Genomic DNA, 142,121 nt, shown 5'->3' with positions numbered 1-142,121 from the left:
CATCCATGTAGTTTATGATCTCTCCGCTGTTGTGCTTCTGCCTCGAACTGAAGGATAACTGGAGTCCCTTTTGATAGACGTGGGATATCAATGCAGCTCGAAGCCGCATCCCTAGCTGTTGAGCTCCAAACCACCACTGACTCTGTGCTATTGTTTCCACAACTTTAGCACTTAGAAGAGCTAAAGCTAGAAGGTAACCTCTTTTGTGTCCATATTGGCTGTCTCCTGAGAGGAACTTCACCAGGTCGTTAATCAGTGACGGTCCAACATAGGATGCGCTGGCACTTAACACAGCAAGTCCTGCATTTATCATTGCTTTCCGTCTAACAAATAGGAACATTGCTGTATAGATTGATGAAGTACTTAAACCATGCCTGTGCTCCACATCATCGATGATCTTTTTAAATGAATCAGAGAGGAACTCAGCAGAATCTTTCCCATCAAGATCTGGCACATCATTCTTATCTAGAGGTTTCCTGTATCCAGTAGCAATGGTAGGATTCATCCAGGAGAATGTGATAAGTTGTAGAATACCTGCCCTTCCATAGGGATACGGTCTTTCAGCTTCTGTTTGCTGTCCTATAGATGAATTCAGAAGTGGCTCTGTTATGCTGCTATCTATGAAGTTGATCATGATCCCTGTTGTTCCTCTGGCTGAAGCTGCAAACAGATAAGCGCAAACACCAAGATTGAATAGATCGGTCCATTCTTCATATACTATGTGTTCATGGTCTGATAAAATTGACCTGAGATCCAATACCACTGTGGTAATTGATTGTAGAAAGTAAAATATCCACCATGATCGAATTATTAATGGTAGTTTAGTACATTTTGTTTCCTGAAAACTGAATACTGCTATCGACAATATCGTGCAGGATAGAACCTGGAAGCCTTCACTTAGCACACAATATGGATACACGCAATTACATAGTCTTCCATCGAACTGCAATAAGAACACACGCAGAATATGAACTGCTAACATAAGCAGGCAGCATACTTTGCATGCTTGATATGATACACCCAGCTTTATGACTGCATTCTTTTGGTCCTGATATGAATGCTCATTTCTTTCAGTAGCTTCACTCTTCAATCTCTGTATGCACCATCTTTTTTTGTTGAACAGGAATTGACTGGATATACTTATGATGAATACCAGTTGCATCAATGCAAAAGCGCCCATCCAGAAGCAAGGTGAATATAGCTCTGGCCATTCTCGCAAATATTGCAACATAGTAGAATCTGCATTATTCCATTGCAAAATTTGTTTGTCAAAAACAAAAAAAGGCAGAATAAATTTACTAAATTTCATTTTTCTTCTGCTATTCTTACATAGGAATTAGTAGCTACCATTAATCCCATCAGTGTTTAAGAAAAAGAAGCAATCAAGTACATTTGAGGATTGAAATTTTGACATGCTGTTGTTTCAAAGATTTTCAAACTGATCTTTTTTTTCTTGTAGCAAAACTGAAAGAGAATATGGCCAGGAATTGGAATTGATTGATTGCAAAGCATATATATATATATATATATATATATATAGTGTTTTGTTATAATGCACCTGGGTGCATTTTGTATAGAGAATGCACCCACCCTCTCAGTTGCAATTGGATTGTGTACAATTGCAACCGGTTCTTGTTCAGTTGCAACCGGTTCGCGTCTAGTTGCAACCAGGTCGGTCTGAGTTGCAACTGGTTTGTGTCCAGTTGCAACTCAGAACGTGTCCAATTGCAACCACATTGGTCTGAGTTGCAACTAGTTATCGCTTAGTTGCAACTGGTTCGCGTCCAGTTGCAATCGGGTCGATCTGAGTTGCAACTATATCGTGTCCAATTGCAACTGGTTGCGCCCAGTTGTTAATGAGTTCTGCCAAGTTGCAATTGATGTATTCTCTCGATTGCAACTACAGGGTGGGTGCATTTTGTATAGAGAATGCACCTTGTTGCATTTTAGCCTATATATATATATATATATATATATATATATATATATATATATATATGGGCAAGGTCCTAGAATTGACTTATGGAAACACCGTCAATTAAGGGTCCTTGCCTATCTAGACAATCTTATCCTAATCCCGTAGGGCCGGCGCATCCTATCTGCAAGACAGGTGCGGCCTGTCGCCCTTGGCACACGGCCAGCCCAAGCACGGCCCATACGAGCATACATCATCTTCTAACACGCCCCCGCAGTCTGATCGGCAGCACCACGAACGTTTAGACTGGACCGAAACTCATTGAAGATCGCCGTAGGTAGCCCCTTGGTGAAGACATCAGTGTACTGTGATGTAGTCGGTACGTGAAGAACACGAACATCACCTGCTGCCACGTGATCTCGAACGAAGTGGAGATCAATCTCGATGTGCTTGGTGCATTGATGCTGGACGGGGTTGAAAGACATGTACACCGTGCTAATATTGTCATGGTATACCAGAACCGCTCGACGAAGGGGAGCATGGAGCTCATGGAGAAGCTGTCGCAGCCAAGATGCCTCGGCGACTGCATTGGCGACGACGCGATACTCGGCTTCGATGCTGGATCTGGAGACTGTATTCTGCCGCTTGGATGACCAGGAGACCAGATTGTCCCCAAGAAACACAGCGAAGTCCGAGGTGGACTTGCGCGTTTTGGGACATCCCGCCCAATCTGTGTCGGAGTAGACCACCAACTCAGCTTAGGAAGAAGGCCGGAGAGTCAGGCCCATGTGCAACATCCCACAGATGTACTGGAGAATCCGCTTGAGAGCAGTGAGATTCGGCTCCCATGGATCATGCATGTAGAGGCAGATCTGCTAGACTGCATAAGCAATGTTTGGCCTGGTAAAGGTGAGGTACTGTAAGGCGCCAGCAAGACTCCGAAAATCAGTAGCATCCTGAACAGGAACCCCCATCAGCAGAGAGCTTGGGAGTGCAATCCACTGGAGAAGAGATAGGCTTCCAGTCAGCCATGCCAGCGCGATTGAGAATATCAATCATGTACTAACGCGGGGAGTGGAACAGACCTCCATCACCGCACTGTACCTCCATACCCAGGAAGTAATGAAGCTCACCCAAATCCTTCATGGCGAACTCCTATTGCAGAGCCGCAATTGTGTGGCGAAGGAGCGCTCTCGATGAAGCAGTGAGGACAATGTCATCCACGTATAGAAGAAGATAGACAGTGTCTGAGCCGCAACAAAAGACGAACAGTGAAGTATCGGATTTGGCCTCAACAAACCCAAGTGATAGGAGATGAGCAGCGAAGCGACTGTACCTTGCCCGAGGAGCTTGCTTCAATCCGTAGAGAGACTTGTTCAGGCGACAAACATAATCCGGATAAGCAGGATCCTCAAAATCAGACGACTGAGCATAATAGACTGTCTCGGACAGAGTACCATGGAGGAGGCATTCTTCACATCCAACTGATGAATAGGCCACTTACGAGATAGAGCAAGTGATAGCACTGTCCGGACTGTGGCAGGCGTCACAACTGGACTGAAAGTCTCATCAAAATCCACACAGGGACGCTGAGAGAAACCGCGAAGAACCCATCTGGCCTTGTAACTCTCAAGAGAGCCATCTGCCTGAAACTTGTGTTTGAAGATCCACTTTCCAGAAACAACATTGGCCCGCGGCGGACGCGGAAAAAGATCCTAGGTGAAGTTCAGGAGAAGGGCTCGGTGTTCTTCCTCCATGGCGGCCTGCCAGTTGGGGTCGGCAAGGCCACCACGGAAGGTCTTGGCACAGGAGAAAACAGGGCGGCGTGCAGGAGGGGCCGAAGTGGCATCCAAAACCCACTCTTAGCCCGAGTGCGCATCCGAGGCGCATTCACTACTGGGCTGACAGGTGCCCCACCCTTGGGTAAGGGGGTGGCAGGAGGTGGAGCCATAGTCGTCGCAGCCGGCGCAGGTGACTCCAGGGGCGCGAAACTGGGAGGAACCCGAGGCGCGCGCTGGGTGTATACCCGGAGAGGGGTGTCCGCCGCGCCGGGAGGGGGTGCAGCTACGCCGGGTTGCACGACGTCGGGGAAGGGCGCAACCGCATGTGGTTGTGTGGGAACGCCGGGCAAGGAGGCCGCACGTGGCTGTGCGGGAGCGCCAGACGAGGAGGCCGCACGTGGCAGTGCAGAGGGTGCGATCGGCGTCGGCGGAGGCACAACAGCCGAAGTGGCGCTGCGCGACGCCGGTGCAGGAGGGGCGCGCTCGACGGGCGGTGAGCTCGAGACAGCACCGCGACCAGGAGTACCTGCAATGAGAGGATATGACAGTTCGATAGGAGCTGGCATATGGTCAGTGATGTCCAGAAAATCAAGGTCCGCGGGTGCAAGGACGGGGGACTGCTAGGTAAAAGGACAGGCGGCTTCATCGAAGATGACATGCCAGGAGATGATGACTTTGTTGGTGGCAAGATCAAGGCATCGATAACCCTTATGGTGAGCAGAGTACCCGAGAAAGACACACAAAGCTGACCGAGGAGCGAGATTGTGTGGTGTGGTGGCAGTAAGACTGGGGTAGCACTTATAGCCGAAGACACGAAGATGCTCGTAGGTCGGCGGTGAGCCAAACAGAGCCTCGTGGGGGGGGGGTAGAGTGGTCGAGTGTCTTGGTGGGTAGAACGTTCAGAAGGTGGGTCGCTGTATGAAGTGTTTCAACCCAAAAGGAGGGGGGAGCGTACACCTAAGACAGAAGCATGCGAATAATATTGTTGGTGGTGCGAATTATGCGTTCAGCTTTACCATTTTGGGTGGAGGTGTAGGGGCAAGACATGCGCAGGTGGACGCCACTAGTCAGGACGAACGTGCGGGTGCTGGAGTTGTCAAACTCTTTGCTGTTGTCGCACTGAATCGCCTTGATAGGAGCACCAAACTGGGTACGTACATAAGCAAAGAAATGAGTAAGAGTCGAATACGTGTCAGATTTAAGACGTAAAGGAAAAGTCCACAATTGGTGAGAGTAATCATCAAGAATGACTAAATAATATTTATAGCCCCAAACACTGACAATAGGAGAGGTCCACAAATCACAGTGTATGAGGTCAAACTTATTAGTTGCTCGAGATGATGACACACTGAACGGGAGGCGCATATGACGCCCAAGCTGACACGCATGACACAAGGAGGAGCCGTCGTCTGTAGAACATGCCGGGAGGACGGGGGACAGCTTGATGAGAGCTTCATGTCCGGGATGGCCAAGGCGACGATGCCACAGGGAGGCGGAGGATGCAGCGACCAGGGAGTGAGCTGGAGGAAGGTGCAGGGGGTATAGGGGCCCGGAGCTATTGCACCTGACGACCAGTCTCTTGGACAGGAGATCCTTCACAGAACAGCCAGTAGGGTCAAATTCAACAGAACAATTGTTATCGGTAGTAAACTGGCGTACTGAAATGAGATTCTTTATAAGCTATGGAGACACAAGCACATTATTAAGATGAAAAGAATGAGATAAATCAGTAGAGCTAGTGCCGGTAACAGGGAGAAGTGGTCCATTGCCAACAACAATGGAAGAAGGAGTAAAGGACCCTGGAGCTGTGGACTGAGACAACGAATTCAAGTGCGAAGTGATATATGAAAAGGCACCTGAGTCGAAGTACTAGTCGGATGTCTGTGGTTGATTTAATGTCATGGTGCTGAACGTCGAGGCAATACGACAGGAGACCAGCAATGGGGTTGTAGAACCCCGCAGGAGCTGCAGACCACTGGGAGGAGGCGGCGCTGGGGGTCACCGGGGTAGCCGCCCGCTGCTTCTGCGGCTAAGGTGCCATCAGCGCCTACTGGTAGGCGAGGAGCGCCTGCTGGTGCTGCTGTTGCTGCTGCGGCAGCTGTGGGGGGTGAGCTAGGGGAGGGCTGGGTCCCGGCCACATCTAGATGGACCCTGTCCAGGGGTTTCAAAAGGTCGGCCAAGGCCCGGGCTACCCCCCCTTGCCCCACCAGAGGGCTGCCATGAAGACACACCTACGTCCTTCTTGTTGCCGCCGTTGCTGCTGCCGCACTTGCTGCGGCGACTTTTGGAGGGCTTCGTCGGAGCGCCCCCGGAACCAGACCCGCCGCTGCCCTTGGAGGCGCCACTGCCACCTGCAGGGACGGGCGCGACAGTTTGGGTGGCGACGAGGGCAGTCGGTGTCGCCGCCTGATGCGCGAAGGTGAGTTCCTCCAAGCGTAGGGCCTCCTTTGCCTCGAGGAAGGAGGGGAAGGGCTAGCTCCGCCGAAGGTGAAGGCCGATGTTGGCGAAGTGCTCATTGAGGCCTCGGATGAGGTTGAGGATGAGAGTCCGATCCGATACAACCTCGCCGAGCGCGCCAAGATCAGTAGCCATCCGTTGGAGACACCTGCAGTAATCCGTGATGGACAGATCACCTTGAGAGAAGCCGCGAAATTCAGCGTCGAGATAGAGGGCGTGCGTCTCGCGGTTGCCGAGGATCTGCGTCTCCATGGCACGCCAGGCGTCACGTGCGGAGATCGCGCCCGCAGAGATGGTGTCGGCAAGGTCGTCGGAGATGGATCCAAGGATCCAGGACTTCACGACACAGTCCATGCGTGTCCAGTTAGGTTGGGCAGCGGCGAGGGAGGCGTCAGAGAGCACGTGATCCCGAGGGAGAACTTGCCGACGACGAGAATAAACTGATCCGCCAACGAGCGTAGTTGCCGGAGACGTCGAGGACGATGGGGATTAGACTCCGGATATTCTGGACCGCCACAGCCTGCGCGTGGAGGTTCACGATGGCCGCGGCTTCGTAAAGGAGCAGGGCGTGGTGAAGGTCCTGGGGGCTGGAGTCGGGGGAGTGTCTGCCGGTGTCCTGATCGTCGTCATCGTCGGAGGAGGGGATGGTGGGGAGCGCTCGCGCTCAGCGCGCGCTAGGGCATCGCGCGCGTGAGCAACGGCGGCGTCGCACTCCCTTGCAGCCGCGGCGGCTTCCTCTTCTGCCTAGGCGACGCGGGCTAGGGCAGCCTCCCGCGCCGCCCGATGTTCAGCCTTGGCCGCAGCAGGGGCGGCGTCGGCGGCGGCTTTGGTGGCCTCGGCCTCAGCGGTGGCCACGACAGAGGGTGTGAGAGACCAGGTTATGGAAGGGTAGTCGTAGCACGGGGGATTCTGACGCCAGGGCGCAGCCAGAGGGCGCGCTAGGGCAGCGGAAGGAGAGACGGGCGATGAACCCAGACTCGTGATACCATAAAAGAGAATATGGCCAGAAATTGGAATTGATTGATTGAAAAGCATACAGGGGTACACGCATATATATATAGGCAAGGTCCTAGAATTGACTTATGGAAACACCGTCAATTAAGGGATCCTTGCCTGTCCAAACAATCTTATCCTAATCCCCTAGGGCTGGCGCATCCTATCTGCAAGACAGGTGCGGCCTGTCGCCCTTGGCACACGGCCAGCCCAAGCACGGCCCATACGGGCATACATCATCTTCTAACAAAAATGAACTTGCAGACAATTTCAAGAAGAAAAAGGATTTTTTTTACCAGTTAGTTTTTAGTTAGGTTTATTTCATCAGCTGCTGGTTGGAGATATATTTAAAACTTCTTGGCCAAGAATTAAGGTGTAACACATGGTTAGGCCGCCCGGTACTAATGAAGGATTTTCTAGCAGTGTGGCATTTCTCTGATCACGAAAGGGTTGTTCGGATATGTACCCTTTATCTACTTTTTTTTAATCAAATACCTGCTATTGTTCAGTCTTTGTTAGCCATGAATTAAGGTGTAACACATGGTTAGGCAAAATAAAAGATAGCTTCCTGCCGAGTTCCTGTCTGATTAATAAACCGTGGTAACTGTTATTTTTGGCTAAAAACTTGGTATGGATTTTTGAAAAACTTGTTTATTTACTTAATTATAAGAAAGGCAAGGACCAAAAAGAGAATCAAATGTGGCTAGAAATCATAGAATGTCTTATATTTCGGGAACAGTCGAGAATACTAGGCCGACTTTTTTTTTTTTGAAAACTTATACTAGGCCGACTCGAGGAGGTATCTCCATGGAGACTAATCAGAGAAGTTGCCTGGTGGTGCAGGGATATATAATTTGGGGCTTACTGGAGGAATTGTGGAGCAAGCCACCGTGGTGGAGCCTCCCGTGCGTCCGACTGGGAGTCGTCATGGGAACAAAGTAAGCCCAGGCTCCCTGTGTCCATGGCATTGTGTGCCACCGTTGCGACTAGAGGGAGAGGGAGGGAGAGAGAGAGAGGAAGAGACTCTTTGTGACAGAGGTTGAATATAAATAGAGACTGGAGGAGGACCCAATGGCGGTAAGTCAAGTCACATTTAAAAAAAAATGCTGCCACTTCTATTTGTGCTACTTTATCATAAAAAAGAGCAGGAGTCTAGTTTCTGGGAAATTTCCTCCTCCCCAAGTTTCCATGACCCTGCTGATCATGGGATTATTGTTCTGATAAATCCTGGTGCGGATGACGGCGACATGCACTGACACGGACACTGACACTATATGGCGGCTAATACCTAATATATAGTATGATCTGTGCTTTCCTTCTTTTTTTTAGGAAAAATGGTTAACACACTACACACCTCTGTTAAAGAAAAGACAAGTCAAGACTAACTGTGTACATTATATTTCTTGCCAGCCAAGGCACTGCCTCCAACGGCCAAACGCATATGGACAATATCTGGAGCATTCCAGGAATGTTCATTGCCCGTGCTATAATCTGCAGCCGCGACCATCGCCAGCGCTGCGAGCAACGACTTTTAGGAGAACAGAGACAAGGGATTCGGTGAGGTGCATGCTGCGTTGGCACTTCCCACCTACTCGTCAATTGTTGTTTGTGACGACCAGCGCTGGTCATGCATGGTCGTGCCATGCTCGTCAAAGTTAATGTATACTATATAATGTGAAAATATCTCTAATGGAACTTTAGAGGTAAAAGCTTAAAAATCTCTTATTTGTTTGGTGGGACTGGAAGTTTTAATGGATGCCGAATTGGAGTTCGGATGGCCAACTCCCATCGTAGAATTGTAGTGGGATGAGCATTGTGTTTTAAGTTAAAGATCATCACAATAGTTCTATCTTGACATATGATACGATTTCCCATTTCCAATTTGACGCGAGTGGACCGCAGCCACCACCCCTAGCCCCTCCTCCGCCTCTCTTCCTCTACCTTGCCACCACCAGAGGGCCTTCACGCGGAAGCCTGGCAGGGCTCAAGGATGGTGGCGGCAGGGCCTCTTCCTCACGTGCTTCTCCCTCCGTCCCACAATCTCTCTTCCTCCCCTCTCGATGGCCAGCATGGTAGAGGGCTCTGCGTCAAGTCCACCTTGTGCCGGGGGCAGATTTGCCCTGCCAGTGTTTTTTTTTACCACCGGCTAGTGATTCTCGTGGATTGCGTGTTTGGTACGGATGGTATGCAAGGAAGACACTAGGTTTATACTAGATGGGGCCGAATATCCCTACATCAAGTTCGCTATTTGCTCGTGCATCTTGCATCAGTTTGCAGTAGGGGTACAAACAGTCGAGAGAGGGATGGGCTCCCCGGTCTCTGGTGTGGAGTGCTCGTGTGCGTTCTTGCTCTAAGTCCCCTGCTGTTGCCGAGGGCCAAGTGCTCTGTCTACTAGTGGGTGTGAGAGTTCGATCTCCGGATCCCCTGCGAGGACGTGCACTTTCCCTTTTATATGACACAAGGGGAAGGACCCACTTAGAGAGAGAGAGAGGGACCAAGAGATCCCATGCCTTGAGGCCGGGGAGATCTGCCCTAATGTCGCCGGATCCGGGGGGGGCTAGCTCCCTTGCTGGTGCCGTGCCTCCCGTTCATAATGGGCCCCATCAGGCCTGTCATCACCGCCATCACCGCTCTCATCCTCTGTGCCTGGGTGGTCTCGTCGCGTGGTCCACGGAGCGGGGGAGGTGGCGGCCTCCCATATGAACAACGCACGCCCCTACTCTACCATCTAGCTCCCTGTAGGTGTCGTGGGTCGTGCGCTCCATTGTTCACTGTGTCAGCGGATGTCCTGTCGCAGGTCGAGCGGAGCTGGCGATTCGTGCAAGGCGGGCCAAGGTGTGGGGGAAACAGGCCGAGGAAGCTGGCTTGTTTGGTTCCGGGTCAGGTTTAGGTTTTGGGCTGGGGGAACTCGGGTTAGGGTAGGACTAGCAGATCTGGGTTTGGGCCGGGTAGCAGATTGGGTCGCACGCTAGGGGTTCGGGTCATGGGTTTGGGTTTTGATAACGGCTGGGTAATGCGTTAGAGAGGTTAGCTTTTGACTTTAAATTCGAAGGGCACACTTCGAATTTAAACTCCACACAATTTTAAGAAACTAGAAATATCTCCAAATCGAATTCAAATAAACAAAGTGGATTAAAACCCAATTAAATCCAAATAGGCTCACACTAGCATTTATATCCTTAATTCAATTTATAATTTTTAATTACTAAGAATTTTAGGAGGGCAAAATCGCACTTAAATATATCTAACTACAACATTACCTCAAAATTTTTGAGATCCACGTTTGCTGACTTATTAACATTCTAGAAAAAATCCGGGATGTTACGACATATGAGCTATGACCTCAAAGTTGAATTCAACTTTCATGCACCCAGCTTCTCTAAACAAAGTTGAATTAAGTCTGCAAAGGAACCAATGAAGAACCAGTGAAGCACAGCACATATTAAGCCACTACTAATATAGTATCACCCATGCCGTCCTATCTATACTATAATAATAGTATAAAAGTTGAAACAATTGAAACCATTTTACACTAAGATTAGGCCCATCATACCCCTTATGTAGGTCCCACTTGTCAGGCCAAAGGTTTGACGAAAGAGGGTGACAAAATTGATAGAAGGACAATATTTCCACCAAAATTCTAATTCTTTTTACACCAAATATTCATCTACCCACCTCTTTACCCGCATATTACTTTCCTTTGGCACAAACTTTACTTTCCTTTGCACATGCATTCACCCATAATTCGTGGCATCATTTATTTTGGAAGGGACATTATTATTTTATGGAAGGACCCATAATTCATGTTATTATTTAATTGGAAGGATAATAATTGATATTATTTTTTATGATGTCCAATTATTATTGATATTATTCAATTATTATTGCTATGGTACACCCAAATAACTGTGGACAGTTGATATAATGTCATATTACCTGTTAGAAGGTAATAATTTTAATATTTATTCTATATATTTTAAATTAGAAAATAGAGGATTAGATCTAACATGCATGCATGATTAGTTGAGATCTCATATTTCTATTTTTTTTCCACATGATGTGCCGGCCATTAAATTGAGACAAGAATTATTTTTTATCCTCCATGCATGTGACATATATACCCAGCAAATTGTATTTAACTTTTTTTTGCCATCACAAGTTTTAACATAAATACATGATGTATCATGCACAATTTAGATCTAACATGATTGATACGTTGATGGAGCTTGTGCACATGTGTGAGTGTAACTTTTTTTTGTTTTTCTTTGGAAATGACACGAACATGATTGGAGCCTTTGCATACTTGAGTTTGCATCATTTTTTGTGACATATGAAGGAACCACCGTGAGTTTATAATGTTATTTTGGAATGATATGAAATGCATATGTTCAAGATCTAACTTGAGATGTGTGTGACAAACTTGAAAAGAATATGTTTCCAAATTAAACAAGAGAGATCAATATGTAACAAATGTGTCTAGGGGAGGATATCGAGATTTTCATGCATGCGTACATGCAAACATGCAAGCCCTGCTAAATCCACGGAAGCAGCATGCAGGTAGTTAGGATAGCCGGCAGATTTTTCCTTAATTAACTAGTTATTTAGTTTTTCTCCTAATATTCAAGGGCTAAGATTTATTTGAACTTTTACCTCCTATAAAAGGTAATTGGAGTACCGTAGCAAAGCCATCACGAGATGTTCGATAAGGTCAAGTACCACAAACAAGCTGCGGGTTAAGTACCACAAAATGGCTAGCAGTTTCAATAATAAGCACATAAGGTTTCTCCATCTTCATTAATTATTACATCTCAATTTTCTTGTCCCAGAAGCAAGATTGCAGGGAAACATGGGTCATAAATGTGCAAAGAGGGCATAAGACAACGTAATTTCCAATTAAGTGCAGATCCCCTAGTCCCTAATTGCACAATCAATCAACTTGTATGACGAGCTTGCTATGCTAAACCAAGAAAAAAAATGCGTTCGCTCACAAACAAATATATTCAAGAATATACCATTTTTTGAAAAATAGGGCCACATCACAATGCAATCAATAACTCCAGCTTCTGATAATGTGGACTGAAATCGAAATTCATTCACAGGACATATACGCATGCCTGGAAGTGGGCTGACTGAAGTAATAACAGAATTAGCAGGCATTTGTTGCTACAACATAAAAATTACCTGGAGCAGATACCGGCTTCGTATTCTTGAAGATAGTACTAGGGCGATAGGTGACGCTTACATCCCGTCCGCTTTCAGTGCCAAACTCAGCTACACCTAGCAGCGTGCTGTTCCTCATGTCGATAGTGAGGGCCCACACGCCTTAGGGAGAAGAGCTTCGTCCTTGCCATCAGGTACAGGACATCCTCATAACCATTCTGGCTTGGGGTGGGCTCGGACACCACGAGGTTCTGCAGGGCGAGCTCCACCATGGCTGGCTCCTCGCCGTCGTCCCTTGTCGGCTTACGGTGCAGCAACCCAGAGGACAGGAGCTCCGCGCGCACGGCGCCACTGATCTTGATCTCAGAGCCACGGACCGTGAAGTCCTCGTGCCAGTCCTCGAACGAGCAACCCATCGCCTTGTTGCTCCAGGTGGTGATGATCCCGTCGTCGACCTCGAATTCGGGCAGCATAGTTTCAACATCCCTGTAAGGAAGACGGCCGCCGATGGTTTGCAGGTCAGCGAACTTGAGGCAGGCCTTGCCAGACTTGGTGGCGACGGTGATGCCACGGTGAGCGCGTGGGCAGCCTAGCTTGGCGCCCGCCCCACGGTTGCAGGTGATGGCGTGCATCGGCACCGGCACCGGCATGTGCCGGAGCGTGGGCCTGCCGTCTTGATCACCCTCACCATCCCTGAGCAGGTCGTAGAGCAGGATGCCGCTCCAGAGATCGACCCAGCCCATGGTGCCTGCATCTCCGCCGAGCGTGATCGTGGTGGTTGTGAATTGTGATATGGTGATTGAGCCGGCGGGCGTTGACGGGGATCTTCACCGGGAAGGGCGCCCTCCGTGGCTCGTCCAGCCACACTGACTTCAAGGCCCACGTCCCGGCCTCGGAGTCGAACCGGCGAAGCCTGTACTCGTTCCTGTTGGAAGTGACGACCAGCGCAGCAACGGTGAAGAGATCTCCGCCGCGGGGAAGGATGCCGACATCACCATCGTGGAAGACGTTGGGGTTCGGATCTGGGATCAGAGTGAGCGCCGGGGGTTCGGCACCGACCCCGGGCCGGTAGACGAAGTAGTTGCAGCCCTTGTATCCGGCCAAGCTTGGTGTGGAGGGCCGGCGGCGACCGGGATACGGAAGAGCAGCAGATCGCCGGCTGTGGAGAGGATTAGGGGGGGGGGGGGGGGGGGGGGGTTTGACGCCGGGGCAACACACGAAGAGATTGGTGGGGAGCGGCGGCTGCGCCGGCAGTAAGGACACTTCAAAGTTCAGGTTGTCCCTCCCCTCGCCGATGGCGGTGGTGGCGTTGGGGTGGCTGCCGATGGAGCCTTCGTTGTTGAGAAGGATCCAGGGGGATTTGCGACGGCGTCGCCGCCGACGGCTGGAGGAGGAGGAGGGATTGGTTGACATAGAGAGATCGTTTGCTTGATTTTGAGGCTATTCATCAGGTACCAAGTCTTTTTTTTTGTACGAGCATACGGAGGCAATCTAGCATAGAAACCCTAGCCTGATTACGGAAAGTGATCGGGTGCTCTAGCCTAAGAGGGGGAGCGGGTGAATTAGGCCTTAATAAAAATTTAGATCTATGGCTCCAACTAGTTTGCACAAAACTTAAACTAAAACATGTTATCTAGATGTGCAACTAGGTTGTTCTAGTGTGAAACCCTATTCCAAAAGGGTTTAGCAACCTATAGCCTTTTCTATCAAGAAAATATTCTAGGAAAGTAAAGGCACACAAGTTGCTAGTATGAAATGCGGAAACTTAACGAGTGGGATAGGAGATAGCAAACTATTAACGCGGGTGTTTATCCCGTGGTTCGGTTAGCCACAAAGGCACACCTACATCCACGTTGTTGTAGCACTCACTAAGAGTATTGCTACTCGGCCACCAAGTCTCTTCCGTGAACACAATCACGGGCACCTTGGCCCCGGGTTCCACTAAGGAGCTTCTCCACAAAGAATGGGGGTCTCCACGTCCCCCGCACAAAGATGTCGTCGCCGCTCCACACCAAGTCGGAGGGTTGATGACGTTGCCGGCGAGCTTCACGCTCCAAGGTGCCGGCACACCAAGATCTTGTTTTGGTTCGCTAATGAACCACAACACAATGGCTCGAAGCCTTGCAATCTCACTCACTAAGAGCTAATCCTTTACACAACACTCTCAAAGTGTGCTAAGGGCTAAGGATATGATCTTGATGCTTTTGTATGGCTTGGAGATGTTCTTGTGTGTGTGTGGGATGTCCAGCAACTCCAGCAATCTTCAAATAGCCGGGGTGAGGCGTATATATAGGCCACCAAGTCTTGTAGCCGTTGCTCCAATGGTCAGCAGAAAATCTGCGTATCATCGGATGAACCGATGCCTCTGGCTGGGGTAACGTCGTTTCATCCGGTCACTCTAAGACCCGAAGTAGCCGTTGAACTCCTGATAGTTGACATAGTGACCACCGGTTCAACCGATGCTTAGCCGTCGGTTTATCCAGTCACTCACAGCACTCAACTCTTCTGCTGACATCATTACACCGATGGTATGCACCGATGCTTCACCGGTTCAACCAGTGCTGAAGACTTGACTCTTGCGCGACTTGCATCGTCTCTGGAACACAGTACGCCAATGCACCGATGCCCCTTTTTGAACCATCGGTTCATCCGGTGCCTATAAGCTGACTTGGTTTCGATTCTCTTCTGCACCATAATACTATGGCGTCGGTTCTTCCGACAACCATCGAATGCACCGATGCTCATGCGTCGGTTCTTCCGGTGCTACCGACCGAAGAGCTTTCAGGGCGCTGCCCTGAGATCCGCGAGGGGCGGCTCCCCCTCGACCCTCATCCGCGGAACCCCCGTAGGGGCGGCCCTTCGGGCCTAGCTACGCCTATCTTCTCTTTCTCTTTGTCATCACTTGAACCTAAAAGCCTGAGAATGGTCATCTTAACAATCATATTAGTCCCATTGATTGCGTTGTCATTCGATCACCAAAATCACTCGAAATGGCATTAAAGGTGCCGTGTTCATTTCAATTACGAATCGGACGAAACAGGGATACTTCCAAGCCGTTTGGTCGCCAGTGGGCCGGTTGGCTGCCGCAAGAGCGGGACTATCGAGCGAATTTTTTTTATTTTTATATTATTTTTTTCGATTTATCAAAAATAAATGTCGTTATATTTTTTTTGCAAATCTATCACCCTGCCGCCGGTTAGTTTGGCGGTAATGAGTTACCGCCGGATGAACCGGCGGTAAGTTACTTGGCCCACGGCCCATCAAACGTACCGTTGTTTCATCCAGCGGTAGCTACCTATAGCCGGCTGTAGCCGGACTGTAGCCCCCCAGCGTCCTATCGCCGTTTGAAACGGCGGTAGGTGTTCCAACATTTTTTTAATTATTTTATATGCTCTCAGTGCTGTAATTACGGTAGGTGTTCCAACATTTTTTTAATTATTTTATATGCTCTCAGTGCTGTAATTAATTATTTAATTATTTAATAGGTTGTCTGTATAGTAATTATTTTGTTTACGTTCAGAGATATTTCAGAAAATAATAGAGATAGCGTAGTTTAGGGAAATATTTTTTTAAAATTTAATACAAAATAGATTTAACTCTAATAGAATGTGAAAATATATTTTTATGAGATATTCATGAGTTTCAATTACGATTTCGATGTCCTGTCACCTTACATCAGATTCTTCTGCACCCGCACTATAATTAAAAATGTGGGAGGACCTACCGCCGTTTGAAACGGCGATAGACATGCGTGAACCATGCCTATAAACCAAATAGCGCCATCTATAAATAGGACATTGCCCCATCTCATACAATGTCACTAACCATCCCCGTACTACCACCATATCTTTCTCTGGTTCTACCTACATTCCGTGGAACAAGATTAGAGAACCTGTGTCTCAAGGAGTGCAGGTTCCAATGTGCTTCTGCGGTTCGTTGTGCAAGCTGATGGAGTCCAAAGTTTTGGGCGATGACTTCGGCAGGAGGTTCTTCATGTGTGAGAACTACGAGTACGATCCGCCAAAGGGCTACGGCAAGGACAAAGCGAAGGTATCACCTCGCACTATCTAGTTTGCTCCTTCGGAGTTCAGTAAGTTAATTCTAACTCGGCTTGGTGATTTCATACAGTGGCTGGACACGGAGCAATCGACCGAAGCTAAGGAACACGTTGAGCGCGAAGCAAGGTGGGCTGCGAAAAGGTGGCAGCGAATGCTGCAAGAGGAAAAAATGGAGGAGAAACGCAAGAAAGATAAAAAAGAGATCCAGAAGAGGTTCGCAGATGTGGAATGTCGGCAGGCGGAGGAGCGTGAAGCTGATAGGGAGAGGAAGCGAGAGAGGGCCCGCCGAGCGAAGGAGGCGGGGCCCGAGGCAATTAGGAAGGGGAAGTATCCTCGGTGCACTCAGTAGATGACTATCATGTAATGTTCGAATTTCATATTTTCTAAGGCATGTTAGGTCTAGATGGAACACGACGTTAGCGTGTTCCATGTACATGCCAGTGCAATTATTTTTGTAATTTCAATGTCAAATTAATCTGCATTATGTACTTTGTACTAGCTACAACTAGATTTTTCAGAAGCATTGCACTACAAATAAACTTTTCAGACCGACGCGATGACAACTCCATGGGCATATATCGGCCAGTACATACAATAAAAACAAACAAAACAATCACCGTTTTATACATTGAACACAAATTAAATAGTGTTCCACACAATTCAACGCACAGAACACATCACATGGCATGTCAGGACTTGTTGCAAGCTACGGTAACGAGGTCCAAGACTAAATCTAACATGCCTTAGGTAATTCGAACAAACGTTACATTATTTATTCAGACGGAGTAGTACAACATCAATCATTCACGGGCAGTACCCTTATCACGTCCCGCGATGTCTGCTTTTGCACGCTCGCATTTGCGTAAATCTTCATTCACCTTCTTCAACCACTCCATATATTGCTGATCACGATGAGTGATCCATGTGTCAATCCACTCATGGAAATGACACCAATGAGTATGCGTGTCATCACCAGCGTACTTTTGCAACCAAGAAACGATTCAAAATTATTAAAAATAACAAAAACATATTTACAAATTAATCTATACCTGTGATGTTGCACCTCTTTTTTGGACTTCCTCGATATTCTTGCAACACCAATACCTCTGACCAAAAGTCTCGTAATCACGAGATATGTTCGGAACACAACGCATTTGGCAATAGCAATCGGGTGGCTCTACACCTTTCGGCCATACCTTGCAATCTGTAATACATCTATTGGGATCGTTAGGAGAGGGTCCTAAATTAGCCTCCATTTCTCGACGGAAAGCTACCCGGGAGAATGAGGAGCTCATAGCTGTTTGTTTGGGCTAATTAAAAAAAGTGAAACCTGAATTGCAAGTCTGTGCTCTCGGCAACCACAAGGTGCTCTTTTATACACGCAGGGCTGCCAGCATCATCCAAGCACTTTGAACACAGATATTACCTCTCACAGCTCCACAGTCGTCCACGCTTTTGCACTCGCACGCTCCACAACGCGCACTCATTCCACTTTAAACAACAACAGGACCTCTCACTGCTCGTACCATCAGTACTCGCGCGCTCCACAGCGCTCACTGCTACCACTTTAAACACGGACACGACCTCTCGTTCCTGACTTCTACCCTCGCACGCTCAACACTGCTCACTCCTCCCACTTTAAACAACGACACGACATCTCACTGATCATGACCTCAGCACTTCCACGCTCCACACCGCTCACTGGTATCCCATCGAGCGTAATATCGCACTAACCTAATCGTCGTACTGTCACTGCATCGACCTATTCGTGATTTTTGCACTGCCCTGACACATCCCATCGCCCGGAACACTACATGACACCGGCCTAATCGTCACAATGTAAACTATAGGAATTACATCATAATACAACGTTAATGAAACACACAGTAGACATGCAGTGGCATGGCAGAACCCGTTGCAACTACAGTAAACAGATTCTGATCTAAGCTAACATGCCTTAGGTAATTTAAAAAAACATAACAAATACAACGATGCAGCATCACTAGCACTAGGTAGTCCTAATAGCCGTACCCCCACGTAGCAAACTGCATTGAGCCTTCTCCGCAGTATCCACCCATTGCAGGTGGTGCAGGCGGTGGTGCCGGAGGGGCAGGGCCCTTCTTCTTGTGACAAGGGCAGTTGTAGTAAGGAATAGTGCATGATTCATCTTGTGAAGCGGCAGCATTGCTGGTATCATCATCTTCGTCATCTTTGTTACCCTCGCTCACTTCCTCGTAATGGTTCACCTTGCACTCCAGATCAAAGATCTTTATCTGGAGGTACTCGATGAACTCCTGAACTGAATCAATTGGTGCAGGATCGATCCACCTGGTAAACCCACAGTTTTCTGGAGCATCTGAAGACTGCAAAACAAATTTCATATAAGGTGTCTCAATGAAGATAAAGAAATAAAACAACCGAGTATTACCCTTGCGTGTGGGCAATTGAAGAAACGCCGACCGCCATCCATCCCGTCGGTGCACATCTGCACTAAGCAGTCCTCACCATGTATGCATTTTGGCCACGGTTCTCTACGGTTATCGTATTGTCGAAGAGGAGTTTCATTGGTAAATTCACTCTTGTGCTGTGACGGAAACTCAAACACTGGTTCCGGAAAGAAATCAGGTCCAAGAGGCCCCTCCCATATTATGGGGGTCTCCCTTTCTTCCCCCTTTTCCTTTCCCAAAACCGTAGTAATTCTTCCCGCTAGACCCACCTCCAGACATTGGGTATACAATGAGCTTTGGTGTTTGAGTGCTACTGGGAGTTCACAAACTTCGGAGTATTTATAGGCGCACAAAGGTCTGATACCCGGAGTGTGGAGTGTAAATGCACATGAAAAGCCTACAGTACTCGCACGCTCCATAGCGCTCACTCCTACCACTTTAAACACAGACACGACCTCTCGTTGCTCTTGACTTGTACCCTCAACACCGCTCACCCCTCCCACTTTAAACAACGACACGACGTCTCACTGCTCATGACTTTAGCACTTGCACGCTCCACAGCGCTCACTGGTATCGCATCGAGCGTATTATCGCACGAACCTAATCGTCATACTGTCACTGCATCGACCTACTCGTGATTATTGCACTGTCCGACACATCCCATCGCCCGGAACACTGCACGGCACCGGCCTAATCATCATAATTTCACTGCACGGACACATACCATCACCCGAAACACTGCACCGGCCTACTCATCATAATGGTACGTAATGGACACATCCAATCGTAGTCAGCACAGGCCTACATAACATAGTATGACGGAATAAAGTAATTAACAAGCTACAACCTGTAAACTAGATGCGTCCGCGCTTGCCCCCTCTCCTCCTGCCACATCGCTCTGCAGCCTGGCCCGCCCTAGTGTGGTGCTGCGAGTATGTCAGTGGATAAGGCGGGATGATCTCGCGAGTGGACCGACGACCCTGCTCAGGAATAGGTGTCTGCTCCACCTGACTGTAGTCCTGCATCACGAGTGGGGCACCCCCCAGCTGTGAAGTGCCGACAACCTCCTGAATCTCCTCATCGTCGTCTGTCCCTCCCACCTGCCGGTACTCTGATTCACAAACCTCCATCCATCAATGTTCAATTAAGTATGTACTTGTTATCGCAAATTAACAACTCATCTTAGACGTACCTAAATCGTGTATTGGTCGACGAAGAGACGAAGATTCGGCGCCGTACGGATCTATCGACGGAAACAACGACGAGCCGGGTGCTACACGAATAAGAAGTACAAGTTAATGAATAAAGTTTTACATGATACGGTATTGTAAGTGACACAAGGTTAGAGTACGATTTACCTGCCGAGTACAAATGTGCCGGCCGCGGCACGTACGTGGGCCGAACTGCAGAACCCGAAGGTGTCGCCATTGTGTCAGGTGGCGGTGGCGATGGAGCTGACTGTGCCGCGGGTGCAGACCGTCGTGACGATGGACCGGGAACAGGCACCGGCCCCGAACTGCGAGGTGGGAGGAAGGTGTCGTCCCTACGACAGGTCATGGCTCATCGAAACCGCTTGCACATGTCGACGATCTTCTGCAGCGTGCTCTGGTGCTGCACGGGTGTCATGTCATGGTACTGGCCCATACCCGACGAAGCCTCGGACTCAATTGCTCGTATGACATCGTACTGAACCAAGAAAGTAGTAACATCATATGCAACCAGTTTTGTAGACTGCAAAATGAATCAGACAACTGTACCGCTATGGCGAAGTTCTGGTCTCGAACTACGGGGTACATCTCGGACACCCTTGCGGCCTCGATCCGAGCATCTGGTGGAACGTGCACGACACGTGTGCGCGTCCTCGGCAGGTACCACCGTAGGTAGTCCGCGAACGCCTCGTCACTGTGCGGCCGATCCTCGAAAACGACGTCGTCGAGGGCCGCGGCCCAAGAGTCGACGTAAGGACGGACCTTGTCGGCCCACCGCGAGCCTGGTGGCTGGCCCTGACGTGTCCACCTATAATAGAAAGCTTGAGCGATTCAATGCTAAATTGTAGGTTATAAAATAAGATGAATTATTAATAGAACTATTTATTTGGTACCTGGGGACGTGGGCCTCCACTGAGTGCACAATCGGGACCGGGGTCTGCTGGTAGAGACCGAACTGCCTCATGACCCGGTTCACGTGGTACTCTCGACGTGGATGTCGTAAAGGATCAGCTTCCTCGTCATCCAGTACTCGTGATCTCGCAAGCATAAGGACGAAAGACCGCTCGGTGCCCGGGCGTAAATGACAGCTGCAGTGTACGGAGTCCACCTCACGTCCGTGTCGACAAGAGCGTCAAACTGTCCCACGAAGTCGTGGTACGACTTCCTCGTCTGCACGCCGACCCAAGAAGGCTGCATAACGAAAAAATATGTTAACCGCTAAATCATACAGTTTTGAAGGCATGTAATAATAAGTAAAACAAACAATGTAACATACCCTCCTGAGGCACCACAACGAACCCATCGTAGGTCTGTCGACGTCGTCGTGGTCTGCGGACAGCTGGATGTACGGCTCGAAGTCCATCTCTGGCCTACTGACGGGAAAGCGCTCGTACGACCAGAGCTGTAACAGTAGAGGACACCCAACAAAAATGGGCTCCTCTGCTGAGACCTTCGTCACGCCCGTGCAAAGACCCTTGTAAGTCGCTGCCAAAACGGCAGAACCCCAGCTGTACTGTGGGACCTCGTGAAGTGGAGCATCAGCTATTGACCTCGTCAAAGGAATGAGCTGTTTGGGACACGAGTCACCCTGGGAGCTGCAGAACATGACCCAGCCGAACAGCCACAGTAAGTAGGCCTCGAAGTGCCTGGCAACCGTAAAGTCGTCTGCGTCTGCCCTCATGTAGTCCGCCTTCAAAATGGTACGAGTCGTCAATGCAAATACGTACGAATATAAGTACGGAAAGATTCAACATTTATGTACTCACACTGAACTGTAGGAGCCACCTCTTTATCGGTCCGTGTGCGTGGTTCGCAGGCAAGGGCCGGTACGGCAATGCTAGCTCATTGCGCTGAACCCCGGCGAACCGAGCCAAAAGGTCGTCGCGCCACGAGAGTCCCACGTCCTCTGCACCCATGGCTCGTCCAGCACACGTCAAGCTTAGAGGCATCGCCACGTCCTGAAGAGTAGTGGTCATCTCACCGACCGGGAGGTGAAATGTGTGCGTCTCCGGACGCCAACAGTCGAGAAGTGCCACGAGGAGGGACATGTCGAACTGAAACCGTGGAGCCCTGTCCCTAGGTCGACGTGCAGGGTCGGCCATATCTCCCTCCACAAGTCGCGCAATCGGGAGAAGACCTGAAGCGCGTAGCCTGCATCGCAAAAATGAAACATCAAGTTAGAACAAACGGTTACGGAAACAATTAAAATATGTGACAAATGTAACCCGTACCTAGGAACCCAGCGACGGTGTATCGGCATCGTCGACATGGGCACACGAGCCCGAAACGACCCTAACCTTATCCCACGGACCGTAGACATGTACGACCGGTGGCGCTTGTCGACGAGACCATCGAGCAACTCAGGGGTGGCTCCTTCCTCGTGCGCCATACCTGTATAATAAGATTTATTAGAAAAAATTTCAGAACATAAATAACAATATTAAGCATAATAACATTAAGTAATACAACAAATACTTAATAAAGTACTAAACAAAATATAACGTAATAAACATAACGTTTGCGCCACACATTACAACAAATATTCGTACGGCAAGACGAAATCAGTTTATGACATATTAGTTCTTAATATTACATAATTTAACATCGAACATGATTCAATAGCGAATGACACAGATGACAATCCTCATCGATCACATAAGGCCATCGTTGTTCGGACGGCGGCCACGACGACCCGTTGCCTGTGTTGCCGGATTTGGAGTAGCTTCTGATGGGCCCGTTCCATCTGTGCGGGGACCATAACTCAATGCCGTACAATCCTTGTACGTATGACCCGTCTCATGGCACTTCGAGCAGAGGCGGACGTCTCGACCAGCCTCCGATCGATCCATGTTATTTCTAATGCGTTTCTTCTTGCGTCGGCCCACCCCTTGAAACATTTCTGGATCTGGATCCGGAATGTAAGTTGCATTGTGTCCAGGACAGGGTTTACCTAACCGTCGGTAACCGGTCCGGTTTGACCGGTTACCGGTCAAACCGGTCCGGCCCGGTTCCGGTTTGGTCCGGTACCAAACCGGCCCAAATTCAAAATTTAAATTTAAATTCAAAAAAATGAAAATTCCCAAAAAATTCCTAAAAATACTTCAAGGTGCGACGAATTTAATGGTGTCAAATTTTCTCAAAAATTCGTTCATTTAGTATAGTTTGCGGGGATTTGAAGTTAAACAAAAAAACGTGCATACAAAAGTATACAAATACAATGTAAAAGTAGTACAAAAAAGGGTTGGAGGGTTCATTTAGAGTAAAATATATTATACAAATATTTATTTAGTATACTTTGCGGGCATTTGAATTTAAACCAAAAAAGAAAAAAAATTGAATTTAACCCGGTTACCAGTCAAACCGGCCGGTATACCGGTACGAACCATTTCAACGGGGGAATTTGAATTCAAATTTGTGTTTGTCCGGTTCCGCCCGGTAACCGGTCAAACCGGTCCGGTTAGCCAGAACCGGAGGCCGGCGGTTAGGGGCGACCGGTCGGATAATAAAACCCTAGTCTAGGATCAGTTATGAAGTCTCCCAAGATGCGGAACCCTTAAATCTCGTGCCTCCAAGTCATCCAAATAGTTTCCTTCATGAAGTAATTTGAGACATACATACACGGTTGTAGTCCACCAGCTTCAAAACAGGCAGCAATGACATATGTGCACGGTAGGTGCAGTAGCTTTGGCTTATGATATGAGTAAATATAAGCATCAGGACGGAGAACACACTCCTGCACATGCTTCTCACGCCAGACCCCCATTCGGCCTTTGTCCCTACACATCACCTCGTACCGACGTTCCATAGAGCCAACTGGAGTCACCCGATGTAAACGGGCCTTTTTGAAAGCTTCCTCCATATACTCCGTAATCTTGTATCCATAAACTTTGCGATTATCGACCATATCTTTCTGTGCCACAGCGTAACGGTTCCTAAAGTACTCACAAGTGCGATACAAGAAGAACTCCACGATCCCAACAAGTGGCAATGATCTTACACCGCGCAGCACCCAATTGTATACTTCGGCTAGGTTCGTAGTCATTAAACTGTACCTAACACCTCCTTCATCAAATAGTAAAGCCCATTTCTCTTTTGGTTTGTGCTCAATCCACTCCGAGAATGTCTTAATTGCCCTTCTCCTTTTGCGTCTGACATTCGGACCGTCCAAGCCCACGTCTTCAAGTGAGACCTAGTCGTCCTCCTCTGTATTGACAGATCTCTTCGCTAGCTCCGCCGTTTGCTTTTTTGTTAGCTCATCCAATTTTTTCCATAGGAAGTTGAATTTCCTTTCCTGATTCTGGCTGCATAACCGCTTGAATAGCTTCATAAGGGTTTTGTTCTTGAACTGGCTATGAAAGTTTGCCCCTCATATGCCTCATGCACCACCTACTCTTTAGGTCCGGCCAAAGTGCAGTCCTACTACGCTCAGTAGAACCATTCTGTATGTCATCGATTGCTTGTAATATACCCTTGTGCCGATCATCGAGTGCGAGTACCTGTGTGCAGAAGTAATCCCTCTAGTTCAGTTTAAGTCATCATTCTTGTTTGTTGGAAGCTTGTCTTGCGGGTTTTCTCGCCCGGACTAGTCAGCTCAAGTTAGTTCACTAAGTTGAGGGGAATTTCTCTTGACGGGCTCAAGAGAAATCCTAGTACCGAGAGCAGACGTAGTGTCTGACTTAGTACTAGCTAGAAAGTGTGTTCCACCCCACTGTACTGCAGTGGTAGCAGACAAGTGGTGACAACCTTGTCCGTCCTTCGTAACCACCACGCTCGGGTGCTTTCATAGCAGTAGCTGCCGACTGACATCAGACTCTCTTCTCATCCCTATCTGAGTCCATCTATGAGGCCACCGAAGTAAGCTCCAAGTTCTCGACGTCAAGGTAGAAGCTTAGTCTATTCTATCAAGGCTAGTTTGGTAGTTTAGAAGTGTTTCAGGTTTCCTATCTCGCTCGTTGTGCTCCCAGCTGCTATCTCTCTAAGGCGTAGAGTTTCATGTGTGTCAACTATCATTGCCTCGCCATTTACCCTACCTATCCTTTTGGCTTACCCCTGCTGAATTAGTTGGTTGATAGAACTATTAAAGTTTGTCAACATGATTCACGATATGCTTTAATCATAGTGTTTTCCAGAGGATATTTTATGATACCCCAGAATAATCTGAGGTGAAGTGCTACAGCGGTGATTCTGTGCGCTTGCAGAACACCCATTCCTATTGAGCATAAGAGACACCAACAAGCATTTTTGGCGTCGTTGCCGGGGAAGCAATTGCCTAAAGTTATCGTAGAATTATTTGATAAAATTTACTATTTTATCACCGCTAATTTTAGCGGGCTTACCATTGCTCTCTCTATCTATGTGATTGATGTAGAGCAGTGCATGACTGGTTTCGACCTACCACATAACTTCAATCTGAATCTAGAAAGAATTGGGACAATTGTGAGATGCTCGTCCCACCTCAGAAAAGACTCACTTGGAATCCTAGTTCATCCACTTCAGCTTCATCACCTATGGCTGGTAAGACTCTTCGTCGGTACTCAGCCCCATCTAGCAGGCACATTCCTACTGGACTGAACAATGACCAAGGCCCTGATGGCTTTGAGCTAAAGTCTGGACTGGTGAACATGATCCAAGCTAGTACGTTCTGCGATAAGGCTCACCTCCAGAATTTCATGCAAGTGAGTAGTACCATCAACCCCAAGAGTACTATGATGGATAACATTCGTCTTTGACTGTTCCCATTTACTTTACTCAGCAAAGCAAAGACATGGTTCTAAACCAACAAAACGCTTTTGCCTACGCCTAGATTCGCAAGCCGCCGGTCTGCCAAAAACTATGAGACACTCATTGGACTCGGGGAAGTCATTCACCTCTTTCCCCAAGCCCAACGTCGGAGGCTCAGTCCTCTTCCACCTCGGCTTCCTCTATCCATTTTCCATGAACCACCCCAAAAGGGGGCAACCCCTGTAGGTGGGCTTGACGGGTATGGCATGGTTTGGGCACGACCCCTCAAGCCTCTTCTAAAAAATGTCAGGGGCGCTCATGCCGGGAACTCGTCTGCCATTGTGCTTGGCAACAGCATTGGGCAAGCCCTCGAGCCCCTTCTTGTTCTCCCCCTTGCCAAATTGGTCAGGCGCGGCCTTGCCGGCACGCTCCTCCTGTTTGGCCGCGGAAGGAGCCTGGCTCACCGGGCGAAGCTGGGGAGACCTTTACGGCCCATCAGGATCTGTTGGCTTGCCTCACCAGGGTTTGAATTGGAGGTGTTCTTCGACACGCCGGCAAGGAAGTCACAGATGGGCTCGGACACGTGGTCTGTCATGCCCACAAACTCAACGTCTACAAGCTCAGGTGCAACGCGCGATGCCACGAGGCATTGCACGACCTACGCTGCATTGTGTAGGTCGATGGGGAACGCTGTCAGGGCACCCCTCATGAGGGTCTCTGGGGAGATCAGTTCTCCTCCAAAGAGTTGCGCCATGATGTTGGTGAACGAGAGGAGGACATGATGCAGATCCTCCTGGGCTGGTCATGTGCCCAGGAAAGTGTAAAGTTGGTGCTCTGCGCTCCTGCGGTTGATGGCAGGATGCCGATCCCACGCGGGGGTGCGAGACTCTAGTGTGTCTAGCCGCAGACCCCATGGGGACTCGGTGATGGGGTTGGATCTGGTCGTGTTGGCGGGAGGAATGGGAATGTAGATTCGCTCCAATCCACCCTCTATGTTGGTAATAAAGTTCTGGTCACCGAAGTGCACAAGTGCTCCCCGGACCCATGCTCCGGCATCCTTGGTCGTCCGCAACCTAGAGGAAACAAACGAAACATGCAAAAGTCCCCTACCTGGCGGGCCAACTGTTGGTGTTTTTTTACCACTAGCTAGTGATTCTCGTGGATTGCGTGTTTGGTGCGGATGGTATGCAGGGAGGATACAAGGGTTTATACTAGTTCGGGCAGAATGTCCTTACGTCCAGTTCGTTGATGCTCGTGTATCTTGCATCGGTTTGTAGTAGGGGGTACAAATGGTCGAGAGAGGGAAGGGCTCCCCAGTCTCTGGTGTGGAGTGCTCGTGTGTGTTCTTGCTCTCAGTCCCCTGCTGTTGCTGAGGGCTGAGTGCTCTGTCTACTGGTGGGTGTGAGAGTTCAAGCTCCAGACCCCCTTGTGAGGGGTGTGCCCTTTCCCTTTTATATGACAAGGGGAATGACCCGCTTAGAGAGAGAGAGAGAGAGAATAAGAGATCTCGTGCCTTGAGGCTGGGGAGATCTTCCCTGATGTCACTCGATCCGGGGGCTCCCCAGCCGGTGCCGTGCCTCCCGCTCATCAAGGGCCCCATCAGGCCTGTCGTCGCCGCCCTCCTCCTCTGCGCCTAGGGTGGTCACATCGCGTAGTCCGCGAAGCGGGGGAGGTGGCGGCCTCTTGTACGAACGGCACACACCCTCACCCTACTGCCTACCTCCCTGTAGGCGTCGTGGGTCATGCACTCCACTATTTACTATACTGTCAGTGGATGTCATGTCGCTCCCGCCATCGACTCCCTTGCTGATCAGCGGATAATAGGGGCACTGTGGGTCCCTATCAAGGGTTGGGTCATGGCCGTCTAGTTCATGGAGGCTAAGCATACCTCCGCCTCTCCACAAAGGTTGGGTGAGGCGGAGTTCCCGCAGAGGTCAGGCGAGACGGAATCCCCTCCCCACCGGGTGAGGGTCGGGCGGGACAGCCCGGCATACGTGTTCCCCAAACTCACCGAGTTGTTTAGCCATTAATCCTTTAGCTCTGGGTATCCCTAATATTGATACCCAACATGCCCCCTCCCCACTCATGATGAAAGCGTCGGGATACCTCGGACATCTCACTACTGCCAGCGGCCGACATGCTATCCCAGCCCTGCATGTCGCCCAGGTGGCCGGATCCGGCACCTTGGCGGCTGGATCTGGCCCTTGGGCATGGTGCGGAGCCTGCCATGGTGTGCGCAAAGAAGCCTATGTGGCACCTGCTGGCAGCGCCTACGCGGCTGTGGCAGGTACGTTTTGGGTTCCGGCGGCGCGCGGCCTCCCCCAAGTGTGTGTAAGTACACGCCATCTAACCATGGCTCCGTACGCATGCACCGCCCGTCGGCCTAGCTCAGTGACATGGTAGCTGGCTAGTTGCCACAGGGCTCAAGGAGCAAGGGGGCGAAGGGCAGTGCTGGGGCTCCTGCAGATGCAGGCCTGGAGTGATGGTTTGCTGCATGCCTGAATCACTAAGGGCTCAAGTAGCAAGGGCGCGGCAATGGCCTATAGTGGTGTGCCTCGTTGCATCGCGCAAGCCGCTAAGGGCTAAAGCAATCAGTGGAGTCACTGGCGAAAGCCATACCGAAATCTAATGGAACCAAATTCCTTGAACCAAACTGGGCCTTATATGTTGGAATAAACCACGCCTTGGTGTTCATTGCCGTGGCATGTTCGTGTCGTGCATGTGTGGCGTGCGTGTCATGTCTGCATCGAGTGCGTCGGTGTGTCTGCATGGGGCATTCGTGCTCGAGTCTGTTAAGTCTAGGGAGTCAGTAGCGTCCTTTGGTGCACGAGTTTAAGCTCTGGTTCGCTCCATGGACAGAGTCCGAGTCGGAACGCCGGCGGACGCATTACAGGTCGCGTACAGCCAGGACGGCGTGCGCATGTTCTGGCGAGTTTGTGCAGGGGTGTGCGTGGTAGCAGCTAGCGGCGGAAGAGGAGGAGTGCAAGGCTCTGGAGATCAGAGGAGCTGGAGACCGGTTCTCCCGGGGCGTGCATCGCTCAGGGCGTGGAGATGGACGGGTCGCCGCCAGCACCCTGAAAGACCGGATCGGGTGCTCTAGCCTAAGAGGGGGAGGGGGTGAATTAGGCAACTTAAAACCTTAACCTATGTCTCTAACTAAATTGCACAATATTAAACTAAAACTTGCTATCTATATGTGCAACTAAAATTGTTCTAGTGTGAAACCCCTATCCCAAAAGAGTTTAGCAACCTATAGCCTTTCCTATCAAGAAACTACTCTATGAAAGTAAAGGCAAACAAAAATTGCTACTATGAAATACAGAAGCTTAAAGAGCGGGATAGAGGGAAGCAAACTCTTGACGCGGGTGTTTATCCCATGGTTCGGTTTAGCCACAAAGGCACACCTACATCCATGTTGTTGAAGCACTCACTAAGAGTATCGCTTCTCGGAAATCAAGTCGCTTCCGCGGACTCAACCACGGTCACTTTGATCCCGATATCCACTAAGGAGCTTCTCCACAAAGGATGGGGGTCTCCATGTCCCCCGTACAAGGATGTCATCGCCACTCCACACCAAGTCGGAGGGTCGATGACGTGCCGGCGAGCCACCAATGCTCCAATGTGCCGGCGCACCGAAATCTTCTTTTGGTTCACTGAAGAACCAGAGCACAAAGGCACAAATCCTTACTTGTTCACTCTCTAAAGAGCTAACCTAGCACTAACACTCTCAAATGTGTGCTAAGGACTAAAGATTTGATCAATAAGCACTTGGATGGCTTGGAGATGTTCTTGGGTGTGTTTGAGACATGTAGTAACTCCAGCAACCTTGAAATGCCCAGGGGATGGCATATATATAGCCCACCAAGTCCATGAAGCCGTTAAGAGTCGTTGGGGCTTTCCTGCGTAAAGCACCGGATAGACCGGTGGTAGGGCACCGGTGTATCCGGTCACTCACGGCTCTGACTTAGCCGTTGGGCCTTCTGACAGACCACCGGATAGACCGGTCAGTTGCACGGGTGGTGCACCGGTTCAACCGGTTCTGAACATTTTCTCCTCAACCTCCTTGATATTGAACCGGTGCTTCACTCCGGTGGGGCACCGGTGTATCCGGTCCTGAAGGCTTGCTTGCTGGCAACTTGACATGCTCTCTGAGTGATAGCATGGTGGTTGCACCGATGCTCCCACTTGACATCACCGGTGCATCCGGTGACACTTGCTTCTCTTCACATGGCCTGGGCATTGCATGGCCCAATGCACCGGTGGTATGGCACCGGTGTATCCGCTGCCAACCGGATAGACCGGTGCAGTGTCACCAGTGCATCCAGTGCCACTGTTTTCTGCTGAACTCGTCCATTTTAACCTTTCTTTGAGTTCTTTCTTCGTGTTTTGTTTTGCTTGGCCTTTTTGCTTCATCCCTGGGATCTATTAATATTCACTTGACAAACTCATTAGTCCCATTGATTGCGTTGTTACTCAATCACCAAAATCACAAAACAATGACCTAATGGGGCCATTTTCCTTACACACGCGTTCGTGCGCGAGAAGATTGAGGAGTGGGTTGCATGGGCGCTGTGTCTCTGGGAGGCTATGGCCCTGTTTGGATCCATGGGTTAGAGTTAGATTGGGTTAGATTGGGGTCATCTAACCCAAAAATATCCAAACAGGGTGGGTTAGATTGGGTTAGATGCATCTAACCCACCCCAAAAAACTATCCCCTCCAAGGGGTGCTTATTTGGGTAAGATTGGAGTGGCCCCACCTTTTCCCTTCTTTCTCTCCCCTCTTCGGATCATTCTGCGGCAGCCTCACCCGTCCGTGTGCTCCGCCAGCCCCCCCCCCCCTCGACGCCCCTCCCCGAGCCCGCTCCCTTCTCGCCGTCTGCCCCACGCGGGCGGTGGTGCTCGCCGTCACCGAGCCGCTGGCGGAGGCCTGCAGCGACGCCCGCCTTCGAGCCCAATCCCGATCTAGGGGCGTAGCGTCGCCCCTCCGCGCCCTCCCTCTCCGCCCCTCCTCCGAGCGCCGCCCTGCCCCCTCCCCCTCACCGCCCCTCCGCGCGGCCGCCAGGTGGTCCTTGGGCGCCTCCTCGCCACGGCGGGCGGCTGCGGCAGCGGCGGTGGAGGGGGGTAGCGCGAGGAGGGGCGCCGCCTCGGGGACCCGGTGGTGGCAGCCGCACGCGGCACACCGCAGCGAGCCCGGGTCGGCGAGGTCTACCTCCGGTGCCGGCAACGAGGCCCCACGTCACGCCGGCTCCAGGCGTCCGCCCCCGCATTGGCCGTCCGCCGTCCAAGTGCTGCTCCTCCGAGCGCCGGCGGGTTGTCCAAGCGGCACTCCTCCGAGCGCCGGCCCACAAGCATCGCGGCCTCCAAGTCCGCCACCACAAAAACTTGCCACAACAGATCCGGTTGCAAAGAAAGTTTAAAGGAGGCAAATAATTGAAAAAGTGCCTTTAATCTAACTCTAACCCTTTCATCCAAACACCACTTGGGTTAGAATTAGTTCAGGGTTAGTCTAGAGCTAGAAACTAACTCTAACTTCTAACCAAGTTAGAGTATCCAATAAGGGCTATGTAATCCTTGTGTATGAGTTGAGTCGAGTCTATTAGAGCAATAAAACAGCTAAGATACAGGCCGTGTGGCGGCCCGTTCATCGTCCAAACTGCTTTTACTGTTCATCTTAGTTTCTACCATTCATCTTAGCTTTTTCTACCTCCGTCCGGAGAGAGAACAAAAAGAGGGCTCCATTCCAACATTAGGCCTTATGTACTGGTGGGTTCCATTAGTGGCATGGAAGCAGTGCCAAAGATGATGGGTGCGATTTACCTCTTCCTTCTCCACTCGTCCGCACCTTGGGTGCGATTTACCTCTTCCTTCTCCACTCGTCCGCACCTTCGTATGGGCCCATAGTAAATAAAAAGATTACTTTTGCTCGTTTCCAAAGAACAATTCGGGCACCTGCACGTACATATCACTGTATATATATATTTGTTTAATTAGTATGCATCGAACCCTATTTGGGCTTCGATTCCTATCTGAAGCATAGGGTGCATTTTGCTCCAGTGGGGTGGGTGCAGTTGGAGCCTGACACCTCATTTCCAGGGTGCGGTTTCCACCCATCACTAGAGAAGGCCTTATATACCCTATTTGCTTGCCTTAGAGCAAAGATAGTGGTTTCGCCGGCACCCGGCTGCAAGCAGCGCGGTGTGGTGGCGGGGCCATAGGATTTTAATGCTCACCGGCAGTTGCTAGCCAATGGATGTTGTGTTTTGTCTATCCGCCGGCTGGGAGCGGGTGCTTCGTGAGCCGCCGCCTTAATCTCTCTCCTACTTTCTCTTTCTGCTATGTAAGCTCTCAGCCGGCTCAATGCCAGTCATAATACTTGCTCTTAGCCGCTTGTGGGCGTTGATCCTACATGCTACAGACCTGCGGGGCCCAGGCGGTAGGCTCGAGCACACGACGGGCCAGAGCTAATGATAGTCATGCATGTTGATCCTACGAGAGCCCACAAGCAAAGAGACGGCCACCGGCAAAGCTCTCCCTCTTTCAATCTCGAGAGTCGAGAGAGAAATAAGGGCAAGTTTTATGGACCATGTTTGGTAAAATTTTACACAAAAAGACGAATATATGCATGAAGTACTAAACGAAGTTTATTTGCAAAATCTTTTCATGGATGGGTATAATTTTTCGAGACGAATCTAATGAGCCAAGTTCCACCATGATTGGCTACAGTGATGCTACAGTAACCGCGCCTAATCGCCCTCTAATCATTCGGTCAAATATCTCATTAGATACAGTACTGCTACAGTACTATAGCTATAGAGTTGATTTTGTAATTAGACTTCATTTAATATTTCTAATTAATGATGAAAAGATCCAAAACTTTTCAAGAAAAAATTTTGAGGGGCCAACCAACACTGCCATGGTCGCGCCGATTGGTCGCCAGCGGCATGTGGAAAAGCGCTTCCAACTGTAGCGGGTCCCACTGCTATTAATTGCAATGCTAGTTGCTCAGCCAATGGTTGGAAGCGTAGCTCCATTTTTTTCAAAAAAAAAGAAGCGTAGCTCCATTTAGCCGGCGGAAGCGGGCGCGTAACCAGATGTCGTTTTATTCTCGCTGTTCAATTCTCTCTTCTCCACGTAAATATCGTAAATATGAGCAGCTAGTAGGGTTAATATTTGCTCTAAGGGCATGGCTAACGGGTCGATATGACCTCTCTGTAACGAAGCCAGGTCAACTTTTGGGAATAATATATTAAACGGAGAGAGAAATCGTCGCTACATGCAGCGAACGTCGATAGCGCGTGGTTCCACATCAAATGGACCCCACCTGCGCAGTTCACCCACGCAAAACGGAAGCAGATGGCTCAAATGAATTTAAAGAAATACTGTGGATTCCACGTGATATTGAAATTTGTGCTGTAGCTGCTGCACTGGACAGGTAACCTATAGTACTCACTAAAATTCTACGTGGATGCTGTTATAGAGAGCACTCTATCTTTATTGTTGCGGGTGCCCTAATAGAGTTGACAAAAGGTGGAGAGCGAGGCCGGGTGTAGGGACGGACATGGTGAGCGGTGGCGCACAGGACAGGCCACATGATGAAAGGTGGCGCGTGCCGCGGCGTGTCCGTCGCCTGCCTCCCTAGCATGCTTCGGATTGCCCATTGCTCTCGTGGCTCTGCGTACTCTCTCCGTTTAAAAATGTAGGTCATTTTGACTTTTCTATATTTATATATTTTGTTATGTATCTAGACATATGTTATATTTAAATGCATAATAAACACTATAAATCTAGAAAAGCTAAAATGATCTACATTTTGTAACGGAGGGAGTAGTATTCAATTCGATTCAATCCAATCCACCTAAAAAGTCATTTTCTTCTCCTCTCGAGAGTCACAAAATTATGAGCCAGAGATAGCACAAAAAGCACACTTATAACGCAAGGTTAACAACAGGCAGTACAAACCCATAATGGAACCAAATCACTCTCCAAGTCTAAACAAAGCTTGCCACAAATGAACCTATCAACTAATCAAGGTCGTTTAATTATACTTGCAACTCAATCGATCGATCGGTCATCAGCTGATCTTGCTTGCTGAATCAGTAGGAAGCTATGGGAGGAGCTCATCCAGATGAGAATTGGGATGGGTGTGCAGCTAGCTAGCTAGCTAGTAGGCTAGCTAGCACTGTTAGCAGTGCGGCGTGGAGCTGACGAGCGGGAAGTCCTGCGGCGTCATCCACGCGTAGGTGAAGCGCACGGCGCCGCCGCGGGGCGCCAGCGCGCGCCCGCCGCGGAGCAGGCAGCGCTCGCCGTCCACGGCGCGGATGGCGCGCGGGTCCACGGCCTCCACGCTGCTCAGCCCGTAGCAGCGGAGCACCACCCGGGACTGCGCGCACCGGCACGCGTTCCGCACCTCCACCGCGTACTCGGGCTTCCCCTCCACCGTGCGCCCCGTCGCGCGCTGCCGCACCACTAGCTCCCCGCGCCGGCACCCCGCCGCCGTCGCCGCGGGCGGCCTCCTCGCCGCCGCGGGCGCCAGCGCGTCTGCTGTGGCGGCCGCGGCGCCGGCGGCGAAGGCGAGGAGGAAGAGGAAGCGGAGGGGCTCTGCCACTGCTCGTGGTCTCGCCATGGCACTGACTAGCTCGCCGACTGCTTCTGCAGGCAGTGTGAGAAGATTGGAGGCGCTAGCTGCGGCTATTTATCTCCACGCTGAAGAGCGAAGAAAATGAAGCGCGCCTGCGTGAACGTGGTGAGTCGCTGGCGACGGGGACTGTCACGGCCCACGGGTTGATGGGCTGCGCGGCTTACTGTAGCATATGGCTACTGTAGCCCGCGGCGCAGCTCTGCTTTCGTTCAGGCTGGAACCAGTTTAAATAACCGGTCTTTGGGAAGCTAGTAACTCCGGTTCGAAATTTTTTTTTCAGTAAGAGAGGTAACAGAGGGCCTCCCCGGTGCCAACGCGGGGGATCAAACCCCGGTCGCCGGCCTGGGGGCTGGCTCCAGGAGCCACTCGGGCTCACCAGCCCCACCCGGTTCGAACTTTTTACATGAAGCGAGGACGAAAGCGCAAGAGAGTTATTTAGCAGGTGTGGTTTACTGAACGTTTAGAGTAGATCTTAGCCGTTATCTCGGGCCGGGTGGTTACATGGGGTATCAAAGCCAACTTTCGCTGTGTCACGGGCGCGTACGGGCGCAGATGCGCGGGTATGATGCGCATGACGCGTGGGCCATGTGTGGTCACGGTATGGCACATGCGCCGGTACTGTATGTACGGACGTGATCAGGAAAGTCGATCCTAAGCTTGTGCTCTTAATGAGTAAGCTGGTTCGATGAAGACGTCAAATCCTAACGGGAGAGATTGTCACGGCCCACGAGCTGATGGGCCGCGCGGATTACTATAGCGCACGGCTACTGTAGTGCCGCGTCACAGCTCTGCTTTAGTCCCAGACTGGAAGCAGAGAGGAAATTGAACAAGCTTAAATAGCCGATATCTGCGAAGCTAGTAACTCCGGTTTGAATTTTTTGCGTGAAGTAAGGACAAAAACATAAAAAAGTTATTTAGCAGTGTGATTTACTCAACGTGTAGAGTAAATCTTAGCCGTTATCCCGGACCAGGCCGTTACAGGCACAACGCAGGTGTTCGGCGGGCGGCATGGGCATGGGCGTGAGAGTGAGCCCATGGTCCAGGGGGGCGGGCCGTCCGGTGGCGACACGAGCACGACAACGGCCGTGGATGTGGATCGATGGATATGGCGTGCGTGTGGCCCGCATGCCGCAGCTGCGGGCTGTGGGACTCACGCAGCGCATGTGAGCTCGCGTCCACACCGCGCCGGATCGATCGGCAGGCAGCTTGCATGCAGGTTGCAGCTATGCCAGACTAGCTCCGCGGTGGCACATGGGGTGCCTGCAGTGCAGATTGCGGCCGGAGGCGGCGGCGCAACGCAGCGATCAGGTGGGCATGGGAACGACTCCTCTAAGCATGCGTACTACGGTAAATGGTAAGATCCCTGAACGGCGTAATAATTATGAGAGCGTAGGTTAGTGAGACCTAAACTAGATAATAAAACTGGAGAAGTGTTACAGGGATGACATTCCTCGCACATCCCGTAACACAACTTCTCTCTTTAAGATAATTCCAGTGGGTGGTTTCATTTTATATTTCTAAGAGTGCCACATCAATAAAACACAAATGAAATTGTAGATGAAACTCACTCCACAATACATTGTTTTCATGTGTACTATTTCATAGGCTCTCACCACATTTAAGTCTAAGACTCATCAAGAGTTGGCTATAGTGCATATATAGTTTCATCTAGATGAAACTCATTTCATCTCTCTCTTCATTAATCTAGTGCCATATCATCTAAAATGGCGGCATGGCACCCCATTTAATGTGCATGAAACTCTCATGAAACCTCTATTGGGAAAGTTTTATAATAATTTTATCATGTCAGCAAATTTAATGCTAATCATAGTTCTATGATACTCTCATTGAGATTTATCTTGCCGGCGAGACTTGTAGTTTACGAGTTCGCTTCTTCGTGGGTAGTGGGCGGCTGCTGCTAGTCCTCCACTGATATCTTAGGTCAGTCTCAATGAGGTTTTATGGAGGATTTCATGATATTAAATATCATCAATTTTGCTGATATGATAAAGAGAAAATGATGGAGTTTCATGGGATGTGAGGAGAATTTGATTACCATGAAACCCATCAGGCACAGTTACCTAGTCTCCTCTCTTCTTACTATGTCATCCCATGAAACTCCATCAATTTTCATCTTCTACCCTATGAATGTAGGGTAGGTTTATATCTAAACTTTGGAAAATGATTGGAAAGCGGTGGAATGCCAAAATTCTAAACCAAATAGTCTAATTTATTGAATAGATTTTAATTTCTCCAAAATGAGATGATCCGAACGACCCCTTAGAGAAATCAATCTTACTATTACTAATTGGAGGCTCCTTTGAAGTCTCCATATGAAGCCACCTAGAATCCTATGTGGACACTCTAAAAAAATAAAGAAATTCTATAAATTCTCACAAAAATTAGAAACATCTAGCAATCAATCTAACAACACTAATTATAATTGCCATCGGATGTGTTATCTTTCCTTATAAATTACCCACCTCTATCATTATTGAAATATATTAAAGTAACCCCTAAACATTTATCTAAATTACCCACCTATGCCATTATTAAAAAATCTAAAGTAACACCCTAATCTTTGTGAAAATTACCCACCCATGCCATTATAATACAAATAGCCTCCTAAATTTGCATATAAATTATTCAATTATATCATTATTAGAAGTTAAATTACTACTAAATATGAATTTAAATTATATAATTATAATAATATATTAAAGTATCAATATAAAAATCTAAATTACAATTTTTATCATTACTAATATTATTGTTTATATAAAAATACTACCCACGATGTGTCACCATGTATTTATGTATGATGGAAAAGATAAGACTACCAATTCACAAACAAATAGTTCAACTAAATATATATATTGAATATATGTGGAGGTGGGATGCAAAATGAAATCTATTGTAACTAATAATGATAAATATATATTTTAGAGTATGTGTTAGAATATTTAATTGATGAAAAAGAGTTTGAGATACATAATTATAATTATTGATCTTATTTTTATATTAATTTTTTTGAAAAGAAAATTCTTATATTAATTTTAATTAGCCCGTGCGGGAGCACGGGTTGATAGGCTAGTACTACCCAATTCTGGAACTAGTTAGCAAAAGAATCCTTCCAATGTAAAAGAGAGAAACCTGGGGGGTTTTGGAGATACACTCAGGCTGCTAAAATATGGTCCCAAGATCTGCAATTAAAATATTTGATGTAGTTTCTGCAAAAAGATCGATTGTGGGTTGTAGCCAGGCATCTAGAACAAAATAAGCCCGTTTATGTGAAACCTGTCCGGCCCAGAAAGCCCGGAGCTATGTGACTCCACTCCTCTGCTGATGAAATCTGGGCCAAGCCGATCACTGTTCTTCAATGTAGTACGGCCATCTAACCTTAAAGTTCAGTGACCTCCTCTCACATCAAGTATTATAACAGACTGTAAACATGCTGAATGATGAGGTAGAGTAGAGAGGAGAGGAGAGAGTGGAAGTGGACTGTAGCCGACTTTGACACAAGAACTAAGAAATCTTGTGAGAGAGACAAGTGGGCCATGTATTAATGATGAAGGACTAAACCACTATACAAATAGGCTGAGAGGTAGGCTAAAAAATCCTTACGGCTAGCAGTTGGCTAAATTATTAACCTTGCTCTCAGTCTCTCTCAAAACTCGACCAATGGCGAATTAGCAAGTGTTGTATGTTCACGTCACCATGTGGCACCTGGAAGAAGTGAACTGTGGGTGCCCATCAGCTACCAGCCAACCTCTCTTCATGTGGCACAGCCACTGCTTAGATCGTGATACGGGCTCCGGCTTCTCCAGCTAACTAGTAACTTCGATAATCCCACATGCGTCATCAGACTCTGAGATAGTTTGGTGAACTCAATCAAGCAGCCATCCAGTCTGAACGAAAAGTTCCATGCTGCTGCAGATCCCACTTGATTGTGCTTTGTGCAGATACTTTTAGCACTGCTGTATCCTGCATTCCAGTTCCAGGCACAAACACACACAACTCCGATTGCATTCAAATATCTTCTTTTTTTCTCCTTGTATTTACTCCTGCTGTACGTGACGAGTATTTACAGAGTCATACACAGTATACCATTTGCTTTGCTTGCTTCCTATCAGCTACAAAATACAAATCTTTTGGGAGCTCAGCCAATATTCTCTCCCCAAATTCTCTACTTTCTGAATCTTAATCTACACCCATAACTGACCATGACTATATTTACAGTGATGTCTGAACGACCAATAATCTACCGAAATCTATGTACAGAACCTGTGATTGAGAAATCAACCAAGTGGTTTACGAGTAGAGCTTAACGAGGCTGAAGCTCTGGAACGGCCGGTAGAACTTGAACAGGTTCCCGAAGATGAACGCCGTCGTGCCGGCGCCGGCGCCAGCGTCGCCGGCGTCCTTCCTCGCCGCGTCGTCCCCGGCGGCGAACGGGTTGTTCTTCACCCTCAGCGTGGCCTCGCCGATCTGCGCGCGGATGGCCTCGATGGTCTTGGCCTCCACGGGGTGGCCCTGCGGGTCCGACAGGTAGAACGTGTCCACGGCCTCGCCGCCGGAGGACGAGATCTCGGCGCGCCGGATGGTGAGCCCGTTCTCCCGGAAGATGCGGGTGATGTCGGAGAGCAGGCCGGCGCGGTCCCCCGTGCGCACCTCCAGCTCCAGGCCCTCGGCGGTGCGCCGCTCGATGGCGGCCTCCAGGCACCGCACCAGCCGCCGCCGGTCGGCCTCGCACCGGACGGCGTGCCCGTCGACGTGCCGGATGTAGTACTCCTGGTACGCGCCGCCGCCGGGCTCCGCGCTCACGGTGCCGTGGTGCACCACGTACTCCATGTCCGTGATGGTGCACACGGTGTCGAACAGCAGCTTGGGCCGGTCGCGGCACCGCACCACCACGGCCGTGTACCCGCGCTCCTCGCACGCCGTCACGGACACCTCCGTCCGCGCCCGTCCGGCGGCGTCGGCGTCGGCGTCGGCCGCGGCGTGCCCTCCCCGGTCGTCGAACATCATCTGGTGCAGCCGCCGCTCCTTGTGCTGCGCCTGGCTGCCCGCGCCGCCGCCGGCGCGCACGTCGCTCTGCCCGCGCAGCAGGTTGCCGAGGCGCGCGCTGATGTCGGCGATGCGGCCGGCGTCCTCGATGGCGCCGCCGGACTCGGCGTCCGTGACGTGCACGACGGCCGCGATGCGCGTGTTGTGCGTCCACAGCTCGGCGCTCTGGACGGCGCAGCCCATGACGACGAGCACCGCGCACACCTCGGAGAGCAGGCCCGGCCGGTCGGTGCCCGTGAGCTCGATGGAGGTGTACTCCTCCGACGGCACGATGCCCACCGTGTTGCGCGCCTCCGGGTAGTACCAGTCGTCCGCCTCCAGCGTCTGCCCGGCAGCAACGCAACTCGATCAGAATTCAGAATCAAACCCAAGAAAAAGAAACATCATCCGAGAACATGCGAAATTCAGTGGACGAACCAGAGGATTGATTACCTTCTGGATGTAGGAGATGGTTGAGGCGTCAACTACCTTGTTGCCATCACGGTCGGTGACATTGAACACTGAAAGATTAGAAAGGAATTAGAATCCAACTTTCTTTTTTTTTTCAGTTTCAGACAGGAAGATTCAGAATTCGTCAGAGTGACAAAGTAACATGGTGATTGGGTACCGACCGTCCATGAACCAGCTGCCGTCGGAGGAGAAGTATGCCTTGCGGATGACGAGGTTGAGGTCGGCGATGACCTGGACGACGGCGAGCAGCGTGCCGTGGCTGTTCACGCTGTCCACCCGGATCACCGTCGCGTCGTCGGAGGCATCGTTATCGATCACGACCCTGTTAATTTTGCACGGCACATGTCAGTAATCAATGAACAGAGAAATCCAAGCAACAAAACAGAACAAAAGGAAAGGAGGCGGAAGAAAGAAAAGGAAGGTTTAAATCCTATCTCCTCTGTTCTTTAATGTCCAGAACAGAGCAAGGATGGAAGAGAGCAAGAACAGAGGACCATGCTTCTCTGTTCTTCAAGGTTTGAGCATACCAAGAAGCAAACGGATTGAACGAAATCGATTACAAAAATTTTCTTGTAAAATTGAAATCTTGGGGGAAAAGCTAGGATTACCGGACAAGAAACAGCGGTTTAAACAAGAACTGCATAGCACAAGAAGGCTTAAACAAGAACCGGATAACACAAGGAGCTGATGGAAGCTGGCATAGTCAAGTCCGAGAGCCTTTCTTTTATATTTCTAAAATGAAAATTCTTGAACCCAGAGAAGCAAAAGGAGAAAAAAGTTGAAGAAATGAAAAACAAAAGGCAGAAAACCGATTCTCGATCGATCACCTGGGCGGGTTCATCCCCCGGACGAGCTTGGCGTACTCGTCGTGATCGTCCATCCTCGCCGCCGCCGCCGCCATGAGAGCCATGGAGATGGCGCCCTCGCATCAACAGCTTCAGATACGCAGGCAAGAAGTGGTCACGGCGCAGGCAAGAGCTGAGCTCCTGCTCCCTTTCTCAAGTTCGTTGTGCCGGCCTGGCAGGGACAATTCTGCTCTGGGACTGATGCGCTCCTCTGCGTGTCTAGCCGGGTAGCTCGCTATATATATCAGTCACGATGCTGCTAGGTGTTTGCGTTGCTTCACCTGATGATCCCCTCTATTTTTCCGATAAATTTTTTATGTCCTTGCTGTTGCCCCTCGTGTTTCATTTGCTGAATTTGCGACTTCTTTAAATGGAAAAAACAATTCGGAGGCGGTACCTGTCAGGATCTAAAGTGCAAAGATATTTTAGACGCTACTTGCTCTCTCAGACCTTTCTCCATTCTTTTTACATAGCTAGTGCCTAGTAGTAGTTCTACTTACATCCCAGTGATAGTAGCTCCCATGATGTACAATGGTTTACAAGATCAGTGGATATGACTCCTGACGAACTTCTCTATCTTATTCTTTTTGCAGAATGTTTTGTAAATTTCATTGCTCGACTGTTTATTCATCCGAATTTGCAAAAGAAAACTTGTTATTCGTTTTTATATAACTTGTGAAGTTTTAACTCTATAAAGAGTAGATGAATCCACGTTCTCATAAAAAAAAAGAGTAGAAGATTGATCAGTCTAGTACTCCAGTGATCCAACAATCTGCAGGATTAAGAAAAAACTCGTAATTAGGTAACTGAGACGTTCTCTTGGAAAATGTCGCTGAAAATACATCATTCCACGTGTCATTATGGTTAGCTGGTGATTGGTGGCTGGTGAGGCCGTTATTTTCCTACAGTGATGCTCCAACACAAAACGGTACGGTGCAACTCATTGATTAATGTCTTCTTAGCATTTCAATCATGAATAAAATGAAGAAATGATGAGGGTGGCTCCCCACCCTCCCCAACGCCTGGTAGGTACGCAAATTCCTTAATCCGGGATTTCGGCAATCTTCAAAACTTATTTTGACTACCCTTTGTTAAAGAACTTTGAATCATCCAAAGACCAAAGACACAGCTAGGGCCTATCACAGCTAAGACCAAAGATCAAGTAGCTCTTTGGTTGGCTTGGAGAACTTCTCTGGTGTGTATGGCGATCTTCTTTGCTCCAGCAAGTACAAAATGGCCGGGGTGAGGTATATATATAGGCCACCAACACGGAGTAGCCATTTGTAGCCATTATGCACTTTTCTACGTAGGCATCGGTTTAACCAGTGCTATGCGTCGGTTCAACCGGTCACTAATGGCTTCAAATTAGCCCGTTGGCCTTCCTAACACGCTACCACACTAATTCAGTAGCCATTGGTTAAACCGATGCCTTTGTGTCGGTTTAACTGGTCTTCAAGTTTTCATCTCATCTTGACGTGTCATTACACCGATATCTTGCTTCGATGCACCGTTGGTTCAACCGGTGCTGAAGACTACGCTGCTGCACCCTTGACAGGCTCTCTGGACAATAGCACTGTGAATAGACTGATGCTTTATCTTGGCACCATCGGTTTAACCGGTGATTAAGAGTTTCTTCACTTCGTCAAGCATTGCACAGTACATTTCACCGATGATTGATTGCCAGTTTAACCTGTGCATGGTCATCGGTTTACCGGTGCTTATGATTTTTCTTGTTCTTGTCTAACTCGCCACGGCTGTCATTTGGACACCTCGAATATATCCTCTCTACTTTTTAACTATGGCTTCAACATCTCGATAGTGAATTGGACACATATGAGTTCATCCATGGAACCTAAAAATCCTACAAACTTGATCTCACAAATTTGTTAGTCTCATTGATTACGTTGTCACTCGATCACCAAAATCACAAGAAATAGCCTAATGGGCCATGCTTGTTGCAAACTTTGGATCATCCAAAGTCCAAAGACACAGCTAGGGCCTCTCACAATATCCACGTACGAAAAACTAAAACTAATGATGATTGCAAAGTTAGGCCATTAGAAATATTGATTGTACTAATTAATTAATATAGATCGAACATGTAAATATTTAAGTACATGTTTTGATACCAACACGAAGATTTCCAAACTAGTACGAGTTTTCGTCAAGACGTGGTTCATACAACCATAGCCACATGTTTTTCCTGGATCAATTTCAAAGAAACCCTAGCCACTCTCATCCTCCCTGGCTTTTCATAAAACCCAAAAGCCATTCCAATTGCCCATATCCTTTATTTTTCTCGAGTCTTTGCTGAAGGAGGATTAGCTTGGGCGGCCACCTTCCACACACATTGGTGGAAATTAATTCATTGTGTTCGGCTGGTGGTGAGGCTGGAGCTGGAGCTGGAGTGCTGTGAGAAAAAAACACTGTTACCTGCCTGGTGGCTGGAAGCTGGAGCTGGAGGGATGTGAGAGGGAAACACTGTAGAACTGGAGGCCTCACCACCAGCCGAACGCAGTGAATGAATGTAATCAGGTTGGCTAAATCTCCTTTTCTTTTCTTTTCTTTTTTCCTTTTTCTATGTGTGTGGTGAAAGCAGCCGTGAGGACGAGTAGGAGGAGGAGGTTGACGGCAAAGGCCAAAGGCGGTCGCTGTTGTCCATTAGAATCTCGTAGAGTCCTCGGGATCATGGCCTGCGACCTAGTTTTGGCAGCTTTGTGACATGCACACGCACGCTTGCTTGCTTCATAATTCAGTGACTTTTGTTTGGTTTATTTAATTTGTGGCTCAATTTAGTCCGCTCCTTAAAAACACTTTTGTTTGGTAAATGAAGAATTTTGTATGGATGGTAGCTCTCCTGGAGTTTTCGTTAAGAAAACGCTACACACCTGAGTTTTGGTCAAAATCTTGCTGGGAAATTAGTCTCTAGGTGCGGTATTTTTGGATCACTTCAAGAGACGGCGTACCTTTTGTCCTAAAGAAAGGAGAGAACGCATCCTTCCAGAATTATTATCCAAATTAACCGAACCTTTATTAGTTCAAAAGCATCATGCCGGTCATCCGTGGTTTTGTCATGAAATGCAAAGATTTTGACAAACGTACTAGCATCTTTACCAACTTCCCTTTGTTTTCTTGCCCACAAAATTTATTACATTTTAGTATCCTATACTACTATAGAATTTCAGTAGTTTATGTTGTTTGATTTCTTGCTAACTTTAGTTAAAATATTTTTTCCCTTTACCTTTGTCGATCAATTATTCATTTGTCAAGGAATAGGCCAATGGTTTGTTGCTTGTTGTCCACAGTTTTTGGTCCTAGGACAGGCTTGGCATCTATCTCTTTGTCCCGTAGTAAATGCTGATTCTCTTGCAAAAAAAAAAACATTTGAAAAAAATTACGCACCTTTAATTTTAGTCACATTTTTGCAATGAACATTACTATTCAGGTTGTTTTACGAGACGCTATATTTCTAAAATTGTCATGTTAAGCACAATCGTTTCTATAGAATCGTGCTAAACAAAAATGAGTTTATTCTGAAATGCTAAGTTTATATTATAATATCTTTGATTTACCAGCAGACTTATTATCGTGCCCACATAAATTTCGTGTAATAATATATAGCAGCATGTACTCCTTTCATCAAGTTACCCACATAAACATGATTCCAGATTAACTAATTTCCATATAATAGTCTTGCCAAATAATATTGCCCAAGTTACCTCCTTTCATCAAGTCAAAAAGTACCACCTATGCCAGCAATGGCAAAAGCAACCACACCATGTTTTTATATGTTGACTGCAGAGTCTTGCAGTGGAGTACAAAAGTGATAACTCCAGAAACCTAACTTGCACGGCTAAGCAAGTCTAGGATTCTAATTCAGTGGCCAAATAAGTTGAACCCAGTGGCACTCTTTCCTGTCAGCCCGCATGTTTATCATTCGGTCATCTCTAATTGGTGGATGGATTAACCCTCCTAATTAATAAGGAATCTCTATGATGCCAAGGCAACTAAAGAACTGCCCCAGGCACCTTAATGGCTAAGCTAAACTATATATATGCGACTTAACACGCCTAATATTATCCTAAGTAAGGAATCTCCACAGTAGTGGTTTCTGTACCCAGGGGCACTATTCTGCTCAGCCAGTCAACCCACATGCCTCTTGGTTCAACAATTTCTGATTTTGCCCATGCACATCATGCTCCATGCTTTGTTGTTCTACACATATTATTTCTCATAATTGTATTTTTATAAAAAAATGTTAACAATAGCCTACTGAACCAACCAAAAGCATAGGTTTAATGGAGTCCATCCAGTCAAAAAATATTCTTCTGATCCTGTTTCAGCAGTTGGTCAAGCAAAAGTCGTTCAAGTGGTCATCATTTATGAAGAATTTTCTCTTTTCTTGACCTGAAAGAGCCCCTAGCTTCCAGGATGAAGCTTGCACCGGAGGGCAAAGGATAAGCCTGTCTTCTTTTCAATTCCATCCACATACAATACAACAAGTGGCTCGATCATTAATCAAAACACGTACGGGACCAAACAACATGTTCAGTTTTGTTATAAAAAGATTCAGAAAAGAAAAAATATTAATGAAAATCTACCTAGCTGCAGTAAGTTCGGAAAATCAAGCAGCAGCTGGTAGTTAAGATTAATCAATCCAAATAATATAAGTTTGCAAACTATACACTTCCCTTGACAGCAGCCTCTCAACCTACATTTTTTTTAAAGATAAAGAGCCTCTCAACCTACATGATTCATCCGCCAGCTGGGAGAGCAAGTTTCATGCCGGATACAGTATGCACTTCGATAGTATATATGTTCCTCACTACTACAAAAAGATTTGTAGGAGCGGATAAAAAAGTATTTTTAGGGACCGATGGCTCACCCAACCCCTGCTTTTCGCAGCTAAAATAGTTGTTTGCAGGGGCGGGTACGCCATCCGCCCCTGAAAATGCATTTATAGGGGCGGGTGACCCACCCCTACAAACCTATTTCCAGAGGCGGGTAACACCACTGCCCGTCTCTAAAAATGGATTTGTAGGGGCAGGTGAGGCGGTCACCCGCCCCTACAAATAGAATAAAAAAATAAAAAAGCTGGCTTGCAGGCCGCTGCGTGCGGCAGCCGTGCACGCTGCTCGCGCACTGGTGGCCCGCAGGCCGCCGCCTGCGAGCCACTCGCCGCGCACCGGGCCGCCCGCTCGCCTGCTGCTGGATCTTGGCCCGCCGCGGCTGGATCTGGCCGCCCGAGCTGCGAGCTGCCCCCACCGGATCTGCGGGCGAGCGTGGCCGGCGGCGACAGAGCTCATGGTGACTGGCTGCAGGAGGCCCGCTGCGCTCGCCAGCCGCCGCGCCCGCTGCTCTGGCCGCCATGGAAAAGAGAGGATGAGATGGAGAAGAAAGAAGAGAGGATGTGCTGTTGCCTGCCTATAGAAATAATGGGGGAGAGAGAGGCAATGGAAAGAGAGAGCTATATACTGAGAAATAGAGAGAGGGTGGGCCCGGCGATCCGGGAGCATTTGATTGAGCCAATGGCGTGGCAGCTTTGCTCATCATGGGGATTCCTACCACCACACTTTCACCTCCATTTCTAGGAGCCGGTAGGAGGGTCACCCGCCCCTAAAATTGGATTTGTAGGGGCAGGTGAGAACTCCATCCGCATTACAAATAATTTTTCAATTTATTCTAAAAAATTGTTTAGTTCATTAAAAATAGCAAAGTACATCAAAAAAATATAAATTTTTTCATAAGCTTATTGAGACCTGTATAATTTAGGAAAACTACACAAAATCTAATTCGAGTGTCCATATTAGTTCAATATGTGGAAATTGCAATGAATAGCTCCCGCACTAACTTATCTCATACAAGTTTAGACTAACTTTATGTTTTTCAAACAATTAATTATTAGATACAATGAAATACATTTATCTTTTTTTTTCTAGTTTTGTAGGTTAGAATAGTCATATTGTATAAATTTTACAAATTTTCAAAATTATTTGCTATTTATTTTGAATTAAATAATTTTTCAGAATAAATTGAAAAAATATTTGTAGTGGCGGGTGACGCCATCACCCGCCCCTATAAATGCATTTCTAGGGGCGGATGGTACCACCACCCGCCCCTAAAAATATTTTTCTATTTTATCTAAAAATTTATTTAATTATTTATATATAGCAAAACAAATTAAAAAAGTGAAACTTCTACACTATGGTTATTGTGAACTATAGAAACATAAAAAATATGCCAAGTATATTTCAGTGTATATAAAAGTTAAGATTGTGGAAACTTTAAAGTATGACTTGAGTTATATTAGATACTATATAGTTATAGCTATTAGAGGACTTATAATATTTTTTTTGTACCATTAGATGACCTTAAATGAAAAAGTTGTCAACTTCAAAGTTTTAGACCTAGTAATTTTCTATAATTTTGGTATAAAATTTGACTTAATTCGAGATGATATCAAAAAGTTATGAATTTTTTTGTGTGGAACCATTTGTAGGGGCGGGCCATGCCATCACCCGCCCCTAAAATGGATTTGTAGGAACGGGTGAGGCTATAACCCGCCCCTACAAATGCTACCATTTTTAGGGGCTGTTTATGGCGTCACCCGCCCCTAAAAATGCTATTTTTAGGGACGGGTGAAGCCATGAACCGCCCCTAAAAATGGCGCTCGTGCCCCGCTCCTAAAAATGCTTTTCTAGGGGCGGGGCGGATGCTACAGTAACCCCGTTCTATTTGTGCAACGGGTGAAATTTTGGTCCGTAAAAATACTTTTCTAGGGGCGGGTCGGATGCTACATTAACCCCGTTCTATTTGTGCAACGGGTGAAATTTTGGTCCGTCCCTAAAAAAAATCGGGTCATTCCTACAAATCGTTTTTGTAGTAGTGCCTTCTTCTGATCTAGTTGTAGAAAATGGGAAGAGTCATCATACATCCTTACCATATTATTAAGCGAGTTTTAATTAACATTCTTAAACACATGTCACTTTCTGGCTACTGATGATGATCACCGTCACAGGATTCCTGGCTAGCTCTTTCTGCCACAGCGACCAACATCACGTGTCCAGTTCCTAAAGGACGCCGAAGGCACATACCCATACACAGTAACCACTGTAGAATCATGACGACCTCTCCCGTGAAAAGTGTGGCGCGCTGGGCTAGCTTCGAGAGAACGCCTGCAAGCTAGCTACGTGTGCGCACCCTGCAACCGCCAGCGGATCATGGCATCAGTTGGCATCGTCGCTCTCAACCTTTTGTTACCAAATCAAGGTGACATTATCACTCCCTGATTAACTACTCTACATAGAGTCTTCTGCTAGCTAGGCCGCCGGACACCTCATCGGCTAACCAGCTTCTATCAGCAGCAGCGGCGGCGGCTACATATATATAGTGACCGGCGACGAACCGTGCCCGCACACGTGAACGGCCCGCCGAGACTTCTATGTCTCGATGCGATCGCGATGGAAAACTTGATTATCTATTCTCCTTTTTTCTGATAATTAACTTATTTGGGTCGGGATGCCTCAATAAAAATTTTATAGCATTGAATTCTATGTTACATCATCCATTTTGCCGATACGGTGAGGAGAGAGAATGAGGAAGAGTTTCATAGGATGAGCGTTGAGTTAAGCCCCGTGAAAGTTAGTCAATACAGTTATATAGTTCTCAATCTTAATAATTGCGCTATAAAATTACGCACTGAGACTGGACTAATAAACACCCAAAGACGTTTGACGTTTGTAGGGCGACTCGGGCGGACGCACAGCCACCCGCCGCCAGCCGCCCCTTCCCTATCCCCCCTTGCTGCTGTGACATCCCGACCCAGGGCTTAATAGGATTAATAGGATACTCATACCAACAAGTTGCAACTTCTTTTCCGGAAGCCGATAACGAAACAACTCCGAGGTCAAGCGTGCTTGACTCGGAGAAATTAGTGACCGACCGGGAAGTTCTGGTGTTGGACAAAGTGCGCAGAAAAGACTGGTGTTGGTCTGTGAGAGTAGTCTATATCCTAAGTTAAGCTGCCAGATGTAAGCGGGCCCGGCCTCGGGGAGGCGGGACGTTACAGCTGCGCCGCCGCCGGAGCCGGCCGCCGGAAGTTCGCGCGGCCCGCGAGGAGGACGGTGGCGGGACAGCCATCTCCTCCCCTTCACCTAGCGGACGCGGCCGTAGGAGGTGCCATGGGAGGCTCGCCGGCCGGCCGGTGTCGGTGCAGGCGGCTCCGGCGAGGCCGGATCCGGGGCCTCCGGGGCCGGATTCGGTGGCCGCGGTGGTGCGCGTCGCCCTGCTGCGCGTGATGGAGCCCTGGGGTCGCCGAGTTGCGCGTGGTAGGGCCCTGGGGTCGCCGTCGCTACATCCCCACGATGTGGCACCCTCTCGGTGGCGGCGCCCGGCGAGTGAGGTCGGCGTGGTCTGCGCCCTCGGCGTGCAGAGGTCCTGTGCGGCGCTGGGGTCTGCGACGAGGGCGGGCGCCGGCGCGGGTGGCAGCCGGCGGCCGCTGAGCTCCAGATTTGACTGCCTGGCGCGCGGGACGGGCGCCGACGACACGGGCCCGGTGCTGGCCGAGCGCTGGCGTCATGGAGGAGGTGCGGACTCGGTGGTGGCCTCACGCAGGCGTCGGGGAGGCCGGTTCCGGTGTCCGCGGCTCTGGTTCTGTGGCCTCAGCCGGCACGGGGTGGCGTGGCCTTCCGGCGGTGACGACTTGAGCTTGGGTTGGCGTAGGCGGCGCCTGGCTGGCTTCGTTCTGGTGCGGCAAGATGCGATGGCACCACAGCGGCGCCGCCCTCGGTGCGCGTTCCGGGCTAGGCGCATGCTGTGCCTTGGGTCTGGATGCTCTGGGCGAAAGTCCTGGCTGCCAGTCATGCTGACGGCGATGACGGCAGCACCTTCGGGTGTTGTTCTCCCCGTTGGGGGCGTCATTTTTGAGCTCCACCCACCTTTGTTTGGGGTTATCTGGGCGAAAGCCCAGTCCAGTTCCTGGACGGACAACGGCGGCGCCATTGGCGTCGTGGCCTCCTTGGAGGTGTCGCTCCTTGAGGCCCAACACAGTCTGGAATTGGCGGCTGAGGGTGGTGATGGCGATGTGCAGGAGGATGAGCTTCAAGGGGGTTGCCAAGCTCACGTGACGGTGTCTCACTGTTTTGGCGACGTCCAGAGGTTGCTTCATGGTTGTTAGTTTGGCTGCAGGCAGCGGATCACGGCGGCTAGCGCGGCTTAGCGGCTGTCAGTTCGGTGTGGCCCAATGTCTGAAGGCGGCGCTTGTAGCAATGGCAACGTGGGACAACTTGGCTTGCAGCGGATTACGGCGGGTGGCTCAGCTATGCTGTAGTCACTCCGGCGTCGTTCATCGTCGAAAGATGGCGCAAACGACAACTTTGGTTTGCTGCCATGATGACGGAAGCTACGTGCGTGTGCAGTGCAACGAGTTGCTGTCGACCGATGGGGCGCAGTTCGGCAGTTTGATGGAGATCTGGGAAACAGGGCAACATTGTTCATCTTTCCGACGGCAATTCTATAGAAGGATCCGTGACATGGAGTACTGAGGCGGACGCGGCGAGGCCCCCGCGTACGGTGTCTTCAGCGTGGCGATGAGAGGTGGTGTCCAACGACGGGCGAGGCGAGGCCCCCGTGCGTTGTGTTTTCGCAATGGCGACTGCGAGGCAGCCAGCGAGAGGTCCAGATTCTGTGGTTCCACTCCGTCGGACGGTGGATTCCGTTGCAGCGGCACTATGGCGTCGGGTCCTGCATGGCGGTAGCCTGCTCGGTGTAGGGCTGTCTGTTTCTCTTGTTTTTCTATCGGTGTTGGATCGTGCCTTGGTGGCGACTTCACGTGTAGGAGAAGGTTGCTTGTCGCACCGGCTTGGCTTAGCTCGGCCATCATTGCCTATAAGAGTGGTCTTGACCGCGCTCCAATCCAACTGGTCAGGGCCTCTCGAGGTCGTTTCGAGTTTCTCCTCGCGTTGATGACCCAATCCAACCGGGTGAGGTGCGTTGTGGTCCCCGTGTTGACGTCCCAATCCAACCAGGCGATTTCTTCTTTTTTTCAGTTTCTTTTTGTTTTCCTAGCTATGGCCTCCCAGGACTGTAGACTTGTATTTTTTTCTCTGCTATATCATTGAAACTCGCACTATCTCGTGCGGTTCGTTCAAAAAAAAAAGACGTTTGACGTTTATGGTAGGCGCGAATCCAGTCCTGGGACTCAAATCCAGCGTGGTAAGGTAGGCGCAAACGAATCCAGTCCCGAGACTCAATCCGGGTGATGAGCGTGTATTCATCAACCAAGCCTTGTTGTCTCTTAGCATAGGGCTGGGGCTAGCTACATACTTAATTTTTAAGATAATTATATAGTATAGGACATGTCTGGTCAACCCATGATGGCTATTAAAAGCTAATTATTGTTTCCCGGTCGGATCTGACGTGGCTAGCTGGCGAGGAGATGAGCGATCCAGCTAGCTGGCGCCCCCGACAGTGGTTGAGCGGCTCGACAAGGACCCGGCCGGCCGAGCACTTTTTTGGCTGCAGCGGCGCGCGGCGGCAAAGATTAGTTCATGTAATGCTATGTAGTAGGACTGTAGGAGTATACTGTTATTTAACTTGGCGATGATCCAACAAAGCTTTATTTGACGCCTATCTACAGCAATGGTAGGCTCGAGAGCATAGTGACGACGTACTGCATGCCATCCGTTCCAACGGTGCGGGTGATGAGGTCATGTGCACGTCACCGTTCACGCGGAGGCTTAGCGTCAAAACGAAACACGCCCCGGCCCATTATTTTACGCAATCATTAAGGCCAACTTGTAGTAGGGAGAAAGCTACGCATGAGCTGCAAAATTATCAGGAAAATCTTGGTGGTGATGCATGATAGCATTAGCAGAAACGCTCCCTGATGACCCGCTCTCTAATTCTTTTCAAAGCAACCCATTAAAGATGAGATTTCCTTTGGTCTACGCCTGCTAATGGGGTTGAACCCACCCCAAATCCGCCCCTACCCATATTTCAAGAGCCCTAACTACCACCCGCCCCGACCCACCCCGTCGGCCCAATGCCCCAACCCGCCCCAACCCGAAGTCACGATGGAAGATGATATGCGACTTACGTGCCGATCTACTACCATAGCGCCCCAACCCGTCCCAACCCGTCTATGTCGTCAACCCAACCCGCCCCAACCCATTTCATAGTGTCACCCGTTTCCACCCATCCAATAGTACCCGTATTAAAACCCACCCAAAAAACCCATCAAGCTCCGCCCCATTAGCAGGAGTACTTTGGTCACACACAAGCACGTACAGTTTGATTAGCTGCAGGCACCTTGCTTAAATCGTTGTCTGACGTGGCCGGCCCCATTTGGATGAATATATATGGTGCGTGCGTGTGTGTGTGTGTGTGTGTGTGTGTGTGGTATCAAAATCCGAAGGGTTTGTGGTTTCTAGGTCAATGCAGTACATGATATCCGGAATCAAAAGCCAGCTCAAGTGGCGAATGGGCTATCAGGCTATCAGCCAGATAACATCATGGCCGGCATGAAATGGTATAAAATTAAACGTGGAGATAATTATTGTTAATTGCATTGTGGTTGGACCTGATGCGCACACAACACAGCTTTAACGATTATTAGCAGATAGATAGCAACAACTTTTATCTTTATCCTTAATGATTATTAGCAGTTTTTAAATAAAATATGCGTGATTCACATGTGCATAACCCACATGCCAACGGGAAGGTGAGTAAGAGGATTCTATTTATTCCATCTCAATTTTCCAGTGCTCATGCTTGCTTCTACGTACTAGAAGCACTACTACAAAAAGATTTTTAGAGGCGGGTAAAAACTAGTGTCGAGCTATGATTTTTTTGATAAAATATGCACACTTGTATCACCTCGATTCGAACCACCGACCTCAAGCCTCGCGCGTTCCTTTCTTACCACCAAACCACACATGCACTTGTGACTCACAAGATATGGTATTCTTTATGTTAATCCTGAAGTTGATTGTAGGGGCGGGTGACGCCACCACCCGCCCTACTAATATTTTTTTAACTTATTATGAAAAATCATTCAATTCATTAAAAATAGCAAAATACTTTTTAAAAATATGATTTTTTTACTAGAAACTTATTGCAACCTGTATAATTTAGAAAAATGCCAAAAATCTAATTTGAGTGTTCATATTAGTTCAAGGTGTAGAAACCACAATGAATTCCTATACTAACTTATCCCGTATATTAGTAGAGCTCCGCCTGCGGCGCGGCGTCAAGCTCCGCCTGCAGCGCGGCGTCAAGCTTTGCCTGCGGCGTGGCGTCGAGCTCCGCCGCGATGTCAGGCTCCGCCTACGGCGCGGTGTCGAGCTCCGCCGCGAGCCCGCGACGACGACACCTCCACCGTGCTGCTCAACGCGCGGAGCCTCCTCACCATCTTCTCACGCAGTGCTGGCCAACGAGCTCGCCTCGAGGCTGGGCAGGGACGCGGCGGCCTTCCGCGGCGGCGTCGACCTCCGGGAACGGGGCGACGCCATGGACCGCGGCGTCCGCGACCTGGAAGCGGAGAGGATGCGGCTGGAGGGTGTCCTGACGGCCAACCTCGCCCACCACGGCCACCTGCAGCTCGGCGTCAAGTTCGGCCGCGGCGTCGAGCTCCGCCGGTGGCGGTGTCAAGCAGGGCAGGAACGGAGTAGGTAGAGTCTAGATTTTAGAGAGGCTGTTGGTTGCCCATCCTTGAAAAAGCTAAATGACTAAGAAAATGGCTAGCTAAATATGCATTTGGTTAGTCTGATTTAACTAAATTGTTGGAGATGCTCTAATCCCACGCACTGCACGGTGCCTGTCACGGCCATGCATGAGGGGAAATCTCATCGATCCCGTCGCCTTGAATAATAAATGGACCGGCGGCGGCCAATGAATCTGCTGGCTAGGTAGGAAGGACGACAGTAACGTGCATCGGTGCATGAACCAAAAAAGAACACTATCTAGCAGATAAGGTATGTATACACATGCAGCACGACTACTTTTTGTTAACTCATTCGAGAAATCAACTAACTGTACAATTCTTTCAGTTGTAGACGTCCATACAAGAAATGACACTCTAATTAATCTCTCAAATATGTTTATCTATTAGGGAAAAATTCAGTTTACGCTCTCGAACTATCACAATATTGCATCAACTACAGAACTAGATAGCATAGACCATCCAACAGTTCAAATCAAACAAATTTGATTTCTTATTAGGTGGCTTCGAATGCGGTTTTCCATTTTGTGATAATTTAAATTATTTAAATTTAATCTAAAAATTCATAAACAATTTTTTAAATAAAAAAGATATGAAATGGGTATAATATTTTTCTAAAAATGTAAGCTTTCTATTGGTAGCAATATTTGTTAATTATTCTAAACTGATTTTCTTACGTTCATAATATTTAGTTGCTTGTAGTTATGTCTATTATTTTTAAATAACAAAGATTCAAATAGAGCAATAATAGATAGGTTACATTTTGGTACTAGTTTCATATTTTTTAATTTAAAATAAATTAGATTTAATTTTTTAGATCTAATTAATTTTTTAAGAAAAATATAAAACCACCTTCAAAACCATCCAAGCCAAATTTGCCCAATTTTGACAAGTGGATGGCATCTCTTATATAGTTTTATAGTTGAAGGTTGTAAATCGAATTTTTATGATAATTCGAAAGTGTAAATCAGACTTTTCCCTGTATATTACTAGAATTAATAAAAGGTGCATGCGTGTTTGTAAGTATATTCGTCTATTGTTTTTTCTATTTCTATATTTCTATATACTATACAAATTGAAATAATTGAAATCTTTTCTCATCTCTCTCATAGAGATCCCACTTGTCAGATCTAGATGTTTGATGAAATGAGGTGGTGACCCATTTTTTGATAGAAGAAAAATGATTCCACCGAAATAATTTCCTATACCCACTTCTTGTACCCACGTACTACTTTTTCTTTGGCGTGCATTTTACTTTTCTTTGCACATGCATTCACTCATAATTCACATCATTATTTGTTTTAAAAGGATTTTGAAAGAAAAAGAAAGATGTGCATTATATTATTTTCTGAAGTAAAATAAATGACGTTGCTTGATGGAAGGAAAATTAAGGTACATACATTTTCACTAGTCTTTATAAAAGTATAGAAAAATATTTGTGTTTGGGACCGTCATCTGACGTGCCTCCCCAGCCGCCCTACTTGCCTTATCTATCGTCTTTGGTTACCAGGCCATGTGCAGGGATGGAAATGGAATCAGCCTCCGCATCCGTATCGGTACGCGCCGGGAATAATCCCCTCCAATTTGCTGGAAGGTAATGATATTAGCATATCTGTTGCCTTCTTTGTTCGTGAGAGCGACGGCGACGAGACGAGAGGATAAGCACGCGTGCGTGCGCGCAAAGTGTCCGTGCAGATCACCACGTAGTGCTAGTAGTGCGCCTAATTTTTTTTCATATATATATATATATATATATATATATATATATATATATATATATATATATGTATGTATGTATGTATGTACTCCTACGTATGTCGTTTTGTGCAGTGGGTGAGAGTGGGATCTGTTTGAATGTACTGAAATTGAGTATTAACCTTTAGCATCTATTAGTACTCGTACTCTCTGGTTAAAGTTTTTAATCTTAGCTAAAGTTTAGCCAAACATATTTTTAAAACTCCATTTTGGATTGACTAATGACTGGTGCTAAACTTTATTAGTATTTTTGAGCATTTTTTTTGCGGGTAATTTTTGAGCATTAGTATTTGGATTCAAACATCCCTAGCATGCGTACGTGCAGCTGCCACTCTTATGCTCGATCCGGTGCTTCTGCAGCCGCAGGTGCAGGTAAGTTGGCAGTATTAGCGCGGAAAGATTCTCTTCGAGTATCCGATTCTAACGCTGCCAGCCGGTAGGCCATCATCATATCTGATCATGCTGGCTCTTCTTCTGCAGGGTAGTGGATCGATCCGACCCAGCCCCCAGCTTTCCATACGTGGACGCCTATCCGATCCATACACGCATTCCAGCTAGCTAGCTTTTCACAAATATCTTCCCGGCCGTGCTTAATTTACTTTAACTTTCTGTGATGCATCCACACTGACAGTGCTGATGAGGTGAAGTGGAAATGACTTGTTGGGCGTAAAGGGGTCGCGGAGAGATCTGCCTGCTGGTTTATTATTATTTTTAAATAAAGGCCACATTATATAAAAAGAAGAAGCATTCGTACATAACGTGCCGAAGCGAACACAACCACCACACAAACAACGCACGCAAACAACACACACAACAAAACAATACACCGCCACAACCTGGGAGAGGAGTCAAAAGTAAGCCATCGCAAACCGCGCCGTCGTCACCAACGCTGTGCCACGCCAAAAATCACAACCCGCTGCAAGCTCAAGAGGCCACCTGAACTCCTCCACCATGGGCTATCACCATCAAGCCGCACACACACGATCGTCGATCCCTCTGCTCTGGCATTGCTTCGGCAGAACACTCCTGTCGCAGCACCAATGAAACCACCGATCCTGGCCACTCTGCGTGGGGGCCTCGCCTCACCCACCACCTCACACTCCTCTGCCAAGGACTCAGATACTTGAGACTGCTCTGAGAGCAACACCTCCGCCCAGCCGTCACCGAGATCACCACTGCACCAAGCGCGCCAACTTGAGGCTACACACCCATGGGCCCTCTGCACCTCCCTGCTAACACGGGCCAAGCGTACCACCACAGTCGCAACGCACAAGGCAACACCACCAGCTGACCACCACCACTGCCACAGATCGAGACGGGTCTCCAGATGCGGCGCCTCTAAGAAGGGCACGATGCCAATGGCGCCATCGTCGCACATCCACAGCGGACCGGGTTTTCACCCTGGGATCCCCGTGCTGCAAGGACATGGTAACCCTCAATGGTGCCCCCAGCGGGAAAAGCGACGCCCCGAGGGCGCCGCCACCATTAGGGTTGGAAACGAAAATAAAAATTTTCGATTACCGGGAATCGTTTTCGAGATTTTACCGAAATTCTGGTGTAAACGAAAATGAAAACAGCTACCGAAAATACGAAAACGAAAGTGGTATTTTTATCCGAAACTGACCGTTTTCGAAAATTACCATATTTATCCGGTAATTTACCGCCGGTATTACCGTATTTGAAATCCAGTCCAACACATGCTTTTCCCGGCCCAATAGCTCGCGGAGGTTCAGCTGTAGGCATAGGCAGCCTGCGGCCCTGCACTAGTACTATTCTTAATGGCATGCTAGTCTATATTTAAGTCTCTATTTGAATTTGGTTAATGATTATTTATGACTATGTCACTTGTGCTGTGTGCAACTTTGTGCCATGCCATCGTGTATGCTACTATGTGTCAGTTATCACGGATTGGTTCGATATTTGGATTAATATCTTAATCGAATCTTTACTACTTGCATATGAGATGTGTCAAGTCATATAATTAATATTATGCTCTATTGTTTGATATGTTTTTCGTTTTTAAATATCGTTTTGATGGGTTTCGACCGTTATCGATGTGTTCTCGGCCGTATATTTCCGTTTTCGAAATTACCGGAATACCGGCATCATTTTCGTTTCCGAAAATACCGTACCGCTTTCGTTTCCGATAAAAAAATGTGAAAGTGAAAATGGTGGAGTCTTTCGCCGATTGTTTCTGTAGTAGTGAAGTAAGATCACTTTACTATTTTCTTAATCTATCCTAAAATTTCTAAAGCGGCTAATAAATAGTAGTTTTTAATTATTTCAGATACCCCACAAATACATACATATAAAGGAATAAGTTTAGTTTTGGCCATCTAACTATCGCCGTAGTTTATCTTTAACTATCGAATTGCCCACCAGGAATTTTTGGTCACCTAACTATAAAACCGTTCATATTTAGCAATTGGATGGTTTTGGGGCGGTTTTGCTATTGTGAACACCATATGAAGGTGGTTCTCACCTTCCAACCCTCCACTCTCCTCTCTCCTCTCTCTTTCTCGTCTCCTCTCCCTCCCTCTCTTCTCTCCTATCCCTCTCCTCTCACCCTGTGCTGACCGCCTCCCTCCCCCGCGCCTCTCCAACTCGCTCGGTCGGCCGTGCTAGCTCGCGGCGGAGCTCCAGCTCGCCCGGCCGACCACGCTGTCCCATGAAAGAGCTTCTCTATCATCGACGCCGCCACTAGCAAGTAACTTCACAATGCAGTCCTTCTTCGCGTACCCACTAGGGCTCAAGGCCGGCACGACTGTGCCTTAGGAGAAGGAAGGGGATGACACAGGTGCCGCCTTGATGCCCATGGAGACCACGCCGCAAACTTGCTCTGCTTCCTGGCGTCCCACGCCAACGGCGAGAGGTGTTGTAGGAGAGAGGTGCTCCCGATGCGGCGGGATCTCGCAGCTAGCACCCATGGCCCGACGTGATTCAGCCCAATTTGCGAGGACGCTGGATCTCAATGCTTCCTTGGCGGGGAAACTTGCAGGTAGCGTTGACGACCAAAATTAGCATGACTGGGCGTATACGTACCAGTCTGACCGGTATGCATACACCAGTCAGACCGGCTGTGTCAAAATGTAAATTTGACTTCACCGTTGTGTAGATCTCATCGATGCATATATAGAATGTCCGATTTGGAGTTCGGATGAGAGAGTTATGACCTCAGTAAGACTGGACTAGACCCGGACCGGTCAGATATTGGCTAGGGTGGTCAGACCGGTTTAGATAGCCCAGACCGAGTTATGAGTTGTATTTTGACATGAAATTAATTAGGGTTTGATAGTCAAAATCAAAGAAAGATGATAGTTGGATGTCAATATGTTAGTTGTATTGGGATCTAAGATTTTATTGAGAAACTGTAAAAGTATCTCCTCCAATAACTTATGAAAGTGGTATTAGTATATCCTAATAATACATTATTGGAGTACTGTTGGAGATACTCTCCATAGTTCCATAAAAAGTGCAACTCTAGCACTTTAAAAAACTCTCACAAAAAAATGCAATTGTAGGCATTTTGGATCTTGCAAAAACCGTCCTAAAATTGCATACGCGCGGGCATGTGGACAACCACCGCCTGCGGCCTGCATCCAACGACCTCGAACCATACCGTCCGCTCATGTGACCGGCAGAGATCAGCAGATAGATCGCATCGCTCAGTTACAGTTAGGCTGGTCTATCTGCTACCTCTACTCTAACCATCATGAAGTCACCATCATCGGATCCCACTAGAACGACCAGCTCTTCCCGGACACATATATCTGGACCGACCTCTGCCGATGATGTCGCCGTCGTCTCCCAAACCAATCACGGAACAGCACGGTGCCTGTCGATACGATCGCCGGCAGGCAGGGGGGATCGTCGTCGGACGGCGCTAGATTGCTTCTCGGACCGGAACTGACTGACCAGCACACAACGGCTTCGACGACGATCCCTATCCAGAGAGTCTGTGCATGTCTGCTCAGCAAATATCCCACCCTCTCGTGCTTGACCTTTTCTGGCTCTTGCTTCCACACTGACAGTGCTACACATACAGCGACCGTTTCATGACCTCATCATTCAGATTGCAGACCATCATGACTTCATGAGATCACTTAGCTTGCTTGCTTGTTTGTTCATGTCGATCGACATGATAAAGGGTTCGGATCGACAGTACAGTCTAGACTGTACATGGCGGAATAATCTTATCATTCAGTTAGATACTTAGATATACAGACTTTCTGTTTGTTAGAAATAATAATTAAGAAATACTAGACCTTGCTTTGTTTGCGTGCAAGCTAAGTCAGCTAGAGCATGTAGCTCGTGGAGCTAGGCTGGGAGAGTCGTCATCATGTTCGTTCCTGGACCAAACGCAAGGCACACATGCTCAACGTGTACACATCACTCTGATGCGCACCGTGGCACGTACCCACCTGTACACTGAGAAAAGGACACGACGACGATGCCGCAGCCGGAAGCGTCCACGTAGGCGCGTATAAGCCACGCGCTGCTTGGATGGCGCTGACAAGACAGAGCGGTCTAAAGCTAGTATATCTGCTTGCTGGTGTACATGTTTTGGATAAGGATAAGGCCAGCGCGGCGGGGGCGTGAATGCCATGTGGCACACAAGACTAGCTACCAACACCGCCGTCGATCGAGCCACACACACACGGGGCGAGAAAGGGAAAGGGGCGAGGAGGCATGCAGGATTCTTCCTCCTCCTGATCTGGTTGGGCTGCTGATCTATCGGTGCAGCGAGAGCTGGGGGTTACACGTACGTGCAGGAACCGCGGTCGGACAAGGTGATGATCTATCTATTTCTTCCCTCACCTCACCTCGTGGTTCACGGCGAGGCGAGGCAGCGGGCGCACGCGCACACATGCACTCGCCCACACACCCACACCGCTCGATCGTTGTCGCGGACCTGGCCCCCGGCTCGCTCGTGCCGGCGATCCCAGCGCAGGAACCCGGCCGCAACGTGTGCGAGAGGATGGGAGCGAGACCCGGTCGCTAGCAAGCTCCCCGCCCCCGGTCCAGTCAAGTTACTTTTCAATTTTTTTTTGTGATTCAATCAAGTTACTTTTATGAAACAACTATAATATTACTAACTGTAGCTCTCTCTACACTGTCTTTCCAGAAAAAAAGAAGAAAAGAAACCCCTATTCCGAAGATGGATTCGTGCCTGAATCTTATCTCTGATCGGTCGAATCGGCCGTAGCTTTCGGATGATCGTGGCGGCGACCGTGAGGTTGAGACGAGAACATGCATGCAACAAGGTCGTCGCCCGTGGCGGCGCTGCCCTGAACCGTGAGTGTGCACTGCTACGTTTATTTCCTCTGCCGAAACTACACGTGCTGACGGGACACGCGCACGATGTACGCACACAGTATGAAAAAAACTAGACTTGCGGGGGGCAAGCTGCCCCCGCGGCATTACATTTAAGAAGAACATCTTCTCACACAGAATCCCGGTCTCGTCCTGACACTAGGAGGTGTTACCCGTGAGACTACCTACCTGGGCCATACACGGTCCTCAGGACGACCACTGGGAGGCGTTACCCGTGAGACTACCTACCTGGGCCATACACGGTCCTCAGGCCGACCTGGGCCACTTCTTTACCAGTGCTTTGGCACACAGGACCGGCGAAGGGCGAGAGGATTTTTTAACCCCAGTCCGAAATTCGCTCCCACGGGGAGTTAAACCCAGGACCTGAGGAGGTGCTACTGAGCCCCCTAAACAACTCAGATAGGAGGCTGTTCGCATGTACGCACACAGTATGTTGCGATGCAAATCATAAATACTTTAAATTATTGGACAGATCCGATAAAATAATAAAATGAACTAGAATATTATATACCCAACGTATAATCAATTAATTGTGAGGAAAAGTAAACTAAAGTGGCATGCATAGTTACATAATTAATAAGCTGCTCACCAAAGAAAATATATCATCAGCTTCCGTGGACGTCTCCCTAGCTTTGACAAGTACCTTCGCGTGCTCGACTTATTACACACTTTGCGGGCTGCTGCCACTCTGACAGTGCTAGTTTAGCTAATCAATTATTATCACGTGGATTGGGAATTTGGGACTATGAGAGGTCCTTGTCTGTTGATCGCAACAAGACTAGCAACAGCACCGAGATTCCGAGAAAGTCTAAAAGGTGAAATGGACACGGATGTATGCACCGAGATTGCGAAGGATTTGGGATTTCGGGTAGGGCAAAAAAAGGAAGGGAAAACAAAAACCAGATGCGTCTGCCGGGAGTCGAACCCGGGTCTATTGCTTGGAAGGCAATTATCCTAACCGTTGGACTACAGACGCTTTTGTTGCAGGTTTGACTAATAACTTAATAACAACAAGGTACCGTGCCCTCTGGCACACTTTCTTCATTTACAGCGACCGTGTTTATTTAGGCATGACTCAACTATGATCCTCTACGGCAAGTTGCAGGCTCCTTGTGGCTCTCACTACGATAGTGCTACCAAGTACAACGAATATGACTCCTGCTAGTTTTTGAGACTATCAATATGACCCTCATAGTCTTTAGCATCACTTTTTTGGGGTGGGGAGGGCAACAATTTATCTTCACACAAATAAGATAGTCAAAGATGTGATTCTAGTAGTGTTCCGTTGGCGTCTAGGTAGAGTCGATCTGGTCGCAAACAAGACGGCACAAAAGAAAAATAAAGAAAGTAAAAGCCATGACAAAGAAAGTCATAAATAAAGGGGGTGGGGGTGGCAAGATCAGGGGATAAGAAACAAAAACAAAGACCAATTCATGAAGTTCATCCCAAGAATACTTCCAGAGTAATGCGCAAAGTTCTCGGAGCCAAATGTGATCCCAAGTCCCATAATATATGCCAAGCTACAGTTCTATCTAGCTTGCTGAAATTTGTTTATGCCTCAAACGAATTTGATATTAATTGCTTGTATACCAATTTAAGTGGCAATACTGTGGTGGAGCAACACACGTTCAAATTTAGCTCAGTGCCATTGGATGTGAGCTTTGGGCTTGTATTGTGTTTCGCAAAAGGAAAGGCTCAAAACGGTATTTTAATTGTAGTCGTCAACCAAAAAAATCACGGGCTGGACTCCCATTTCCCTTTTGTGACACAACCAAAAAGTTCAAAACAAAAATTTGGCCCAACTCGCAACTATCGGTGCCCCTAGCAGGCCACTGTACAATTCTGGCGTATCAAGCCCAATACTTCAGTCGCCCAACCCATTTTGTTTTGCAGCACAATAGCATCGCAGTCGCAGCCCATATATTTACTCACTGACATCGGGACCCACCTGTCATTCTCGGCTCTCCGGCTCTCCCTTGTCTTCCTCGATTCCTATCTCCCACCCTCCCCCCACCCCCATTCCAAACTTTGGAGGGAAACCACCAAAACCCCCAAAACCCTTCCCCCATTTCCTTCCCCGATCAAACAGCCGCCAAAAATCGAATTTCCTTCGAGAAGGATGAGGCGCCGGAACCTAGTTGTCCATTCCGATTCCGACGAGGACGACGGCGAGGGCACGCCCACCGCCACCCCCGCCTCCGCTTCGGCCTCCGTCGCCGGCGGCGGCGGCAGCGGAAGCGTCGGCCGGCCCTCGCCCTCCTCAAACCCTAGCCCCCTCCCGGTCCCCATCCCTTCCCTCTCGCAGCCCTTCGATCCCGTCGTGATCTCCGACGACGATGCGGAGGAGGAGGTCGACGAGATTGTGGACTCCGACGGGGACTTCCCCATCGTCGACGCCCCCGAGGTTATCTCCCCGCCGCCGCCGCCGCCGCCACCTCCCGCCCCCGCTCCCTCTCCCCCTCCTACCGCTACCCCGTTCCGGACCCCAACCCCAACCCCGCCTCCTCCCGCCCCCGCCCCCGCCCCCGCTCCCGCTCCCCCTCCTACCACTACCCCGTTCCGGACCCCAACTCCGACCCCACCTCCGCCGCGGACCCCAATCCCGACTCCGCCTCCTCCCATGCCCGCTCCGGGCACCTCTCCTACCACTACCTCGTTCCGGACCCCAACTCCGACTCCACCTCTGGGGCGGATGCCGCCTTCAACAGCGCCTCCGCACCCGAGCCCGCCGCCGTCGGCGCTGAGCGGGCGGCTGCACCCGGTGTACGAGCTCCTGCGGGGGCTCGGGCTGCGGCTCCGGCCGGAGTGGCTCGAGTCCTGCGCGGCGGGCATTCCCGGCTTCGACGGCCTCTGCGCGGAGGCGCAGGCCAGGCGGTGCTTCGAGCAGTTCCTCTTCGCCGACATGAACGCCTGCGGGGCTGGGGTCCTCCCGGAGGGTGTTGGGAGCATGCACGCCGCCGTCCTCGATGGCCCCTTCGTGCTCCAGGTTCGACATTGCTTACTGCAATTTGGGAAAAGTGACGGTTATACTTTCCATACTAAGCTGTTGGTTTCCATGCTGTTTCTTGTGTGCCCCTAGCGCAATGTAGTTGTAAAATCCATGTAATGCCTGCACATGGTTCTTGATAGATAAAAAGATTGTTTGCGAATTAGTCTCTGTTTCAAACTCAGATGTTACTGCCCTGTGGTTTGTGTTTCGCCTGAAGTGGGTTGTCAAACTCGAATCTTAAAAGCTTTGGTTTGCTTGATGTATTCTTATCCTGTGCTCCAGAAATGCACAGTTCATTAAAACCAAGAAATCTGAGTTAGAACTGTTTCCAGGCGCTGGCTGCATAATATTAAAAATACTGAAGGTATTCAGAGCTTGAAGGTAAATGAAGTCCACATCAATTAGGAAAAATAGTTCAGACTTGAGATTGGCAGATTGATGTTACTTTGGTTGTGCTTCTAAGCTAAGTTTTAATGTCTGTAGCTGCTCCAAGCTATTGTACCTATACTTGACTTTATCTTCGAATATGGAATAATAGAAGATACACATTGTAGTAAGCAACTATGCAGGCTAGTTTGCCTACTTGAAAAATATTACAAAACTAGATCCTGTCCCTTATGCTGGAATTACAGAAGTTTTGAAGCAAGCAATTTGAATCATGCATAAATCTGCAAAAGTCCTGTTTTCCAAACGTCGCCCTGCTGAGTAACTAGCCTATGATGTTATTTCCTTTGTTAGGAGCTCAATTAAATTGTAAGACTAAATCAGAGAAATGGCTGATCAACCTTACATGCTTATATCATCATCTAATTTATAAACCCAAACTACTGTTGTCCCTGGCAGTCCTCTGTACATTGTACGCACTAGATCACTCTGCACCATACTAGCTTTTTTAGGGTTTTGGTATGTGCTAAATGGATTGCTGACTGTTTCAAGAAATGGGGTTTTCACTATGCATTTCCAGCATAGCACTATGCCATTCAAATGTCTTGTGTTCCTAATTTCCATATGCCAGTTTATTTGCTAAAGCACCCCTTCATCCTTTTACCTTTAATATTGTATGATTATTGCACATTTTCTTAGTTTTTCCTTTCTATAGGACAATGTGGTAAAGGACTTCATGTCTTTTTTTTTTTGCAATAAGGCATTGTTTATGTGACTCTGGGTTTTGCAGGTTGATGAAATTGTCAACATGTCAGCTCCTTTGAAGGAAAGATATCGTGATGCACATGCGGGGCCAAAACGATGCTTAAAACTGTCAATGACAGATGGCATCCAACGCATATTTGGAATGGAATACAGGCCTATCAAAGACCTGGCAGTTCTAGCTCCTGCTGGACTAAAGGTCATTTTTATGCCACTTCATGCCTGAGAAGGTTGCCTTACCTTTGGAATGTGCCCCCCCCCCCCCCATAGAATATACTTGCGAGTTGAGACAAATATGCTTAGTTGCATTTAATATATAGCAATATAAGATATACATGATATAAATGTGTAAATTTTTACTGCTGTTATCTGTATATTAAATTTGTGCGGAATTTTTTGTTGTTGTGATTATGGCACTCACTCTTTATATTTCTTTTATCCACAAGATATTCTAATAATTCATGATATGCCAACAAAGAACTGCATCTGTCGCCTACCGTTGCTCTCCCATTGCTTATTGTTACCCTGTTGACTTGAGCACTGCTAAGCTTTTATCAACCACTGTCTTGGATTGTTCAATATATTTTCCCCTATGTTCCTTCTTAATATAAACGTACATTATAACATCTGGATAATGCGATTGTTAGGTCGATCCGTGGATGCTTAGTTTCCTTCCAGTGCCTTTTCACTCAAGAAAATTTTCAAAGTTTCTTTCTGTGACAAACATAAAAAAGCGATGTATGTGACATTTGAAGCATTATTAGGGAGCTGGCTATTTGACTAAGGCATGATTGTAATTAAGAAAACTTGGAAATCAGTTTCAGAAGCCATGCCTTCTCAGGAACTTGTCATCATTTATATTTTTCTTTACTAAATTCTTATCTACAGCTCACTTATTTTTGTATCGCATCTCAGATTATTATAAGGAATGTGCACATAAGGAGGGGGCTTCTTGTGTTAGTTCCCGAGGTTATTGATATTCTTGGGGGCATAGCTGATGAATTGGAAGCAGCGCGTGATAGACTTGTGTCTGAAGTAAACAAACCACCTCGTGGGAAAAGGTATACATAACACATTAGTGAACCTGATAGATGCTCATACATGATATTTCGTTTCTATGTATATTTCCTCTTAATAGATATTTAAGAAATAACTCAGCACTTGTTTATGCAATTTTCCTATTAGATTAGATTATGATCATTTATTGGATCAACTGAAACACAAACATTTCAGTTTAGAATCAAACTTGTTTGTTTCAGTTTGTTTCTTTTTTTTCCCTTCAACTGTAATTATCTCAAATTTTATACACTGAATACTCAATATTTATACATGTTTTATCTGCTGCATGTCATGTTATTGCTATTTGGTGTCACACCGTACTCCCTTATGGGGTCACTAGTTGTTCTGTCACAACTTATTAATTATATAGATTTCACATGGGTTCACCACTTCATGCTGCAGGAAGCAAGGTGGGTTACCATTGTCTTCAAGAGCCATTCTAACTGCCTGGCCATGTAGTACCAATGTTACAAATGGTGGGCAAGGGATCTCAATGCCTGGAGCAGTTAATTCTTCTCATCCAACAGGATTTGGTACTATAAGGCCATGTACCAATGTGACGAATGGTGGTGAGCAAGGGATCTCAATGCCAAGAGCAGTTAATTCCTCTCATCCAACAGGATTAGGTACTATATATAATTTGTATAGAATTCATTTGGCTATTAGGTTTTAGCCTTTTGGGCCTAGCGCCCTTTTTTGAGGTAATATTTATAACTCAATTACAATTAATAATGCTAGTTGGCCCCTGACTCATAGATCTAGGGAGTATATATTGTCGTGGTTGTTTTGGTTGAAGGTGGCGTGATATAACTTAGTCTCGGGCGTGTGTGGAGTGTGTTTTGGAGAGGTATCTTGGCCTCTCCTTTGTATATATTTGCTATCTTCTTAATGAAATGACAAACAATTCTCCTATTTTATCCGGGGAAAAAATTAATAATGCTAGTACAAATGCACTTGCAGAAGGATGTGGTTTACATTTTCATTTTATTAGAGGACTCTTTCTACTTCCCTCCCGTTTCATAAAAGTGCTCCTTATCTTAAAACTTCTCATTTGCTCAAGTGGTGATTACAGTTACTGATTAGCTCTATGTATACGATCCTCTATTTCAAAATCCCATTCTTTCTGGCATGCCATACTTTGCTGAAAAAAGTATTGTTATCAAGCAATCCTCATGTTTTAATTTTCCATTTGTTTAATAATTTAAAGCTCTCATAATTTTATCAGTTTCAAGTTTAATTGTCAAGTAATTTATGTGTGCTCCATTCCCTAAAAGATAGTAATTTCTGTGTGCAGGTATTGGTAGAAGTACAGAAACTGTGGTTGAAGAGCATGTTAGCCCTCCTGTAGTAGTTAACACTGTCCAAGAGCAAATCCAGGGTGTCCAAGACATTAACATGGAGGATCCATCTACTTATGATACCAGGAAAAATACAGAAACTTCTGCACATACTGCCCATGAATATAATCGCACTCATATAAATGAAACAAGTACACAGACTATCATAGAAGAATGTGTTGTCCCTCCTATTAGAGCAAACAATGCCCATGAACAAATACGTTTGATTAATGGATCAACAACCAAACCACAAGATATCACCATGCAGGAATAGGTCTCTGGTATGACCGCATCAGCTGTGTCTACCCCTTTTGGGTATGATTCCCGACATGGGTCACATGTTGATTATGGCACTGCTGCTAATGATGTGGAGACTGCACTGTCTCCAAATGTTGACAGGATTAATCATATGGAATATTCTTTCATTCTAAGTGGTGAAAATGAAAAACCATTTACATACATTTGCAGCCTGCTTGATGACTGGGGTAGACAACAGGATACAAAACCCTACATTCAAGGAAAAATCAAGGTTCATATGCTTCTAAATACCTTACTTTTTGTTTGCAAGTTTAGGAACCTTTTAGTTCCTTTGTTTATTTTTTTATTAAAAAAATGTGAATTAAAAGTGCATCTATTCCATATTTCCACTTTGACCAAAGTACTTTTTTGATGATTCATGGAACTGTTCTTTTGTATTAAATTTCTGTGATTTATGTGAGTGTTAATTTATGGCATAACTGCTACAGGGTCTGATCACTTCTGTCAAAAGTTTCCAATATAGACAACGTACCAAATATGAGCTTTATGTATATATAGATGATGGGAGTTTTATTTCGGAGGCCATTGTTGACCATGATGTGAGTACATCTGTTTCTATTACTAATTTATCCTAGTTTTCTATCTTACCACATTTCAATATGTTCACTTCTGTTTGATAGATTGTGAAGAACATGCTTGGTCTTTCTCCTGGAGAGGTCACTGCAGCTCTTGCTGGTGAATTCGAGTTAGCATCAGCCAGTGAAGTAAAAGAAACTATGAGAGGGTTTCAGAGTTTTTTGGTGAAATTTGAGGTTTGTTTATTTTTCACCGATTCATACGGCTGTTTTCTTAATTGTGCTTTTGCATTGGAAATCAGTGTTTTATTAGGTATGCTTATTAATTATCATACTAGATGACTTTTGTCTTTGTCTGTGCATTGCTACCATTATCCAAATATCTACCATCAGGGACATTGTGTCTAAGATTGTCTGTCCATTCGTCTTTGGATGACATATGATGGAATGGCATAGGGACATGCGAGCTGGCACAAATTCAAAATTGTCTAAATAAAACTATGCTTATTAGACTTGAGCAGGCCTTGTTTTGAGAGGAATGATATTTCTGGGTTTTCGGGCCTCCCTTGTGGTACGAGCTAGTTTATTGGCTTTATAGAATATATAATTCAATTAATCAAGATAAGTAACTCCATAAATTTATGTTTCGATAAACACTGCTCATAAAACTTGATGGACACTTTTGACTGGTGCTTACTTTGTTACAAGGGCTTAGCCTAACCATATATTGGGCACTCATTTTGAGTTTGGATCCTACTTTTTTTTTGTACAATTGTATGTTCTAGAGTAGTTTTGGGACCATCTATACAGTTTCTGTTTAAAAGATAAGAGCCATCTATTTTTTTTAAAAAAATTATAGCATTTGAAAGGTGTATAAGCTTTGGTTTCCTTGATTTCTAGGGTATGATGCTTATTGAGTGCAACAAAGACTTTTCTATTCCTATCGTACGTGAGTTCAATGAAGGTTGTTCAAGTTCTAATACATGGCTTCTGCTCAGAAGGCTGAAAACATTTTCATCTCAAAGAAACATGCAAAGTCTGGATGCTATGGATACCACTCCATGATAATTTTTATCCTTATATGATTGCTGATGATGCATACACATATATTGCTACCCTATTGATGAACTAGGCCATTGGCCATGTGCATCTGTGAAGTATCAGTACTTAGGTTCAGGCTTCAGACACCCGTTGGCTTCTTGTATATCTTAGTGTAATTATCCTTTCTATGTGTTGGTCCTCGTGCTTTATTCTGAGCATTTTAATCCACACTGATTCACGTCACTTGATATCATATAATACTGTGAGATTTTGTAGGTAGTTTAGCAATCGAAACTTTATGAATTTAGAGCAAACCAGGGATCCAGAAATGGTGCTGGCCCTATAAGCCCCAAACATTTATTATGGCCTTTTTTTTTAACGAACAAGCACGAGTTTATTATGGCCTTACGTCTGCTTGATCTGGGTTTTTGGTTTCTTTGGTAAAATGGTAAAATACACCTGGTCTCGTTCTGTTCTGAACTTCAGAACTGCTACCGTGTGAAACTCTAAGCTCATGGTCACTCGTGCCAATTGCAGTAGCTGACATCATTGGTTTTTATTTGAGTTTGGTAAGGACTATTTTTTTTTCCATTCAAGAGAAATAGCAGTTGAATTCATAGAATTAACGTCATTGGCTAATATAGTGCTATAGTAGTATATGGCACAAGGTTTTGTTTCTGTTTTTTCTGTTTACAGACATCCATGTAACCAATAGGTCCAATTTCACTAGTAGTGTTATCCCATTCCACAAATTTCTGTTACCCTCAATGCTATATAAATTCATTCAAAACAGCATTCGAATTCTAAATCCAGATCTTCAAAGGTTGATGCCACTGGGATTTCTGGTTAACCAGCCCCCCTGGCCTTTCTGGGGTATAGTGGAGATCTGTCGAAGAATGAGAAAGAGAGCAGCACCTGGACTTGTTCATGAGTGACAGAATTAACAAAAATTATTGGTTTACCCTTTCCAGTTTTCCATATTTTTTTCAAGTGAGTATTCACTATGGTCGCTTAGTTGTGGCTGGTGTTAATTTATTATGAGAAAAAAATACTGTTGGCTGACTGGTGGCTGGTAGAAAAAATCACTGCTAATCCAAATGAATTGTACGTCACGCTCTCTCCAAAAAAAAAAGAAATGTGCATCATGGCACTCTGCTATTTTACCTTTTCGTAAATTGCATTGCATCATCCGATGTCTCATGTACAGACTCTGGAAATTTAATCTATTATTATTTTATTATTTGGCCAACAAAGAAGCCTCCACGTTCGCTCTCAAGGCCTAGAAATTCCCACATTAATTGGAGAAAAAAAGAAAAATTAAAATTACTCACCACTGCCATTACGAAAAAAATTAGCCTAAAATATCTCTATGCCTGATTAAAAAAACATAATTTACGATAATGAATATGTGATGTATTGTAAAAAAAATAGTATAATCTTTAAATAAGGATATAACACATGAGAATTTTTGAATTTTCAATAATAGCTGCGCAAATATGCGGGCTATACGCCTAGTTACTAACATTTCATACTCCTTTTTCTGATATAACTTTCCACTACAGCAGTTATTATGTCCCTTTTTTGTTGTTGTTGTGAGCGTGATGTATTGCGCACGAATTAATATGGTGACAATTCTTGCCGCCTCTTTATCGTTTGGCCTGTTCCCCCTGTTGTGAATCAAACTAGAAAGCACGAAGCTGATTATGTTGATTATTAGCTCTTACATACAGGTCACCACCAAGCAGCTTATTCGCACTCCATGCTGCCACAGCCTGATGAACACAACGACCAGACTCCAAAGCGACGGCGGATGCACGTCTCCTCCGGCCTCACCACTGAACAACCTACTCGTCCTTGATCTCCGGCGACCGGAGCGACGGCGGCTGCGCGGCGCGGCGGACGCCGGGCAGCTCGACGAGCCACTTCCCCAGCGTGTCGGTGGAGGATGCGCCGGCCCTGTGGACGGTGAGGAGGCGGGAGTTCCAGGCCAGGACCTCCGGGAGGCAGACCCGGAGCAGGTACACCCCCATGTACCACCTCGGCTCGAACACGTACCTCGCGCCCCGGCACACGTCGCGCACCACCGTCCGCGCGAAGTCGCCGACGCGCTCCACCGGCGTCGGCCCCAGGATCGCCTGCGGCCACCGGCCGGCACAACAAGGTCTCTGTTAGTGATCAATGGCAGCTATCTACACCAACCAGGTAGATCATCATCATCAACAACAAGGCGTTGAGCGATGCGTACGTCTCTTTCGTCCTGGTCCACCTTCATCTCGCCCTCCTTGGTGAGGATCTTCCCCTTGGTGATCTCCGACTCCACCACGCCCGGCACCACCTCGGTGATGCGGATGTCGCCGCCAAGCTCCATCCGCAGGGTGTCGTAGAAGTTCAGCGCTGCCGCCTTGCTAGCCTGCGGTGCCGAATCGGACACGCGCAATTGCAATTTAGTTTCGAATAGAGATGGTGCTCGAGCTCGTATACTGATGAGTAGTAGTGTTACTGACATTGTAGAAGGTGTTCCTCCCGATGAATATGTAGGACGAGTTGGAGGTGACGCCGACGATCCGGCCGTTGGTCTTCTTCAGGTGAGGGATGGCGAGCCGGGTTGGGTACACATGGCCCCAGAAGTTGATGTCCTGGCATTCGGTTAAAACCAATGCAGAGACAACATCAGGTTAAATTATTATGCCCCTCAAAAGCACAGGTAAAGTTTCTTTGATAGGCCTGAAGCTAGTACTAGCAGTGGTGTTGTTGTGGAACAGTTCAGTGAATTGTGTGTCCACTACTACTCGTACCATGAGTGTTCTGAAGTGGTTCACGTCCTCCACCTCTTCGAACTTGCACACCTGCCAGATCGAGGCGTTGTTCACCAGGTGGTCCACTGCAGATGCATCGCAGATTTCGCAGTTAGCTCTTCGTCCTTCCATCAAGGGGAAAACAGAGCTTGGAGGGAGGAGCAGAGGATGTGATCAATCAGACTGATAAGCCGCGAAATCGATCGTGTCAGACAGACTTACGCCGACCGAAGTAGCGGATCGTGTCGTCGACGAACTTCTCGCAGTCTTCAGCCTTGGAGACGTCGGCCGGCGAGACGAGGACGCCCGGGGAGCCGAGCGCCAGCGCCCTGTCGCCGACCTCGCGGAGGCTCACCTCCCTCCTCGCCACCAGCGCCAGGTAGGCTCCCCTCTTGGCGTACTCGTAAGCCAGGTGCTGCACGCACAGGCACATGCGGTCTCACAGATCAGTTCAGCACCTGCAAGTCTCACAGGCACATGCGGTCTCACAGGACTAGCTAGTGGTGAAGGGTTCGCACCTCGCCGATGCCGGCGGAGGCGCCGGTGATGAGGACGACCTTGCCGGCGACGTCCTCGGGAAAGACGGCGCCGAGGAGGTAGGTAGTGAGCTTGTACACGTAGTACGGCGGGACGACGGCCGCCAGGAGCGCCGTCAGCGACACCTGCAGCGCCGCTCCGGCCAGCCTGCTAAACACCGTCATGGCGCGTACAGTAGCGCGTCGTCGCCGGCGATCGATGATGCAACCTCGGCGGCAGCAGCAGCAGCGAGCTCGTGGCGACGGCGAATTGGGGACGCACCTCGCCGCCGTGGGTACGGTGCCCTGTCTGCACCAGCGCTTGTGCGGCGTGACGAAGTGATGGCTCGTTCGGTTCGGGCTGGAGGAGACACGTGGAGAGGCGATGACACCTGGGGGCCGGCCGAACATGTACACGTGCGTGCCACCGCTTTGCGCAGCGCCGCGCACCGGACACCGGCTAACAGCCCAGGACGGAGCAAAGCTGGTTAGACAGAATGTGGGGCACAGGCGTTGTAATTGTTGAAGTTGCAGGAGAGGTCGAGTTTTTTTATTTAGGGTGTGTTTAGTTTTTTTTGGATTTTGGATTTTTGGATTTTGAAAGAAAAATCTTTCAACATTTGAAGTATTAAATGTAAACTAATCACAAAACTAATTATAGATCTCGTCTGTAAACTACGAGACGAATCTAATGAGTCTAATTAATTCATCATTAGTATATGTTTACTGTAGATTTAATTTAGCAATTTAATGTCTAATCACGCCCTAATTAGACTCATTAGATTCGTCTCGCGATTTACAGTCCATTTGTGTAATGCGATTTATTTTTCAACTATATTTAATACATCATGCAGACGATTTACAAAATTTTTGAATTTTGAGATTTTGGATCTAATAGGCCCTTAGGACCCGTTTAGTATGGCTATGGGCTGCGGTTTTTTTCCAAAAAAAAAAAGCTTCCACTCTAGCTTTCCTAATTGAGAAATTTTATTTTGAGCCGAAGTCGTTTCAAAAATATATTTAGCAAGCAACAATATGGTAGCATGACTTACACCGGAATAAATGGTTTTGTTGGGATTATACATGCATGAAAGAATTAACTAACAATATTTATAAAAGAAAAAACATAGCTAGGAACAAATCAAAAGCAAAAACCTAACTTGCAGATATGATCTAGCAACAAAAAATTACCAAACTAACATGATATTGATAAAGCGTACCACATAATTTTTCCAACATTTAATGATGACAGAAAGTATTTATTTTAGCTCTAGCAAGGTAAACTAAACATAAACAGATTTACACAATAGTGCAGAACACCAAGACATGAAATTTTTGCAGTGGATTACATATGTAAAGATTAGGCTACTGCATGAATTTCATGATTTTTAGAGTAACGGAATTGCAGATATTAAATAAACAAGCGTAAGCACAAAATAAATTCTAACAGTGGAAAAACTAACATTTGACATGCATGAGTTTTTCCTCTGAAGATCTGGATTTAAGTAATCTAACAAAATTTACTTTGCATTTTTAACATTTATCTGCATTTTTCTATGAATTATAAAAGATTTCAGCCAATTTAGCAATTTTTGGGAAACCCTAAACCAGGGGTTGACGGTCAGGCCCCACCCGTCAGTGGGAGGCCACGGGTCAGCCCCAGGCTTGCCAACGGCATGGCCGGTTCGTGGCAGCGCGGCAGGGGCCCGCGCGGGGGCGGCCTGCGACGGAGCAGCGGCGGCCATGGCGACCGCGACGGCGTTTTGCCGGTGGCGGCGCGAGAAGGGAAGGGGAAAGGAGCCGAGGAGGAAGAGTAGGGCGCGGGGAAGCTCACCGCGGGTTCGATTTGGGCGGAGGGAGGCCGGAAAAGGGGTCATCGGCGAGAGGGGGCGGAGCTCCGGCGAAGCTCCTATGGTGGCCGGCAGACCGATGAGGCCGGGGAGCGGCTCAATTGAGCTCGTGGAGGGGCGGCGTGGGTGCAGGGTGATGCGGTGGGGGTTGGGACGCGAGGAATCGAGGCGGGGCGGCGGGGTTTGGCCGAAGGGGCGCCGGCGGTGGGCTCTGCTCAACCTGGCCCAGCGTGAGCCCGAGTAAGAACGGGAGGGGAAAACGGGGTCGGGCGCTGGGACGAGTTAAGCACGAGCTCGCGCAGAGGGCGATCGTCGCGATGGCCGATGCGTGGAGGGGCTCGCCGGCGGCCACAGTCGTCGATATGGGCGCCGGGTGAACAGGGAAGGGAGGAGGTGGTACAGTGAGGAGTTCCAAATGAATTTGATCCGAAATTGACCAGCCATAACTCTAAATTCCATACTACAACTTGAATTTAGCCAAAACAAAAGCTATAGAGGAAGAGGAGATCTACAACTTTGATGTTGGGCAAAACTTGATTGGAGCGCTAGATTTGGCAGAAAATCAAGAACAAGAACTCAACTAAACATGAAATGCAGTAACCAAGCATGATTAGGCTAGTGATGATGCTTAGCTATAATTGAAGATTAAGCACATGATTAGCATGAGGATTAACACTGGGTTGTTACACTGCACAGAGCTATCATAGATAAAATCATTCCAGTCTACATCAGATACCTAGCGGATAACTACGGAAACGCCCCCCCTAAAATTCCGTCCCGCAAAGCTGAGAGATATGTTGCAAGAGCTATTAGCTGAATTCGCAAACCAAAAAAAAAATGCTATTCGAAGGCTGGACAAGAGGGCCGCACAAGACAAGCCTACATAGGTACATCTAGTTGTGTTTACTTCTGTGTTGATTTTGGGATGGAATGTTAACATTGTTGCTTCTCAAGCTGTTAGTGAAGCAGCTAAAAAGCTAGAGCATTATAGAAACTTCTTGCTGCCATTTGTATTTTGTTTATCATTTCTGAATAAATATGGAATAGCACAGAGCTTTCTGTAGTGTACATTCTGCCTTGCAGGTTTGTATTAGCAAAAATGAGATATTTATATGCACTTCTCTCTCTTAACATCAAGCCTCTCATGGCTGTTTTCTGGGATTTTTTTTTTCAAATCTCCTCGTTTGTCATATCTCCAAATGAATTCCTGTGCAGTAACTCAAAAATGGTAATCAAGTAAGTCTTGTCATTTTGATGCCGTGCTAGATGAATAGCAGCATACGTGGCACCAGAGATGAAGGAATTGGACGCAATGTTTGCTGCTCACCGATGCTCGAATGATGGTAGTTGAGAGGCACTATTTCGTTAACGGTAGAACCCCAACTCTCCAAGCAGGGCTTTGCCGCGATATGTTTGGTGTTGGTCTGTGCTCACGTGCAAATATGGGCTCTTGGCTGAACGAGGATGTGTGTGTGTGTGTGTGCAGGAACTATCGTAACAAAATTGGTTAACCGAGTCTTCGTCACATACATTTGATGTTACGTACAATATGGATTCTTCTTCTAACAAGGCCCAGCAATGATCCTCTCTAGGGCATCATAAATCTCATCCTTGCCATTCCTTAAGATCCTGGCGAGCAAGAACGGCAGCAAAAAGACCACTTTTGATGGTCTAATACCGTATTTGTGGTGGAATTGATGAATTTTTCAACAAGAGTCCAAGAAAGTGTAGACATGATTTACCTAACCAAAGAGGATATTCCTCTTTATCAAGCGGCCAACAGTTTGAGAAGGAGTGCGCGACCTTCACCTGAGTTATTGTTGGATATGTATCGAATATGTGTACAGTTCGGTTACAATTGGAGTTGAGTTGTAATATAGTAGGTTAGGGATAGAGTTTGGGTCGTACTTTGTATCCCTAGGGCCCATAAATATGAGGGCACTACCGTGTAACCGTAAGACGACTTGGCGGCTGGTGTGGGCGGCGGCGTGGCCGCGGTGGTGTCCGGATGCCGGTGTAGCTGCTGTTCATGGGGAGGAGCGCCCGTAGTCATGCCCCGAGGATGTAGGCACATCGCCAAATCTTGTTAAAAAACATCGTGCCTCGGTGTCGTTCTTGTTCGTGTGATTTTGTGATTTGGTTTTGTGTTTTTGGGGTTATCACTTCCGCACAATTATTCTAACAGTTATGTTGTTTTCAGCATGGTTGCCGCTGAAGCTCCGTTTTTGTTGTTTTATCCTCACCTGTCTTTTTTTTTCTTTTGTAGTCGTCTTAAGCCTGGAAAGGCTTCAGTTATATGGAGGTTTGGAGTTGTTTGTATTTCTTTAACCTTCTTTTTTCTAATACAAATTACGACAAACTAGCCTATCAACCCGTGCGGGAGCACAAACTAATCTGAATTAATATAGTGTTAAATCTTATAATTTGTTGCAATAGATTTCATTTAATATCACACCTCCATGTGTGTTTGATATATATTTCATTGAATCATTTATTTGTGAATTGATACTTCTTATCTCTTCTATCACACATGAATACATCGTGACACATATTGTGGATAGTACTTTTATATAAACAATATATAAATAATATACTTATAATAATAGAAATATTAATTTAGAATTTATATTGATGCATTTTAATACTTCGTTATCTTACTATTACTAATTGGAGGCTCATTTGGAGCCTTCACGTGAAACCACTTAAGATCCTAGGTGGACACTCTGAAAAAATAGAGAAATCCTATAAATTCTCACAAAAATTAGAAACATCCAGTCATCGATTCAACAACTCTAATTATAATAACCATCGGATCTGTTATCTTTTCTAATAAATTACCCATCTCTGCTATTATAAAAATAGATTAAAGTAACCCCCTAGACATGTATCTAAATTACCCACCTCTGCCATTATAATAAAAATCTAAAGTGACCCCTAATCTTTGTGTAAATTACCCATCTATGTCATTATAAAAATAATACACATACCCCACCTAATTAAATTATCCAATTATGTCATTATTATTACAAGTTAAATTACTCATAAATCTGAATCTAGATTATATAATTATAGTAATATATTAAAGTGCACCAATATAAAATTCTAAAATTACTATTTCTATCATTATTAATATATTATTTATAATATTATTTATATAAAAATACTACCCACGATATATGTCACCATATATTCATGTATGATGGAAGGGATAAGAACACCAATTCACAAACAAATAGTTCAACTAAACATATATTGAATACATATGGAGGTCCACAAAATGAAACTATTATAACTAAATAATGAAAATATATATTTTAGAGTATGTGTTAGAATATTTAATAGATGAAAAGGGCGTGAGATGGATAATTAAAATTATTGATCTTATTTTTATATTAATTCTAATTAGCTCGTGTGCAGCACGGGTTGACAGACTTGTAGTTATATAATTTAGATCCAGATTTAGGGGTTAATTTAACTTTTAATGTAATATAGTTGGATAATTTATATGCAAACTTAGGTGGCTATTTGAATTATTTTTTATAATGGCATATGTGGGTAATTTACACAAAAATTAGGGATTACTTTAGATTTTTTAATAATGGCAGAGGTGGATAATTTAGATACATATTTAGGGATTACTTTAGTCTATTTTCATAATAGTAGAGGTGGGTAATTTGTTAGATAACAGATCTAATGACTATTATGATCAGAGTTGTTGAATTGATGGCAGGATGTTTTTAATTTTTGTGAGAATTTCTATAATTTTTCTATTTTTTTAGAGTGTCCACCTAAAATTCTACGTGTCTTCACGTGAAGGTTTCAAACAAATCTCCAATTAGTAATAGTAAGATTATGTTGCCGTTCCCTTAAAAAGAAAAAAAACAAGAATAGTGACCCGGGGTTCTTCTAGGTTCTACCAATTGTCTCGAAGTCAACATCTTGCCCCTAATAAATATAATGGTGTAGTGCCCACTGCCCACTAGCAATTTTAAAGAGGCAGAAACGATGACATTGGCAGCGGATGGGGGCGGGAATCATATTCTAATATGCTATTAGTTGTATATACTACCACCGTGTTGCATATATACTCGGTCCATATTGTAAAAAAAGTTGTTTAGAACATTGACACGATCTCCAAAGTAACTTTGACCACTATTTTTTTACTATAAAATATTTATAAAATATAATCAATATATTCCCTCCGTCCTAAAATTTAAGGCATTCTGGTATTTTACCAGATTCATTGAACATTCTTTGAATCTAGACAAACTGTATGTCCAAATTCATTGAACATTATATGAATCTAGACACAATAAAACACTCCCAAAATGTCTTACATTTTAGGACGGAGGGAGTATACTTTACAAAACTACGTTTTAAGATGAATCTACTGACATCACATTTATATTTTCAAACCCAATCTAAAAAAAATTATTTATAATCAAAATTTAAAATATTTAACTTAAGACAAACTAAAAATGACTTCCTTTACAATATCCCTGCAAACGCGTGACTCATGAATCAAGTCAAAGGACATCGGCTCCGCCTCGATCAGGAGATTGCTCTCTCTGCAGATCGCCAGTCTAGCATGGAGTCGACGGGCAGGGCTAGCCGCCGCTGGCCTTGGAGCTACTACCGCGAGCAGACGGGATCCAATTCCTACACCAGCAGCTCAGGTACGGTCTCAACCGGCTACACCGCGTCCACCAGCTCTCAGCTGTCCTGGATGTCTATGGAGGCGGCCAGGCACTTCCAAGAAATGGAGATGAAGGATCTTGAGTTTGTTGAGTCCCCAAAAGAAAAGGCGACTGAGAAGAAGATGGAGCTAATTAAAATCCTTGCCAAGGAATTCTTCGGTGCGCCATCGGGCGCCAAAGGAGGCGACCTGAGTGTCCTGGAGAGGTGGTTCGTGGAACTGGGCGTTGGGTGGGTCCTCCACATCGCTGATGGTGCACCTGCAGGGGAACTCGAGCATGCTATTGATGCATCCAACTGGATTCCGGCTCTCACCGAAATCATGCATACCTTCCGCCTCACGTTGTGGCTCTTACCGAAATCAAAAATCATGCATACCGAAATCATCCAACTGGATCTCATACCTGCTTCATCCCGGCTATGGCTCCGTGGAGGAAGAAGAACAATTGCGGCTTGCATGTTTTACACAGCAAGCTATGTTGAAGATGCTCACTTTTGTTGACTCCATTGTTGCTCCAAATCTTACTCGTGAAGTTCTTATTACCGATTGGTTGCCGGTGCCGGCATCATACAACAAGCTCGACACCCTGCTCCGTGTACGTGAGGCTCTGTCCAAGACCTTGTATGAGATCCAATTGCCATTCAATTCATCATCCTCTGCAAAAGTTGCAACGATAATTCGCGAGTTAGTCGACGTCCTATCAGCAAAGGAGGGCAAGGTGGGCGAGATCATATGGAGCACACTGAAGGAGATTAGGACTCGGATCATGGAATCACTGGAGCACGACCACGGCTCATCCGGTACTCAATCTCCACAAAGATCATCTGACATTGACGATGCCACCAGGTCCGTTGCGATGTACGTAATGTTCCTGACTGATCATTACTCGTTAATTGAGCCAATTGTATCCGAAGCTGCTAGCGTTGGTAAGTATGTTCCTCAGTTTGGAGCCACCGAACCTACAAACCTGACCGTGGAGATGGTGTCTTGTCTAGAAGAAAAGCTTGCCAACAAGTCAGAAGCATTCCCAGACCAGGTCCTCAGGTTTTTATTCTTGCTCAACAACTCATCTTTCATAGCGGAGCAACTCCGCTGCACTCCTGATTTCCCCCAGTCCTACAAGGTAGACCTCATTGGCAAAGTCAATGGCTATATGGAGAGGTATATACAGGTATCATGGGCACTAGTGTTGTTATGCTTGATGAATCCTACACCTAGTTACTTTGGGAAAAACTGCTCCCCCCTGCCTAAGTTCGAGTCTGAATTTCAGAAGACCTACACTACCCAAAAGCTATGGAAGGTCCCCAATCCTTGGATGAGGAATAGGCTGCGCAGAGCTATCATAGATAAAGTCATTCCATGCTATACGTGGTTCCTTGCTGATGACTACGGAAATACCCCCCTAAAATTTAATCCCTCAAACCTGGAAGAGATGTTGCAAGAGCTATTTGAAGGCTGATGAATTTCGCAAACAAACAAAAGTAAACACTGTTCGAAGGCTTGATGAGAGCACCACACCAGACAAGTCTACGTAGGTACATCTAGTTGTGTTTCCTTCTCTGTAGATTTTGGGATGGAATGTTAACACTGTTGCTTCTCAAGCTGTGAGTGAAGCAGCTAAAATGCTGAAGCATTATAAAACTTATTGTGGACATTTGAATTTCGTTTATCGTTTCTGAATAAACTTGGAATACCACATAGCTGTCTGTTGTGTACGTTCTACCTTGCAAGTTTGTATTAGCAAAACAGAAATATTTATATGCCCTTCTTTCTCTTAATATCAAGCCTCGTGTTTTGTCATATCTCCAAATAAATTCGGTAATCAAGTGAATCTTGTCATCCTCATGCTGTGCTAGATCAATTTCAGGATATGTGGCACCAGAGATGAAGGCATCAATTTCAAAAAAAAAAAAGAGATGAAGGCATCATACACTATCACCCATTGATGCTCGAATAATGGTAGTTAATAGGCATTATTTTCGTTAACAGTAGAACTCCAAGCAGGGCTTTGCCGCGACAAGTTTTGTGTTGCCCTGTGCTCAACATGCAAACATGGTCTCTTGGCTGTGTGTGTGTGTGTGGGGGGGGGGGGGGGGATTAGTATCAAAGCAGAATAAGTCACGCTATGTTTTTCCCCTCTTTCGAAGAAGTCTTTTATGGTGCACAATACGACTATATACTACTGTTCAAGAAGAACTCGTATGTAAACATCGGACGGTTGAGATTTGTTTATACTACTGCAACTTTGATCAGTAGTATATGTAGGTAGTATAGGTAGTATAAGGATAATTTGGGGAACATGATTATTGATATCTCTAATCAGATTCAGTTCTTGTAGTAGTTTACACGCGCAGCGCGTCACACTACTACAATTCTGGATTTTGCGAGTCACTTGAAAAAAACCTATGAGGCGTATACACAAAGAAAACGCCTCTGTTAATGCCCAGCATTAACAGAGACGTTCGTTTCCTATTAACTGAGGCGTTCTTTTGTCCGCCTCAGTTAATCGATTAACAGAGGCGTTTGTTTCCTATTAACAGAGGCGTTTTTGTGTCCGCCAATTGGGAGGTGATGGGGAGCTGTCCCCGTCGGCCTTGGAACTGGCCAATTGGGGGTCGTGAGACCGATCGATCAGGCCGCCGGCGCTCAGTTCCTAGCGTGAGAGCTACTGCTACTTGTTTGAGGCGGTCCAAGAATAGGCCTGACGGGAGGGCGGCCGGCGGCGGCTAGTCTCGGGAGTCAGGAATGAGTTCGATTGGATTACACGAATGAGATCGATGAGGGCCTGCAGCGGGCCGAAAAGGAAGGTTCAGATGCAAAATGTCTAAAAGTTCTTAATTTATATTCAATTAAAAATGACAATGCTATCCTTTTGGATGGATGGTTAGATCTCTCATATACTATATACTACTATGTGGTAGTATTGTGCACCGTAAAAGACTTCCTTTTCGAAACAGGGTTTATGTAACACCTCGGTGTTAATTTTGACGCTAATATCGTGCTTAATCGCTAATCGAGGCTAATCACCGTCATTAGCTCTAATCGAGTTCGCATAGTAACTTTCGACTTAGCTACGTTCGACCCCGTTTTTCTCAATGATCCGAGCTTCGAATCAACTTTCGCCCAAAACGAAAGTTGTAGATCTTCTTTTCCTCCACAATTTCTATTTGGCCAAATTTAAGTTGTTATATGAAATTTGGAGTTTCAACTGGTCAAAATCGAGTCAAAATCGTTCAAACGTGTACTGTTACTCCCCTGTTCGGCACTGTGCACGCCCGACGCCCATACCGGCGCCTGGACGCCGGCGAGCTCCTCCACACGTCGGGCATCCCGGTGAACCTCGCCATCCGTGTGCGCCGCCTTATCTGCTCCCAGCGCCATCTGTATCCATTTCCCTCTCCCCTTCGTCCTCGTCAAGCCGCACGCCGAGCCCGAGCACGAGCAGAGCTCGTCGCCGTTCGCCGCTCCGGCCAAACCCCGCCGCCCCGCCGCCGCCCCTCGCGCCCTGACCTCTCTAGCCTCGCCTTGAAGCTCCTCCGCCCCATCCCGTGCGCGTTCGAGCCGTTACCCGGCCGAATAGGACCCCGCCACCCCCGGCCGCCACTGCTCCTCCGCCGGGCAGCCGCCCCCGCACGTCAAGCCCCCTCTCCCGGCCCTCCTCTGCCCGAATCGAGCCCTCGGTGAGCTTCCGCGCAACCCCCTCGACCTTCTCGAACCCTTTCCCTCCCGAATCCGGCGCCGCAGTCGCCGGAGCGCCGCCGTGGCCGCGCCGCCACTGCCGCGCGCACGCCGCGGGGCCGCCGTGCTTGAGCTCGCGGAGCGCCACCGCGCGCCCCATGGCCGCCTGAGCCCCCTGGTCGCGGGCGCACCCCGCCCCTCCGCTGCTCAGCGCTGCGCCGACCGGAACGCTGCGCCGCCGCGCGGGCTCCGCCTTGCGCCGCCGCGAGCCGCCGCGCGAGCTCCCCCTGCGCCTCCCCGCGAGCCGCCGGCCGCCCTGCACCCCGGACGCCCTGGCCGCGGCTCGGACCAGCCGTCGCGCGGGGCAGAGCAAGGGAGGGTGACTGGGAGTTGGGCTCCCACTTACATGTGGGGCCCGACTGTCAGCCCCCCTTTTTGTTTTGTTTTTATTTTCTAGAAATTGTTTAATTTGGCTGGTATTTCATAAATGTGAAACAAATTGCAGAAAAATGCTAAAAATGCTAACTCAATTTTGTTTGGTTTCTAAAATTGAGATATTCAGAAGAAAAATACTTGTGCATGAGAAATGTCACTTTTGCCCCTGATAAAAATTTGGTTTGTGCTTAATCTAGTTTATTTAATACCGGTTGTTCAGTTTCTCTAAAAATTATGAAATTTATTTAGTAGATTACTCTTTGTATGTGTAGTCCACTGAAAAGTTTTCTCTTGCATGGCCTATGTGCATGTTTGTGGATCTATTGTTGTTTGATTTTCTTTGCTAGGGTTAAAGTAAATACTTTTCTATATCAATAAATGTTGGTAAATATTTATTACATGCCTTATTAATATCTTATCATGTTGGTAAAATTTGGTTATCAGTGTATACCTACAAGTTATGTTCTTGCATTTGTTTAGTTCCAGCTATAGTTTTCTTTTTATGTTGTTAAGTAAATCCTTTGTCTGCAGGTGTACTTTTCAGAAATGTATTTTGTTCAGTTGTAGATCATTCCAAATCTGTTATGATCAGTCATAGGTTGCTTTTGTTGGGCTTGCTGAAGTTGCTTGATGGTTAAATAAATTATCCTAATTGTTCTTTCTTGCTTTATATCTTTACTTAGTCTTTTCTAAGCAAGCTAGTAATGCTTTTTAGTAGGAAACACTTCAGGCTAAAATACTTGAATAAACTCTCGTGTTTTAGCACCAACCTAGTTTGCCTTTTGAGTGTGTATGCGGTGCTTGCTCGATAAATGATTGCCCAGTCATGTCTTTCCTTTAATTACATTGCATTTGCATCGTTGCATATCATTTAGGTACGCTAAATGTGCTACACGTGGAACCGGAGGGCAATGTTGAAGCCGAGCCAGAAGATGGTGCACGGGTGGACCAATCCAGAAGATGGAAGGACCGACTGGAGTGCATGATTGGACTAGGATGATGTCAAGCCGGTGCAAGAATACAAGCTAACTAACTGACTTTGTGTCAAACCCAGGCAAGCCCCGAGCATAACACCTAATTTGAGTATATTCAATGTTATTATTTTAGTATTGTGCATTTACGTTGCTAGGAGTTATATGAAACCCTAGTATGCATATTTCTCCCTAGGTACCTATGAGTCTCTACTAGTGTGCAGGTCGTTAGTGCTGTCATGCTTAATCAGGATTCGGTAGAAGTCAAGTGATTCCTGTCACTCGCGAGATATATGTCCTAATTACTTATGGCAAAGTGGTTTGAAAATGAATCTGTGAGAACATAAGAATGGAGACCGGGCGGAGAGGAATTATATTATGGATATGGAATGTATGGAAAGTAAGCCTCCGCCTGTGTCGATTGAGGACCATACCGTTGTTGGCTGTGCTGACCAAGTTTGAACAGTACTAACCACATGCCGGAAGTAGGAGGTAGTCGAAACCGGTAAACTAATTACTTGAATTGCAACGATACTTTGAATCGTGAACTGCTACTCTGGGAGTGGAATGATGGCGGGTGTTGGAGTGTATGTCGCCTCCGAGTTCTCTGGGAGTTCACCGTGAGGGACCCTTCACCCGGGTTTTGACAGGCGTGGTTCAGACGTCGGGGTGATGATGAGAACAATTGACGTGTGTGGTCCGGCGTGGCTGTACGTGTCGTGTGAGTTAGGTCCACCTTGCAAGGTTAAATCGGATCGATTCGCCGTCTCTCTCGGTTAAGAGAACCTTGGTCACTTCGTCACTTCATCACTTCGTAGTAAAGAAATGGTAATGAGAATGGAACGAAAATGATTTGATTGTGATATTACCAGAGGTTTTCTCTGTTCTACCATGTGTGTTTTAGAAATTCAGGCAAACCTAGTTGGTACGGTGTATACTAAACCTAAGCTAAAATTTGGAAGTAAGGATCCATTGTTAGTAGCCTTTTCAGCAAAATAAACTCCAGAGCCAAAAAGCTTTGCATGTCTAGATAGTGGGCTAAGTATACCCGTGTCGGGTAAGTCTTGCTGAGTATTAGTATACTCAAGGTTTGTTGTTACCCTGTTTCAGGTATTTATTGTTGGTGGAAGCTGACCAGGATTCACGTCGGTGGGCTCGATGTGACATCCTCCCGACTTCGTAGGTCTCGTGGTTTTCAAACTGAATTTCCTTTCTAAATTTTCCGCTGCACTTTTAACTCTGATAACTTTTATTTAAACTTAATTGTAATACTTTGCTTTGTAAACTTAATTTTGAGAACTTTAGTCTGCTTGTAATCATCTGTGCTCGCTTTCGGGTGAGACTTCCGGTGTTTTCGATCCTTAACCCAGCAGGCTGCCGGATTACACCGTTTTAAGTGCGCGGTGACTTGATTAATACTTGAAATGATAGTTAGCGCACCTAAACCGATTTAATTTAGCCGGTTCTGTCACAGTTTACCTTTCCCAGCTTTTATAGACAGCATTTTAGACCACCAAAGCAGAGCTAGGGGGCACCAGCTAAACCATAAAGAGCAGAAGGCCCAGTTTGGAATCCTACCTGAGGCTTGGTTTAGATCCCAAAACGTAAAATGTAAAATTTTTATAAATCGTTTACATGATGTACTAAATGTAGTTAAAAAATAAATCGCATTACACAAATGGACTGTAAATCGCGAGACGAATCTAATGAGCCTAATTATGACGTGATTAGACACTAAATTGCTACATTAATACTACAGTAAGTATGGTCTAATGATGCTTTCGATCTCGTCTAAAACCAACATTGTTTTTCCGTACTTGCCCCTAGCTTTTCAAGAATGATACTATCACGCCACGAACGGGACAGCCGTCCGATCACTGGTCGATCAGATTTTCAAACTCGGATTCGGTCTAACGTTGCTTGGATGTACCGGACAAACAACTACGAAACCACTCTGCTTCCTCCAGCAGCGATGCCGGCTGGAGCACCCCCTTGGCGCCGGTGGCCTCTCCAGGAAACTCCTGGCCTCGGTCTGCTGCTGGTCACCGTGGCCGCTGCCAGCAGCCCGCTGGGTGAAGTCCCCGATCTCCGGCGCCAGCATCCGCCAGAGGAACAGTGCCCGATACCACAGCGGCACGGTGAGGTGGCACCAGCCGCGGCAGATAGCATCCACGATGGCCTCCGCAGCACGCACCTCTCCGCTCCAGCCGGTACTAAGTTGCATCTAGGCAGTTTAGTACTGGTTGCACTAGCCGGAACTAAATCCCCCCCACCCCTCTATTCGCCGCGGTGGAAGCTGTTTCAATACCGGCTAGTGTTCTTTAACTAGTCCTAAATGACTCCTCGGGGCACTATTCTTTCGGACAGGTAGTAAATGCACGTGAAGCCGGTACTAATGCCAGCGACGAATGCTCCTTTTTTCTGGTAGTGGTAGGGCCCAGGGTTCAACTCAAATTATAATCCAGGGCGACAAAAAGTTTCCAGGGTAATCCACAAGTCTCTTCTCTTCAGAAACAGAAGATTTTTCTCCTGGGGTCCAGCAATGATCTCTCTAGGGCATCATAAATCTCATCCTTTCTATTCCTTAAGATCACGGCGAGCAGCAAGAATGGCAGCCTCCTTCGTCAAGATTTGAACATCAGCTACAGTGACTCGGGTTGTTCTATCAATCGTCTCAAAGTCAACATCTTGCACCTAATAAATATAAGAGCCAATTCCCTCAATGCCATTAAAATTTTAGTCAATCTCTTGATTGCCATTGACCCCACATGTCATAGACAAAAAAAATCTCTTCAATGCCATTTAGTGGCATTCAAGGAATTGACGAAAATTTCAATGGCATTCAGTGAATTAACTCTCCAAGAAATGGAGATGAAGGAGCTTGAGTTTGTTCCGTCCCTAGAAGAGACGGCGATGAAGATCAAGCAAATTAAAATCCTTGCCAAGGAATTCTTCGGTGCACCGAAATGCAGCACTGAAGGAGGCGACCTGAGTATCCTAGAGAGGTGGTTCACGGAGCTGGGCGTCGGGTGGGTTCTCCACGTCGCTGATGGTGCACCTGCAGGGGAATTCGCGCATGCTCTTGATGCATCCAGCTGGATCCCCGCTCTCAGCAAAATCGTAGATACCTACCGTCTCACGTCGGGGCTCCTTCCCGGCCACGGCCCCGCGGAGGAAGAAGAGCCTGCTAGGGAGAGTGGGGAACAAAATATGGCGGAACAATTGCAGTTTGCAAGATTTTTCCAACAAGCCATGTTGAAGATGCTCAGTTTTGTTGACTTCATTGTTGCTCCAAATCTTACTCGTCAAGTAGTTTTTGTTGCCGATGGGGTGCCGGTGCCGGTGCCGGCACCATGCGAGAAGCTCTACACCCTGCTACGTGTACGTCAGACTCTGTCTAAGATCCAGTTGCCATTCTATTCATCATCCTCTGCAGAAGTTGAAAGGATACAGGGCGAGATAGTCAACGTCCTATCAGCAAAGGAGGGCAAGGTGGGCGAGGCCATATGGAGCGCAATGGAGGAGATTAGAACTCAGATCCTGGAATCACTGGAGGATGGCCAAGGCTCATCCGGTACTCAAACCCCACAGGGATCATCTGATATTGACAAGGCCACCACGTCCGTTATGATGTACGTAATGTTTCTGCAGCGTAAGTACTGGTTAATGGCACCAATTGTATCCGAAGCGGCTAGCGTCGATAAGTACGTTCCTCGGTTTGGAGCAGTACAACCTTTGATAAGCCTGGAATTGGAGATGGTGTCTTGTCTAGAAGAAAAGCTTGCCAACAAGTCAGAAGCATTCCCAGATCAAGGTCTCAGGTTCTTATTCTTGCTCAACAACTCATCTTTCATAGCAGATAAACTACACGACACTCCTTATTTCCCCAAGTCTTACCAGGTAGACCTCGCTGGCAAAGTCGAGGGTTATATGAAGAGGTATATACAGGTATCATGGTCACCGGTGTTGTCATGCTTGATCAATCCTACACCTAGTTGCTTGGGGAAAAACAACTCTCCCCTGCCTAAGTTTGAGTCAGAATTTCAGAAGATATACACTACCCAAAAGTTGTGGAAGGTCCCCCGATCCTAGTCTGAGGATTTGGCTGCGCGTAGCTATCACAGTTGAAGTCATTCCATGCTACACGAGGTACCTAGCGGATTACTACGGAAATGCTCACCTGACATTCAGTCCCTCGTACCTAGAAGAGATATTGCAAGAGCTATTCGAAGGCTGATGAATTCGCAAACAAAAAACAAACACTATTTGAAGGTTGAATGACAGCGCCACACTAGACAAGTCTACGTATCTAGTTGTGTTTTCTTCTTTGTAGATTTTGGGATGGAATGTTAACATTATTGCTTCTCAACTTGTGAGTGAAGCATCTAAAAAGCTGAAGCGTTATAAAAACTTCTTGTGGCCACTTGTATTTTGTTTATCGTTTCTGAATAAATATGGAATGGCACAGAGCTGTCTATAGTGTACATTCTGCATTGCAGGTTTGTATTAGCAAAACAGAGATATCTATATGCTCTTCTTTCTCTTAATATCAAGCCTCTCCTGGCTGTTTTCTTTTTTTGGGAAAAATTTAAAGTCTCCTGGCTTGTCATATCTCCAAATGAATTCCTATTTAGTGACTCAAAAACGTTAATCAAGTAAATCTTGTCATTTTCATGCTGTGCTATATCAATTTTCAGGATATGTGGCACCAGAGATGGAAGGCATCAGACGCAATGCTTGCTGCTCACCCATTGATGCTCGAATAATGGTAGTTGAGAGGCACTATTTTCGTACTAGAACTCCAAGCAGAGCTTTGCCGTGGCAAGTTTGGTGTTGCCCTGTGCTCAACATGCAAACATCGTCTCTTGGCTGGAGGAGGATTAGTATCGAAGCAGCAGAAGTCACACTATGCTTTGTAACGAACATGGCACCATTGATGCCATTTCGAGTGATTTTGGTGATCGAATGACAACACAACACTTGGACTAATATGATTGTTAAGATGATCATTCTCAGGCTTTTAGGTTCAAGTGATGACAAAGAGAAAGAGAAGATAGGCGTAGCAAGGCCCGATGGACTGCCCCTACGGGGGTTCCGCTACCCAGTTAGCGGACGGGGGTCGAGGGGGAGCCGCCCCTCGCGGGTCTCAGGGCAGCGCCCTGAAAGCTCTTCGATTCAGGAGCACCGGAAGAACCGACGCCAGGGCATCGGAGCATCCGATGGTAGTCGGAAGAACCGACGCCTTGATACTTTGGTGCAGAAGGGAATCGAAGCCAAGTCAGCCTATAGGCACCGGTTGAACCGACGGTCTAAAATAGGACATCGGTGCAATGGCCGTCCTTTGTACCAGAGACGATGTCAAGTGCCCAGAAGAAGTTTCTTCAGCACCGGTTCAACCGACGGTGCATCGGTGCATACCACCGGTGTAATGACGTCAGCGTCCAGGAGAAGATTCCTTCAGCACCGGTTGAACCGGTGAGGCATCGGTGCAAAGCATCGGTTCAACCGGTGGTCTCTGCGTCAGTCGTCAGGAGTCCAACGGCTACTTCGTGTTATGAGTGACCGGATGAACCGACGCTACCCTGCCAAGAGGCATCGGTTCTTCCGGTGGTACACAGATTTTCAGCTAACCGTTGGAGCAACGGCTACAAGACTTGGTGGCCTATATATACGCCTCACCCCGGCCATTTGAAGATTGCTGGAGTTGCTGGACATCCCACACACACCCAAGAACATCTCCAAGCCATACAAAAGCATCAAGATCATATCCTTAGCCCTTAGCACACTTTGAGAGTGTTTTGTAAAGGATTAGCTCTTAGTGAGTGAGTTTGCAAGGCTTAGAGCCTTTGTGCTGTGGTTCATTAGTGAACCAAAACAAGAGCTTGGTGCGCCGGCACCTTGGAGCGTGGAGCTCGCCGGCAACGTCATCGACCCTCCGACTTGGTGTGGAGCGGCGACGACACCTTTGTGCGGGGGACGTGGAGACCCCCATCCTTTGTGGAGAAGCTCCTTAGTGGAACCCGGGGCCAAGGTGACCGTGATTGTGTTCACGGAAGAGACTTGGTGGCCGAGTAGCAATACTCTTAGTGAGTGCTACAACAACGTGGATGTAGGTGTGCCTTTGTGGCTAACCGAACCACGGGATAAACACCCGCGTCAAGAGTTTGCTATCTCCTATCCCGCTCTTTAAGCTTCCGCATTTCATTCTAGTAATTTGTATGCCTTTACTTTCATAGAATAGTTTCTTGATAGGAAAGGCTATAGGTTGCTAAACTCTTTTGGGATAGGGGTTTTACACTAGAACAACCTAGTTGCACATATTGATAGCATGTTTTAGTTTAAGTTTAGTGCAAACTAGTTGGAGCCATAGGTCTAAGTTTTTATTAGTGCCTAATTCACCCCCTCCCCCTCTTAGGCTAGAGCACCCGATCACTTTCAATTGGTATCAGAGCCGGGACTCACTTGTCTCACAAACAAAGCCAATTCTATTGGCAAATTTGTGTTTACCGGCTCATTAGATCGGTAGGCTTCACCGCCTAGTGAGTTAGCTCTTTTAAGGGAAGGGATGGATTCTCTAGGACCTCCTCCACGTTTCGATGGCACGGGCTTCCAACGATGGAAGATTCTAATGCAATCACACCTCCAAGCAAAGGGCCTAAATGTTTGGAGAGTTACGAGTGAAGGAACTAAAAGCACTAATCAACAAGAGAGGCAATACGATGCTATAGCCAAGTGTGCTATTTTAACTTCTCTTGGTGAAAATGTGTTCAATCGTGTATTTGCTTGTGAAAATGCAAATGATTTATGGAAAACTATTAGTGAGAACCATGAAGGCACAAAAGATGTTGCAAATGAAAAATATCATGTTCTCATTGATAAACTTAATAGTTTCAAGCAACTTGATCATGAAAATGCCGAAACTATGTACTCACGGTTGAATATTCTTGTGAATGAGATTAATTCTTTAGATGTGAAGAAAATTGAAGATTTGGAACTCATTCGCAAGATCCTTCACTCACTTAGAAGGCCGGACTATGATTTGGTGACAACAATTCTTTATGAGAAAGATCTCATCACAATGACACCAAACAAAGTCCTAAACAAGGTGATCGCCCATGAGCTACGCCATGATATCAAGCCAAAAGTGCCACCTTCTTCACCAACACAAAGTGCACTTGCATGCAAGCAAGTCCAAAAGTTGAAGAAGATGGCCATCAAAGGTAGCTCAAGTGATGAGGAAGAAGAGGAAGCAAGAAGTTCCTCAAGTGATGATCAAGAGCCAATGCACCCCAACCTCTACAAGCATGTAAAGAAGATGAACAAGTGCTTAAAGAAAATCAACTCAATGGGGTATATGGTCTTTCTCAAAGATGGGCATCACCATCAACTAATGAAGGTTGAGAAGAAGTTCAAGATGAACAAGCAAAAGAAGGAGAAGAAGCTCAAGCATGAATCATATGCCGTATTTGGTGAATGGGTAAGCGGTGGTGAAGAATCAAGTGCTAGCTCAAGCGATGAATCAAGCAAGACATTCACCACCCGCACCAACTTCGGATCATCATCAAACACTTGCCTTATGGCCAAAGGTATGAATAGCGATGTAAGTGATGATGACTCCGATTCTCCTTCAATTGATGAACTTCTTGACCTTGTTCATGAGCACCAAAAAGTCATTAAGAGACAATCAAAAGAAATTAAAAACCTTAATGCTCTCAAGGATCTAAATGCTTCTCTTGCTACAAATTTTGATGATTTAATGTGCAAATTCAATTTGCTTAGCAAGGAGCATGAAGAGCTCAAATTAAAATTTGAGAGCATTAATGATACTAATGACTCTTTGGAAATGAAACAAACTATCCCTTGTGCAATTCCTATCTCTAGGGTAGATGCTTCAACTTCTTGCATTGATTTAATTGATGATTCTTGCTCTAACCCTTGCAATGAAAGATGCAATGAGAATGTTGTTGTAGAATCATGTGATGATCTCATTGCCAAAGAGAATGATGAGCTCAAGCAAGAAGTGGAAAGGCTCATGAAGGACTTGTATAGATTGAAGGGCAAAAGCATGGAGAGCAATGTCCAACCTTCTCAAGATAACCGTGAGGACATGGTGAAGAAGCTTGAGAAGGGGTCCACCGTGACTTGCTCTAAGTGCCACAAAGAAGGCCACAAGTCCAACAAGTGTCCTCAACCAAGAAAGAAGCTTTCGGATGAGAAGAACAAGAAGAAGCTAACAATCAAGAGTTCTCTCATCTACACCAAGCCCAACCGGAGGAACAAAAGCAAAAGCACCTCCTATGTGATCAAGAAGAAAATAAATGGCAAGGTGGTTGCTCACAAGGTTGGGAAGCAAGAAAGGAGTTGGAACCATCCCATTTGGGTGCCCAAGGATGTCATCATCAATATGAAGGGGCCTCAAATGGTGTGGGTTCCAAAGGAGACTTGAAGTCCAAGAATGGCTTCGGGGGATTTGGAGGCTTAGCTCACAAGTTGAAGTGAAGGTTCAAACCAAAGAAGCTAAGCTCACAACTTGGACATTTGATTGCCCAAGTCCCCCATAAGGTAATGGTAGCTAAAAGTTTCAATTCAAGCATCATGTAGCTCCATTGCTCTTGCTAGGTTGTTTGCATTGCATCACCTAGTGTTATATATGATGGGTTGCTTGTGTCATGACTCTAACCCATGAGCAACCTACATGGTTTGATAAGTGTGTAGAAAGCTACACAAGGTTACCCTTCATGGTACATGCATCTCATAAGGTATGTATTTCATTTGTGTACCATGAACACAAGCTATAGGGTAAACTTCCTAATTGTGTCAAAATTAATGTGCATACATTTGCTTGGTGATTCAAACACTAAATGCACACTTTTAGGGGGAGTTCATCCTATAGGTTGTGATTTTTGAGACTAACATGTTTTCTAGCTTATCTTTTGTAGTCTCACGTGGAGTTAACACTCTAAGAGAATGTTTCTCACGATCAATGTGAATAAACAACTCTACAAGAGTGATTAGATAAATTGTGCTTCATGCATATTGAGTCATGCTCTATTGAACTTAAATGCTCATATCAAAGTTCATAGGCTATGTACTCATACATTTGCTTAACCTTGGTGTACCAAGTGCTTCTTGTTTAAAGACTTTCAATTGATTGCAAGTCACTTTCTTTTAGTACATGCAAGGTAAACAAAGAAACCCCCGGAGGTATGTAAGGTTCTAAACTAATTAAATTGGTATCTTTGTCATATCCTATTTACTTTAGAGCTACCTCCGTGCATGATATGATCTAAGCTTTCTAATTATTACTTATGGAAAGCTTAGCTCATGTCATGCTAGTTTCGTGATTTTGTGATCCACCATAGTATAGTTTTCAATTGGTATCTTCATTGATATCATACAATTGGATCATGAATCATGAACTAACTCCCTAGGCTACTAATCTTCTCTTGAGCTATATTGTTTTGCAAGACCTTATTTTTAGGAACAAGACCTTTTAGGTGATTTGATTCCAAAGGGGGAGAAATGTGGATCAAAGCAAGGTATTTTTCTCAAGGAAAAGAAGTATATCCCAAAGGGGGAGAAATACCTAAGTGAATCAAGTCATGAGGGAGAAGTAGCAACATAGGGGGAGGTTCAAAGGGGGAATCATGGTTTTAGGGGGAGGCCAAGTCATTATTGGATGATGGTAAACATCCAAGCAAGCGTAAGCGGTTCTCAATTGATTTCAATTGGTATCTAGTGGTTAAATTTGTCAATTTTTGCAAATCTATGCTTGCTTTGATTGTGTTGTCATCAATCACCAAAAAGGGGGAGATTGTAACGAACATGGCACCATTGATGCCATTTCGAGTGATTTTGGTGATCGAATGACAACACAACACTTGGACTAATATGATTGTTAAGATGATCATTCTCAGGCTTTTAGGTTCAAGTGATGACAAAGAGAAAGAGAAGATAGGCGTAGCAAGGCCCGATGGACTGCCCCTACGGGGGTTCCGCTACCCAGTTAGCGGACGGGGGTCGAGGGGGAGCCGCCCCTCGCGGGTCTCAGGGCAGCGCCCTGAAAGCTCTTCGATTCAGGAGCACCGGAAGAACCGACGCCAGGGCATCGGAGCATCCGATGGTAGTCGGAAGAACCGACGCCTTGATACTTTGGTGCAGAAGGGAATCGAAGCCAAGTCAGCCTATAGGCACCGGTTGAACCGACGGTCTAAAATAGGACATCGGTGCAATGGCCGTCCTTTGTACCAGAGACGATGTCAAGTGCCCAGAAGAAGTTTCTTCAGCACCGGTTCAACCGACGGTGCATCGGTGCATACCACCGGTGTAATGACGTCAGCGTCCAGGAGAAGATTCCTTCAGCACCGGTTGAACCGGTGAGGCATCGGTGCAAAGCATCGGTTCAACCGGTGGTCTCTGCGTCAGTCGTCAGGAGTCCAACGGCTACTTCGTGTTATGAGTGACCGGATGAACCGACGCTACCCTGCCAAGAGGCATCGGTTCTTCCGGTGGTACACAGATTTTCAGCTAACCGTTGGAGCAACGGCTACAAGACTTGGTGGCCTATATATACGCCTCACCCCGGCCATTTGAAGATTGCTGGAGTTGCTGGACATCCCACACACACCCAAGAACATCTCCAAGCCATACAAAAGCATCAAGATCATATCCTTAGCCCTTAGCACACTTTGAGAGTGTTTTGTAAAGGATTAGCTCTTAGTGAGTGAGTTTGCAAGGCTTAGAGCCTTTGTGCTGTGGTTCATTAGTGAACCAAAACAAGAGCTTGGTGCGCCGGCACCTTGGAGCGTGGAGCTCGCCGGCAACGTCATCGACCCTCCGACTTGGTGTGGAGCGGCGACGACACCTTTGTGCGGGGGACGTGGAGACCCCCATCCTTTGTGGAGAAGCTCCTTAGTGGAACCCGGGGCCAAGGTGACCGTGATTGTGTTCACGGAAGAGACTTGGTGGCCGAGTAGCAATACTCTTAGTGAGTGCTACAACAACGTGGATGTAGGTGTGCCTTTGTGGCTAACCGAACCACGGGATAAACACCCGCGTCAAGAGTTTGCTATCTCCTATCCCGCTCTTTAAGCTTCCGCATTTCATTCTAGTAATTTGTATGCCTTTACTTTCATAGAATAGTTTCTTGATAGGAAAGGCTATAGGTTGCTAAACTCTTTTGGGATAGGGGTTTTACACTAGAACAACCTAGTTGCACATATTGATAGCATGTTTTAGTTTAAGTTTAGTGCAAACTAGTTGGAGCCATAGGTCTAAGTTTTTATTAGTGCCTAATTCACCCCCTCCCCCTCTTAGGCTAGAGCACCCGATCACTTTCATGCTTGTTTCCCCCTTTCGAAACAGGGTATACCTTTCCCAGTTCCAAGCTTGGGCCACCAGCTAAACCACAAGAGCAGAAGGACGCTAGAATATACACCACCAAAGCAGAGCTGGGGAACCAGCTAAACCACAAGAGCAGAAGGACGCTAGAATAAAGCAGTTTGGAATCCTACTTCAATTGATGCTTTCGATCTGGTCAGAAAACAACATTTTTTTAAGGAAAAATTCAATTTCCTCTTTTCAAGTATAGCCAAAGTCTGAATAACCCCCTAAACTATAACTTGGTTCAATTTAACCCCTAAACTATACAATTTCGTCCATTTACCCCATAATAAAATTTGTATTTTTATTTCTCCTTCAAGTTGAATTTTAATTTTAAATTTTGCAGGTTAGTAGTGGACATCACAATGCATATTAGTAAAATATGTTATAATTTTTCCATTGTTATTTTTATTATAATTTTGAACTCCAATGATTAATTTTTTTATTAAATATCCTAACATATCAAAATAATGATAAAATTTATAACATATTTTTCTAATATGTGTTATGATGAGTACTATCATCATGTAAAATTTCAGCTAAAAACTCCACCTATGTATGGAGAAACAAAAATGATAAATTGTATTAGGGGGTAAATTGAACCAAAGGACATAGTTTGGGGGGTAAAATGATCAAAACAATAGTTTAGGGGTTATCCAAACTTTTGCTATAGTTGAGAGGAGTAATTTAGACTTTTTTTCTTTTTGTACTTGTCAGTTGCTTTTTAAAAAGAGTCAAATGCATCAGCAGTTCTCGAACTTGCCTCGAGGTGTCATCCTGATCCCAAAACTTTCAAAATGAAAATTTAGGCCTATAAACTTGCTAATCATATCATGTGAGGTCTAAATCACAAGTCTTTAAGTTAAACTAAAAGTTGTTTAATGTGTTTAAATAAAAAATTATATACACACAAAAATTGTAAATACCTTCTGGCCCACGTCAGGGCTCCTACCTAGCCACGGCTCCGCGGAGGAAGAAGAGCCTGCTACGGAGAGTGAGGAACAAAATATGGCGGAACAATTGCAGCCTGCAAGCTTTACCCAGCAAGCCATGTTGAAGATGCTCACTTTTGTTGACTCCATTTGTTACTCCAAATCTTATTACTTGTGAAGTTTTTTTTTGCCGATGGGGTGCCAGTGCCGGCACAATACGACAAGCTCCACACCCTACTCCGTGTGCGTGACACTCTGTCCAAGGCCTTGTATTGGATCCGGTTGCCATTCTATCCATCATCCATTGCAGAAGTTGAAAGGATACAGGGCGAGATAAACAACGTCCTATCAGCCAAGGAGGGCATGGTGGGCGAGGTCATATGGAGCGCACTGGAGGATATTAGGACTCGAATCTTGGAATCACTGGACGACGGCCATGGCTCATCCTATACTCAAATTCCCCAAGGAATATCTGACATAGACAAGGCCACAATGTCCGTCATGATGTACGTAGTGTTCCTGCAGCATAATTACAGGTTAGTGGCGCCAATTGCATCGGAAGCTGCTAGCGTCGGTAAGTACGTTCCTCAGGTAGGAGCCGTACCACCTCTCATAAGCTTGGTGTCGGTGTCCTGACCCGGCGGTTCGGCACTAACTAGTAAAGTGCCGCGTGATCTTTCTTTCTGGATGGTTAATGCAAAAGGTAACACAGGAACGCACGGGTTTATCCTGATTCCGGCCGCGGGGCCGTACGTCCAGCAAAGAGTGTGCGAGTGCACTATACTATCTTGCACCGAGGGTGCATGTAGTAGGGGATACAAGCGAGGCGAGAAAGGGAGGGAAGCTCCCAAGTCTCTGCTAGGGGAGAAGTTGATTGAGGCAAGTGCCAATATCGGGGCTCATGAGAGCGTGTGTGCTATTATGAGTTGTGCTAAGTGTGGTGAACAGCCCAGATGGAGAAGACAGAGACCGCCTCCCCCTTTTATAGACACAAGGAGGGGCGGTGTACATGTACAGGAGGGAGGGAGAAGTCGTCGTCTTCCCCGAATCGGGGGGGGGTGCAGTGGCAGAATACTGTAGAAAGTACACTGTGCCGCACTGGAAAGTGAGGCGCCGGGCGTGCAGTCGTCCTGGGTGTCGTCCTTGGTCCTGCGGAGATCACACCAATGTCCTGGCAGCTCCAGCGGGCGGCATGGTGGCTCCTGTAGAGGGTACATCCTCCAGACGTGGCGTGGCAGCGTTCCGAGGGTCCTGCAAGTCGGGGTCTTGATCTGGTCAAGGCTCGGGCCGCGCTCGAGGGTCGTGTCCATGCCGCCCGAGGGTCCTGCAGCGAGGAAAGTACGAGGGAAGTACAAGGAGTTGGCAGCACAGTGGCTGGAACAGCGCCGCGCACGTTCGCATAGTGCATCGCAGGTTCCCACAGTGGCGCCACTGTGCCTGTAATGGTTGTGCAGTGACCGGAGTTGGCGGATAAGACCCTGGTCGCAGCCACTGTGCGGAGTGGAAGCCTGACGCCGTCTGACCCGGGTGCCGCGGCGGAGTCGTAAGCATTTAATGCCTCCATATGGCGGGCGGGTGAACGGATGGCCGTTTTGTCCTTTCCGTCGAGGGGTGGCCTCGAGCGAGGCGGAGATGCGGGGCGCTGCCGAGGGTTTCGGCGGGGAGCCCTCGAGCGAGGCGGAGTCCGCCCCGTGGTTTCGAGGGGGTTCGGATGGGCCACACTGTATTCTCGGGCCGCGGATTAGGCTTTTTTTTAGTCCTTTCCTTTCCTTTGGATCGGAAGGAGGCTGTAGGCCTTCGTGGGCCCGATCGCCTAATATATGTTTTACGTTTTAAGGGTGATTTAGTCTCATGGTTAGGGTGCCCTTAATCATGATACCCGACAATTGGCAATGGAGATAGTGTCTTGTCTAGATGAAAAGCTTGCCAACACCGAAGCGTTCCCAGATCAAAGCCTCAGGTTCCTATTCTTGCTCAACAACTCATCTTTCATAGCGGATCAACTCCACTATGCTCCTTATTTTCCCGAGCCTTACAAGGTAGAGCTCGCTGATGAAATCAAGGGCTATATAGGGAGGTATATAAGGGCTTTGCTACGGTACTCCAAAATAACTGTGGACTATAGATCTTGAGGGTGAAAATAAAGTATTACCTTCTAGGAAGTAATAGTATCTATATATTTAATTCTAAAAATAGAGAAAATATAGGAACTAACTTCCTATTAGATCTAACCTCTAAAAGATCTAACGGGACAGATAAAGTTTCATTGTTTTAACGTGACACAACTTCCTGCTCATGATGAGAGTGCGCACGAAAGAATTTCGTTTTTCAATGTGAACGTCAAAACGTGTCAGGTCACTACATGGGTGCGTCAGCCACCAAGAAGAAGATTTGAGGCACCTGCTTGACGTACACATGCCAATTGCTACTTCTCCCATCAAATGGCCATTTATTTTTTTTTCCCATAACTAAACGTGATATGGTTAATGGGTTGACACTTTAGAGAATAATAATGGCATGTGACGTTTTAATTCTAAAAATAGGAAAAATATCTTCTTATTAGATCAAGTTATACAAGCATGAGTGTATTAGATCAAACGATTACTTTTTCCTAACATGAATGGTGAACGTGCGTGACATGGATTTGTTCATAACAAAAACGTGACATGGGAGACATGTGAAGGCACACTTGAAGATTTGGTTATTTTTATGGCACGTACCAAACAAGTAGTTATAAGATGAAATTTGTTCCTTCTGTAGGTTTGATTTGAATCATACAATATTTGGTTGTGTTGAGATGGCTGGCATTTTTTTCCATGATGCGTACGTGAATAGCTGCTCTCCGCGCATGAAAGCGTATAGGAAACGGAAGCTGCATGATTTGCGGGATATTGTTGAGATTTTTCTCCTGTTTATTTTAATTACTTAATAGATGAAAATTCCAAAAATCAATGGCTGTGATTTCTTTTGACTCTCTTACCTCTTAAGAGGTAATTGGAGTACCGTAGCAAAGCCCGGTATATAAAGGTATCATGGGCACTGGTGCTGTCATGTTTGATCAATTCTACACCTATTTGCTTGGGGAAAAACTACTCCCCCCTGCCTAAGTTCGAGTCTGAATTTCAGAAGATGTACACTACCCAAAAGCTGTGGAAGGTCCCCGATCCTAAGCTGAGGAATAGGTTGCGCAGAGCTATCATAGATAAAATCATTCCGGCCTATACGAGGTACCTAGCGGATGACTACGGAAATGCCCCCCCTAAAATTCAGTCCCTTGAACATGCAAGAGATTTGCAAGAGTTATTCGAAGGATGAGTTCGCAAACCAAACAAAAAACACTATTCGAAGGCTGGATGAGAGCGCCACACCAAACAAGTCTACGCAGCTACATCTACTTGTGTTTCCTTCTGTGTTGATTTTAGGATGGAATGTTAACATTGTTACTTCTCAAGTTGTGACTGTAGTGAAGTGGCTAAAAAGCTGAAGCACCATAAAACCTTCATGTGGCTATTTGTATTTCATTTATCGTCTCTGAATAAATATATGGACTAGCAGATAGCTGTCTGTACATTCTGCCTTGCAGGTTTGTATTAGCAAAACAGAGCTATTTGTATGCTCTTCTTTCTCTTAATATGAAGCCTCTCCTGGCTGTTTTTTTTGGGGGGGGGGGGGGGATTTCAAGTCTCCTGGATTGTCATATCTCCAAATGAATTCCTATGCAGTAACTCAAAAACAGTCATCAAGCAAGTCTTGTCATTCAATTTTGATGCCGTGCTAGATCAATAGCAGCATATGTGGCACCAGAGATGAGGGCACTGGACGCAATGTTTGCTGCTCACCCATTGATGCTGGAATGATGATAGTTGAGAGGCACAATTTTTCGTCAACACTAAACTCCAAGCAGGGCTTTGCCGCGACAATTTTGGTGTTGGCCTGTGCTCAACGTGCATGGTCTCTTGGCTGGAGGAGGATTAGTATCAAAGCAGCAGAAGTCACACTGTGCTTTTCCCCCTTTCGAAACAGGGTTTACCTTTCCCAGCTTTTATAGAAAGCATGGTATAGATCACCAAAGCGGAGCTGGGGACACCAGCTAAACCATATGAGCAGAAGAACGCTAGAATAAGCGTAAACCAGTTTGGAATCCTACTTCAATTGATGCTTTTTGATCTGGTCTGAAACCAACATTTTTTGTACTTGCATATGTATAAGCTGGAAGTAGGTTCGCCTAGTTTGCTTACTAACTTAGCAGGTTCCTCTTGAGGTTACAGTATGATATTCTGGTTCGACATACTCCAACCCCTAGATTTGTCCTCTTTGGTGCCCACTCGACGAGTCAAATCCTTTGCTGAGTGGTGGAAAAATCTTCGAGTAAGGTGCCAAAGCAGCATAGGAAAGGATTCAATTCCTTGGTTATCCTTGGAGCCTGGATCCTATGGAAACATAGAAACTCTTGTGTTTTCGATGGATCGACCCCAAGTATTCAAGTTGCTCTACAAGCCTTCAAAAATGAAGCTCATTCCTAGATAGCTTGTGGTGTTACGAGCTTTGCTGCCCTGGGTTTAGGGAGAGCAACTTAGTCATGTTAGTTATGCTTTTGTTGTTGGTCAGGTCCTGCACCTTACTTTGTTTGTAATAGAAGTGTCATAATCTCCTTCTCCCCTCTCTGATCCAAGGGGGGGGGGGGGAGTTGTTGCTGTATTTGGATCTTTTCTTCTCCTTAATGCAATGATACACAGCTCTCCTACATATTCGAGAAAAAAAGTAAGAGTACAATACATTTGATAACTAGCATAGAAGCTGAAAAGTTCCTCTGTAAAGTTCCTAGATCATACATTATAAGTGGTGGAACAACAATATCTATACAAAAGGCAAGAATTTTGTCAACTGAGCAACAACTTTGACAACAAAAATACCAGAAGTAACAAAATCAATTCATTAGAACTTGAGAAGGAATAACTATGTGCATTCAAGTGTATGAACAGCAAGCAAGTCACTTGATTCATAAATGACTCCTAATTCCCAAACTGCTGTCATGTGGGGCGTCCAGTACCGACGCCGCCCGCGCGTCCAGGAGCAGCCGCCGCCAGCGCCGCGTGGCTAGGCGTGGATTTAGGCATGCAGGCATGCGGATCGACATGCAAGGATCGCTAGAATTAAGGAGTTTGTTTCCTTTTGTTAGCAGGCCACGGGCCTATATAATTCGTGTAATCAGCACTCTTTGGATTAAGCAATGAACACCTATCTCCTATCTCTCCCTCTACTCTCAATCTCATCCCCTTCACCATTGAGCAGTTAGGCAAAAACCCTAGCGCTCCTACCCGCCGAGACTACGAACTACGTAGTCGAGGTCCCGCTGTCTTGGGCGCTGAGGTCCTTGACAACCTGGTATCAGCTTCCAGGCGTTCCTCGTCTACCACACCACCGCCAAACCCTACCGCGCCGCCGCCGCCAAACCCCACCGCGCCGCTGCCGCCTTTTCCATCCATCAACTCCATGGCTGAACCTACCTTGGCGGAGCTTGCTGCCATGATCAAGCAGCTCGCCACGAACGTGGAGTCGCTGCAGTCCAAGGTTGATGGGCTCCAACAGGACCGCACCGATGCGTCGTCGTCAGGTCCGCGCGCGCTGGTCACCGGCGAGCACCACAACGATCGCCCACCCCGGTTCCAGAAGATGGACTTCCCCAAGTTCGACGGCAAGTCCGATCCTCTCGCATTCATCAACAGATGTGAGTCCTTCTTCCATCAACAACGGATCGCCGAGGAGGAGCAAGTGTGGATGGCGTCGTACAATCTAGAAGGCGGTGCCCAGCTATGGTACATGCAAGTCCAGCGCGACGAGGGCACGCCGCCATGGCGTCGCTTCACCGAGCTGCTCAACCTCCGCTTCGGTCCGCCCCTGCGATCTAATCCGCTGGGAGAACTGATGGCGTGCAAGCGCACGGCGTCCGTCGTCGACTTCCAGGAGCGATTCGAGGCGCTCCTCCCTCGGGCCGGCTACCTGTCGGAGGCACAGAAGGTGCAGATCTTCACCGCGGGACTCCAGCCACCCTCAGCCTCGACGTGGAGATCCATAACCCACAGTCTCTCGCCATCGCCATGAGCCTCGCCCGCAAGTTGGAGCTGCGCGACCAATGCGCACTCGCCGTCGCGCCGCCGGCTCGTCCTCAGCAGAAGGGAATCCTGCCGGTGCCCGCGCCACGCCTTGCGCCTCCCGCGCTCGCGACGCCGGCCGCACCCCAGCAAGCGCCGGCCCTGGTGGAAGGGCGCCAAGTCAAGCGCCTGTCGCAGACAGAAATGGAGGAACGCCGCCGCCTCGGCCTCTGCTTCAACTGCAACGAGAAGTTCGGCAGGGGCCACAATCGGGTGTGCCAGCGCATCTTCCTCCTCGACCTGGCGCCGGACGACGACGACGACACGGCCTCAGACACCGCGGACGCCACGCCGGCCGACCCCCAGATATCGCTCCATGCGATCGCTGGCGTGCGCACGAGCGAGACGATGCAGATGCACATCATGCTCGGCGGCGTCTCCCTCCTCGCCTTGATCGACTCCGGCTCCACCCACAACTTCATCGCCGAGGAGGCGGCCGCCCGCATCACGCTGCCGTCCCCCACCCTCGACAAGATGCGCGTCACGGTGGCCAACGGCGAGCGCGTCCCATGCCATGGCGTGTACCGCACCGTGCCCTTCCACATCGACCAGGAGGCATTCTCGGCGGACTTCTTCGCCTTGCCTCTCGCGGGCTACGACGTCGTCTTGGGCACACAGTGGCTTGCAACGCTTGGGCCGCTCCTGTGGGACTTCCGCACCCTCTCCATGACGTTCTGGCTTGGTGACCGCCAGGTGTGCTGGCGCGGCATTGCGGGTCCACCGGGATCGGCTCTGAAGTCCTGCAGCGGCCGCGACTTCCTCGACGCCATCGTCGCCGAGTTCGTCAGCATCTTCGCCGAGCCTTCCGGCATGCCTCCGCCCCGCGTCCGCGACCACGGCATCACCCTGCTACCCGGTTCCGCCCCGGTGGCCGTTCGCCCGTACCGCTACCCGGCCGCGCACAAGGACGAGCTGGAACGTCAGTGCGCCGCCATGCTCGCTCAGGGCATCATCCGCCGGAGCTGCTCCGCGTTCTCCTCGCCGGTCCTGTTGGTCCGCAAGCCAGACGGATCCTGGCGTTTTTGCGTCGACTACCGCGCGCTGAACGCCATCACTGTCAAGGATGCGTTTCCGATCCCGGTGGTGGACGAACTACTCGATGAGCTCCGTCGCGCTCGCTTCTTCACCAAGCTCGACTTGCGTTCAGGCTACCACCAGGTGCGGATGCGTGCGGAGGACATCGCCAAGACGGCTTTCCGCACCCACGACGGCCTCTACGAGTTCCTGGTGATGCCGTTCGGCCTCTGCAACGCGCCGGCGACGTTCCAGGCGCTCATGAACGACATCCTACGGCCGTACTTGTGACGCTTCGTCCTCGTCTTCTTCGACGACATCCTCATCTACAGCGAGACGTGGGCAGATCATCTCCGACATGTGCGCACCGTCTTCACCGTCCTGCACCAGCACCGGCTCTTCGTCAAGCGATCCAAATGCGCGTTCGGCGTCGAGTCGATCTCCTACCTCGGCCACACCATCTCAGCTGCAGGAGTGGCCATGGATCCCGCCAAGGTGCAGGCGGTGGCCGAGTGGCCGCAGCCACGCTCGGCGCGAGCAGTTCGGGGGTTCCTCGGTCTTGCGGGGTACTACCGCAAGTTCGTCAGGGAGTTTGGCGTGGTCGCCGCGCCTCTGACGGCCCTCCTTCACAAGGACGGTTTCTCCTGGTCACCGGAGGCGGCTGCAGCCTTTACGGCTCTCAAGACGGCGGTCACCACGGCGCCAGTACTCGCCTTACCGGATTTCACGCAGCCGTTCGTTGTCGAGTGCGACGCCTCTACGTATGGCTTTGGGGCCGTCCTCCTCTAGGACCAGCATCCGGTGGCGTTCTTCAGCAGGCCGGCCGCGTCCCGTCACCGTTCCCTGGCAGCATATGAACGGGAACTCATCGGCCTGGTGCTCGCCATTCGCCATTGGAGACCGTACCTCTGGGGGCGCCAATTTGTGGTAAGGACTGATCACTTCAGTCTCAAATTCCTTCTCGACCAGCGCTTGGCAACTATTCCGCAGCATCATTGGGTCGGCAAGTTACTGGGATTCGACTTCACCGTGGAGTACAAGGCCGGCAGTACGAACACGGTGGCGGATGCCCTCTCCCGCCGCGACACGGAGGAGCCGGCTGTCATGGCCATCTCTGGTCCTCGCTTCGACTTCATCGATCGGCTACGACAAGCTACATCGGCCGATCCGGCACTCGTCGCGCTGCGCGAGGAGATCACGGCGGGCGCTAGGGAGTCACCCTGGTCGCTCTCTGACGGCCTCGTCACCTTCAACGGCCGCCTCTACATTCCGCCGACGTCTCCGTTGCTCCAGGAGATCCTCGTCGCCGTACACGACGACGGCCATGAGGGCGTTCAGCGCACGCTACATCGACTACGCCGCGACTTCCACGCACCCTACCTGCGCAAGACGGTGCAAGAGTACGTCCGCGGCTGCGCCACATGCCAGTGGTACAAGTCAGAGCACTTGCACCCTGCCGGCCTACTTCTTCCACTACCGGTGCCCACGGCCGTGTGGACTGACGTCGGCCTCGACTTCGTGGAGGCGCTTCCTCGGGTGGGCGGGAAGTCTGTCATCCTCACTGTGGTGGATCGCTTCAGCAAGTACTGCCACTTCATGGCATTGGCGCACCCATACACGGCGGAATCGGTGGCTCGGGTGTTCTTCGCCGAGATTGTGCGCCTCCATGGCGTTCCATAGTCCATGGTCTCCGATCGCGACCCCGTCTTCACCTCAGCATTCTGGCGGGAACTCATGCACCTCACCGGGACGAAGCTGCACATGACGTCGGCGTTCCATCCCCAGTCGGATGGCCAAATGGAGGCTGCTAACAAGGTCATTGTTATGTACCTTCGTTGTCTCACAGGGGATAGGCCGAGGCAGTGGCTCCGGTGGCTTCCATGGGCGGAGTACATCTACAACACCGCCTACCAGACAGCGATCCAGGAGACCCCATTCAAGATCGTGTACGGCCGCGACCCTCCTTCTATTCGATCCTACGAGCCGGGCGACACGAGGGTGGCGGCCGTGGCCAAGAGCATGGCGGAGCGGGACGAGCTGCTCGCCGATGTCCGCTATCGCTTGCAGCAGGCACAAGCTGTCTACAAGTCCTACTACGACAGACGCCATCGTGATGTTCAGTATGCCGTCGGCGATTGGGTGTGGCTTCGCCTTCGACAACGAGCCGCGTCGTCCCTCAATTTGCCGACCAAGGGCAAGCTCAAGCCACGCTTCTACGGGCCTTATCGCGTCTCCGAGGTCATCAACGAGGTCGCGTACCGCCTTGAGCTGCCAGCACGCTCGCGGTTACACGATGTGTTCCATGTGGGCCTCCTGAAGAAGTTCGTCGGCACGCCGCCGACTGCACCGCCGGCCCTTCCTCCGATCCACTACAGCGCAGCGGCCCCTGAGCCGGAACGTGTGACTCGCTCACGCCTCGCACGCGGTGTTCGCCAGCTCCTCGTCCACTGGAAGGGCGAGCCTCCTTCGTCGGCCACATGGGAGGACCTAGACAGCTTCGTCGAGCGCTACCCCGCATTTCAGCTCGAGGACGAGCTGCTCGTCGAGGGAGGGAGAGATGTCATGTGGGGCGTCCAGTACCGACGCCGCCCGCGCGTCCAGGAGCAGCCGCCGCCAGCGCCGCGTGGCTAGGCGTGGATTTAGGCATGCAGGCATGCGGATCGACATGCAAGGATCGCTAGAATTAAGGAGTTTGTTTCCTTTTGTTAGCAGGCCACGGGCCTATATAATTCGTGTAATCAGCACTCTTTGGATTAAGCAATGAACACCTATCTCCTATCTCTCCCTCTACTCTCAATCTCATCCCCTTCACTATTGAGCAGTTAGGCAAAAACCCTAGCGCTCCTACCCGCCGAGACTACGAACTACGTAGTCGAGGTCCCGCTGTCTTGGGCGCTGAGGTCCTTGACAACTGCACACTACTTGTTGAAGAATGTTGTAGCTCTTTAGTTACTCAGAATTCACATCATTGGTGGCTCTACACACCAACTTAACTATTGTGTTGCAAATGAAAAATAATCAATCACATAATTCATAAATAACTCCAGGCCATTATCAGTCAGCTTGGCAACAACAAAACCTGCAGTACCAGTGCTTAATTGCTTATAAATGCATCTTTTATTTATGAACTACTGTTCATTTATATGTCTTTTTCGAAAATGTTTAAAAATAAATTCCAAAAAATGCAGATGATCACATCGAGCTGATCTGCAATAAAAGAAAAAGGTATCAAGTTGCACATAAACAGAAAGCACACGCCATTAATACCAAGATGTACCTCTTTTCTGCCGCACTAAATCATGACACTTATGACTCCAATACCAGCATCGAAGGTGCGAATTGAGACAAAGCATGGTTAGTTGCCAACACCCTCGTGAATTCCTCTTAAGAGTCCTGTAACTAATCCATGTCCAGATAAAATGATCATGTGGAGTAGATATGACATGCATTGTTTCATGCAGCAACTTTTTGCCTAAAGTCACATGAAACTTTCTGGAGATGATGCAGGGAACATTTTAGCTGCAATAAGCCAATAAGGTTGATGAATGAAATGTAATAAGAACACAATGGAAAAGGTTAATGGTTGATGACATGTGACAAACATTTTAGCTGCAAAAGCCAATATTAGGAGTAAAGCAAGCCAAGAGGAATATAGTTATATTCGAAGGATCTTGAACAATTTGATATGGACCAGTATTACTAGTCTATGTTCCAAAAGGAGTAATGCCAATCTATTTCACAACACATTGAGGAGACATGGAATCAGCAAGCGTGAATACAAGCAGGCAATTCCAAAAGTCCTAAGACGCTGCCTCCTAAATTTAAATGAAATGACTGCACTGCAGCAAATGCAAACACGAACAATCGAAATGCAGACTGGTGTACAATCTACAAACTTAGGGCCACTAAGGAATGCAATGTGACTACCTTCGAGCCTCCTATCCGTTCCTGAATTTGATGGATTTATCACAAGTAGGCTCATGTTTTGGAAGAAATTGTTCACCTGAAAAGGGATTTTGGTGAGGACTGCCGCGGGGTGCGCCGCCGCCGCCGGGGCTCCAGCACCGTCACCGACGCCCCCTCCTTCACAAGACCGCCGCGTCCGCACATTGTAGATCTGGGTGGGAGGGAATGGAACAATACTCCTAGGAAATGAACAAGCACGCCCGGCCCTGTGCAAAAATTCAGAGGCAGCAAGCATCTGTTGCTCTGCCCGCTGCGATTCAGAAACGACGAGGAAGGAAACATCAAGGCAAGTGCGGGGCAAAATTTCGCATGCCAGCGCGAGGTAGGCGAAATTTCGCGTCCCGCGCGGGGCACGACTTGGTTGACCAAGAGCGGGTCTCCGCCGAATAGTGAAACCTGAAAGCTGCGTGCAAAGTAGGTGTGGTGGGGATAGACTCCGGGGTCGCGAATGCATTTCTGGTCGTCCCCTCAAACGCGTGACCTCTGAATACATCGGCTCCGCCTCGATCTGGCCAGGCTAGCATGGAGGCGCCGGGCAGGGATGGCCGCCACGGGGCTCGGAGGCATGGTACCAGCAGCACCACCACCTCAGGTACGGTCTCATCTGGCTACACGTCCACCAGCTCTCGGCTGTCCTGGATCTCTATGGAGGCGGCCAGGCACTTCCGAGAATTAGAGATGGAGGATCTTGAGGTTGTTGGGCCCCCAAAAGAGACGGCGAGCGAGAAGAAGATGAAGCAAATTAAAATCCTTGCCAAGGAATTCTTCGGTGCGCCATCGTCGGCGAAATGCAGCGCCGAAGGAGGCGACCCGAGTGTCCTGAAGAGGTGGTTGAGGGAGCTGGGCGTCGAGTGGGTTCTCCACGTTGCTGATGGTACACTTGCACCTGCAGAGGGACTCGAGCATGCTCTTGATGCATCCAGCTGGTCCCTGGCTCTCTCCGAAATCGTGGATACCTTCCACCTCGCGTCGGGGCTCCTTCCCGTCCACGGCTCCACGGAGGAACAAAATATGGCGGAACAATTGCAGCTTGCAGGCTTTACCCAGCAAGCCTTGTTGAAGATGCTCACTTTCGTTGACTCCATGGTTGCTCCAAATCTTAGTTGTGGTATCGATTGGTCGCTGGTGCTTATAGGGGCACCATACAAGAAGTTCCACACCCTGCTCCGTCTATGTGAGGCTCTACGTAATGCCTTGACTGAGATCCAGTTGCCACTCCATTCATCATACTCTGCAGAAGTTGCAACGATACTTGGCGAGATAGTCGACACCCTATCCGCAAAAGAGGGAAAGGTGCGCGAGGCCATATGGAACGCACTGGAGGAGATTAGGACTCGGATCCTGGAATCACCGGAGGATGGCCAAGGGTCATCCCATACTCAAACTCCACAAGGATCATCTGATGTTGACGAGACCACCAAGTCCGTTGTGAAGTACGCAATATTCCTGGAGGATTATGACTCGATAATGGAGCCAATTGTATCCGAAGCTGCTAGCCTCGGTAAATATATTCCTCGGGTTGGAGAGCCGCCTTTGATAAGCCTGAGAGTGGAAATGGTGTCTTGTTTAGAAGAAAAGCTTGCCAACAAGTCAGAAGCATTCTCAGATCAGGGCCTCAGGTTCTTATTCTTGCTCAACAACTCATTTTTCATAATGGATGAACTCCGCTACGCTCTTTTTTTCCATGAGTCCTGCAAGGCAGACCTCGCTGGAAAAGTCGAGGGCTATATGGAGAGGTTTATACAGGTATCATGGGCACCGGTTCTGTCATGCTTGATCAATCCTACACCTAGTTGCTTGGGGAAAAACTACTCCCCCCTGTCTAAGTTTGAGTCTGAATTTCAGAAGATGTACACTACCCAAAAGCTGTTGAAGGTCCGCTACCCTGACCTAAGGAATAGGCTGCGGAGAGCTATCATAGATAAAATCATTCCAGCCTACACGAGGTACTTAGCGGATGACTACGGAAATGCCCCCCAAAAATTCAGTCCCTCAAATCTGGAAGAGATGTTGCAAGAGCTATTTGAAGGCTGATGAATTTCGCAAACAAACAAAAGCAAACACTGTTCGAAGGCTTGATGAGAGCACCACACCAGACAAGTCTACGTAGGTACATCTAGTTGTGTTTCCTTCTCTGTAGATTTTGGGATGTAATGTTAACACTGTTGCTTCCTCAAGCTGTGAGTGAAGCAGCTATAATGCTGAAGCGTTATAAAACTTCTTGGGGCCATTTGAATTTCGTTTATCGTTTCTGAATAAACTTGGAATACCACCTAGCTATCTGTTGTGTACGTTCTGCCTTGCAGGTTTGTATTAGCAAAACAGAAATATTTATATGCTCTTCTTTCTCTTAATATCAAGCCTCCTGTTTTGTCATATCTCCAAATAAATTCGGTAATCAAGTGAATCTTGTCATCCTCATGCTGTGCTAGATCAATTTTCAGGATATGTGGCACTAGAGATGAAGGCATCAGACGCTATGCTTGCTGCTCACCCATTGATGCTCGAATAATGATAGTTAATAGGCATTATTTTCGTTAACACTAGAACTCCAAGCAGGACTTTGCCGCGACAAGTTTTGTGTTGCCCTGTGCTCAACATGCAAACATGGTCTCTTGGCTGGAGGAGGATTAGTATCGAAGCAGCAGAAGTCACACTATGCTCCCCCCCCCCCCCCCCCCCCCCTCTCGAAACAAGGGTTTACCTTTCCCAGCTTTTATAGACAGCATTTTTAGAGACCACCAAAGCAGAGCTGGGGGTACCAGCTAAACCATAAAGAGCACAAGGTACAAAATCTTCAGGCAGAAATACACTCTGATACTATCACGCCACGAACGGGACAGCCGTCCGGTCACTGGTCGATCGGATTTTCAAACTCGGATTCGATCTAAACGTTACTTGGATGTACCGGACAAACAACGACGAAACCACTCTGCTTCCTCCATATCAGCTGGGTACGTGCAGTGGCGTCTTGATCTATTCCCACTTGATACCGGAGCTCTGCAGCAACGCCGGCTGGAGCACCCCCTTGGCGCCGGTGGCCTCCAGGAACCTCCTGGCCTTGGCCTGCTGCTGGTCACCGTGGCCGCCGCCAGCGGCCCGGCGGTAGAACACCCGCTGGGTGAAGTCCCCGACCTCCGGCGCCAGCATCCGCCAGAGGAACAGCGCCCGGTACCACAGCGGCACGGTGAGGTGGCGCCGGCCACGGCAGACGGCGTCCACGATGGCCTCCGCGCACCGCTCCGCTCGCACCACCGGGAACAAGCCGACCTGAGCCTGCTCAGTTCATCAAGCGCCAGCAGGTGACAGTCCCAGTAAGAGCTCTGAGAATGAGAAGGCATCTACAGATTCAGAAATGTCAAGAGGACTCACGTCTCGCATGTCCTGGTCGACCTCCACGGTTCCTTCCTTCGACAGGTGCTTCCCCTTGGTTATCTCCGACTCGATCCACCTGGGAGTCGCGATCGTGATGCCGACCTCATCACGGAGCTCCATCCGCAGCGTCTCGAAGAAGTTCAGCACAGCAGCCTTGCTTGCCTGCGATGTTTTTTCAGTAAATTTGGAGCTCGAATTTGTGTGACCTGCATGAATGGCTAGACAAAGGAAGGGCAGTTCAATTTTGATGTCGACATGTTTACGTTGTAGAAGCTCATTCTTGGCATTCCCAACACCGCCGCGGCCGAGGAGTTGACGAAGATCTTCCCGCCACTCTTCTTCAGATGAGGAAGAGCGCAGTGGGTTGGATGAACTGTGCCCCAGAAATTTACGGCCTGCATCATGTATATAGATCAGACATCTAGGACATCCATTTGCAGGGGCAGATGGGCAAACCTGTTCATCCAACTAGTAAGAGACACTTAGTTGACAGAAATTAGTAAGAGAACAGAGCAGCGCATCTCCTGCTAAACCGTACCAGGACTTGCTTGAAATCAGCAACATCTGGCACTTCCTCGAACCAGCAGACACTCGCTACACCAGCATTGTTCACGACTCACGAGATGATCCACTACAAGGGACCAGACCAAATTAACCATCATTCAAACATGACATTTTTATTTTTTTTACACAGAAATAGTACAAAAGATAGCTAATGGTCAAAACTTACATTGGCCGAAATGTTCAACCGTGGCCAGCACAAACCTCTTGCAATCCTCTGGATTTGCAACGTCCCCTGCAACAACCAGGACGTCCGGCGAGCCGGCATCCTTCGCCTTCGCAGCGACATCGTGCAGGCTTGCCTCCCTCCTCGCCACTAGAGCCAGCCTCGCTCCCTTCTTTGCGTACTGGCAAGCTATTTGCTGGTCACAGATGCGATGTAAAAAATATATATACACTTCAGTAAAGAGTTTTAGGGCAGTCCCAATGCAGACTCCACTCGTAGAGTCTAACCCTCCTATTTATTGTGTTTTGCTGATGTGGCAGTATATTTATTGAAGAGGGAGAGAAACCAAGACTAAGTCTTATATACACTTCAGTAAAGAGTTTTAGGGCAGTCCCAATGCAGACTCCACTCGTAGAGTCTAACCCTCCTATTTATTGTGTTTTGCTGATGTGGCAGTATATTTATTGAAGAGGGAGAGAAACCAAGACTCCAAGTCTTATTTAGACTCCAAATCTTCACACAAATCAAGAATAAATGTGAGAGAGACAAGTAGACCATATAAACCAAAGTAACACACTTTGCATTGGGAAGTATAGTTTCTTGTGATGGAGTCTTTGAGGCTTAGACTCTATGAGTGGAGTCTGCATTGGGACTGCCCTTATGTTTAATGAAATAGCCCTACAGAACTTTACCATGAATCATCATCCAAACCAATTTACACCGCATTATTTGAATTGAAATTCTACTCCGTAAAAAAAATCAAAATACCCAGCCTTAAGCAAGAAAAACATGCTTATAGGAACGGCATACGGCTCCATGAAACATGGCTATAAAGGAAGACTGGCCAGACTAACATACCTCGCCGATGCCGGAAGAGGCGCCGGTGATGAGCACGACTTTCCCGGCAATGTCCTCCGGCGCAACGACGGCAAACGCCGACGTGGTGAGCTTGTAGATGTAGTAAGGCGGGAGGAAGACCGCTAGGAGGAGGAGCGACCTGCGCGCCGCCCAGTCCATGAAGGAGTTGATGAGGTCCGTCGCCGGCGTCTCGCTGCGCAGGATGGTGTAGCCGACCTTCAGCATGCTCAGCATCTCCATGGACACCGACCTTCTGCTGCTGCTGCTGTGCTGCTGCTGGTGCCGCCGCCGCCGCCGCCGCTGAATTGCTGATCGCCTCTGCAGTCTGCACTGTTCTGTCTTGCGCTGCAGGCCAGGAGAGACGGGAGGGATACAGCATAAGTGCATAGGCGAGCATGGTGTCCTCCCAGCACGACACGTCACAGGCTTCAGGGCACGTGGAAGAGGAGCAGAGCTACCTGTGAGCTTCACAGAAAGGCAGGTGGCCTCTCTCGTCCATTCGGCAGTCACAGCCGACTCAATAAAAACGAATTGCTGTCCATGCCATACAAGTCTACAGGAGTAATACTCTCATTCCAGGTATTTGCCTTATTAACAACAGTATACATGTATTAATCTGGAATAGAATTTCAGTTCATAAAACTGGAATTTAAAATATCTGTAATAAATGCAAAATGCACAAGGAGGCTCTTGAATACTGACACAAGTGAAAGATGAAGTATTATTTCAGATTTTTTCAACGAGTGGAGAGGTAATGTATGTATTGACAATTGACATGAAACAACATTCTGTTTCATATAATTCAACAGGAACAGTGGCTCTCGTGGCCCATCATTTTCTCACCATTTTGTACAAACTAAGAATGGCTAATGTGCAGAAAATTTACTTTGTGTGTTTATAATCTACAGGATTACACAAATGATACAACCACGTGGCCAAGAACACAACTTCCATCCATCTTCTCACCTGCTGGAAGCAGAGGAAGGCTTGAAGGTCATGCAGATTGGCGGGTCAATTCCCAGGATGGAGAGAACAGCGGAAGGGATACTCCAGATCCCATCCCCACAGATCAACGCGGACGCCACAGCCACCGCGTAACCATCCGCTTCCTCCCGGTTCAGCTTTTGCCAGGCAAACAAGATCACCGTGCCTATGAACATGTCCACACCGAAGTAGGCGCCGACATAGAATGGTGCGGCCATCGCAATAGGTATGGGGATGAACTTGGAAAAGTTGGTGGGTGTCACGTCCTTGAGGAGGCTGATGGCCACAGCGAGGAGGAAGGCGGCACAGCAGATTTCTAGGCAGTGCATCGGCAGTGCGGAGAAGCCTTCGATACCGAGGATGGCCATCTCCCTGAACATGATGGCGAACGGTGCCTTGTACTCGCCGTCAGGGTCACCGATGTCGAAGGCCGTCCAGAAGAGCCACAGTGTGAGTGGAGCTATGATACACCCGAGCGCAATGCCGTCAGCTGGGCCACAAACATTGACCGTGGTGAGGAGAGGGTCAGATACGCACTCTTGAAGTCCTGCATTAGATCTGCTGTGGAGCAGGCGATGGACATTATGATGCCACATGCTGCAAGGCCAGCGATGACTCCGCCGCCATCACTACCAACAAGTGAGGCAAATCCAAAGAGGGCGATCTTGCCATAGGTGGGGGCGAGGTTCAGGTTGGTGAGGCCCATGCCGTAGGAGTTGCAGAAGGCAACAGCAGGACCAAGTAGCACAAGAGGACAAGGTACCACTTGAGCTGGGGAAATATGGTGGGCACTAATGACGGGAATAATTAGTATATTCCTCCAACCCTAGATGGGTGGGTATATATAGATCCTATACATGGGCCTCTAGATGGGCCTCTATACACATGGGCTCAATATACTCCAACAGGCACAATGGCGGTGGATATTGCTGCCAGTACAATGTAACCAGAGGCAGCAAACCAAGGAGATATACTATCTTTGAGGAATACTTCAGTTTGTAGTTTCTCATCCGGTAATTGTTCAGAGCTCCCATCATCTGCAAAAACTATCATAAGATAAAAATTGGACAAATAGTCTGGGAAGACGGTATGCTGAAAGAAATTAAACACAATACACTACTTTTTGTAAAACAGAACAGGAAATGACCCAAGTAATACACTCAAGACAGAAACTCATTTTACAATATGTGGTGAACACATTGTATGACACGTGACAATTAAGAAGTAGCAAGTTACCTTCCAGAGCTTGAACAGGAAGATTGCGTTGTTTTGATTGCGCATTGCAGAATTCCCTAGCAATGATGAAAAATATTTTGACCAAGTTGTAGGGGCCATCTCCAAGTATGATAGAAATGGCTATGAAAACCTGCAGGTATACACATCATATGAGGAAATCAAGCATGACGGCATGATCATTAAACTAAATTGCAGATTAAAATAAACACTATCCTGATCATTGAAATAGAATTCACTTGTAGCGACCCATTCACATTAATCATAATGACTACTAAAATAGAACAACAGTTTGCTGATAGAATCTTATAAAAACAAAGGTTCAATTTAATTTATAGCAGAAGATTCAGTTAGCGTGATTGCAAAGGAAGAGAAAAATAACTGATAGAATACAAAGAAAATAGGAATTAGGAATATACCTTATATCCATACAGGCCTCTGAAGTCACTGTTACTAAGGTTATCTGGGTACCAATGCCCAGCTTGCGCACTGATAAATGGCCAAAGAAAACCCCAAGATATGACTGACCCAAGGAAAACGGAGCAGTTCAAAATATGGGGGGAAATAAGACCAAAACCAACATAACTAGGACTAAAGTTAAAATAAAACCTGCCAGGATACAAAAGGGGCAGTTTAGAAGAAAAGTTTTCTTGTATTCCTAACACATATAACAATACTTTATTTCCAAGCTCGGAAAGGTTAATGACTGCACATTGCTAATATAACATGTGGCACAATGGTCATTAGCACAACAACATTCGTTTTCTTTTAGAACAGTGGCAGATTAGATTGAAAGATCATGCAGCGCAGAACTGCAGATACTATAGGACATTTTCCTTTCAAAATTTAATTGTCTGCATAATTACTGAACTTGAGCATATCTATATTGTTTTTGAGAGATCAGCATATCTATATTGTGGTGAGTCCAATAAATCATGGATCTCGTTATCTCTTTAGAAAGAAAGAAAAACCAAAACAATAAACGATAGTGAATGTTCCCTGATTAGCATAAAACTTTTTGAGAAAATATAGGTACCGGAGCAGTCTAATGACTAAATCACAGTGTTGGCTTAGCTAAAACAAAAGTCTGAATAAAAGATCTATCCATAATAAAGAAATAGGACTAACATAAATTGATTAGTAAATTGATGTGGACATTGGATAACTATGTAATAAAAAATGAGAGAGGGGGAGGGGGTAGGACTAGATTAAGAGAATTTACGTGTTCTTGAAAGCTTCAAGCCCAAATGTTGGGAAATTGTCAAAACCACAAGAGTCACCAGCACCACTAAAGAACCACTTAAAGAAGCCCCAGACAAAACTAATGCTCATGTACTTTACAAGACAATGCACTTTTTTCCTGCAAAATAATGGACTAACATGAGCATGTGATTATGTGAATAGGAAACATGACTTTAGAATTAAAACTGGATACAGTAATACACAGACAACAACACTTGTTACAAATTAACGGCACCATCTTCACACCAGTTCTTTTGCCGCTGATGCCAGAGTGCAAATGTGCCAAGCACAGAGGTTGCTTAACAAGTGTGAAGAGATGAAGTGTTTGACACAATCATCCATTTCCTGACTTCTAAGTTCCATTTTACAAAACAGGTGTTACGGTATATGGATTGTATCTGTTCTTTTTTCAAGCATCATGTCTTCTCACCATACTTCTAAAAAATTATTAGCACAGACAATATGCAACCACACTTTAATTCATCAATATTCTTATGGTTAGTTCTCTACAAGAAAGTGTTACTGTTGCCTTACCCTGCAACATCACCTTCTGTTTTCCCATGCAAGCTATTGATCATCAAAGCTGTAGCTGTCCCACCAGGGAATGTTAGCTTGTAATCAATCACCATTACCTGCAATGAGAAGCTCAGAAATTTTTTTCAAACAGAAACACAGCAACTCAGCAATCAAATAGTTATGTGTGTCTTGAGCTATTTAACTTTATAAAGCTGTGTTCTGATTCGAAGTACATTGTTTTTATTAAGTTGTATAAAATGTGTGAAGCCAACTCGAATGTCATCATCTTGCAAGATTTCCCAACAAGAAAAAGGGTACCTTTCGCAGCAAGACGATGCTAAATGGCCCGAGGAGAGCAATCAGGAACAGGAAACTGATGATCCAACCAAGTGAAGGATCTCTGACATCTTCCGGTCGATTACCCGGATAGTCTGGTCCCACGAGCTCATACGCCTTCCTGTCCATCGCTAAAATGTAGGAGACCGAGCACCCTACAAAGAATACAGGTTCGCTCATTGCACAAGGAATTCACAGCAAGAAATTGCTGGAACTGAAACAACACGTTTCGAACTTAATAACCTGAAAATAATTCACCTACCGCTGAAGGCGAGGCCAGCGCACGCTATGGCGCACGTCTGGATGATGGTGTTCTCCTGCCTCGTGAAGGGCGGCCCGCGGCCAAACCCTAGCCACCCGGCGGCGGCCCGCCACGCCGCCGCGAGGAAGAATGCGAGGAGGCCCGAGGCGACGTTGAGCGCCGGGATGACCCCGACGGTGAGGTTGAGGCGGTGAATCACCACGCAGAGCAGCGCGCCGAGCACCGCCGCAACGGCGACACCGCGGAGGGTGAGCTGCTCCCGCCACGGGGGCGCGGCCGGGCTTGCGGCATCTGGTTCGAGGAGCGGGGAGGCGAGAGGGTGAGGGCCACGGGGAGGCGGCGCCGGCGACATCGCCGGCCGGGGGTATGTCGACATGTCGTAGACAGAGCTGAAGAACAAGGATTCGGATATTTCAAAAGTCAACGGCATATCAGCGTCTTGGGCCGTTTCAGTTCTGAAATTAAAGTCCAATGGGCCGGCCCGGACGGCCTTTCGGACAGAACCGCCACCACTGCTAGCAACAGAGATTACTTGGACCTTGTTCAGTTGTATATCTTGTAAGAGAATTTAGGCGAACTAGAGAGGTTGGGAAGAGTTAGATCCCCCAACAAATCAAAATACCATTAACCTTCTGCGAAGAGGATTAATCGGACAATTCACGTCTTAATAGGTTTTTCCAACTAGCATAACTTGAAGATTACTCGATGCGATCATCGGATCAACTAGCACCGGATGTTTCTCTACGCGATTCTCAAAGGACGGTCATGATCAATTCTCGTGGCAGTGTCAATTCATTAACTCTCACATAGGAATGTTTTTCACAATATTGATGGATTTATCCATTATTTCTATCTTACATATTCAATCTACAGAATTCGAAAGGACTATTCGCTAAAACTCCGTGTACGCCACTTTATTGGTTGAAATGCAACATGTATACTTAGATTCGAATTCCGGAAAGAACATTATTAATTGTTCAACGGTGAAGCAAGTGCAGTGCAAAATGGAATGGAGAGTAGTAGACAGTAGCTGAATTTTTTTTAACATTTTTTTAATAATATTTTAAGTTTAATCCGTATTGGTTTTTATTTGCAGGGCGTAGCCCGTAGCGCGACAGTGTGGCCACGCTGGCGGCCCGAGCCAGCGCTGCGCCGCGACGGCGATGACGTAGCCCTCCCTGTCGCGCCACATGCACTGGCGCGACAAGGCTAATGTCCTAGGCCCGCGCCGGCCTCTTCTCCCCCACCCTCCCTTTCTTTCCCTCACTCCTCCCTGACCAGAGCAGCAGCAGGTCGTCGCCGCCGGCCGCCCCACCCCCCAGATCCCCCCAAATCCGGCCTTTTGGGGGGGGGGGAGTTGGGGGAAACGTTCCCCACCCTTCTCCGAAGGTATTTCTCCCATTTTTTCCTCCTTTAATCGTGCACATTTGTAGATATTAGAGATTCTTGGTGATTAGGGTTTGGTTCTTGATTTGAAAAATAATGTCATAGTTGATAGTTTTCTCATGATTAGGGCTTTAGATGATGCGTAGATGGTACTCTGCTCTCGATTTGGACGTGAGGTAGTACGTGCATGCATCGATTAATATGATTTCTAGGATTGAGTAGTGGGGATGTTAATATGGCTTTCACTCATGGATACTAGGCACCGTGAAGAATTGTTTTTGTAGTTCATCTAGATTGGTGTTACCAAAGCCATCTATTAGCATTGCTACGTGGTCCAAATCCTAGTATGAGGACAAGTAGAGTTTTGAGAGAGAGAGAAACAATCCTAGTTCGTAAAAATCTGATCATCTTGTCATGGTTGGTTCAAGATCCATCTAGTTGTTCTTATGATAAGGTGCAAGGTCATGTCATGTAATACTCGTAATATTGTTTCAAGATCCAAGGGTTGCTAGGCAAAAGTAGGGTTATTAGATTATAACATCTACCAAAGTCTTAGCTAATAATGGATGGTTGTTTACTTATCCTCCCTCCATTTTTTTTACACATCATATTAGGTTTGTCCTAAATCAAACTTATCTAACTTTGACCAAATTTATAGGAAAGATATAATAGCATCTACAATACCAAATTTATTTTATTGAATCTATTATGGAATATATTTTGAGACATATATTTGGTAGTATAGATTTTGAGACATCTATTTGTGAATATATTTTGAATTCGGTTAAAGTTGGATTGAGTAGTGGGGATTTTAATATGGGTTTCACTCATGGATACTAGGCACGGTGAAGAATTATTTTTGTAGTTCATTTCTTTGTATAAGTGATGAAGGTACTCCGATTTCTTTTTTGTTGTAGATGGACGAATTAGTTCTGGTTTTTCATGGTGGTCTGGTTAAGGAAAATTGAGAGTTTGAGAACATGGTAGAGGATATCGAACTGTTCGATAGTCCTCCATTGTTAAAGGATTTGGTAGACCGGGTGGTTTCAAAACATTCATGTGGAATTGATGAAATATCTCTGATGGGTAGATTTGATTGTGGTAAAGCTAGAGCACATTATGTTTTGATGACATTGGAATCTGAGATGCATTGGAGAAAGTACAAGGATATAGTAGCTCGTGCAAATGTGGTTTGTTTAGAGGTGGTTGTTGAAATAACCCGTAGAACAAGATTAGAAGAACCAGTTGGGATAGTAGATGAAGTTCCATTTCGTATTGAGAATATAACTGAAGAGTCTACTGTTGTAGAAGTTGTCCCAAATCTCACTTGTGCTAGTGAATTTGTTGCGGATTATGATATGGCCGTCGCTTGTGATCATTTCGACAATGGTACCTTCGAGGAGGAGGATGAGAGGGGTGCTGGAGAGGATGATGATGTTTCTTTAGGTTCAGAGGACAATGAATACGATAGTAGTGATGATGAGGACGATGATGAAGGCACTGGGGAAGAAGAACCGGAGGGTAATGCTAGGGCGCCCCAAGCAGAGCAGGAAAATGATAATAGCGACGGATCCAGCCCTAGTCATGAGGAAATAAGTGGTGATGAGGAGTGTAGGGATGGGGCAATGGGTCGGGCTGTTAATAATGCTGAGGCACGATTTAGTTATACCGCTGAAGAGTTCCGCATGATGAAGCTAACCCACGTTGAAGTCCCGGCGGTTTCAAATGCTAAGGATCTTAGTAGGATCCATAGAGCAATTTGTGACTCATATGTATTTGAAAGCGAGTCTGTAATTGATAGTGATAGTCCAGAGATTCGCAAGGGCATGAAGTTCAATTCACTTCCAGAGTTGCAGTTTTTCTTGGCTGATTATGCAGTGCGTCATCATCGTCCATTTAATGTGGTTCATTCGGACAAGAGCGTACGGTACGATGTGCTATGCAAGCAGGGGTGCCTATGGGGTGTATGGGCATGGATTGTTAGAGGCACGGGTCAGTGGAAAATCACCAAAGTCAGACAGCCTCACACATGTGCATCCTCCAGACCGAAGCAAGTTCACGCACAGTGCACGGCACGTTACCTAGCACATCGCATTCTTGGTATTGTTTGGAAGGACAGCGACACATCCGTTCCTTCGCTTATGGAGTCAATTTTCGGCATGTGTTCTTACTGGGTGAAGTACTCGAAAGCTTGGCGTGCAAAATAGCATGCTATAGCTCTTTGCTGGGGAGATTGGCTAGAGTCATATGCAAGGGTGCCGAGAGTCTTGACGGGCATGTCCCTATACAATCCAGGGACTACATGGTTCATACACACGGGAAACATGATGCTTCCTCACAATGGAGTGTACAAACATGTTTTACAAAGGGTGTTCTGGTGCTTTCCCCAGTGTGCTGAATCATTCCAGCATTGTCGACCTGTGATCCTCGTGGATGCCACATTCTTGACGGGTTACTACAAGGGGACACTAATGATGGCAGTTGCCGTGGATCCAGAGAGGCAACTAGTTCCATTAGCATTTGCTTTGACCGAAGGAGAAAACAACGACAGCTGGTCCTGGTACATGAAGCTGGTGCGGCCGTATGTCTTGGGTCCCTCCAGACAAGTTTGTATGATTTCTGACCGGCACCATGGTCTCTTAAACTGTGTTAAAGAGCACATGGATGGATTTCCCCCTCTTGTGCAAAGGTGGTGCATGCGACATTTTGCAGCAAATATGTGGAGGCGTCAGAAAAAGAAGGAACTAATTGGGAAACTAAAGTTATTGTGTTCAGTGCGCACGGAGAAAACTTTTGAAGAAAAACTTGCTGATTTAGAAAAGGAAATGAATGACACGGCCAAGGAGTGGCTGAAAGTCAAGATGGTGGACAAGGATAAATGGGCTCTTGCTTATGATGAAGGGGGAAGCGGTACGGTATCATGACCACGAACAATGCTGAGTCATTAAATAATATTTTTAGGGGTATTCGGTCAAGACCTGTTGCAGGCATTGTAGAGTACTCCTTCGAGAAGTTGAACGAGTACTTCGTCGATAGATAGGGTAAAGGCAGGAGTTTGTTGGATAAGGGTGGACAATGGGGACTAATAGCGGAGGAACACCTGAAGGATGCTGAGGATAGATCGGTGAACCAACTTGCAGCGCCTTACGGCCCTGAAAGAATGATTTATAGTGTTAGAGGTGCAGGTGGTACAAATATAGGAGGAGGGAGTCATGGAGGACGCCATTACAAAGTGAACCTCAGATCTGGCGAGTGCACTTGCATGACACCACAGCTGTTACACCTTCCATGCTCGCACCTAATAATGGCATGTAGAGCTCGAGGACTTTGTTTCAAAAGCCCCACTTATTTGAGTCCGTACTACGCTCGGTCGAACACAATCAACATATGGGAGTCTAGTTTTGAGCCTTATCTCAATCCGTCCCAATGGCCCGAGTACAAGGGACTAGAGTACGTGCCGAATGCGTCTCTATTGAAACCTAAAAAAGGAAGGAGGCGGAAGAAAAGGCTCAAAGGTGACATGGACGAGTCACAAGGTCGGGCTAGTGCGGACTATGGCACCGGTGATTTCGATGAGGACAGGAGCCAGAACCGTTGCTCCAAGTGCCATAGATTTTGTTCTCAGTGCAAGTGTAGGAAGAAAAAAATCTAAACGAAAAAGAACAACCACAACAAGCGTTAGAAAGAGGACTAGGCATATCACACGGAGAGAGGTGCAGTAGTTTGTGCTTAGCACAAATATTAATATATACATACAGTGTTTTGCTTATAATTATTAGTTGGGTTAGTCTTGGTCTTTATTTTTGTCTTATACTCATCAAGTTTTGATTCATCATTGCAGGATGGCGCACACCACGTTCCCCCTACTGGAGACGTTCTACGACTCCAAGCACCGAGCACACGTCCTAGTTGACTGTGGCGAGGTTAGTGTTACTGTTTCTCAATAGTTCAATTTAACTTTTTAGCTGCCTGTAACGACTCATTTGTTCCCATATTAGGTGTTGGCGCCCATCCGCGCACGTACCCACTCCCCCCCCTTCGGTGGGATGAGCGGTATGTGCCGTTCCTTCGCCGGGCTTGGATGCTTCCTCTTGCTCGAGTGGTGTGTGCGGGCCTCCCAGCGATGGATGCGCCTCTGCTAACTACTTTTGTGGACCGTTGGAGGCCGGAGACACATTCTTTTCATTTACCTTGCGGGGAGGTCAGCATCACTTTGCAAGATGTGGCGATGATTCTTGGGCTGCCTTTAGAGGGAATTGCAGTGACCGGCATTATACAGACTGATGGCTGGAGAGATATGGTAGAAGCACTGATTGGGATTCGGCCTCCAGAACCACCTGAGGGGGTCAAGGACAGGAAGACCTCAAGGGTTAGCTCGGCTTGGTTGAGGCAGAATTTTAACCATGGTCCTCAAGGAGCACCGCAGGAGGCTGTAGAGCGGTATGCTCGCGTATGGTTGTGGCACCTGTTTGGAGGTATTCTGTTTCCTGATGGTTCGGGAAACATGATTTCATGGATGATATTTCCAATTCTGGGCCAGCAGTGGGAGAACATTGCTCAGTATAGCTGGGGGTCGGCAACTTTAGCTTGGATGTACTGGCAGCTTTGTGACGCATGTCGGCGGATTGCTAATGATTCAAACCTAGGAGGTTGTGCATACCTCCTGCAAATCTGGATTTGGGAGCGCTTTCCAGTAGGCTGGCCGTACCGAGGCGAACTAGAGGTATTAATTAGCGTTGCAATCTCACTTTTCGTTGGCGGGACATTAAATAATTTTTGGATAACCATAATTTTCCTCCTTTTGCAGCCGTAGCCACACCATGATAAGGAGTCTAGGCACATAGGCACAACCATTACAAGGAGTACCTTCGGTGGCTTCATTTAGTGGCTAGAGTTTCAGTCAAGCCACCACAATCCACTGAACCTATAGAAGACCACGCGGACACCGACGATGATGATGACATCATCGATGCGTACGATGATATCACTCGTGGAGGAGTTCAGCCCGAACGGGGCCCTTTGCAGAACTACATGGTACATCACGCTCTTTGTTTGACATTTCCTTATGTTTGCACATTTTCAATTATTTTTGGACTAACTGAATTGAAATAGGCACAACAACTCGGACGCCTCGCTAACGAGGCTGGCGTGGTAATGGCTCATGCAAACGAAGGAGACAATGTCGGGGGGCACTTTAGGGCATTTGTCGAGGTTACTATCTTTCCTTGAATCCGAATGTAACCGGTTATCTGAAATATAGTTCAACGGGTAATGACTCACATATTGCTCTTTGATACAGAGAGTCCATCGGAGCTGCAGGCGGATGGCCGCTAGGCTCAATTACATGGCTCGGCCAGATGAGGCGTTTGGTCCACAGGCCTCTGGTGCGCGAACTTCAAGTGCACGTGGCCCCACTTCCAGCATACGGACACCGATTCACTACGGTGCCGCAACCGCTACAACTCCTGGGCATTCCGGTTCGAGAAGCCGTTCAAGGACCACTTCCAGGACTGGTTCACGTGCCTTGTCAAGGGACAAAGCTATCCAGTCATCCGAAGGCAGTGAAGAGTCCGACCGCCAAGGCAACTCAGAAGATGAGGACCCAAGCTTTCAGGTGCTTAGGATGTCTCAGATGTTTGATGCTCCCCTAGGAACGCAGACTCAGGGTGAATCGAGTCAGGTAAGCATGTGTAATTGAAATGTTTTAACTTAGAGGTGATACTGCATCATTATAAAGAAAATATGATATTGTACACATTTTTGGTCTTCAACATGCCTCCATATTATATATTTTTGTGCAGGCACCTCAGGATGCACCCGCTTCTCCTCCGGGTGAGTTAGAGGCTTAGAGCGGCCCTTCATTTCAACATGATCTGAAAAGGCAAAAGTTGGAACATAACCTGAAAATGAATGTGCTTGGAGAAGACCTCCAAAATAATTCTTTGCAACAGGATACATCTTCTTTAATGACATCTTAGCATAGAGGAGCATAGTTCCAACATATGAGAACTAAGAAGCTAGCGCTTGAAATCAATTATAGCCTTGCAGGATCTTTGACGAGAGCATCAATTATAACCTGAAAAGATGACAACCAAACTAGTTTTTAAACTAAAGGCAGATACACGTGTGAAAAAGAAAGGAAAGATATTGCACTGTGTACTAATGGAAACTTGGTCACCAAAGTTCCAACCCTAAAGAGATTGTGTAAGATAAAAATATCTGCACCAATGCAAAAGTATAGCTTTAAACTTTGGCGTTCGAACATGCATGGAAGGTATAACTGGCGGCAGGACAGCTGCCAAGATGCATTAGAAGAAATTTTTTAGATAATGGAATTTTCCGGCCTCTATGATTTAACGTACACAGCCTTCAATTATTACAATTTTTCCAGCTTCAAAAGCTAGAATAGCAGGAGAACCAAAAAAAATTATTGAAATGATACTTAACTCATATATAATACCATTGGTTGAAAACAAACAAACTTGGGCACGCTTCATGCCACAATTTATGCATCCATAGTTGCGACTGTAATCTAAAATAGTTGTTCAATAATGGAGATGACCCATCATTAAATTGCACACGATACAAACTAAATAAATTCCTAATTTCATAACCATACAATGTTCGAAACTACAAATAAAGTCTCATACACATACGACAACCACATGAATAGGTAAAGCACATAAATAGTCCAGCAATAAAAAAAGTCCGTCACACACATAGTCCAATCATATATAGAGTCCATACAAGTATAAATAAAACAAGCTAATCAGAGTCGCCTTCAATTAAAAGCTCTCCCCAACCATCATCGTCATCTCCATCATCTTTGACTACAGCTTTCCCCTTTCTCACCTCAATTTGGGCACTATGACCTCTACTTCCGCTGCATTCATTGCCCACCACTCGTCATCATCTCCATCATCAGGAACATGGTCATGCTCAGAAACACTCTTCCCTTTGTCCTGGGCAGGTAAGTCTCCTACAATTGACTTCATTGCCTCCATTTGAGTACCTCTAACACCCAAAACCTCCGTGCTCACGGATGACGCATCCTTCTCAACGTTGGGCACCTTGTGTGGCAGATCGGCAACTAGGGCCTGCATTGCCTCCATCTGAGCCTCCTGAGCTAAATCATCCATCTTTTCCATTTCTTCCATCCTCTTGTTAGCCTCTAATTTCTGAAAATATTCTTCCCATGAACCCTTTGGGTATTTAGCTTCCGTATCAATAGTAAAACCTTTCTTTGCTCTTTCCTCCCTTAACCTCTGCCTCTCCATCTCCTCCTCCTTATCTTCAGTTTTCTATTTATAGTGTCTCTAGATTTCCAAGGCTCTTTTGTTCTGCCCAATTGCAACATTAGCTCATACTGGCCTCGGAACCACTCCCAATCACATGTCCTTCCCTCCTAAAAAATTATTAAGAGCCAAACATTCAGAAATGTTAATATACCAAGTACTAGCACAATGACAGAATCATAAGGAGTTTCAACTTTGTGGTTAATATACGAACCCAATACTCTCCGTAGCTATTGCCACAGTAATATCCGTAGCCAAGCTCAGAAGGAACTACGCCTTTTGTGGGCAGAATACCACACTTGCATCGAAGACTAGGAGTAGTTGTACATGGCCATGGCTTCTTCCCACTCTCAAATTCTCGCACTTCCTTTTCTGTCGGCCAATGAGATCTAGGACCATAAATATACTCATTGAATTCACATGCCGACCATCCATCCTGCATGACACATAACATTAGCCACATAATTACAGCAAAATTAAAAAATCAATTCTACGTTACATGACACTTACTCTAGTCTTTAGCGAGCATCTAAAAAAGGGAGTGAACTTTGGAGGGACACCAATATTAGGCCTTTGAAGTTTGGCACGAACACCGCAGTGACATTTGGGAGGATTGTTCACACGATATATAGCAGCTTCTTGCTTCTCTTCCTCTGTCATAGGTGGTGGATTTGGTGGGGGAGGGACCCATTGTCTAAACTCATTGTACGCCCACGACTCTGACTGATAATAAGGGAACAGCCAAATTCTAGGATCGAACTTATCCGGACCATTGATCCACTGAAAGAAAAAACTGTGGCAAGGATTCAATGAATCATTCCACTTGCATATGTAGAATGCTCTACCGGCCGTCTTGGGATGCCTCGATTGCTTCACTACTGCCACCTGATAGCCCGGTTCACATCGACAGAATGGAACTGGAAGGGCAGGAGGGACTGGGGCATCCTCATCACTCTCGGATGGATACTGTCCACCACCAAGCAGCTTGTACCAGGCATCGCTCATTGCCATGTGTACTGTAGATACATAAATTTCATTGCCATGTGAATGAAACAAAATACTTATGGAAACAAAAACAAAATACTTATGGAATAAAATTATGGAATATGTAGATTCGTAAAACTATGGAATAAAATTACATGTAACTCATATTAACATCCCCACTACTCAATTCTAGAAATCATATTAATTGATGCATGCACGTACTACCTCACGTCCAAATCAAGAGCAGGGTACCATCTACGTATCATCTAAAGCCCTAATCATGAGAAAACTATCAACAATACCACCATTTCTCATATCAAAAACCTAACCCTAATAAAAAAACCACCAATAACTACTAATGCACACGGTTAAACGATGAGATATTAGGGGCAATACCTTCGGACAAGGATGGGGAACAATTCCCCCCACTTTTCCCCTCAAAAAAATCTGAATTTGGGAGGATCTTGGGGAGCAGCGGCTGGCGGCGTTGCCTTTCCTTCAGCTCTGGTCGGGGAGGAGTGAGGGAAAGAAAGGGAGGGTGGGGGAGAAGAGGCCGGCGCGGCCCCAGGACATTGGCCTTGTCGCACCAGCCCGCATGGCGCGACAGGCTTGTCGCGCCAGCGCATGTGGCGCGACAGGGAGGGCCACGTCATCGTCGTCGCGGCGCAGCGCTGGCTCGGGCCGCCAGCGTGGCCACACTGTCGCGCCATATGCACTGGCGCGACAGAGGCTATCTGTCGCGCCATGCGGGCTGGCGCGACCAAACGGGCTACGCCCTGCAAATAAAAACCAATACGGGTTAAACTTAAAATATTATTAAAAAATGTTAAAAATAAAAAATTCCCAGTAGCTAGTGGTTCGGGGCCGATCCAATGACCAGGCCATAAAGTTAGGGTTGGAAATGGAATGGAAACAAGAATATGGATATCTAAAAATATTCGAATTTGCTTCCATACGAAATCGAACCGCTTCCATCCTGTAGATGGAAATAGAAAGATGAATATCCGAAGCATCTGAATCCATTTTTATACGAATTCGGTCCGCTTCCATCCTTACATAAAGTCATGCCTACCTTGCTCATGGCATGAACTTGGGTGCTTTGCTTAAACAATGGTCATGAGGATCCATCACGAAGCGTGGTGGTAGGTGGATGATTGGATAATATTACAATCACTTAAAGGTCGCTCGAGATCAACTATAGATTACAGATTTCTCAACTAGGGCGCTGTTTGTTTCGGCGAGCTCCTCTAGAGCGGATTCGACCCGAAGGCCCACGGCGGCTCTGCCGGGCGAGAGGGGCTTCCTGACCCACGCACAGGGCGGCAGCTCCTCTCGTCGAGGATAATCTGATAGTAATAATCAGGGTTGCCAAACATCTAGCTTATCCAAACAGTAGATTCTCCAGATATTAGATTCTCAGACAATCGATTCTTAGAAAAGCTGAAACAAATATAGCAGGGGATGTTGTGCTCTACGAGCTTTTTTCTCAAAGAAGATTCATGCTCAATTCTCATAGCAATATCAATTCATCAACTCCCTCATAGCAACGCTTTCAAAATATTTATGATGGAAGTATATAAATCCATCTTACATATTCAATCGACAAAATTTGGAAGGAGTATTCGCTAGAACTCCATGTACTCCTTGTTGTTGGCAGAGATGCAACATACTTTGATTCGGATTAGGGAAACATTACTGGTTCAACTTTCCCAACAGGACAGACACCCTCCTCTGCACGGATCATAAATGGTCTATTACAATTTGTAACACATCGGACAAAATATTCGCTAAAACCATCTACAATTCGCAACAAATTGGACAAATATTCACTAAAACACATGGTAAGCTAGAAGTATCATGCATACAGCATTAAGGCCGGATCACAGAATCCCAGAAAGTTATAACCTTACCACCATTTGTATAAGTTGTTTACACTAATGTAGATTATATGACATTTGGATAAAAAATATTCAAGGAAGAAGAGAGTCTAATGTTTGTAAACGTGATAGTGCATTTTAGCCAGTGGCGAGCTAACAACAAAGTAGCACATAACATAAGAGTTACCGTATCTCCATTTTATAACTAGTCTTCCCTTGACGTGCAAGGGTTCAGTGTACATATTTTCATATTTCTGATTAAGTCCTGGAGCTTTATTTATACTTGGCCTTAACATTAGGCCTGAAAGCTGCAGTTAGTCCAGGACACCCATAGATATACCCAATTTTACTAAGGACATTTGAAGAGCTTGCAGTACTCTTCACGAGATAGTATATGGTTGTCTGTATGCGTAGTAGCTACAAGGGTAGTGGTTAACTGTTTATGTTGTTCCTTGTCTCAGGAGTTGGGGATATTGTCACCAAACGTTGCAGGATCATTTATTTTGATCCCTCCAAGAGTAAACTCGGCATCAGCATTTCCTTGGACACCAACAACAACGATACCTACTAAGAGGATCACCATGGAAAGTGCAATAGGTTTTGCAGATTTGATGTCCATGATTACACTGTAAATATAGAGCACACATGAACATGGTGTAAGATCACAAGAGAGAGATATATTCTGGCTAACTAATAAACACTTATCAGACTATTATTACTACTCCAGTAGTATATGCATGCAAGAACAGAAACTAACCTTTGTAAACACTCTTTCTCCGTGGAAGCCAGGTATGAATTGAGTTATACACCATTATAGCCATATTTATAGCTAGAGTTCTATATGGTAGCACAAATAAAGGCATATATTTCTGTAACACATTGCTACAATCATGTGCCACAAAGTCAAGTGATCCTCGAGTAATGACGACGCATTATATCGACACAATAATTCTGCCTAACACAAGCTACAAAAAGTTTCCTACAACGCTATTGACAAAATACTGTTAAGGTATTACAAAATTATTTGTTGTGTCATATGAAGGTTTTTGGTCATTGAGATTTTGCTCAGCTAAACTGACTCTAAAATCTTTAAAAGATTGGATTTTAAAAATCACATTATATGCAATTGGCTTTCAAATATTATTTAATATAAAATTGGTTACTTACCATACTCTCAGCAATTGTCCGGACATATTGATTCAAAGTAATTTTTCAACTAATAGACATGAAAAATTATGTAATAATGAAATTTTTGGCACAATTCTGATTGTCAAATTTGGGTTATTTGCTAACATGCCAGTCAACTGAGTCATATTGGTGTATCAAAGGAAAAAATATTTCTTTCTACTTTTCTCACTTGTTTTATTTGTCAAAAAGTATATGAAAGGAAAAGTAAGGGCGTGCCAAAGATCCATTATGTACCTTAGATGGGATGATTAACACTAGGTCCTATATATATAGTGCTCCTTGATTTTTTTCCTTCTATCATGTTACAATAATTCATATATTAGTTTGGTCATATTTTTGACTTGGTGATAAGGTTTAATACTTCAATATTTACACTTTCTCTCATTTTTCTTTCCTTATTATCTTGATAATTAGTCAAATATCCCAGTGATAACAAAGGATCTTTGATGCCTTGGGTAAGCAATGCTCGAAATCATCATGGCATCGATTGGGCTTCAAAGAGTCATGCCTTAGGTCACGGTTGGGAGTGCTCGTATCAACTAGTTTTGGGTATCCAAAAGCTCCATCAAAGAATAACCAATTATATGTCGTATTTTATGTGATTTATTATTATGAATCAAAATACTCGATATATATACGAAATTTTGTTGACACCGATTTTCGGCTCGTGTCTGGCTGATATGGTGAAGCAAGTGGCCAAGAGAAGATGGCTGATGCCAAAGTGGAAGAAACAAAGCAAACTAGACCCATGGGAAGATGACGCGTCGTGCCTGATGGAGTGGAAATGGGGCTGATGGATTACGTCAGCAAGTTATCATTTAGAACCAAGTCGTGCGAAGTCATATTTTGTTTTAGAAAGTTTGTTTTTTTAGTCAACTCATGTAAATTGTCATGATCGACTAGGAGTTCTATCTTAGACTATAAATAGCAGATCTTAGAATTTTTGTAAAGAATAACTATATCATCAATCAAACAAACCCTTTACATTATCTTGCATCTACTTTTACTTGTCGGAGACTTCGCCAAACCCTAGTTGCAGTAGCTTTTATCTCTTTTACGAGTTCTTCCGGCTGGCAGGGCTGCATTAGCTTCGATCTCCAGCTTTCTTGTAAGTTCTGTGTCGAGTAACTTAGATAGGCATAAGATTGACGTCATTGCTTCTTCCTCTATCTATTTTATTCAAAGCTGTCGAATATATTAGATATTAGATTTACAGCGTATCGATTTTATCTAGATCTAATTTATTCACCATTTATTGATACTAGCTTCTTCTTGTTAGATTAACTTGTTTAGTCTAGCTTATTTTTTTTAGCTTTTATCACAATTATCCAACTTAGATTTATCGCATCTCTCGGCTTTTATCATATTTTTTATTGTCACAACCGATTGGATCTAGATCTAGGTGTCCGGTTTTTTTGCGTCAACAAACTTATTTAATATTAAATGCGAAGTGGCACATGTAATAGGAATATGACCAAAGTCATCACTAAAATGAGTAGTAAATGTGTACACCCTAAGCACTAACAACAACCAGAATCAGATGAACCTCTAAGTACTTTATGTCAATAATGGACTAATAATGAGTTGGATAACTAATACGGAGGATAATATCATAAACATCAAGTTTGTGAGAACTGAGAAGCGTGTATGGATATGGGGTAGAAAAGTGTGTTAGCATTCCTTATTTCCAACAAAATAAGCTACCTCAAATCACAGAAATACCCAACTTTGAGACTAGATGATCAGTTCAGCAATTTTAATTTCTTGTATGTAAATATGTGAATCTAAATATGTTAGTCCATCCGGTCATTTTCATGATATGGCGACAAAATTATTGTCATCCACATTTTTGCTTGCTTGATGCTTCAGAACAGTAATTGATGGAATGACCATGCACGCATGCCTATGATCCACTATCTACTCTAGTTCCAAAATGATTATCCCTAGCAAGATAATACTAATTCTTTTTTCTTAAATTTGTTCATGTTCATTACTGTTTTCCCTTATAACATTACTTTTTTTTAAACGAACCAGGCAGGAGAGCTGCTGATTATATTAAAAAGAATGAATAACACCTAGATTGGGCACAACCAACAAAGAAAAAAGACGCACCTGCCGGTTGGATTGGGACATCAACACGGCCACACAACTCCACTCAAGCTTTGCTCTACAAGACCACCACTCCACGCGACGACGGGAGCAAAACTGAAGCACTACCACAGCACCCACCCACAACCCACACTCCTTTAGTCGTCGAAAACCTCAAGCGTGACCACGCTGCAGTAGAAGTCGAAGGAGGCAGACAACACCACACCAAGAAGGCCACCGCCATGCAGGACCCATCGCCGCGATGCCGCTGCAACAACACACTCCACCCGACAGGGTGAAAAACACCGGATCCGAGCCACTCGCAGTCGCCACCACGACAACACAATGCGCGGGGGCCTTGCCGCATCCGCCGTTGGACTCCACCACTCTCTCGTCGCCTCGAGGAAAACACTGCAGACGGAGGCCTTGCCACACCCGCCACAATACTCCACACTCCACATCCGTTTCTGAAGTCGCCGTCGAGATGGAGAGCAAAGATGCCTCGCTCCCTAAGATCTCTAGCAACAACCAAGCCAACGCCGCAGGTCGACTTCACCTCGTTGCTTCACCCTCGCATCTAGCGACCACCGCCAGAGTAGCGAGCCAGAGAAGTCGCTTGTGCCATCTTCTGATGTTGTACCGCACCAAGTGGCCCAGTCAAGCTAAGCAACCCGCCGCAGTCCGCTGCAAGCCAAGTCGACCCACGATGCCGGTGCCGCAAGCGCCGTCTTCCGACGCAGTCCCACACCGCACTGACAGTCGCCAAGCAATGCCAGCCGCCGTGGTCCGCTGCACACAGCCAACCAACAACCATGTGCCAACCCCTGGCCGCCACCAAGACCACGATTGCTGTTGCGTGGGCTCAGCAACACCCTTCGAGCTTTTTCCACGCGGTGGAAATATCGACCCCGGCTCAAGCCCCCATGGACAATGGGCTAGCAACGCCACAAACCGAGCTGGGTCTCTAGAGATGACGCCTCCAAGAAGGGCACGACGCCGAAAGTGCCGCCGTCGCTCATCTAGGAAATGGACATGGTTTTCACCCAGAGAACCCCGTGCGGCAGAGTTAGAGATCCAAAATGACGCCCCAAACAAGGAGAACGACATCCAGGGACGCCGACGTCATCCTACCGGCAAGAACGCCGGCAAAGGCTTTCGCCCGAAGCATCCAAACCCCATGTTGCACGTGCACGGCGCGACATTCAGGCACCACATCCACCGCAGCCCATCCGGGGTGACGCCGCCGCCGTACCTACACGCACCATGCCGTCGTAGCTCCACCTTCGCTTCGTCAGCCCCGGACGACTTCGGCCGCAGGACCTCCTCCACGCCCCTGCTCCCGCGCAGGGTCACTACCGGCCGGCACCACGCCCACGCCAGCACCTCTACAGTGCCTCCCGCTGGCAACACCACGCTGTCTCCCCACTGCCCCGGGCCTCGTCGCAGCTCACCACTTGCAGCCCGCGGCCGGCCGTCACCGCCGCGAGACCCCAAGCGGCCTCCACCTCCTTTGCTGTCGCGCCGGCCAAGGCTGCAGTCGCAATGGCCACCGCCTCCTTGTCGGTCCTCGCGGCGACCGTGGCCGCGAAGTAGCTCCCCTCCATGCGTGCCATCACCGCGCTCCATGCCGCGGCCGCCCCCGCGTTCAGCCGCCGCGCGGCAGCCCATGGCCGCCCCTCGCGCGGAGCCTCGCCGCTACCGCCATCGCCGACCCGCAGAGACCACGCATGAGGATGAAGGAGCGAGGGAGGCCGCGGGCACGTAGATCCGGTCCTGCGGTCACCGGATCTGGACCCCTGGACGCCGGAACTGCCACCCCCAAGCCCGGCGCCGGCCGCTCGGACGCCGAAACCGCCACCCCCAAGCCGACGCCGACGCGACGCAGTAGGAGCCCTGAAGCGCCCCAACCCAAATATCAAGGCTAAACCATGTATTAATTACCAAATAAAGTCTCCGGCATAATACATGTTACATTAAGTGGAGTCCAGAGTCATACAGAGCTTTATTCAACATATACACGAGGGATAAAGCGACAACACAGAGCTACACAGAACAACTATAGGATAATGACTAGCATGACAGCATGGAGGACTAGCTCTTCATCCATCACGGCTCCACTCGATCAGCTTGGGTGCGGACACGATCTACTCGTAGTCTTCTGGCACAAAGTCAGAATCCTCTGGAGAAAATCAACAGGGGTGAGTACAAAAGTACTCAACAAGTTCCACCTCACCCTACGGGAGGGGAATGACATGCACGACGCACATTAAGCACAATGCATTAGCAATGCAACTCATGGTATGCAACTCTTTCCGACACAACCCACAGTAGGTAGTTCACTAGTTGTCAGGACCACACCGTAGCATGTCCATTCCGTGGACATGGACCATTCGAATGGATTATACACTCTGCAGAGGTCGTACACTGTACCCACACGCTCGACTGCCCGAACGGACAACCGACATAGCCGACACCCAGCCGTGGTCACGCCCCAGCCCGGCCGCACAAACCCTCAGGCCCTGACCCCAATGGTGTATACCTGTAAACCATCCCTGCGACCGTCAGGCTAACCAGTGGGATTAGGCTAAGTCCGGCCCATACCGGAACCTGTGGTCATACTAAAGTAAGCTAGGTGAGATGTCAAAACAACTCGGTCCTTATGGTTCACCAGGGCAGCAACCATCCCTCAACATGTCAACTCGAGCCTACCACCACGGTAGCACTCACCTGCCAGTCTACCACCACGGTAGCGCCGGCTCCAGCATACCCAGCTGCCCTAGCCTCAGCCAAAACCCTTCATATGCTAGTCTCAACTCTGGGTATGCATAACTACTCATATGCATGTATGAGCACACTCAATCACTCAAGTACCGGTATATGTAATCGATCCTAAACCAGGGCTACAACTAGACGTCCTCACATGGATGCAACCGCTCACGTAGGGGTCGATGAAACTTGCCTTCGCTTTCGTACGCGTCGGCGGCGGCGGCTTCCTGCTCGCGGTACGGGTCTTCTGGCTCCGGCTCGTGGTACTGGCATTCGTACTCCTTGGCAGGCTCCTCCTCGGTCACTCCGTGATCTACGGGCGAAAACGGCACAACCGGCAAACAAACGCAAGCAAGCAATAAAATAAGCTCAAATGGAGATGAAAATAGGAGGAATAGATAGTATATGATTTGAGGAGAGTTTAGGAAAAAGAGTTACATGAAAAAAAAAGGAGTTGATATGAAGGAGATATTGAGTTTACAGTATTGGTTGGTATTTAATTCCGAAAATAGAATGATTTGGATTAAGTGCTCACGGCCTGGTGGGTGTTTTGGGCCTTTATTAGTATTGCAGAGTTAATGGTCGGGGAGCTGCCTGCCATCTCACCTTGGCGCGGAACAGCTCGAGGAAGAGGGTCAACTGTTGGAGCTTCGTCTCGTGAGTGAGCTGGGCTCGTGAGGAGTGGTTCAGCTAGCGGAGCGAAGCGGCTTGGTGTGCTTGGGCTGGTGACGGGGCTCGTCACGGCCTTGCCCCTTTTATAGGCGAGGAGAGCAGCAGCGGCGTCGCGCAGGGACGGGCGACGGCGTGGGCTGCGGCAGCTCGTCGTCAACGCGAACAGTGGCAGCGCTGAAGGCGCGAGCGTCGAGGCGGCAAAGCCGGCGAGGACGCTGCAGCGGCGTGGGCGAGGTGGGGACGCGGAGGTGGGCGGCACAGCATGGTGCTGGCGGCAGTGCACGGTCCCGTCGTGGGGCCGGCGTGTCGCGCGTGTGCGAGCGAGCGGGTGAGGACGGCAGAGGGGGGGAGGGCGTCGGCTTCCAGGAAATGGAGTGAGTGCTGCCATGACGGGTCATTTCAAGGTCAATGATGTGGGTACTCTGTGGCTTCCAGGGGATGATGAAGTTATGGTGAAGGAGGTAGGCGCTGTCATGATGGTCTGGGAATTATGGCGTGGTACGTTGCCGTCGAGGCATGAGTAATAGCGAGTAGGTGCTGCCATCGGTTGACTGTGAGTTATGGCGTGGTACGGTGACTCAAGGGGCTTCTATAGAAAGGGACGAGATGATATTTGTCGCGGGTGCAAGCATGCGTATGCTGGTTACTGGAGGGATCGAATGTACTAACGCAAGGCAAGAGTATGAAATAGTTTGCCTAGTAATTATGTAATACCTCATATAACGTTAGTATTATTTTACGTTACTAGTTTAATTGCAACATAAGTTTTATTTTAGTGATTGTTGGAAATTGAGGTGGCCCTACTAAGTTGAGGATCTACACCAACTCACTTCAGAATTGGTCAGCTTCTAGTTACTTAGTGTACCAGGTCCTTTTGACGGCAGAGCCGCCTTTTGCTTCCGGGAGGCAGAGCCTACCAACAGATGAAGCTGGCTTCCGGGTGGCAGAGCCAACCTTCGATGAAGCCCAGACCCTTTTGTGATCCCGGGTGACAGAGCCAACCTTCGATGGATCACAACTTATACACTAAGTACTAAGCTTAACCAGAAGACTAACACTTATAAAGACACTTATCTTATTAGAGCAACAAAGTTACGAAGGAACACACCTTGTGGTGGCTAACCTAGCACACTCTACCTATGCTCACTTCTACCATGCCCTTTGGATGTGTGTGGGATGGAGTGGAGTAGTATGACCTGGCAAGGGGTGTCACCCTCCTTATATAGGCACCCATACCCTCTTAGATGAGTGACACATGTCACACTCTAGTAAGTTCTCTAAAAATATCTATTTTTAGAAAATTCTAAATTTTATCATGACAAGAAAATATACAAGCTTCATGTCTTCTTATGATTCTTGTGGAGCATTATAGAACCTTGTCATGGTGAACAAAATTATGCCATGGTTTATTCTTATTTTTATAGAACCTTCTAGAAGTTTGCATTGTATAATTCAACACTCCCCCTCAATAGTGATGAAAACTGAGATGTTACAGGCCCCGGGCCAAAAGATGCCCCGCCGCCGCCATCCTAGCGGCGCCCAGACTTCCGGAGTCCAGCTCTGGTGGCGGCGAGTTGGAGTCGGCCCCAGCAGAGGGGACGACGTGGGGGCATGTTGCGAGCTCCTCCCCTTATAACATTACTAGCTCCGTTTTTAGATATATATTGTCTAATTTGTTTGTCCTGAACCAAATATATTTAAGAACAAAGATAGTATTTTTATTGAGATACATATACATCCTTAGGCTAATTTATCTAGTTTATAAAACAAATACTGTCAATATTTCTACCTTTATATATTATAAAATGTAATTTCTGTGAGATATGTACGGTACATTCTGTGTCGATCTGACCAAACTTTCAACCCCGCACCCACACACTGACACACCCACTCATCCACCCTCTCTTTCGGCTAACACTATATCACAAGCACGGCCAAAGCGCTAAATCAAAAGCATAATAACATGTCGATGAATATTGAATAAGGCAACTGCAGTTTCTTCGCACTATAATTCACAGAGAACATATATACACAGTTGGATGTCCCATTACGACATCCAAATAAAGGACAGCACTAGTTCTAATTTTAGCTGGTAAGGGATGGCTTGAAGTACATGCAGATTGGTGGGTCGATCCTAAGGATCGACAATATCGCAGAAGGAACAGTCCAGATCCCATCACCACAGATCAAGCCTGAGGCAACTGCACCAGCAAAATCATCACATTCCTTGCGATTCACCCTCTCCCAAACAAAAAGGATGACCGTCCCAACAAACATGTCAATGGCGAAGTATGCACCAATGTAGAAGGGAATTGCCATAGCCATCGGGATCGGAATGAATCTAGACACATTCTTTGGAGTTACATCCCTGAGGAGATTGATCACTAGGGACGCAACGAAGAAAAATGAGCAGATCGCTAGGCAGTGTTGGGGCAGCGCAGATAATCCTTCAACACCTAGAATTGACATCTCACGGAAGATCACAGCATATGGAGCTTTGAATGAACCATCAGGATTGCCAATATCAAAAGCCGACCAGTAAAGCCAAAAGGTGAGTGGGGCAATGACACAGCCAAAGGCGGTCCCAATCAACTGTGACACAAACATGGACCTAGGTGAAGAGAGTGTAAGGTACCCGGTCTTGAAGTCCTGCATGAGATCAGATGCAGTCGCTACGATGGACATCATAACACCACAGGCAGCTAAGCCAGCAATCACGCCTCCATTCTGACCAACCCATGAGGCAAAAATAAAGAGGCCAATCTTTCCATATGTGGATGCAAGATTCCAGTCTGTTAGCCCAGCACCGTACGAGTTGCAGAAAGCGAGTAGGGGCGCAACAACATATGCTGAGAGGACAAGGTACCACTTGATCTGTGGGAAGATCATTGGGACAGTTGCAGTTGATATTGCTGCAAGACCAATATAACCAGATCCAGCCAACCAGGGAGGAATACTGTCCTTTATGAATGTTTCATTCAGATGCTTTTCCTCTGCTGATAATTTAGAATCTTGATCATCTGTCCAAGAATAACAGCATAAGATCCTGCGATTTTGATGTATTGATAGGTAAGAAGTATAAAATAGGAAAATCACATTACCATCCTGAACCTGGACAAGTGGAAGTCTTCCTTGCTTTGCCCGTGCATTCATTATTTCCTTTATAGTAGCATAAATGATCTTGATGAGATTATAAAGACCATCCCCAAGAATCACAGCTACAGATATAAAAACCTGGAACACAGGGAAAAAATACAGCTTAATTTTAAATAAAGGATAAATACAGCTTAATTGTTGTTGAACACGAAGTCGCAGAAACTGAGCACCAGGTAAACCAAAAAGTCTATATATATATATATATATATATATATATATATATATAGGAACTAAATGAGCTAGATATGCTATCCATATGTTATTTCACTAAAAACGCAACAAAATTAGCAATACTATTAAGATGTAAGGCCGCCTAGACATTCTGTGAGATTTCAGGACTGGGTGTGCCCTTTATCAGTCTTGAACAAAATGTTCGCGGTTCTCAATGCCCACCAATGAAACATATAATATGACAGTTAGCACTATTACTTCAGGACCACATCAACAGCCAAAATTTCTATTAGATTTTATAAGGTTTATAAACACGTAGAGGAGAAAAAAGTGTTTCCTTCATCATTCATGCCATGTAATTTGCTGGCTCTAGAACAAGTGAATAGAGAGAACATTGCTAGTTGACTGTCAAAATGAAGTACAGAATGAAGAATTAACCAATGGCATGTAACATATTAAACTTTCGATCACCGTACCTTGTACCCATAGAGTCCTTTGAAGTCATTGCTTCCAAGGTTAGCTGGATACCAGTCCCCAGCTTTTGTGGATATATATGGCCAAAGGAAACCCCACGATATGATGGCACCAAGAAGTGTAGAGCAGTTAACAATATGTGGACAAATAAGACCGCATCCAATGTAGGTTGGACTGAAATCAAAATAAAACCTACAGAAAGTGGAAATTTTAAGGTTTTCTTACATGCAAATGACATTCAACCTTAAAGGACGTGTGCTTTCATGTCATTAGATCAGATCTAGCATTCAAGCCTTCACATCCAAACTTTAATGGAATATCAAAAACAGTCAAAGCAAACTTACGTATTCTTAAATGCTTCAAGTCCAAAAGATGGGAAATTATCAAAACCACAAGAATCTCCAACACCACTGAAGAACCATTTAAAGCAGTTCCAGAAAAAACTAATGCTTAAATACTTCCCAAGACACCTAACTTGCTTGCTGCAACCACGAAAACAAAAGTTAGGGTCACAAAACGTGCAGAAATCGAAATGAAATCAGTTTGTGTGACTATGGAACCAGTTTAGATATTTCTATTTTGACTACACCTTCATAGGTGTTTACATTGGCTATATGAAATGTGTCCATGACTCTTTGGGCAAAGTTGGGCAGAAATATCTCTGTTCGTTAGGTTATCAATGAACATACATTGTAAACAAATATAATAGTCAAAATTGTGTTTTGACGCCTTGTCCTTGTCCAAAATGTGACTTTATGTAAAAATAATTGTGACCTTTTGGTGTCTGGATGGAGTGTTTTCTCAACAACTTATGTTCCATCCTGCACATGGAATCCATGTGTTCCATGTTTGACATTTCCTCTAGCGCTTCCTTTGCATGAAGGACTGATACTAAAATCTTGGTATTGTCATTTAAGTTGTTGGATGTGGAAGTAACAGAGCTCATTTGCAATTTGACTAGATTAATCACGAAAACATTGATGATTTAGAACTAAACATATAGAACAGTACAAATTGGAAGACCGTTACAGCATTAAAATCGAAATATGATTCATTGTTGGTTGAGATACAACAACAACAACATAGCCTTTTGTCCCAAGCGAGTTGGGGTACAGTCACTTGGTTGAGATGTCCAACTAAAATTAGGTGAAGAGATAGGTGATGTACAGTCACTTGGATGACCTAGCATAAACATTGAAAGGCCACAGAAACCTCTAGCTGTTCTTTTTATTATTTTGTGGTTACAAACTATTACCCAACCTAGTCACAACATTTTTTCATGCAAAAATCATGAGTCATGATTGTACTCCTTTCAATTGATGGTTGCCACATACTACATGTATTGTGAATAAGAAAGGGAACTTGTACAGGAAGAAGTATACAAAGTTGCAAATCGAACAAATGCATGGGCAAATTAAGATGTTAGTCCAGGTCTTACTCTGCAAGCTCAGCTCCAGTGGTCGTGTGGAAGCTATTTATCAACATGGCCGTGGCTGTCCCGCTAGGGTAGGTCAGCTTGTAATCGATTACCATGACCTAATAACCACCAAAACAGACCACACCTCAGCAGAGCAACTAGACACTAGTCATGCGAACCGTTCGATTCCATTCCAGAATGAGCATGTAGTAGCATAACATACAGAGAGGCATGGGATGATGAGTACCTTGCGTAGCGCAACAAGACTAAATAGGCCAAGGAAGCTAACGACGAACATAAACCCAATCATCCAACCAAGTGAAGGATTCTTGACATCCACAGCCCTGTTACCAGGATAATCTGTCCCGATAAGCTCGTAGGTTTTCTGATCCATCGCAAGTATATAACTTCCAAACCCCCCTGCAACCACAAGATTAGTTATTCAGAAGAGGAATGAATTTAAAGCAAAAGGAGGAAAGTATTTATTGAGACTAATGCTCTGAATAAAGAGCAAAATCAGGAACAAATGCAGCAAAATTCCCCAACCAGAATATAATAGCAACCATATATAAGGTACTCAGCTTCACCGAAAGGAAAAGTATCTTGAAACAAAAAAATGTGATAAGAAAAATCAATTTTTTTCTTGAATCGTAATGCTTTTTGACTGACAAAATCCTGAAACCACCAAATGAATAACAGCATTTTGTTATATCCTCTGAAACTAAAACTTGTGAACAATTAAACTGAACTCAAAGAAGATCTAGATACCATCACTAATCAATGGCATACAGGCAACCAAACAAAGCTAAAATCCAAGTATAAATTAGTAGCAAATGTCAGTAAAAATAACGTTCCTAAACTGAACGTCGATCCAAATAACAGCGAGCAACCTATAGTACTAGTCCACCTAAATTGAACACCGGAACTTTGTAACTCTAGGCAAAAAAAATAAGGCATGTTTTCACCGACTACCGATCATCCCAACAAACAAGCAAGCAAAGGTCCCTCCCCGCAGTCAGAGCATACCGCTGAAGGCGAGTCCGTAGCAGGCGACGACGCACGTCTGGATGATGGTGTTCTCCTGCTTGGTGAAGGGCTTGGAGACGACGCCGAGCCTCTCGAGCGCCGCCGTCCACGTGCGGACGAGGAAGTAGCCGAGCAGCCCCGCGGCGACGTTGAGCGAGGGGATGATCCCGACGGTGAGGTTGAGCTTGTGCGTGATGAGGCAGAAGAGCACCCCCAGGACCGCGCTGACCGCCAGCCCCCGCGCCGTCACCTGCTCCCGCCACGGCGGCACCGCCTCCGCGCCGCCGCCGCCGCCGGCGGCCGCGAGGAGCGGGCCCGTGATCTCCGCCTCCGAGCCCATCGGTCGCCGGCGAGAGAGGGGTCACGGCAATGCCTCTCTCTCTCTATAATAGAAAAAGATCTTCGCTCTCTCTTCTCTCTCTGATACTAGAGTAGTTTGTTTGCTTTCGCGTGTGGTGGGCGGCGAGGCGGCGAGGTAGACGACGATGGACTCAGCTTCAGTACCTTTGCTCTGTAAAGGCACGCTGGGTCTTTCGCTCCATCGCGTGCGTCCACTGGTCGTCATCAAGGGCAAAACCGATTCAACAACAAAAAAACAAAAGAAAGGCACGGGGGCAGGGCCGAAGCGAGGGCCACGGACATTTGGGCGCGCGAGAGGTCTGGTGGGCGTGCGGATTCGCGCCCTCCGCGTCAGATTCGCGCCCTCCGCGCCCTCCGTGCCGGCCTGCGCCGCGCTGCACCGGAGGATGG

General features: G+C 47.0%; 8 protein-coding genes, 2 long non-coding RNA genes, 1 other non-coding gene and 2 pseudogenes across 24 annotated transcripts in view; 3 read left to right on the top strand and 10 right to left on the bottom strand.

The window, feature by feature from the left end:
* The window catches only part of LOC120682706 (putative ABC transporter C family member 15), a 13,183-nt gene extending 5,040 nt beyond the window's left edge, over nt 1–8,143 (bottom strand). For both annotated transcript variants that reach the window (XM_039964704.1, XM_039964705.1), the window contains exons 1-2: nt 8,012–8,143; nt 1–1,239 (exon numbers count right to left, since the gene is read on the bottom strand). The exon at nt 1–1,239 is cut by the window's left edge and continues 1,130 nt beyond it. In XM_039964704.1, the coding sequence (XP_039820638.1) occupies nt 1–1,239; nt 8,012–8,114 (1,342 nt within the window). In that variant the 5' untranslated portion in view covers nt 8,115–8,143. The remainder of the gene's footprint in view (nt 1,240–8,011) is intronic.
* The window catches only part of LOC120682708, a 14,381-nt gene extending 5,366 nt beyond the window's left edge, over nt 1–9,015 (top strand). For 11 of the 13 annotated variants that reach the window (XR_005678565.1, XR_005678566.1, XR_005678563.1 and 8 more), the window contains 3 exons: nt 1,124–1,191; nt 7,990–8,444; nt 8,557–9,015. This is a non-coding gene — a long non-coding RNA (uncharacterized LOC120682708). The remainder of the gene's footprint in view (nt 1–1,123; nt 1,192–7,989; nt 8,445–8,556) is intronic. The other 2 variants (XR_005678568.1, XR_005678559.1) reach the window with 2 other exon arrangements.
* A 3,213-nt stretch (nt 9,016–12,228) lies between these two features.
* LOC120681074 lies at nt 12,229–21,042 on the bottom strand (annotated as a pseudogene).
* A 12,541-nt stretch (nt 21,043–33,583) lies between these two features.
* Nucleotides 33,584–34,553, bottom strand: LOC120682529. Its single transcript, XM_039964485.1, has one exon. It carries the CDS (start codon nt 34,361–34,363, stop codon nt 33,923–33,925), a length of 441 nt encoding a protein of 146 aa, XP_039820419.1. The 5' UTR covers nt 34,364–34,553; the 3' UTR covers nt 33,584–33,922.
* Nucleotides 34,554–38,401: 3,848 nt separating this feature from the next.
* Nucleotides 38,402–41,068, bottom strand: LOC120682419 (ACT domain-containing protein ACR6-like). The gene is made up of 4 exons (XM_039964331.1): nt 40,723–41,068; nt 40,057–40,217; nt 39,878–39,945; nt 38,402–39,769 (listed from the first exon to the last, which is right to left on the bottom strand). Exons 1-4 carry the CDS (start codon nt 40,803–40,805, stop codon nt 38,690–38,692), a joined length of 1,392 nt encoding a protein of 463 aa, XP_039820265.1. The 5' UTR covers nt 40,806–41,068; the 3' UTR covers nt 38,402–38,689.
* A 20,383-nt stretch (nt 41,069–61,451) lies between these two features.
* TRNAG-UCC lies at nt 61,452–61,523 on the bottom strand. The gene has a single exon. It is a non-coding gene; the product is annotated as a tRNA-Gly (tRNA).
* Nucleotides 61,524–62,575: 1,052 nt separating this feature from the next.
* LOC120683794 (recQ-mediated genome instability protein 1-like) lies at nt 62,576–69,207 on the top strand. The gene is made up of 8 exons (XM_039965877.1): nt 62,576–63,533; nt 64,711–64,881; nt 65,598–65,743; nt 66,144–66,367; nt 67,036–67,607; nt 67,825–67,935; nt 68,017–68,148; nt 68,812–69,207. Exons 1-5 carry the CDS (start codon nt 62,667–62,669, stop codon nt 67,350–67,352), a joined length of 1,725 nt encoding a protein of 574 aa, XP_039821811.1. The 5' UTR covers nt 62,576–62,666; the 3' UTR covers nt 67,353–67,607; nt 67,825–67,935; nt 68,017–68,148; nt 68,812–69,207.
* Nucleotides 69,208–70,622: 1,415 nt separating this feature from the next.
* Nucleotides 70,623–72,563, bottom strand: LOC120683230 (11-beta-hydroxysteroid dehydrogenase 1A-like). Its single transcript, XM_039965266.1, has 6 exons — nt 72,266–72,563; nt 71,970–72,162; nt 71,748–71,833; nt 71,457–71,588; nt 71,198–71,362; nt 70,623–71,087 (listed from the first exon to the last, which is right to left on the bottom strand). Exons 1-6 carry the CDS (start codon nt 72,446–72,448, stop codon nt 70,797–70,799), a joined length of 1,050 nt encoding a protein of 349 aa, XP_039821200.1. The 5' UTR covers nt 72,449–72,563; the 3' UTR covers nt 70,623–70,796.
* Nucleotides 72,564–86,751: 14,188 nt separating this feature from the next.
* On the top strand, nt 86,752–88,439 carry LOC120680456. Its single transcript, XM_039961951.1, has 2 exons — nt 86,752–87,713; nt 87,793–88,439. The coding sequence occupies exons 1-2, from the start codon at nt 86,758–86,760 to the stop codon at nt 87,794–87,796; spliced, it is 960 nt and encodes a 319-aa protein (XP_039817885.1). The 5' UTR covers nt 86,752–86,757; the 3' UTR covers nt 87,797–88,439.
* Nucleotides 88,440–110,117: 21,678 nt separating this feature from the next.
* Nucleotides 110,118–117,281, bottom strand: LOC120682269 (annotated as a pseudogene).
* Nucleotides 117,282–125,515: 8,234 nt separating this feature from the next.
* Nucleotides 125,516–126,563, bottom strand: LOC120681073. Its single transcript, XM_039962618.1, has 3 exons — nt 126,063–126,563; nt 125,767–125,988; nt 125,516–125,662 (listed from the first exon to the last, which is right to left on the bottom strand). The coding sequence occupies exons 1-3, from the start codon at nt 126,561–126,563 to the stop codon at nt 125,516–125,518; spliced, it is 870 nt and encodes a 289-aa protein (XP_039818552.1).
* A 2,015-nt stretch (nt 126,564–128,578) lies between these two features.
* Nucleotides 128,579–129,305, bottom strand: LOC120682272. The gene is made up of 2 exons (XR_005678335.1): nt 129,171–129,305; nt 128,579–129,039 (listed from the first exon to the last, which is right to left on the bottom strand). It is a non-coding gene; the product is annotated as an uncharacterized LOC120682272 (long non-coding RNA).
* A 7,596-nt stretch (nt 129,306–136,901) lies between these two features.
* LOC120682271 (probable metal-nicotianamine transporter YSL6) lies at nt 136,902–141,821 on the bottom strand. The gene is made up of 7 exons (XM_039964093.1): nt 141,372–141,821; nt 140,593–140,765; nt 140,367–140,464; nt 139,273–139,410; nt 138,931–139,120; nt 138,229–138,361; nt 136,902–138,147 (listed from the first exon to the last, which is right to left on the bottom strand). The coding sequence occupies exons 1-7, from the start codon at nt 141,709–141,711 to the stop codon at nt 137,213–137,215; spliced, it is 2,007 nt and encodes a 668-aa protein (XP_039820027.1). The 5' UTR covers nt 141,712–141,821; the 3' UTR covers nt 136,902–137,212.
* Between the last annotated feature and the right edge of the window lie 300 nt (nt 141,822–142,121).

The sequence above is a fragment of the Panicum virgatum genome, chromosome 7N (assembly GCF_016808335.1).
Source record: "Panicum virgatum strain AP13 chromosome 7N, P.virgatum_v5, whole genome shotgun sequence".
In the NCBI taxonomy this organism is placed as follows: Eukaryota; Viridiplantae; Streptophyta; class Magnoliopsida; order Poales; family Poaceae; genus Panicum; species Panicum virgatum.
This window is presented reverse-complemented; position numbering and strand designations above follow the sequence as displayed.

What these genes read in the sequence shown, in the direction of transcription:
- LOC120682529 (XM_039964485.1), bottom strand. Translation starts at nt 34,363, where the DNA reads ATGGCGAGACCACGAGCAGTGGCAGAGCCCCTCCGCTTCCTCTTCCTC.
- LOC120682271 (XM_039964093.1), bottom strand. Translation starts at nt 141,711, where the DNA reads ATGGGCTCGGAGGCGGAGATCACGGGCCCGCTCCTCGCGGCCGCCGGC. An exon ending in CTACGGACTCGCCTTCAGCG is followed by an intron (nt 140,766 to 141,371) that starts GTATGCTCTGAC and finishes TTGTGGTTGCAG; the next exon opens with GGGGGTTTGGAAGTTATATA. An exon ending in ACTGGAGCTGAGCTTGCAGA is followed by an intron (nt 139,411 to 140,366) that starts GTAAGACCTGGA and finishes TCGTGGTTGCAG; the next exon opens with CAAGCAAGTTAGGTGTCTTG.
- LOC120680456 (XM_039961951.1), top strand. Translation starts at nt 86,758, where the DNA reads ATGGAGATGAAGGAGCTTGAGTTTGTTCCGTCCCTAGAAGAGACGGCG.
- LOC120683794 (XM_039965877.1), top strand. Translation starts at nt 62,667, where the DNA reads ATGAGGCGCCGGAACCTAGTTGTCCATTCCGATTCCGACGAGGACGAC. An exon ending in TAGCTCCTGCTGGACTAAAG is followed by an intron (nt 64,882 to 65,597) that starts GTCATTTTTATG and finishes ATCGCATCTCAG; the next exon opens with ATTATTATAAGGAATGTGCA. An exon ending in CTCTCATCCAACAGGATTAG is followed by an intron (nt 66,368 to 67,035) that starts GTACTATATATA and finishes TTCTGTGTGCAG; the next exon opens with GTATTGGTAGAAGTACAGAA.
- LOC120683230 (XM_039965266.1), bottom strand. Translation starts at nt 72,448, where the DNA reads ATGACGGTGTTTAGCAGGCTGGCCGGAGCGGCGCTGCAGGTGTCGCTG. An exon ending in CCTCCGCCGGCATCGGCGAG is followed by an intron (nt 72,163 to 72,265) that starts GTGCGAACCCTT and finishes CTGTGCGTGCAG; the next exon opens with CACCTGGCTTACGAGTACGC. An exon ending in TGGACCAGGACGAAAGAGAC is followed by an intron (nt 71,088 to 71,197) that starts GTACGCATCGCT and finishes CGGTGGCCGCAG; the next exon opens with GCGATCCTGGGGCCGACGCC.
- LOC120682419 (XM_039964331.1), bottom strand. Translation starts at nt 40,805, where the DNA reads ATGGCTCTCATGGCGGCGGCGGCGGCGAGGATGGACGATCACGACGAG. An exon ending in CGGCAGCTGGTTCATGGACG is followed by an intron (nt 39,946 to 40,056) that starts GTCGGTACCCAA and finishes CTAATCTTTCAG; the next exon opens with TGTTCAATGTCACCGACCGT. An exon ending in CCATCTCCTACATCCAGAAG is followed by an intron (nt 39,770 to 39,877) that starts GTAATCAATCCT and finishes GCTGCCGGGCAG; the next exon opens with ACGCTGGAGGCGGACGACTG.
- LOC120681073 (XM_039962618.1), bottom strand. Translation starts at nt 126,563, where the DNA reads ATGGCAATGAGCGATGCCTGGTACAAGCTGCTTGGTGGTGGACAGTAT. An exon ending in GATGCTCGCTAAAGACTAGA is followed by an intron (nt 125,989 to 126,062) that starts GTAAGTGTCATG and finishes TGTGTCATGCAG; the next exon opens with GATGGATGGTCGGCATGTGA. An exon ending in ATAGCTACGGAGAGTATTGG is followed by an intron (nt 125,663 to 125,766) that starts GTTCGTATATTA and finishes ATAATTTTTTAG; the next exon opens with GAGGGAAGGACATGTGATTG.